General features: G+C 47.2%; 5 protein-coding genes and 1 long non-coding RNA gene across 7 annotated transcripts in view; 2 read left to right on the top strand and 4 right to left on the bottom strand.

Annotated features, from left to right (window-relative positions):
- The window catches only part of APBB3 (amyloid beta precursor protein binding family B member 3), a 43,268-nt gene extending 7,867 nt beyond the window's left edge, over positions 1-35,401 (bottom strand). Inside the window, exons 1-10 of the mRNA XM_083181392.1 lie at positions 35,070-35,401; positions 11,951-12,126; positions 9,737-9,813; positions 9,547-9,607; positions 7,129-7,269; positions 6,182-6,309; positions 5,227-5,232; positions 3,177-3,291; positions 1,903-1,990; positions 162-245 (exon numbers count right to left, since the gene is read on the bottom strand). Coding sequence (XP_083037518.1) covers positions 162-245; positions 1,903-1,990; positions 3,177-3,291; positions 5,227-5,232; positions 6,182-6,309; positions 7,129-7,269; positions 9,547-9,607; positions 9,737-9,813; positions 11,951-12,126; positions 35,070-35,118 — 925 coding nt within the window. The 5' untranslated portion in view covers positions 35,119-35,401. The remainder of the gene's footprint in view (positions 1-161; positions 246-1,902; positions 1,991-3,176; positions 3,292-5,226; positions 5,233-6,181; positions 6,310-7,128; positions 7,270-9,546; positions 9,608-9,736; positions 9,814-11,950; positions 12,127-35,069) is intronic.
- An 11,371-nt stretch (positions 35,402-46,772) lies between these two features.
- On the top strand, positions 46,773-56,549 carry LOC146073855 (SLC35A4 upstream open reading frame protein). Its single transcript, XM_083181391.1, has 3 exons — positions 46,773-46,877; positions 52,244-52,339; positions 55,823-56,549. The coding sequence occupies exons 1-3, from the start codon at positions 46,863-46,865 to the stop codon at positions 56,018-56,020; spliced, it is 309 nt and encodes a 102-aa protein (XP_083037517.1). The 5' UTR covers positions 46,773-46,862; the 3' UTR covers positions 56,021-56,549.
- A 52-nt stretch (positions 56,550-56,601) lies between these two features.
- On the top strand, positions 56,602-57,950 carry SLC35A4 (solute carrier family 35 member A4). Its single transcript, XM_083181390.1, has one exon. It carries the CDS (start codon positions 56,602-56,604, stop codon positions 57,568-57,570), a length of 969 nt encoding a protein of 322 aa, XP_083037516.1. The 3' UTR covers positions 57,571-57,950.
- Positions 57,951-61,336: 3,386 nt separating this feature from the next.
- LOC146073853 (kinesin-like protein KIF13A) lies at positions 61,337-110,930 on the bottom strand. Of its 2 annotated transcripts, XM_083181388.1 has the most exons (15): positions 110,887-110,930; positions 109,811-109,957; positions 108,049-108,123; positions 107,244-107,326; positions 105,302-105,400; positions 103,643-103,765; positions 100,465-100,598; positions 89,586-89,797; positions 86,389-86,466; positions 84,561-84,720; positions 78,211-78,317; positions 74,987-75,124; positions 70,422-70,589; positions 68,813-68,963; positions 61,345-62,924 (listed from the first exon to the last, which is right to left on the bottom strand). In XM_083181388.1, the coding sequence occupies exons 1-15, from the start codon at positions 110,893-110,895 to the stop codon at positions 62,884-62,886; spliced, it is 1,725 nt and encodes a 574-aa protein (XP_083037514.1). In that variant the 5' UTR covers positions 110,896-110,930; the 3' UTR covers positions 61,345-62,883. The 2 variants fall into 2 exon arrangements, with proteins under 2 accessions (XP_083037515.1, XP_083037514.1); XM_083181389.1 differs by lacking the exon at positions 108,049-108,123 and having other exon boundaries at positions 61,337-62,924.
- A 4,097-nt stretch (positions 110,931-115,027) lies between these two features.
- Positions 115,028-124,960, bottom strand: LOC146072248 (uncharacterized). Its single transcript, XR_014473004.1, has 3 exons — positions 124,579-124,960; positions 118,041-118,092; positions 115,028-115,105 (listed from the first exon to the last, which is right to left on the bottom strand). It is a non-coding gene; the product is annotated as an uncharacterized LOC146072248 (long non-coding RNA).
- An 883-nt stretch (positions 124,961-125,843) lies between these two features.
- Positions 125,844-134,453, bottom strand: CD14 (CD14 molecule). The gene is made up of 2 exons (XM_083181387.1): positions 133,961-134,453; positions 125,844-130,513 (listed from the first exon to the last, which is right to left on the bottom strand). Exon 2 carries the CDS (start codon positions 130,503-130,505, stop codon positions 129,102-129,104), a length of 1,404 nt encoding a protein of 467 aa, XP_083037513.1. The 5' UTR covers positions 130,506-130,513; positions 133,961-134,453; the 3' UTR covers positions 125,844-129,101.
- Positions 134,454-144,179: the final 9,726 nt, after the last annotated feature.

Below are 144,179 nucleotides of genomic sequence, written 5' to 3'. Positions count from 1 at the left end.
AGGAATGTCAGATACAGCAGCGTACCAGAAGAGCTGCCAGACACCGGGGTGGGTAGGAACACGACTGAATGGGAGACATAACTGATCTGTATTCTGTTAGCATATTGCAGTATACATCTCTGTGGCGTAGCTGATGCACCGCAGTCTTTGCAATCACTCACCCATTGGCTTTGAGACGGGCAGGCTGCCAAGGTAAAGCACTTCATATTTCTGAATGGACTCCCGCACTGTGTCCAGAATATCAACTAGAAGAAAAGTGCATTTGAGATTGTCAGCCAATGAGTCACACAATACAGAACACCACATAGAGCACAACTGCAGTCCTCTAACAGGGGAGAGTACATTTACCCCCCTTTACTTTTTAAAGATGAGCGGTTCAGGTCCTGTTAAACTTTGCGGATCCAAGTAGAACCGAGTCACGGGTCAGATCCCTTTTGGGATCCGAGAAGACTGAGCGCCTGATCGCAGGGCTGTGTACTGGCACAGCGTCCGATTATCGATAGACTGCGCATGCCTACGGTGCACCCGTCTTGTGTTCCCTTAGCATGGCTCACTATGCTTAGCGCTCTATTTTATTCACCCGCCACGCCCTAGTGGATAGTAGGGCATGAAATACCGCCTGTCGGCGCATCTCAGCTCAAAAAAAAAGTGAAAAACTCCTGTCCACCTTTTGACTGTCGACATTCCGAGTCAACCTTGGCCATGTCGACCTTTTTCATGTGTCAACCTAAGGCCTTCAGTGGTCGACACAATGCATGTTGACCTAAACAGGGTCAACAGAATGATCATATCCCCTGGAAACATTGCTACATGAATCCACGTTCCCAATTAGTTCTCAAGCACAGGGACGTGCGCTGACTGCATTATGAGAACAGAGTCCATCTGTGTGTTCTAAAAAGTGCGAATCTGAAGCAAATGTTCCCTGATTAACTTTGGGAACCTTCCCAGTTCTAGCACCAGAGAAATACATCATGTAATAATATCCCCCCCCCCCCTCCCCAAATTTAGCTGTAAACACATGTATATCAGCAATAAATCTAGATGAATCCTTGCCGTTTCATTAAGAAATAATACTTTGCCTATTTTGCCATTTATTTGATTATTTGCATACTCCCTGGAGCAACCAGGATCCGTTCCAACACCAGAATGAATTCCCGTGAGTGGGCATTATCCGTACACTTTAGAACAAGTTTACTAAAGGACGGAACAATCACGTTCCATCCTACACCATCATGAACAAGGACGCTGGCGATATCGCTAGGTTTCATGTACAGTACAGCTGATTAAGCCGCGTCTGTTGCCAGTGACCGCGGGAGTGCACACTCACCCGCACTGAGTGATGAAGGATAACAGTCAGTAAGAAATGGCACATGAGCCCCGCATCAGCCCAGTGTGTACCCGGCTTAAGTTGGAAACCCACTAGTGGTCGAAGGCGTCTAGTTAGATGGTTGACCGACTGTAGTTAGACAGTTAGACAGTGACAGAAGATTTTTTTTGGTGCTGAATGTCACAGTAGTCCCCGAGGACACTGTATATGTGCATGGTGTCCCTACGCATATATAATATAATATGACTCTATGTCCACTTGGATAGTAAAGTATGAACCAAGCGGACCTGCACCAAAAAAAAAAAAAAACATGAACAACTTGTGACAGCCGTATTGTTTATTGTCAAACACGTTGCCGTCTACCATTGACAGGTGTCGATCTCCCATCACTGTGTAACTAGACGTGGTTGACTAGGTTTAGGCATCTAGCTAGACACCTACGACCACTAATGGTCGGCCAAGGTATTGGTGACCTACACATTATCGATCCGCCGCCCGGATACCGTTGGTACATGGAGCCCTTTATCTCCCTCTCCCAGCTTTGCTCTATCTCCCCGTGTGAACCTCTTCCATACCTTGCACGGGCAGGTCTTCCGGTGAGATGGTGTCTACGGTGAGGGAGCGGGTCAAGGTGTTATTGGCGACGGCTCTCTCTGACATAATCTGGGAGGACAGGAAACACAGGTGATGAAAACTCCTACGACACAACATTGGATGCGTGCACTGTGCAACTTTGAGGCTACTTAGACACTTAAGCAGTTGAAAAATATCAAACATGTGCGTGAATACTGTCACTGTATCTGATTCAGAATCAGACCCATAGGGATTCGTGGCATTAATATATGTACTAGTGACCAGCTCGTCAAAATGACAGAACAACATAACGGTAATGTCAAGCGGGGCTAGAGCAGGCGGGCCCTTGTCTGCCAGGGACGGGCGGTTGACATCACATGACAGTGCCCGCCCCATCTTCTGCGGATTTTGAAAGGACATAAAAGTCAGTCAGTTTAGACTTTTATTTTGTGAATGGGAGAGAAATCATTCGATAATTACTCTTCCCTTAGGCCGAATGCGAGGGGATTTGGTGGCATGGGAAGGGGGGCATACTGAATTAGGCCTGTACTGTGTACTGAGCTTAAGGGGTTGTATACTGAGCTACATACTGTAGTATACTGTCCATCAGGGCCGGCGCCACCACTAGGCAAATCTAGGCATTTGCCTAGGGCGCCGGCCACTGGAGGGCGGCATTTCCCCCCCCCCCTCCTCGTGCCGCGGGGGTACCTGTCCTGCGGCTGTGTATATAAAGCTTGCGGCAGCGGGGGGTCCCTGCAGTCAAGAAATAACGAGCGCTATCCGCCGGGCTATGCGGAAGCTCTTCTGTTGTGGAAACACTGGCCGCACAGCGCACGCTGATTGGCTGAATCTCAGCCAATCAGCGTGCGGCCAGTGTTTCCACAACAGAAGCGCTTCCGCGTAGCCCGGCGGATAGCGCTCGTTATTTCTTGACTGTAGGGTCCCCGCTGCCGCCGCTGCCGCAAGCTTTATATACACAGCCGCAGGACAGGTACACCACCCCCCCCTTCCCCCCCCCCCCCCCCCCGGCACCGGGGCGCCCCCACCCTGACTCGCCTGGGGTGCTCCGGTGCCTTGCACCGGCCCTGCTGTCCATATGGGAATCTCATTATGTCCTCTTATTTTATGTACGTAATTGTTTCTTTGCTTAATAAACCCACTTTACAGAACGATCCCGGCTTCCTGTATCCCTCTCCCCGACAATGTAGAAAAATACATGGTGCCCTACAGTATATCACAGGGATGGTAAGTTTATATGAAGTAGTTCATACTGTACCTTGGAGCACATGTCGTGCAAGGCGCTGGCGATGGCTTTGGCTGGGACATCGCAACGGAACACGTGGCACTTCAGCATGCATGTGTCTTTGTCATTAGCTACAAAGGCAAAGTCCCTAGGATAATAGTAAAATACATAATTACAGGACTATTGTGTAAAGGAATAGACAGACAGACCAACTGCGGCCCGGATAGCCACAATGCAAACCCCCGACAGTCTGATAACTTACGTACAGATTTTAGGGAGTTCCAATGGATATTAAGGTTATGTTTATAACCTACACATTATCAGCCTCATCTTGACTAGCACATAGAGGCCGATTTGGGAGAACATTTTTGTGGAATTGCCAGGGCCAGATGCACTAAGCTTCAAAAGTGATAAAATGGAGAGTGATAAACAGCCAGCCAATCAGTTCCTGCCTGACATTTTTCAAACACAGTCTGTGGCATGGCAGGCAGGAGCTGATTGGCTGGCTGTTTATCACTCTCCATTTTATCACTTTTGAAGCTTATAGAATCTGGCCCCCAGCATTTAATGGGTGTTGGGAATGCAGGGACTTTTATTTCCGAAGGGGGGAGAGAAATCTTTTGATGGGGTTGGGGATTCTTCATTGGGGGGTCCGGCAAATGGTCCTGAATCAGTGAAATAATGTGGTTGCAGTGTGAAAGTCCCGTGTGAATACGCGCAGTTGGAAACCTTCTTTGTGGTCACACCGCCACCAACCAATAAGCTCCTATCTTTCATTTTTCAAAAACAGTCTGTAACATGGCCGATAGAAGCCAATTCATTAGTACTTACTCTCTCTCTCTCTCATTTATATTAGGGATAGCCGTCGAGCATCAATGATTAGTAATTGGTTTATGGCTGATGTCGATTAGATTTGACGTCGATGGGGGAGAACCAGATGGTTTCCCACCATCGATGTCAAGCTTCAACGAATAGTTTTGTTTGCTTTTTTACACCAAGGGGCTGGGACACGGAGCATAGCTCTGCCCCCAAAACACCCATGAAGCCCCGCCCCTGTATTTTGATTGTCCCACAGGCCCATCAATCAAAGAAAATGGATGACCATCGATATGTAAAAACAGTGATGGTCATCCATTGCATAGTTATACACGATCGATGGCCAGTTTCACTTTTGCCATCAATGGCATACATCGATGGCAAAGGCAACGATGGCCATCCCTAATTTATATGTTGCGAAGCACCCCCTATATTACTACAGAGCCCCTGACCAGTGGCAGAGGTGACAGTTCGTCTGCTTTAAGATTGCCTCCAAACTTTCAAGCGTTCCCTGAAAACTCACCTCTTCAGGCAAGCCTATCATATTTAAGTTCTACACGCATAACCCTCTGAGGCACTTATGTATTATATAGCTTCCCTTCTGGACTTGTAACTTGTTGGGACTGCTATGCTATTACTGGTGCCTGTCCTTGTGTTTCCCTCCTATATCCCTATAGATTGTAAGCTTGCAGCAGGGCCCTCCTACCTCCATGTCTGTCTGTTGTTACCCAGTTTGTTTTATCACTGTTTACTATTGTAAAGCGCAACGGAATCTGCTGCGCTATATAAGAAACTGCAAATAAATAAATAAATAAATAGTTCGGATTCGGTATGGAATCCTGGCGGTCGGAATCCCGGCGGTCAAAATCCGGACACTGTAATCCCAACCGCTGAAATCCTGACAAGGGGGGACGTGGATTGCCCCCCCTTGCGGGCTCGCTGCGCTCGCCACACAGTGGGCCCGGTGCCTCGCTGTGCTCAGTACGCTAATTTATTCTCCCTCTATGGGTGTCGTGGACACCCACGGAGGGAGAAAGTTTTGGGATTTCGGCGGTTGTGATTCCAGCGTCAGGATTTTGACCGCCGGGAAATTAACCGCATCCCGTTAGTTCAGCTGATATAAGACTTCCAGTTTTCCCACGTCATCCTGGGCAGTCCCAATTTCCTATGTAAAATCTCTAATAAGTAGTTTATTGTTACCTTTTTCTTTTACATTTTAAAGTCCATACTATTAGCAGGGAGATGAGTTTGGTCAATGTTGGCTTACCTGTCCCTGCAGGAACCGAAGGACGAAAGGGGACAAGGTGGAGAGAGAGAGAGAGAGAGAGAGAGAGAGAGAGAGAGAGAGAGAGATTTTTAAAGCATGTCACAAACATACTACACATAGGCCCTTATTCTGGTTCACTCGCAAAGACAAATTGCTTCTCAAATGGACAAAACCATGTGCACTGCAGGGGGGGGGGGGGCAGATGTAACATGTGAAAAGAGAATTAGATTTGGGTGAGTTATTTTGTTTCTGTGCAGGGTAAATACTGGCTGCTTTATTTTTATACTGCAATATAGATCTCACTTTGAAGTAAAACCCCACCCAAATCTAACTATCTCTGCACAAGTAACATCTACCCCACCTGCAGTGCACATGATTTTGTCCATTTAAGAAGGAATTTGCCTTTGCGAGTGAACCAGAATAAGGGCCATACAGCGTAATCATTTGTCATCTCTACGCACAACATTTACTGCACACACACTATCACAGCTTCTGTCAGTCTATTTACAATGCACATTCTGGTATCATGTACATTTTTAAAGGAAATGTGGGGGTGTTGCTTACAACAGCCAATCAAATTCTAGCTATTAAAATCTAGTTAATTCTATAATATTATATCTAGGCTCTGATTGGTTGATACAAGCAACACCACCACTTGCACCACCACCACCACCCTCTCTATTAATACAACCATTGCTAAACAAGTACAAATAGTCCCTGTGACTTCTCCCCATGACATTACAGGGCGGCACCACCATTTTCCCTAAATACAATATCTGTTGACCCCCTACCAATCAATAATGATTCGCTTCCAAGCGCCCAGTCATTTAAGACTTTTAAGATTTATGTATATCACAAATCCCAGGTCTGCGGTAATGTGATTTGGGTGTAGAAGGGCATTGGTAATGGGGAACCATTCAAGTCCGGTAATTGCTGCCAATGCAAATAGGCATACCTTCCGTTATTACAGCCAACGCCCCACACTCGGATGTTGATGATGGGTTGCGAGTGTATCAAACTATGATCTAGTGGATCCAACAGCGACATGGTATCTTTCTTCAAAGTCATGACCATATTCTGTCCCTGGAATATAAACACAAGAACTAAAGGCGTGTCGACAAATTAAAGTACAGAGATTTCGAGGGGGGTATTCAATCCTGCAATTTTTGCCCTTTTTTTGGGTGAAGTCAACTCTCCCTATTCAATTCCTGTGCCGATTTTTCGTCTGGGTGAAAAATCATGCATTAACACTATTTCACTTTTTTTGGGGGGGGAATCGGCATGGACCAAAACGGACACAAAACAGCCGAAAACCACGTGAATTCGGGGGCAGTTTCGACCATTTACGTGGTTTTCACCAATGCATGATTTTTCACCCAGGCGATAAAAGCGGCATGGGAATTGAATAGGGTGAGTTGAATTTGCCCAAATGTACTCAAAAACGGATGAAAATGCCTGTGATTGAATACTGATAGGAGAATCTTTGCCATTTTTTTCACCCGTTGAAAAACTTGGCCAAGGATGAATACGCCGCTCCGATGTAATAATCGGTGAGTTATCCTGTGTTACATGTATCACAGAGATTAGGGAACATTACAGGGGCATCACTAGAACTTTCCTAAATCCATCGCCATCTTTTGAAGGAGCCCCAAGGCTTTCAAAGACATCTCTCTCCGGGCGTGATTAGTGCGGCCCAGGCTGGCGTGCTTACTGGCGCCCATCATTTTGGTTCATTATCATCCTCAAGTCTTTTCACTGACCAGGCAACCTTTTATTGTGTTTGGAATTAGGCTAAGCAGTCCAAGGTGCCCCCCCAATAAGTTTTATGCATGACCACGTATGTCCAATGAAACGCACTGTAACAGTCTGACCCTAGGCAGCATGGGTATAAAAGTTACTTACATCATTGGCTGACATGTCAGCACTGTCACACTTAGTATGAGCCAACTGTTGGATGCAGTTGTTGACGGTGATACTGCTTTTGCCGGGGGCCAGGTCTTCTTCTGGGATTTCCACCCAACCGAGACAATGAACGGCAAAACTCTAAAACAATAGAAATCTCGTAATAAAAATTTAAGTATTTCAGCACTTGGTAAGCAGCGATCTTCGTTAACGATATCGTTATCTTGCATATTGTTAACAATAAATTGTATAGTGTGTTCACACCTTTCTAGGTGCAGAAAATATCAGAAAGACCTGTAAGATTATCACTATCAGCAACTCCTTTTATTGCTTTTATTCGCTTTTACTGCTATTTTGACTGTTTTATTGTTTTATTGCTTGGGTACTTGTTTCCTAGCACGGCCACACCGATTAAGATCGGGGTGGTCGTGCTGAAAAAAATCGGGTCGATCGCATCGCATGCGATTTGGTCGCATGCGATGCGATCGACGCGACCGACCGATTTTTGACCCGATTTTTTTCATTGAATCCAATGTAAATTGGGTCCCTGGGACCCAATTTTACATTGTATTCAATGAAAAAAATTCCCAACCCCCCCAAATTGAAGCGCGTAAACAGCAGCCCACGATAGACGCATACCCGAAGCGTGGCGAGCGCAGCGAGCCCGCGAGGGGCGGCGGTACGCGTCCTCCGACCTTTTCATGCCCTACTATCCACTAGGGCGTGGAGTGAGAATAGAATAGTGTGGCGAGCGCAGCGAGCCACCGAGCCCGAAGCGTGGCGAGCGCAGCGAGCCCCGCGAGGGGACGCGGATACCTTCACAGGTAAACGCGTCCCTTCGCGGGCTTCACAGGTGTCCGCGTCGCCACGGACACCTGTGAAGCCCGCAAGGGGACGCGTATAACTGTGAAGGTATCCGCGTCCCCTCGCGGGGCTCGCTGCGCTCGCCACGCTTCGGGCTCGGTGGCTCGCTGCGCTCGCCACACTATTCTATTCTCACTCCACGCCCTAGTGGATAGTAGGGCATGAAAAGGTCGGAGGACGCGTACCGCCGCCCCTCGCGGGCTCGCTGCGCTCGCCACGCTTCGGGTTGGCGTCTATCGTGGGGCGACGACGGGGACATCTATAATGTGAAATGGGTCATATGGACCCATTTCACATTTTTTTACATTTTTACACCATTTCAATGTTAAAAAATTTTTTAACATTGAATCCTATGCAAAAATCGGGGGCATCGCGTCGCATCGCGTCGGGACCAATGTTAATGGTCCCGACCGACGCGATGCCCCCGATATTTTACCTTTCCCGACAAGATTTCAATGTTAAAATATTTTTTAACATTGAAGTCTATGGAAATATCGGGGGCATCGCGTCGGTCGCGTCGGGACCAATGTTAATGGTCCCGACCGACGCGATGCCCCCGATATTTTATCCTAGCCGGCAAAATGGACCTGATTTCAAAAGAAATCGGGTCCATCGTGGGTAATCGTGTCCCTTAAGTAAGGGACACGATTACTCACGATTGTGGCCGTGCTAGGAAACAAGTACCATTGCTTGTTGACAAAAGATAACATGTTATTGTTGCAGTTAGCATTCATAGAACTGCACCGGAGAGCTATACCCCTTTCACATCGCAAATGCTGGGTCGGACCTGGGATTTGGGCACAGGTCCTTCCCAGCACGACCTGGTATTTGCGAGGTGAGCACCCCATAGTGACATGCAGACATCAGAAAGGGGGCGGGGTGGAGTGGCGCCAGGTCATCGAGTTGCTGTACCCGGAATTTTTGAAAAGGCCCATTCGCACTGCACAGTGACAGGGTTGACCCGGCAACAACCCAGGATCGACCCAGGTTATTTTGCAATGTCAAAGGATTACTATACCCCTATTACATCGCAAATGCCAGGTCGCACCCGGAATTGGAAACGGTTCTGTCCAGGGAGCGACCCGGCATTTGTGTTGATTGTCCACCGCAGTAACCCGGCAATAAGCTTCGTCACTGACATAAGAAAGGGGGTGGGGCAGAGTGGCGGTGTGTCACTAGGGTGCAAGGGAGGAGACAATGCTTGGAGATGATGCTGTCTCCTCCCTATAGTGTGAACGGGACCCTCAGACCTGGATACCTGTTCACACTGCACAATAACCCGGGTCCGACCCAGGTAAACCCCTTCCTTTAACCCAGGTCGGAATGCCGGGTTTCTGGACCCAGGTAATTCGTAAAGGCCCTTTCACACCGCACGTTGACCCAGGTCAACCCGGCAACAACCCAGGTCGGTTATTTGTGCGATGTGAGGGTACTAGTGAGTCTCGGATATCCAGACGGAGGAGGGTTCCGGAGGACCCACCTTACATGGAACACTGCAGGAGATTACAGTTATTGATATCAAACACATGGGGAAAATATTGCACAACGTATTACCTTACTGCCTGGTTCATTAATATTGTGGAATAAATCATCATCGTGCCACGGGAGAGACGACCTAAAAACAGAGATATTACAGCATTCAGGCACAGGGCCGAGGGCACAACAGCATAATGCGGGCGTCATGAACATACAGTAGGTGCCAGCAGGGTATCTATGTAAATGTATCTAAGGACGTGTTTCTTACCTTCTTTCTAAAGCAGACGCTGATTCCGCAAGCGGTTTAGCTGGAAAAACATCATTGACTGAAATCCTATGGACTTTCTGAGCATGAAAATATATAATATTCGTATTAAAACAATGTCACAGATACAGACAGTTATGTAAAGTACAGTATAATGGTGCACAAACATAGCAATGGCTGTATGCAGTACACTACAACCCTCCGGATGTAGCCTTCTATGGTAGCAAAGCCCCACAGACTCATTCTGATGGGTCGATTCAGTTAAACATGAGTCATGCAACATGAGTAGGTGTGGCTGTACAAAAAATCTACAACTCCGCCCCATTGTTAATCTGGCCCTGCCCCCTCAGCCCCTTGAACTGCCCCCTTACTTATTTTGACACGTAATGTAGTTTTGAAGGTACTCTTTACCTAGAACGGCGCCCGTCGCGGGCATCGCGGGTACATTTATGCCTGCCCGCGACGCGACCGACGCTATGCCCGCGATTTTCCCATTGAAAACCATGTTAAACCTGAAAAATCGCGTCGGTCGCGTCGCGGCCGGCCATAAACGTACCCGCGATGCCCGCGACGCGATGCTCCCGATTTCCCATAGGAAGCAATGTTAAAAGCCGCGATGGACCCGATTTTAGTGTTAAATGCCTCAATCCACCCGATTTGGCCATAGGAATCAATGTTAAATGGGCTACAGAGCCCATTAACCCTTAAATGTCCCCCCAAATTTTTAACGCCACCCCACGATCAACGCCAACCCGAAGCGTGGCGAGCGCAGCGAGCCCGCGAGGGGCGGCGGTACGCGTCCTCCGACCTTTTCATGCCCTACTATCCACGTCGGCGTGGTGTGAGAATAGAATAGTGTGGCGAGCGCAGCGAGCCACCGAGCCCGAAGCGTGGCGAGCGCAGCGAGCCCCGCGAGGGGACGCGGATACCTTCACAGGTAAGCGCGTCCCCTCGCGGGCTTCACAGGTGTCCGTGGCCACGCGGACACCTGTGAAGCCCGCGAGGGGACGCGTATAACTGTGAAGGTATCCGCGTCCCCTCGCGGGGCTCGCTGCGCTCGCCACGCTTCGGGCTCGGTGGCTCGCTGCGCTCGCCACACTATTCTATTCTCAACTCCACGCCGACGTGGATAGTAGGGCATGAAAAGGTCGTAGGACGCGTACCGCCGCCCCTCGCGGGCTCGCTGCGCTCGCCACGCTTCGGGTTGGCGTGGATCGTGGGGTGGCGTACAAAAATTGGGGGGACATTTAAGGGTTAATTGGGGCTATTTGGGCTCTGTAGCCCATTTAACATTGATTCCTATGGGAAAATCGCGGGCATTGAGGCATTTAACGCTAAAATCGCGGTCAATCAGGCTTTTTAACATTGTTCTCTATGGGAAAATCGCGGTAATCGCGGGTACCCGATTTTGATGTACCCGCGATTTACCCGCGATGCCCGCGATTACCGCGATTTTACCCGCGATGCCCGCGATTTCAATCGTGGGCGCCGTTCTAGGTAAAGAGTACCGTTTTGAATTTTGACCTCTGAAATTTTTTTTAAAGCAGCAATCAATTACAAGGCAACACCAACCAAAGTTTTGCCTTCTAAATGATTGCCGCTTTAAAAAAAAAAAAAATGTCCGATATCTGCCAGGGGGGGATCCCCCACCACCTTCGGCAAACTTATATTCTATTATATCCTGGAGGAACATAAGCTGTTTGGAATACTGATTGGTGATGTCATTGGTTCCTTGGGAATGATAGGCACAGGGGAGGATTTACTGAGGACTGGGACTCTGTACAGTCTCTGTGAGGACCCCCTCATCTCTGCCACGCAGTTATAGGTATACTGTACCATGGGGTCAGAGTTCACTGCATAAGCGGAGATTTCTGGGAACATGGCGTCTGCACCCTATATGTTCCTGGTGATTTCTTTACTGTGCATTGTACAGCATGGTTACAGGACTACGGAGAGTTAAATATATTAAATTGGTGCAAGGTGTGCGGTGTGGACAGTAATTATCCCATTATAGACATGCCACTGGGCAGGTGGCCTACTCATGCATGTTGCCTTAGCTTACAAAATGGCCGCCTCCACAGAGGATTGCCCAGACCTCTATAGAAGTAGGTTGGGCCATAGAATAGAGACTGGAGTAAGTAAATCACACTCCTGAAATGTCTATGCTACATGGTTAATGGTCAAATAAAAGCATTTACTATACCAGTTGTATTTTACCTTTTCCTGAATGGTGCTTAAGCTATGAGATTTTCCTGAATTGTACATTGGGTGCTGCCACTGAGTGGTTCCTGTTGGCACGTGCCAGTAATAGGTCCCGGAAGAGTCGTGGATGGTCCTCCATCCTGGGGGAAGGTCAGGGTCAGCCTCAAAGTTCTGGTCACTCCATAGATTATCTGTATACAGTAGAAAATAGACATGATGGGTAGCATAGGTGGAAGCAGGGGAAGACTTTATTTACGGAATGGGATCATTCGTCAGACTGCATTTAGGTCTACAGTCATTAGGTCGACCCCACTAGGTCGACTGGCAGGAAGGTCGACCTGACTTAAGGTCGACATGGGCCAAGGTCGACATGACTTAAGGTCGAATTTGCATAAAGGTCGACATGAGGAAGGTCGACTGGTCATAAGGTCGACATGGGTTTTTCACTGTTTTTTTATCCGAATGTCGACACAGTCGACATGGACACAGTTGGCAATGAGAATCGGACCCTCGCATCGCTCGCTTCGCTCGCGATGCTTCGGGCACGGTGCCTCGCTGCGCTCGGCACACTATTTTATTCTCCCACCACGCCCTAGTGGATGGTAGGGCATGAAATACCGCCTGTCGGCACATGTCGGCTCAAAAAACAGTGAAAAACCCATGTCGACCTTATGACCAGTCGACCTTCCTCATGTCGACCCTTATGCAAATTCGACCTTAAATCATGTCGACCTTGGCCCATGTCGACCTTAAGTCAGGTCGACCTTCCTGCCAGTCGACCTAGTGGGGTCGACCTAATGACTGTAGACCTAAGTTCATTCTAATAGATGACCGGATGGCTATTCGGATAGTGAACCAGATGCACTAAGCTCCAAAAGTGATAAAATGGAGAGTGATAAATAGCCAGCCAATCAGCTCGTGCCTGACATTTTTCAAACACAGTCTGTGACCTGGCAGCTAGGAGCTGATTGGCTGGCTGTTTATCACTCTCCATTTTATCACTTTTGAAGCTTAGTGCATCTGGCCCAGTGTTTGAAGGCTGTGGGAGAGTCTAATTGGCTGAGGCAGCGAGAGTCTGATTGGCTGAGGCAGGGGGACGTCTGGTCCCTGTGAATGAGAGGGGGTTACCAGAGACAAGGAAGCGATTAAAACTGATTTCACTCTGTATAACATTAGGTTGTTTAGAGTGGGTCAATATCAACAGGTCCTAGACTTGTTCTTTCTAGATAATACCTTGTTCCAGGTCATCTTGTATCAAGCCTTGGTGAGAGATAATATGCTCAAAACAACCAATCAGCTTCCGGTTGTGATTTCATAGACTGTGCTAGACAATGACAGTCAGCAGCTGATTGGGTTCTTTGGGACATCTTCTCCACTTTATCTCTTTCCGTGGCTTGACGCATCTCCCCCTATATATGAGATATTCCAGTTCCTCAAAGCCCACTGCTCCCACTTATGTCCTGTGGCACTCTCAGCAGAAGCAATTCATTGTGAATGAAGAACAGAACATGGACACCTTCAGCAGCATGGTCCTTCCTTAATGTCATGTCTTTCCTTAATGTCAGTACTTAGATTAATGGTGCATGGCCATAGGTGCTCCAAGCTGGGCAGGATAACTGGGGAAGAGGGCACACACAGACCCCAGATTGTCAGCATCTGGATGATAGATCAACAATGTATCGGGTGACAGTGAATAGGTCGACATGGCTAAGTTCGACACAAGCATTAAGTCAACAATGACAGTCGACAGTCAAAAGGTCGACAAGACATTTTTCACTTTTTTTGTCCCGAATTTTGACGGCAAGTGCCCCTCGCATGGCTCGCTAATCCATTACATTTTCACTGATTAATAATACGACGCTGCATGATTAATAGCGCTGACAGGTTTATTCCTACTCAAATGTAAACATTAATCCCTCTGGCTGTGCACTACTCAGTCCCTCCATGACACTATAGATAATGTTATATTGTGAGGAGAACAATGAGGCTGCTCGCTCCCAGACATCTATAAGTCATGCAGACCACCTTGTATGCGTCTCTGAGGACGGTAATTGTATCTGCGCATCTATCGAAAGAGGCTAAAAATACACAAAGGTTACAGGCTGATTTCCCTGGGAGAGTGATTCACGCTGACACACTGCAGCTTCCAGCCTATCAGAACACGGGAGAGCCGTCTCCTAGCGACAGGACACGTCATGTCACTACCACCACACTGTGCAGAGATATTCCATCACATGGACACACCACTGAGATGAATGCACAGATGTGGGCTTAATAGGTATATACAGAGGGTAACCGTTGTAACACCTGAACCTGGTGCTCTGGAAGCACGGACTATAGATTCCATGCAACAGCATTGCTGGTATAATGGGCCTGATTCATGTTAATTTGGTTGCCATGCGAATTTGCTGCGGGGACCGATGTTTTGTGTCTGTGCATGCATATTGGTGACTATATATATATATAGGTGATTCATCGCGCACTACGGGCGCTCTTCACACCGTCGTAAGGGGCTGCGCCCCCTTAATTTGTGAACGTTTGTATTGTGAGAAATACTGTATGGTTAGAATTGTATGAAAGATGCCTGTATTGCAACTTGAGTTATAGGTGAAATGTGTTACATAGAGAGCATATGATGTGGAAGGGGGTGTGTATTGTTTTGTTTAATTAAAAAGCGGTTACAGAGTAAGATGTACATTGATAGTGTGGATGGTACAGTGACATTTGTGGGTGTGGGGGGGGGGGGGGCTGTGTGTGCATGTTGATTAGGTGTGTGTGTGTGTGTGCAATAGTATAGTAGGGTGTTTTTGAGTCAGCGGTTCCCCACTGGCGGAGGTCACGACACAGGAAAACAGGAGGCTGGGTAGTGATAGGGGTGTGTGGGCATAAGGGGGACTAAAGAGGAGGGTGGGAGATACTGTGCTGCTTCTGCCAGTGGGTGAGGGTCTAGCGTGGCAGTACAGGAGTACAGGATGGTGGCCCTGAGTCAGTGTCTCCTCCTACTGGGTGGGAGTTAGGGTGCATGAGAGCAGGAGGCTGGGCTATGAGGCATGATAGGGGCATGTGGGCAAAACAGCATCAGCGACTCCCCAGTGATGGAAGTTACGGTTCAGGAGAGCAGGAAGCTGGGTAGTGATAGGGGTGTGTGAGTATACGGGGGACTAAAGAGGGGCTTAGGGGTGCCGTGAATTGCGGGAGGGGCACGGGGGGTGCTGTGAATTAAGGGAGGGAGGGGGCACAGGTGTCTGCAAATCGCGGGAGAGGGCGGGGGTCCGCAAAGCGCGGGAGGGGGCGTGAATCGCGCGAGGGGGGGTTGCGAATTGCGGGAGGGGGGTGCGCGGGGGTGACGTGAATCGTGGGAGGGGGCGTGAATCGCAGGGGGGGGTGCGTGGGGGGTCCGTGATTTGAGGGAGGGGGGGCACGGGGCGCGATGAATCAACCTAGTTGGTTATATATTCTTGTAGAAGGATGGTAGGATGTTGCTGTCATTCAGAATGCATTTACATAAACAGTAATAGTAGCAGTAAAAGATCTGACTTAAAGCACCTACAGTAAAACAGAACAGGTGTTATATATTATACAAAGAATTGGTTGATGATGTGTAGGTTGACGTGCACATAGTTGTCACTGGAAAAAAATTGCCACAAGAAAAAATCAACACAGAAAAATCAACACATGTAAATGTTGACATAAGTGTGACACCTCATTGGTGTGCATGTCGACACATGAGAATGAATATGAAAACATTAAAAAAAAATCTTCAAAAACTCATGTCAACTTTTTTTATTGTCGACCATAGCCGTGTCAGTGTTTTGCATGTGCTATTTGATCCTGGGGTTGCTGTGAATCGCGGCGGCTGGGGGGTGTCCACGGGAGGGGGGGTGGCGGGGTGGGTGTGTGGCATGAATTGGGGGAGGGGGGGTCGCGGGGGTGGGTGCTGTGAATTGCGGGAGGGGTGGGCGCGGGGGTTGCAGGGAATCGCAGGAGGGGGGTCACGGGGCCGAGGGGTTTGCCGCGAATCATGGGAGGGGGGTCAGGGGGGTGCCGCGAATCACGGGAGGGTCGCGGGGGGTGCAGGGGGGGATGGCGAGGGGGGTTGCAGCGAATCGCAGAAGGGGGGACGCGGGGGGTGGGGTGCCCGAATCGCCGGAGGGGGGGTCGTGGGGGCTGGGGTTGCCGCAAATCGCACGGGGGGGTGGGTTGCCGCGAATTGCGGTAGGAGGGGTTCGCGGTGGCGGGGGAGCACGCAAATCGTGGGAGGGGCCCCGCGAATCGCGGGAGGGGGGGCAGCGGGGGGCGCTCACCTGGTGTGTCTGGTGAGTAGCTGTGTCTTTGTTGGGTAACATGGGGAGGCAGAGGGTGTCTGGCACGGTGCATACCTCCCAACATGACCCATGCCAGGAGGGACACAATGCTCTGCCGCTGGACTTTCTTCCTAATGTATGATTACCTCCATCTGTGTTGAACAGGTTAATTGATAGGAAAAGGAAAGTGCAGGAGCAGAGCAATGTGTCCCTCCTATGACTGTGGGCTCACTGGGCTGGTTCTCTGTTATGTGAGTCAGAGGCTCCACCCAGCGTTAGAGGGTCAGACACACTTTGAGTGACAGATGTAGCCAAATATATAAGAGATATATATATATATATACGCATGTGCAGACCCGATAAGCGAACGCCTTTGGCAACTATCACGGTCGACGAGGTGTTGGCACAAAGAGGGCAGTAAGTGGGCAGGTCAGCGTTTCATGGGCATGCCCACAAAAATGGTGGGTGCACCCAGAAAACAGCTGAGGCGCAGGCGCGGGGAAGCCTGCTCGAAGGCGGGCGGCTGGCGCCACATGACGGTTGAGCCCACCCCGTTCTCTGCCATCAGTGACCATGGAATGATTTTCTGCCCGCATGCGAATGGATGGGGGGGGGGGCGGGCTTTCGCTCACACGGCAGGCGGCCTTTACCCGCTCGTTAAGCAGCGAAAGAACGCTGCTTAGCGAGCGGGTCTGAATCAGGCCCAATGTACTAGCACCAATAAACGTTATGTATACAAAGCAGAAACACTTTGGTCGACGGTGATTATGGTGCATGTCAATGTCGACCTAGTGCATACTTGCCTACCCTTCGGGCATGGCTGGGAGGCACCATTTTTGTGGGCACGCACAGGAAACGCCGGGTGTTCCCATGCCACAGCCCCTGCCTGCCTCACCCCCCCCCCCCCCCAATGTGCGAAAGCCTTGGCGACTTGGTGCACAGCGGTCCTGCGCATGGTGCATATGAGAATATACGCATGCGCAGAGTGAAAACATTGGTGCAAATACGCTGGGACCAATCAAACCTGAATTAGGCCCTTAGTGTACTGTTAGTAAGTTGGCAAGGAGTCACACTGCTAGGGGCCTTATTCTGGTTCACTCGCAGAGGCAAATTCCTTCTCAAAAGGACAAAACTGCAGGTGGGGCAGATGTAACTTGTGCAGAGAGAGTTAGATTTGGGTGGGGTTTTACTACAAAGTGAGATCTATATTGCAGTGTAGAAATAAAGCAGTCAGTATTTTCCCTGCACAGAAACAAAATAACTCACCCAAATCTAATTCTCTCTGCACATGTTACATCTGCCCCACCTGCTGCAGTGCACATGGTTCTGCCCATTTGGGAAGGAAATTGCCTCTGCGAGTGATTGAACTAGAATAAGGGCCAATGTGAGGTGAATACAGTAGCTAAGCGGGTGAGAAGTGTTGCCCTTCCATGCAGGTGCAGTAGAATAAGGTGTACAAACCACCATACAATGCAGGAGATGTGAGCAGCAGCAGCAGCAGCGTGTTCCTTCCGGCTGGTACTGACCTCCTCCCACAAGGACACTTATAAGGGTATATATATATATCCTGCATGGCCAAAGGTGTGTGACAGGCCCTGCATGTTAGCATACAAGGGATATCCTCTATCTGAGGGCATATACACATGACTGATGGTTTAGTCAATGCGTAATAAAAGTAGCATTACTACAGTACATGAGCTCAGATTGCTTATCCAGTGATTTATTGCATCCTCAGAGCCGTGCGGCTCTTCCCACCATGTCACTTACGAAGGCTTGTTTTCTACATGCAGGAACTGATATCTATATATGAAAATAACAAATCACAATACGGTTTCCACATGCCTTTGGGTGCATGAGAAATATCTAGGAACCAGTCACACTGCTGTATACGCGGCCTATCATCTCACTAGGAACCAGTCACACTGCTGAATACGCGGCCTATCATCTCACTAGGAACCAGTCACATCGCTGAATACGCGGCCTTTCAACTCACTAGGAACCAGTCACATTGCTGTATACGCGGCCTATCATCTCACTAGGAACCAGTCACACTGCTGTATACGCGGCCTATCATCTCACTAGGAACCAGTCACATCGCTGAATACGCGGCCTTTCAACTCACTAGGAACCAGTCACATCACTGTATACGAGGCCTATCAACTCACTAGGAACCAGTCACACTGCTGAATACGCGGCCTATCAACGTGACAAGGAACCAGTCACATTGCTGTATACGCGGCCTATCATCTTACTAGGAACCAGTCACATCGCTGAATACGCGGCCTATCATCTCACTAGGAACCAGTCACATCACTGTATACGAGGCCTATCAACTCACTAGGAACCAGTCACACTGCTGAATACGCGGCCTATCAACGTGACTAGGAACCAGTCACATCGCTGAATACGCGGCCTATCATCTCACTAGGAACCAGTCACATCACTGAATACGTGGCCTAGCAACTCACTAGGAACCAGTCACATCGCTGTATACGCGGCCTATCATCTCACTAGGAACCAGTCACATCACTGAATACGCGGCCTTTCAACTCACTAGGAACCAGTCACATTGCTGTATACGCGGCCTATTATCTCACTAGGAACCAGTCACATCACTGAATATGCGGCCTTTCAACTCACTAGGAACCAGTCACATCACTGTATACGCGGCCTTTCAACTCACTAGGAACCAGTCACATTGCTGTATACGCGGCCTATTATCTCACTAGGAACCAGTCACATCACTGAATATGCGGCCTTTCAACTCACTAGGAACCAGTCACATCACTGTATACGCGGCCTTTCAACTCACTAGGAACCAGTCACATTGCTGTATACGCGCCCTATCAACTCACTAGGAACCAGTCACATCACTGAATACGCAGCCTTTCAACTCACTAGGAACCAGTCACATTGCCGTAGACGCGGCCTATCAACTCACTAGGAACCAGTCACATCGCTTAATACGCGGCCTATCAACTCACTAGGAACCAGTCACATCGCAGTATACGCGGCCTATCAACTCACTAGGAACCCGTCACACTGCTGAATACGCTGCCTATCATCTCACTAGGAACCCATTACACTGCTGAATACGCGGCCTATCATCTCACTAGGAACCAGTCACACTGCTGAATACGCAGCCTATCATCTCACTGGGAACCAGTCACACTGCTGAATACGCGGCCTATCATCTCACTAGGAACCAGTCACACTGCTGAATACGCGGCCTATCATCTCACTAGGAACCAGTCACACTGCTGAATACACCGCCTATCAACTCACTAGGAACCAGTCACACTGCTGAATACACGGCCTATCATCTCACTAGGAACCAGTCACACTGCTGAATACACCGCCTATCATCTCACTAGGAACCAGTCACACTGCTGAATACACCGCCTACCATCTCACTAGGAACCAGTCACACTGCTGAATACGCAGCCTATCATCTCACTGGGAACCAGTCACACTGCTGAATACGCGGCCTATCATCTCACTAGGAACCAGTCACACTGCTGAATACGCGGCCTATCATCTCACTAGGAACCAGTCACACTGCTGAATACACCGCCTATCATCTCACTAGGAACCAGTCACACTGCTGAATACACCGCCTACCATCTCACTAGGAACCAGTCACACTGCTGAATACGCAGCCTATCATCTCACTGGGAACCAGTCACACTGCTGAATACGCGGCCTATCATCTCACTAGGAACCAGTCACACTGCTGAATACGCGGCCTATCATCTCACTAGGAACCAGTCACACTGCTGAATACACCGCCTATCAACTCACTAGGAACCAGTCACACTGCTGAATACACGGCCTATCATCTCACTAGGAACCAGTCACACTGCTGAATACGCAGCCTATCATCTCACTGGGAACCAGTCACACTGCTGAATACGCGGCCTATCATCTCACTAGGAACCAGTCACACTGCTGAATACGCGGCCTATCATCTCACTAGGAACCAGTCACACTGCTGAATACACCGCCTATCATCTCACTAGGAACCAGTCACACTGCTGAATACACCGCCTACCATCTCACTAGGAACCAGTCACACTGCTGAATACGCAGCCTATCATCTCACTGGGAACCAGTCACACTGCTGAATACGCGGCCTATCATCTCACTAGGAACCAGTCACACTGCTGAATACGCGGCCTATCATCTCACTAGGAACCAGTCACACTGCTGAATACACCGCCTATCAACTCACTAGGAACCAGTCACACTGCTGAATACACGGCCTATCATCTCACTAGGAACCAGTCACACTGCTGAATACACCGCCTACCATCTCACTAGGAACCAGTCACACTGCTGAATACGCTGTTAAAGTCGAGTTGCACACACGCCATTTTAGGATAGTATGGCCGCCATTTTGGTTCGCAGAGTTGCGCAAATAAAGTATACTTACCCGAGTCTGTGTGACAAAGTGGACCAGAAGAGCAACCATACTATTACACATAAATTCATAACACCATACTTACACCAAATAAAATATAGTTAAAGGTTTAGAGCACCACACATAGTTTAGTCAGCATTACATACTTCCGTCTATATAGTGTTTAGTACCGTTACGTTCCGTTTCTCATGCGCAGTATTCCGGTCATTGCGAATAAATCGCAATTCATACGGTCCGATAACTACGGACAAAATCCATATTCCCAAGACTGTTTCTGTTAAAATGTGTATTACAAAAGAATCTAGTTGTAACCGGTTCTTACTGCTGTTTACGACCCCTGACGACGATGCCAACGGACAAAGGACTCCAAAGTTCACTCCCCCTGCACCTATCCAAACCAGGTGCATTATTTTGCCCCAATCACAGAGGACTTGACATATGAACCCTGACCAATAGGAATGGCCTTTGACCTCCCCCTTCTGACCCTATAAGATAGGTGACCCAGGGCGGCCTCGGTCACTTCGGCACAGCTTCTTTTCCCTGACCATTGACCGGGCTATAGTTCAAACCTGAACATAGCGAGCTCCGACCGGACTGCGCTGCGCATATTTGATGAGACCGTAAACGGTTGCATTCACTGTACCTGCTTTTATTGTATTGTTGGCTGATTGTATTCTGTGCCTGTTTTCTTTCCCTAGTAGAGCCTGATTTGTATATTCATTGTTAGACAATTGCATTACGTGTTACACTGTGTTTTTCCTATTTCTGTAATCCCCTTTTGTCCATTAGGGACTAATGACATTATTTACGGAGTTTCTATCTCCTCACCTTTATACTGTGGTTTCGTCTGTTATTCGCATATTGCGATAGGTATATTACGGACATTGTCCTTAAAGGTGTATTCGCAGATTAGAGACAAAGTACTGCGAAGGGATCTCCTATTAATGCATTGGTTCTACCGTGTAAAACACACAGTAAAGGTACGCTACGCTGCGCTACGTTTTGTCCGCACGTAACTAGGAATAAAGGGTACGCAGGTTACGGACATAATACGTAACCTACGCTTTTCACTTATTGTTCTTTGATCGTATTTATATCGTCATTGATAACGCGGCCTATCATCTCACTAGGAACCAGTCACACTGCTGAATACGCAGCCTATCATCTCACTAGGAACCAGTCACACTGCTGAATATGCAGCCTATCATCTCACTAGGAACCAGTCACACTGCTGAATGCGCGGCCTATCATCTCACTACTAACCAGTCACACTGCTGAATACGCGGCCTATCATCTCACTGGGAACCAGTCGCACTGCTGAATACCACAAATCACTGCAATGGGGAACCTTTGCAATTGAGGAGGTGTACAATGAATTGTGTAAAGGTGCCACAAGGTCAGGTCAGGTTACATTGACCACATCAGCCTGAATAGACCATTCTTCTTATATACAGGAACAGAAACTTTCTATTTCTATGGTTCTAAATATGCATGAGTGGCTGATTATGCAGAAACAAACCGCGTGTGCGCACTTCAGTGTCATTTTCAGCGGCTAATTAACACATTCATTTCGCTTCATTACGTCCTCATTTACCTCTTATGTCTCACATTGCATAAAGCACTTCGTTATAATACTGTAAATGTCACCCTGTACCCCGCATGTTATTATCTGAAGCATGGAGTAAGAGCCGGAGATTGACCTACTTCCATTATGTGGTATTACTATTTTTTTACTTATGCCTACTTGATTATTGTCTGTCGTTACCATGGGGATTATTTTAATTCATTTGCATCCCCCGTGCGTACGGGGGACTGATGTTGCGCATGTGCACTGCATACCCCGAGTGCGTGCAGCCATGGCGATCAGACTGTTCGCTGGGCGCAGGTGCCCAAGACTGCAGGTGGTTAGCGGAGGCCGATAGTAGCGCCCATGGGAACGCCCAGCGTTTCATGGGCGTTCCCATGGCAACGCTGGGTGTTCCCATGGTTATCAGCCTGTGACGTGGGTACCGGGGGGCGGTCAGCTGACATCACTAGATGTCAGCTGCCCGCCCAGTTCCTGTCGGGTGTGTACACATAATATAAGTGACCTGAGAGTCACTTTATATATGCGTGCACTCGCCACATCATTCGATGGTCGGCGAACATCGAATGATGTGGGTGTTTCCACATAGCCTGCGAATGGATGTTTATGTTAACCACTAAAGGTCGACAGGACGCTGTCCTCACTATGCTTCGCACACTATTATATTCCCCCTCCACGCCCTAGTGGATGGTAGGGCATGAAATACCGCCTGTCGGCACACGTCGGCTCAAAAACACTTGAAAATTCATGTCAACTTTTTGACTGTCGACCTTTCCATTGTCGACCTAATGCTTGTGTCGATATTCCAACCTTGTTGACCCAATGCATGTCGACCTAAATTTGGTTGACGCAGTGACCCACTCCCATTCTGCGTCAGCGACCATAATCATTGTCTATCTCTCTACCAATGTCTGTCAGATAAATACACGAAGGCCCAAAGCTGCGTTTGTGTCTGTGGGGGTTATTCTGGTTCACTCCTTCTGGCAAATTCCTTCTTAGATGGACAAAACCATGCTGCACTGCAGGGGGGCAGATGTAAAATGTGCAGAGAGAATTAGATTTGGGTGAGTTATTTTGTTTCTGTGCAGGGTAAATACTGACTGCTTTTTTTTTTACACTGCAATATAGATCTCACTTTGAAGTAAAACCCCACCCAATTCTAACGCTCTCTGCACAAGTTACATCTACCCCACCTGCAGTGCAGCATGGTTTTGTCCATTTGAGAAGGAATTTGCCAGAAGGAGTGAACCAGAATAACCCCCTGTGTCACCCATCTGCCACTTTACGTAAATGCCGCAGCAATGCCAGGTGCACATCCGTGCCTATGAAAGAACAGGCAATGAAACGCCATGGCCCTACTACGTCCGACACTGGCAGAGTGCCCGACTCATGATCTGGCCAAAAGATTCAAACAAAACCTTAAATAAGCCTCTCTCCTGGCAGCAGCGTTGCCTTAGCTCTGAGCTGGAAATAAAGAGAAATGAAACATGTGCAGGTTATAGATTGTCTAATAAAATAGCGCAGACAATACGTATGATGTTAGAGCTGCACTTAGGAGAGGGTATAAATCTGCTCCACATTGCTGACAGCACAGAGGATTTAATCAAGAAAATGAAGGCTCTGAGCTGGAGGATTACAATGTCAAAATGCTGTGTTTCAGGGGTCGGGAATGGCTGCCTGTGTCCGGGCGTGTGCCAGTGTAAGCTGATTGGTAGGACGGTCGCACATCTGTGCAAAGGAAACGGGAACTGACAGATGAGATAAATCCTCTGTGTATTTATTTAGAACTGTAAATTGGTGTCGCTATACAGTATGATTAAAATCTACTTTTAACTGCTGCAAGGGTGGTGAGTGACTCCTCTCTTCTTTGGACTTATACAATACGGTAAGTATGAACTGGCCACTTTTTGGCATGATCAGCGCCATGAGCAGCAGACTGAACAAGGTTTAAACCCCTTCAACTGCAATCAGCCCACTTTCCAGCTGTGGCTGTAAAGGTTTGAAAACCAGGACTGGAGCCGTGTGCTTGAGAGCCCACCCTTGTCTCCCTCAAGCACACCTCAGAGGCCCATTCCTGGGTTTGCAGTGAACCAGGTTCGCTTACCTGGCTGCAAAACGCTCTCTCAGAGGCTGGACGGCTCCTCCTTAACGCTTTACAGGGTAGTTGTGACCAGAGAAAAACTTCACTCTCTGGTGAAATTAACTCGGTTTCATCACAATATACATCAGGGTTGCCGACCCTCCCGGAATTTCCGTGAGTCTCCCGAAAATCGGGTCCCCCTTCCCGGCCCCCGGAAGGGTGGGCAACCCTCCCGGATTCAGGGGGCACCCCCGCTGTCCCCCGGATCGCGGCATTAAAATGCCGCAATCCTCGGGTCTCAGAGGAGGGGGCAGAGCTAAAATGACACAATTGCGACATCTCCACGGAGATCCATAAATTTACTGGTTTAACATCATGGGGGCGGGGCTTAGTGATGTCACGCTTAAGCCCCGCCCCCTGAGCGGCTGCTGAAACTCTCGTCTCCGGGCTTCTCCCGGAGAGGAGAATAACAAAGTCGGCAACCCTGATATACATACATACATACATACATACATACATACACTCAAAGTAATATAACGAAACATTTGGTTGACAGGGTCAAAAAGTCATGAAAATTATTAAAATGGTTGGTTTAGTCATATCTAAGCCAAAAATGTGAAGATGGGTTCCCTCGTGGGCTTGCTTGGTCGCCAAACTTTGCCCGACATGCCTTGGAAAAGGAGCATCGATCCACTTCCATGCATTTTTCACCGGTTACTTGGTGTGGATTATTATGTCAACGGTAATTAGGTCGACATCTATTGGTCGACAGGCACTGGGACGACACATGATAAAGGTCGACATGGTCTAGGTTGAAATTGCCAAAAGTTCACCACAAACAAAAGATCGATATTAAAATGGTCAACACAGGAAAAGGTTGATATCAGTTTTTCTATTTTTTTTATGTCTACGTCTCGTCTGCCGACACGAACACTACATAAGTTTACCGCGTCCCCTTACTTGTGCCTCGCTGCATCGACATACTATATAATCTAACTCTATGCCCAGTTGGATTGTGAAGTAAGAACAAGTCGGTTTAAATAAAAAAAATCATGAAAAACTCATGCCCCACCAGAGTGAAATCCCGCCCAGTGCAAGCCTGCGAACGGCTTGAGAAAATATCGTAGCTCGGCGGACTGCTGCAGCTCATTCACCGTGTGATGATTTTCCCAGTGTGTGCGTAACCCAGGACATACTCAGCCAGTGCGATAGACACAGGCTGATCTGGGCCGGAGCTGACGTCACAGACCCTCCCTGAAAATGACTGGGCACGCCTACATTTTCCCTGACACTCCCAGAAAACATTTGGTTACCACCCACAAACACCAGCTTCCTGTTAATCGCCTTGCATACGGACAGTGATTATAAAAGTTTAAACTAGTGTCTGTATGTAATGGGCTCATTAGCGATAATGAATAGGCCCCACAAATGACTACTGATAACCTGATTATTTACTGCTGATACAGGATGTGACACAATAAAGCACAGTAATACCTCAATACTCCATTACCCATAGCAGAAGCCACCTCTGCTTGTCCTAACAGGGGACCTTATTCTAGTTCACGCTTTCTGACAAAATCCTTCTTAGATGGACAAAACCATGTGCACTGCAGGGGGGCAGATGTTACTTTTGCAGAGAGAATTAGATTTGGGTGGGGTTTTACTTCAAAGTGAGATCTATATTACAGTGTAAAAATAAAGCAGCCAGTATTTACCCTGCACAGAAACAAAATAACCCACCCAAATCTAATTCTCTCTGCACATTTTACATCTGCCCCCCTGCAGTGCACATGGTTTTGTCTATCTAAGAAGGATTTTGTCAGAAAGAGTGAACTAGAATAAGGCCCAGGGTCCTATATTTATAAAAGGCTAACTACTCCTCACCTCTATGAGGTGAAGTACCTCCATTAACCACTAGATGCCACTCGTATGCTAAAAATTTGTCACAACAGAAAGTGAAAGCAAGTTTTGCAGGGGCACTGATCTGTGTCAAACTTGCTGTATATGAAGAGAGGGAGCTGTAAAAAAAACATAGATTGGAGGTAGAAGCAGATAGGGACTGGGGGAGAGGTGGAGAGATTGTGGGCTAAATACTGTCACAACTCAAAGTGAAAGTAAAAACTGTCACAGATCAAAGTGAAAGTGTATCACAGTGAAGGATGCCAAGATGCCAGTCACTGGCTGATTGTGTAGTTAGGGGACCACCTTCCATGTAGTGGGCACTGCGCCTAATCAGTCCTGGATGCAGAGGAGATTCCTTTGACTGGCTGACAGCCAATCAGTACCGCTGGGCTTTCTGATTGGCTGCCAGGTACAGGCCAGCCCTCTGATGAAGTCCTTATGAAACGCCTAGAGGTGTGGTCTGGTAACTTTCCAACACCTCCCCAAATTCTCCTCCCTTACAGAGTGTGAGGTCCTGACCAATGCACCCACTGTCACTGGATGTAGTACACGGTTTATCACGTGGCTCTTTAACGTGGTATGCAATACCTTATTGGCTCGGATTTCACGAAAAGCGTAAATGGCCGCTGGACATGCATGGTCAATGGGCCGCACATGCACAGATTTCCCGATAGATAGAGACAGAGGTCACTTCTATCCAAATACATCCCAGGGAGGGTGCCGGAGGACTAACCGGGAATCAGGATTCCGACAGTCATTACCCCAACGTCAGAATCCCGACTGCTAAAAGCCCGACACACGGGCAGCAGCAATTCTCCCTCGAGGGGGTCCATGACCCCCATAGAGGGAGATTAAAATAGTTGGCAAGCGTAGCGAACCACTGTGCCCACAGTGTGGCGAGCGCATCGGGCCCGCAAGGGGCTTCGATGTGCTCCCCCCCCCTGTCTGAGTCCCCACAGTTGTGATTTCGACGTCGCGCTAATGACTGTCGGAATCCCAACTGTTGGGGTGTTATACTACACCCCACAGGGATGGGCTCATTTCGGAGCCCCTGTTCCCATGGATGTATAGTGATACATTCGTTGGTGCTTGATCTTCTATTGTTATGAAATGTGTGGATAAGAAAGTAAAATTATTGGGTCTAAAACTCGATAGCAAAATATGCCCCTTAATATGATATCCCAAATTTTTAGTGGCAACAGGTCTCTTAAACTCTGTCGGAAAAAGTGTTAAACCGTAAATGTGATAATGACGGCCCTTTCAGGCACGGTACAAGAAGTACTTGTGAAATTATAACATTTCTCATAAATAGGACGCCCACGTGAGGTGACACATTTGTAATTAAGCACTTGGAAGATTCGAAAGACCTAATTATTATCTAACTACCAGTGGGATGCTGCCTCCGTATTTCCAACTACAGGGAAACTCCAGGAAAGGTAATAACTTTTACTGCTAATTCCACCTATAGGCCCTTATTCAGATCTGATCGCAGTACAAATGTGTTTGGAAAATGGGCAAAATCATGTGCACAGCAGGTGGGGCAGATGGAACACGTATAGAGAGAGTTAGATTTGGGTGAGTTATTGTGTTTCTGTGCAGGGTAAATACTAGCTGCATTCTTTTTACACTGCAATTTAAATTTCAGTTTCAACTCACCCCACCCAAATTTAACTCTCTCTGCACATGTTACATCTGCCCCAGCTGCAGTGCACATGGTTTTGCCCATTTGTACTGCAATCAGATCTGAATAAGGGCCATAGGGTAGAAATGCAGGAGCTCTATAACCATGAGCCCCTGTAATCTGCCATAGAAGCAATGACCACCTGCAGTAAAATGGTTAGAAATGGTTTGATTTGCCTCACTAAAATCGACACTGCTCGACTCCCCTTTGTCATAGATTAATGTTTCCTTCACCTAAACTTTCCTCAGCAAATTCTATATAGGATTGTGAAAACCGCATCTAAAGCTGTCCAGTAGTTCTCAAGGTGAATTCGAACAGACAAATGCCTGCCGGGATCCAGAAGGGTCAAAAGTTAGACATGCATTAGTTAGACATTGACAAAAGTTAGACATGCATTAGTTAGGACATTGACAAAAGTTACACATGCATTAATTAGACATTGACAACAGATAGACATGCATTAGTTAAACATTGACAAAAGTTAGACATGTATTAGTTAACCATTGACAAAAGTCGGACATGCATTAGTTAGACATTGACAAAAGTTACACATGCATTAATTAGACATTGACAACAGATAGACATGCATTAGTTAAACATTGACAAAAGTTAGACATGTATTAGTTAACCATTGACAAAAGTCGGACATGCATTAGTTAGACATTGACAAAAGTTAGACATGCATTAATTAGACATTGACAAAAGTTAGACATGCATTAGTTAGACATTGACAAAAGTTAGACATGTATTAGTTAACCATTGACAAAAGTCGGACATGCATTAGTTAGACATTGACAAAAGTTAGACATGCATTAATTAGACATTGACAACAGATAGACATGCCCAGTGGCATAGCTATCGTGTGGCAGCCCCCGCAGCCACTTGGGGGAGCGGGTCTGTAGTGGGCGCCCGGCACAGGATAGCTACCGCCAATTATATCAGAGTCATGTGTCAGCGGCACCCGTCACTGACATTAGGCTGCCGCAGCCCGCAGGTCTCCCCCCTCACTTATGTGCAGCAGCGAGGATGCGGACAGCTTGCAGCATTGTAGCGCTATTTGCCGTCGGTGCAGGAAGCGCTGCTGATATGAAAAGGCCGGCCGGACACTGACTAGCTTAGAGAATTCAACCAGTCAGTGTCCGGCCGGTCTTTTCACATCAGTAGCGCTTCCTGCCCCGACTGCACATAGCGCTACAATGCTGCAAGCTGTCAGCCGCTGACACTGTCCGCTGTAGTGGCGTTTTTATTTGTGTGAGTGCTGCCGCTGCTACTGTCTGCACACAACACAAACAGTAAGCAGTGCTAAGCACCCGCTCGCCGTAGCCTCTCCCCAATCCTCCTTTGATGTATCGGCGGCGGCGCCCGCTAGATCCGCGCAACGCACCAGTTGCTGAAAAAAATTAATTATTTTGTGTGTTCTCGGACCCGGGCCCCCTGAATGGCGCGGGCCACGGTAAAATGTACCCACACCCCTCCCCTCTCGGCGGCCCTGGCTACCGAGTACCCAGCAGTCGGCTTTTCACAAGCCTACGCCGTGGCCGTGGCTCCCCAGGACCAATTTTCCAGCTCCCCCCCTCGGTGAGTGAGGACTTGTTGCAGCTTTCTTGCCTGCCAGCTGCTGGATATAAGGTAACTCCATGGCACTGGGAGCAACTGGGGGGGCGCCTAAAAATAGTTTGGCTTGGGGGAGCAAAATTTATAGTTACGCCACTGGACATGCATTAGACATTGACAAAAGTTAGAGATTAATTAATTAGACATTGACAAAAGTTAGACATGCATTAGTTAGATATTGATAGATAGACATGCATTAGATATTGACAAAAGTTAGACATGCATTAGACATTGAGAAAAGTTATTATTCAGAGACAGAGAGCATGGCCAGCAGCTCTCATAGCGCTGGCCATGCCTCCAGAGCAGGGAAACCGGGGCATGGCCTTGTGGGAGTCCCACGATTGTAGGCCACACACCATTGACAGAGAGGCCACACCCCCAAAACCGGCGCGCACATATGTCCCGCTACCACCAATGCCAATGTTGAGAGGTATGATGTTGGTTTATAAGTCAACTTACATTTTATGTTAACAGAGTATTTGTATTTACTTTAACAACATTCCACTTTAAGGCCAGAACACACTGTGGCTTAAATGATTTGTTATTCTGGTACAAATTAAAAGATCGAGGCCTGCTAATTGGGAAATACATTAGAGCCAGTTGAAAAGACAGCCAACTGGTGACGGTGAGGATATTAGTGCTTTAGGCTTTTGCAGAGCACAAATGTTGCAAGCAGCAGGGGCAAACGCAGCATTTCCTAAGGGGGGGGGTTGTTCTAGATAAATTATACATATACAGTAGATGGCCAAGTCAGCAGCACTCACTGTCGATAATAAAAAAAAACGTAACAGTTTAAAGTGTAGGGGCACTGAAATGTTGAAAAATCAACTGGTATTGTTACGTTTTTATTACCGTGAGTGCCGCCGACTTGGGCTCCCCTTTGTGACAGGGGTGTATTTGTGGAGAGCATCCGGCAAGTTAACTCTGCAGCCACGTGGCCTGTATATTCTGGTTAATATATATATATATATATACGCTAGGCATTCCCATGGGTGCAGCTCCTCCCCGCACCACGCCCCCCGCCCGCACTGCTAGATGCGAATGGGCCGGCAAATAAGCAATTGTGGCTGCAGATGCGCATTAAACTTTATGCACATGCGCAGTTGCTGACCATCGCGCAGGGGAGCGAATGGATCTGGATAAGGTCCTTATGTGCTCCGGGCCACACGCAGTTCAGTCTAGGACCCATCCTCAGAGCCAGCCTTGACCAATTCAATGCACTAGGAAGGAATTTAGATGTGCCCCTTTTCTCATTAGTAGGCCACAAATTGATTCCCCTACTGGTAGTTGGTGCCAACATGGTAATGCTGCTGGCCGAGGACATGTGGTCTGGTGACTACGCCCTCATCTCTCTCCTCATTGGGGGCAGGAGGTATCAAGCCTCCATAGAAATAAAGTGGAAACCCAGTGCAACCAATCAGCTTCTGTCGTTTAAAATACTGTGCTAAATAAATGACAGTTAGAAGCTGTTTGGTTTCTTTGGTTGAATTTCCCTACTTTATCTCTTTCCAAGGCTTAAAACACATGGAAGAGCCATCAGTAGAAGTGACACCCCAGCAGTAGAGCTACAGCAGTGCTTATTTTGTCATTGTGACGTCATGTGCCCGAGGAGCGTCCTATAAGTGTGGGCTGGGTAACGTGGGTGCAGAGAGCCCTGTGCACTTAGGGAATAATGTCACCCAAAGTACTCGCCAATATGGCCTATGTCCAGGGCCGGTTCCGCCCATTCTATAAATGTAGTCACAGATTAGCTATGGTCAAACTGTGTAGCCCTCCAGCTGTTGTGAAACTCAAAATTCAGCATCAGTTCTGAAGTAGGTGTCGAAATTGTCGAGGAGACTGAAGATGAAGTAGAGGAAGGGAAGAACCGGGCAGAAGCACAGGTGAGGTAAAGAGGTAGGGTGAGTATGTGAGGAAGGAGGGCCCTACTCATAAGAGTTAACAGACTAAAAGGAAGTGGGTGGACGAATGAAAAACAGTAGTATAAGTAGGAATGGATGGAGGGGTAGGGTAGGCAGGATAGGAGGCGCGAAAAAGGTTAGGAGGAGGAGGGATAGGCTAGACAGAAGAATTGGGTTTTGAGGGAGCACTTGAAGGCGGTAAGGGAATCAGAAAGCCTGATGGGTGGCGGGAGGTTGTTCCAGTGCAGGGGGGCAGCGCGAGAGAAGTCTTGTACACGGGAGTGGGAGGAGGTGATTAGGTGAGAGGTCAGTCGGCGGTCAGCGATGGAGCGAAGAGGACGGGAGGGAGTGTGGATAGAGATCAGTGACGAGAGGTAAGGAGCGGTGGAGGAGGAGAGAGCCTTAGGTGGTGGTGAGGAGTTTAAAGAGAACTCGGAAAGGAATGGGGAGCCAGTGAAGAGATAGAGGGGGGAGGCGGAGGTAGAGCGGCGGGAGAGGAAGATGAGCCTAAACTATTAGTTTAAGCTTGACATCGATGGTCGGAAACCATCTGGTTCTCCCCCATCGATGGCAACACTATTCGTCATCGGCCATAAACCATCGATGATTTCTAATCATCGATGGTCGATGGCCATCGCTAGTCACTATCCTTTGGTTTTTTTTTCCTAGTATGTATGTATAGAGGAGTGGTGCTCCTTGGATAGAAAGCAGGCAGCAGATCGGAGAGCGCAGTGAAATTGGAAAATTCTGTATTACACAGTATGGAATATGGTTTATTTAGTTTTTCAACATAATGTAATAGGGACACCAGTCACTTATTAACATATTTTATGGAGTCCAGTTGTAAGTAAATAAAAGGGTTTTAGTGGCCTAGCTCTCCCATTTCCCAGAATGCTTAGCATGCTTCCCAGCTGAGATTTATTTTCCGGCTCACTCACATGGGTGACTGGTTTGGCACTAATAAGGTCTATATAATGCACAGCCATAAACCAACAGCAAGGTGGCTATAAAGTAAATGAGCCTCAACCAATCCTCCTGAAATCTGCTAAATAGCTCCAATCACAGTCATTAAACATAAAACATAAACATCCGACTTGTGTTTTTACCTGATGGTTCCCTATAACAACACGTTCAATAGTAATACTGCTTGGAATAAACATGAGTTATTTGCAATTAAATAATATATCCATGACTAGTTCAAAACCCGTCAAAATTACGCCTTCTGCAATGTACTTTCACTTTGAGCTGTGACAGTTTTTACTTTCACTTAGAGCTGTGAACTTTTTTAGCCCACAAACTCTTAGATCAGTTTCCCTGTACAAATTGCTTTCACTTTCTGTTCTGACATCTTTTAGCACACACAAAGGAGTCATTTGGTCCGTTGAGTGGCCTCTAGTGGTCATCGGCGGTACTTCACTTCACTTCATAGAGGTGAGGAGTAGTTTGCCATATATATATACGAAGAGGTGGGTGGGCACTCGTAAGATTTTCCAATCTGCACGGCGGCAGGGTTAGAGGTAAATAAATTGAGGATACAAGGTTTGTGGGTCAACGTTTCGGGCTCCTGGCCCTTTATCAAGACATCAAAAAACAGTGCCCACACATACACTTTTGTTGCTATGACTACCACTCCCACGTTAGACACATGCCCCCGGGTGACTCAGTGATCACCGGTGCTCTGTGAGCCGGTGACGTCATCACTACCCCGACTGGAGGTGCACAGGTGTTTGCTGCACGAGGTACCCCCTGCTCACCTATAAATGTAAGTTTTCATGCACTGTTTTTTGATGTCTTGATAAAGGGCCAGGAGCCCGAAACGTTGACCCACAAACCTTGTGTCCTCAACTTATTTACCTCTAACCCTGCCGCCGTGCAGATTGGAAAATCTTACTATACATAGGGGGTTATTGTGGTATTCTTCATTACCTTTTATTATTAAAACTAGCGCTTTCCTTTGCAGATCTGCCCAAAGAGCAGCGGCAATTGTCCTAATAAAATCTGGTCTCTCACAGACTGGGTTTCACCTTCGCCTGGAGGATGCCCTCTGGGAGTACAATCAGGGGAACCGACAGATCAGCTGAGCCCCTGTAAAATGGAGAGGGCATGGCCACCGGTCGGGGACGGGGCCTCCGCAATTTGTGCTATTTGTGCAGGATGTATCATTGCACACAGAGGGAGAGAGAGGACAGGCTGCCGCTGCAGCTGTGTCTCTCCCCAGCCCAGCACACAGCACTGAGTAGCATGTGCTGAGCCGGTCATCTCTCTCCCCACTGCCCGGCTCCCTGCAACGGGGGAAAGCAGGACCCGGGAGCCTTCAACAGACCCGTGCCCAGGTAAAAAGTAAAAGACACTGGAAACCAACATCTGCAGCACAAAATACACCGGAAACCAACATCTGCAGCACAAAATACACCGGAAATTGACGTCTGCAGCACAAAAAACACCAGAAACCGACATCTGCAGCACAAAATGCACCAGAAATACACCGGAAACTGACTTCTGCAGCACAAAATACACCAGAAACCCATATCTGCGGCATAAAATACACCGGAAACCGACAGCTGCAGCACAAAATACACCGGAACCCGAAACATTTTTCTACATTTTTCTAACTTACAACAAAAATCATTAATCCCACCAACAGTTTGTCACAACGCCTGTCTGCTAAATAGATCAACAATTCCTCCTCTGTGTAACTGAGTGCGAAGGTGGAAATCTATAGTTTGTCTTAAGTTCCAGGTTTAATCACTGTCAGACGCTGAATACGCATTTACAAATCAACAAACACTCCCTAAATAATCAATATCAACTATATACAGTAGCGTGCTGCCTGACATTACACTACTAAGTACACTAGACCAAAACATTATAATACTGTTCAATAGCATTAAAGCTTGAGCCCTTTAAATTGCAAATAAAGTGCATTAGTCTCATTTAATTGTTGTTCTTTGTAATAATGATAATAATAAAAATACTATTAACAATAACAATAATAACAATATTAACAATAATAAAAATAATAGGTACTTCCTCATCTTTGCGGCCACTGCTTACGCTACGGAACTTACGTACGTACTGTACGGCGAAGCAGTATCAGGTCAGGAACTTTTGCGCACCACCAACCTGGGCCCACGCCACCACCATGGGTCCACGCCACTCTCCTGTGTCCACGCCACCATGTATTACCTTTAGTAAAGTTGTGGCAAACGAAGCAGAGCGAGCCACCGAGCCCGAAGCGTGGCGAGTGAAGCGAGCCCGCCAGGAGACAACGGTGCGAAAATCCTTACGTAGCGGTTAAGTAGCGGCTAACGGAACTGTCGTAGCGGTGCCCACAAAGATTAGGAAGTACCTAATAATACTATTAAAAAAATATTAACAATAATAATAGTTATAAAATTGACAATAATATTATAATTGTAATGTTATAATTAATAATGATGATAATAATAATAATAATAGTAATAATAAATAATAAGGGATCTCGATGAATGCATTAATTAGTGCTTACCTGGAGACCATCATGAAAGTCTGCATAGCTACAGCAATCCTGTAACTAATAATGACCCTATGCTTGGCAATGCAACTCTGTGCTGGGGGGGAGATTGCAAGGAAATCAGGGCTGTAGTGTAAAATCAAAACCAACTTACCATCATAATTGACAATGATAATAGCCAACATGTAATCCTTGCCCAACATCTTCAGGGAGCCAGGGATGCAATCTCCAGCCCAGGGTATCTGACTTCCACCAAATGCAAAATGCAATGCTTAAAAATATCAGGCAGGGAGAGCGGAAATCAGAGTGTGGTTTGCCCCTCGTCAGATCAGCCTGCTACATCTGTGTGGTAGTAACATGCACAGTACACTGGCCAGAGGAGAGGCAGCACTGTCATAATGCAAGGGGAGGAAAGGCTAGGACAGCAGCTACTGTATGAGCTGTGGGTGGGTGTGTAGCATCGGAGGAGGAGCTGTCCAAGTGCTGATGAATGATGCTGCTTAGTACAGTAGCTTAACAGACTCTACTTCTTCAATCAGGCACATAGTGTACATTCAATCAGTGCTAGCTCAGGCATAGGAGCTGCCTTGCAGAACTCATTAATAAATCCCCCCCTACACAATCTATACCCGACGCCAGCTCATCTTCAATGCAAAATGCACCTGGGGAATTTTTTGTTTTTTTGGGGTTTTTCTTTTTGCAAAGTTATAGATTTTTTTTTGCTGTGAAAAATAAATCCCCCCCCCCCCCCTACCCCTTCCATCGGAGGCATGGACAGGTCCTTCCTTGGGAACTGTGCTATATATAGACACTCACCTGCAGGATTCCCTGGGCCGGCACAGAAGGGCGGCCTACTGGCGTTACCGGTTGATTGACGGGATATAAATGACAACTGAATGATAATGATATGTACATAGAAGTAGGACTGCAAAAAGGAACAAAAGACTGTTCCTTATTCTGGATTATACTGCTCTGTGTTTGCCGGGGCTGATTAGTCTAACGTCCGTGTTTATTTATTAACAGGTATCATATATTGGGGGGTGATTTAGCTTTCATGGGACGGGGACGAATTCGGGCCAGTTCCGAAGGAGAGGGGTCTGCGCATGTGTACATTTGCGGAGCGTTTTATAAACCTGCATGCTGGGTTTTCACTGCAGGGGGTATACCCCATAAAAGCCTATGGGCTTCTTAAAGCCAACCCACGCCGCCCTGCATGGAACCCTGCCAACCCCACACGGACCCCCGCCGACCCCACAGTGAGTGCTGTGCTGCTTGCACCTGGAAGAGGAGGAGAGCCAATCAGCAGCAAGTAGCCAGGTAAGGGAGGGAGGAGGAGCCACTGGCGGAGTGTGGCGGAGAGGGTCCACGGATGTTAGTGCATCCCTCTCTCTCTCTATCTATACATCTATCCAATTCTCATTGTTGTTGCTCCATTGAGACACATGTGCAATAGATGGGGCGCAATGGGAGGAGTGAGTGACGGGGTGACATCACCCATTCCAGGAGGGAAAAAAATGCTCTGCTCCTGGGCTTTGTTGCCAGTGGCAGTTGCAGAGGTGGGACTGCACCACTGTTCAAAATTCAAATAGGGGTGTTACACCTGCCAGTGAGTCCCGGACTGTGGTGTTTGGGGTGGCGGTTAGTGGTGCTCCCCTATCTGAATTTTGGACTGTGCTGAAGCCCTGCAACTGCCACTGGCATGGAAGTCCAGGAACAGAGCATCTTTTCCCTCCTGGAATGGGTCATGCATGGGGTGATGGCTCGGCAGCAGGTCACATGACAGAGAGGTGAACAGTTTAGTCAGTCAGAGTCTATAAATAGCGGCCTCCCCAACGGCCTCCCCAAGTCCCCACGTTTCCCAGTGAGTGGAGGGAGGCGATGGTGCTGTGCTGGAGGACAGAGCAGCAATACTGTCTGGCAGCATCTCTCAGACCCAGCATCCCTGGGCAGGTGCTGTGCAGTCGGGTAACAGAGAGGTCTGTCATTATACATCATGCACAGTACTACACCTTGGGGCAGATGTATTAAGCCTGGTAAAGTGATTAAGGTGAAAGATGATAATGCACCAGCCAATCAGCCTCCAACTGTCATGTTACAGGAAAATGACAGTTAGGAGCAGACTGGCTGCTGCGTTATCACCGGCCACTTATCACCCTGTTTTTGGGACTGTCCCGCATCCCGCGGTGGGTGGGGATTGGGGGACCCCCATGGCACTCCCTGCTTTACTTATAACCAGGTGCATTGCTCACAGTTTGAAGTTATAGATACAAAAAAATGTCCAGTGGCGGTCTTAACCTATGGGCTGCAGGGCTGCAGTCTGTGAGACTGATCTGGCTTCACTGTGACTGGCGATGACTTCCTACTGTACTTCCAACCTGCCAGTCACTCAAGGCAGTCCCATTGGGAGGTGTTCCCTCCCTCCGGGATGCCTCTCTATGCACAGCTGCAGGGCAGCCCCAAAAACTGGTTCTGCGCATGCACAGTACCGAGGACGATACTGCTGGAGCCGGGATTAGCCGCGGCAGCAGCGTGGACCACTAGCACAGAAGCGGCAGCAGCCGAGGCGTGGGCACATCTTGGCAGCCCCCCTCCTCCGCAGAGGTAAGAGCCGCCGCTCAAAATGTCACTGACTAAATGCAGAATACACAGATTATCATTTATACATATGAACAAAATGATGTTTATAAAGTTATGTGACTAGTGGGTGACTCGGTGACCCCTGCTCCTTGCCCTGGAAACAATACATCAGCCATTTTGTAAGGCAGTGTATTAGTATTTGCACAGTATAGATGTGTTTGCTCAGCTTGGCGTACTGTCATTTCTGGGTGATCCAGCATAATCTCTATAGGGTTGCCTACTTTTAGGCTGCGTTCTCCAGGAGAGGGCAGGCAGCTAGAGGAGGCAGGACCAACGGGTGTTCTGGGAAATAGGGATGGCCATCGGTGCCTTTGCCATCAATGTTTTCCATCGATGGCAAAAGTGCAACTGACCATCGATGGTCCATAACTATGCAATGGATGACCATCGATGTTTTTACATATCGATGGTCATCCATTTTCTCTGACTGATTGGCCTGTGGGCCAATCAAATGATGGGGGCGGGGCTGCACGGGTGTCCTGGGCGGAGCTATGCTCTGTGCATCAGGAAAAAGGAAAACAAAACTATTCGTTTAACCTTGACATCGATGGTGGGAAACCATCTGGTTCTCCCCTATCGATGGCAAAACTATTCGACATCGGCCATCAACCATCGATGTTTTCTAATCATCGATGGTCGATGGCCATCCCTACTGGGAAAGGGGTGGCTCCAGAGGCGGAGCTAAACAGCAGAGCCTTGAGTTGGTCATGGCCATTGCAATCCCGTCATCATGACCACACCCCAGCTATGCAATATCAGTATTACAGGCAATGAACAGCAAAGGCGGGACCACAATGACGCGATTTGTTGATTTTATTTGATTTGAGGTGTACCCATTTTTCAGGAAACTCTCGGTCATTCCGGGAGGATAGGCAAGCCTGCTTTATGGTGTACTGCTATGGGTGGGATGCAGTTATAATAATCCCGACGGTTGGGAAGCCAAGAAGCAGAATTGCAGTGCGTGACTCCACACCGCCCGTCAGAACTTCCAAATGGATCAGGGGATAGGGTCATGCTGTGGAGGGTGGACGTTAGGGTCATGCTGTGGAAGGTGGATGGTTAGGGTTAGGGTCATGCTGTGGATGGTGGACTGTTAGGGTTAGGGTCATGCTGTGGAGGGTGGACAGTTAGGGTCATGCTGTGGAGGGTGGACGTTAGGGTCATGCTGTGGAGGGTGGATGGTTAGGGTTAGGGTCATGCTGTGGATGGTGGACTGTTAGGGTTAGGGTCATGCTGTGGAGGGTATATGGTTAGGGTCATGATGTGGATGGTGGACTGTTAGGGTTAGGGTCATGCTGTGGAGGGTGGACGGTAAGGGTCATGCTGTGGAGGGTGGACGGTTAGGGTTAGGGTCATGCTGTGGAGGGTGGATGGTTAGGGTTAGGGTCATGCTGTGGAGGGTGGACGGTTAGGGTTAGGGTCATGCTGTGGAGGGTGGATGGTTAGGGTTAGGGTCATGCTGTGGAGGGTGGACGGTTAGGGTCATGCTGTGGAGGGAGGACGGTTAGGGTTAGGGTCATGCTGTGGAGGGTGGATGGTTAGGGTTATGCTGTGGATGGTGGACTGTTAGGGTTAGGGTCATGCTGTGGAGGGTGGATGGTTAGGGTCATGCTGTGGAGGGTGGACGGTTAGGGTCATGCTGTGGAGCGTGGATGGTTAGGGTCATGCTGTGGATGGTGGACTCATAGGGTTAGGGTCATGCTGTGGAGGGTGGACGGTTAGGGTCATGCTGTGGAGGGTGGACGGTTAGGGTCATGCTGTGGAGGGTGGATAGTTAGGGTTAGGGTCATGCTGCGGAGGGTGGACAGTTAGGGTTAGGGTCATGCTGTGGAGGGTGGACGGTTAGTGTTAGGGTCATGCTGTGGAGGGTGGATAGTTAGGGTTAGGGTCATGCTGTGGAGGGTGGATAGTTAGGGTTAGGGTCATGCTGTGGATGGTGGACGGTTAGGGTCATGCTGCGGGTTGCAACCACCTGTGATGAACTACTTTTCTTATTAATGAAATAGTTCACAACAGATGACACCAATTATATATTTAGAGAAAAGTCCAGATTGAAAAATTTTATCCATCCAGAAATGGGTCATGTTGGGAGGGACACAATGTAATATACATTTGCCTTCCCCCAGACCCCCCTGTCTTAAGTTCCCTGGGCCCCCCAAGGCTTAATCTGGCCCTGCTACCAAGGCTGCCACCCTCTCTATTAGGGCAGCAGGAAAGCAGTCCCCCATAGGTGTGTACACGGGCTGCTATTGCTGTAGGCCTATACTTGTCCTGTTTAGAAGGGTATTACATTGCTCCTTTCTCTTTCTACTGGTATACTCCCTTTAATTTTTAGATTTCTCAAATTTTTTGGGGTCGCAAGTGATTTATCATTGCTCCAAGACAGAATAGACCAGTGGTGTCAAACTCATGGCCCTCCAGCTGCTGTGGAACTACACATCCTAGCATGCCCTGCCACAGTTTTAGCAATCCATTATATAACACCTGTGGCAGGGCATGCTGGGATGTGTAGTTCCACAACAGCTGTTGTGCTTTGAGTTTGAAACCACTGCACTACAACAACCTTGTTGCCGGTCTGTTCAAAGAAGTGGGATGAAGGTGATGTCAAATCGCTCCGACATATCGTTTGTCTTCCAGTTTGCCTTAGATAGGCAACAAACCAGTAGCGATATCACTTGGTTTGATGTGCAGCAAATCAAACCTGACGACATTGAATGCGACTGCGGGAGGGCACATATTGAGCGTACACACTGAGCGATGTAGGCGATATCAGTCCAATCGGACGACATAGCACTTAGTACGCACCCAGCTTAAGTTTCACGTACAGCTTTGCTTTAAGAATAATCACCTGAAATCTTACCTTGAAATCTTTAAGTAATTAAGTTATCAATGAGTTGGATGTAACTGTCAACATTTAAAAATAATTAGCAGCGCTTCCAACACACCCATGGGGTGGCTGCTCAGTGTCGTTTTTTTAGTGGGGTGTCGCCAGTAGCCCTAATCCCCAGTGCAGTTCTAAAGACAAGGAAAGTGGTGACTGCTTGACAGATGGCAAACCGAACATCTCCAGAGACGTAGCTGATGTTGGGGCAGGCAGCAGAGGCAGCAGGACCAAGATCTTCCTACTCTGTTTTGTGCAGGTCGCCGTCAACTGGTGAAAGAGTATCCGGCTCCATTGGCACATTATGGTATGATTCACCCCATTCAGGGCAAACAAATTGGAGGTCATCAAATATGCTCTGGTCCATGGCAGGAATTGGCTCTTTGTAGGCTTCACTGTAGGACACAGGGAGTGACTCGTTGTAGACGTCGCTGTAGGACACAAGAGTTGGATCTCTGATGTACTTGTACTCTTGGACTACTGGAGATGCTGCTTTTCCAGTCTCTATGCTTTCCCAGGTCACAGAAGAGAAGTATGGGTGTTCTCGCACGTTACCATTTACCCCGAGCCGGAGGGTCTGGTCTTTGCATAGAAGTTGAGATAAGAAGTCCTTTGTTATGGGATCCTTAAGCCGGAAATACGATGGTTCTTGCTTACGGGATCTCCTCTTTCTCTCTGCAGGTTTCCATCCAAAAGGGTGGTGTCCTAAGATGAGCAAATAGAGCATAACTCCAAATGCGAACCAGTCTATACCTGCACCGTATGGCTGGCGGTTTAACACTTCTGGAGCCATGTAGCCAGGTGTCCCAGCAATGTCAAAGGCATCAATTTCTCCATATGCATTGATTAGGGACAGCCCAAAGTCTGTGATCTTCACATGGCCTTCTGTGGTCAGCAATACATTCTGCAGTTTTAGGTCTCGGTGTATGACTCCTCTGGCGTGCATGAACTGCAAGCCACAGACCAGTTCTGCCGCGATAAATTGTATTGTGGTTGGGCTCAACAATGTGCTCTCCGTCATAAAACTGAACAGGTCCCCTCTGCCAGCCAGTTCCATTACGTAGTATACGTAACTGTCTGTGTGGAAGGCTGCGTATCCGCTGGTCAGGAAAGGACTCTCGTGAGCCAACCGTAATACTCCACACTCGGCCAAAATGTCCTCGTGGTTTAGTATCGCCACCCTATTTGAGACTTCAAGTAGCGCTCTCTTCTTTAAGATCTTCACAGCTACTCTCTCCTTGTGGACAGCATCTGTCGCGAGCATCACTTTGCCAAAACCTCCCTCTCCGAGTAGTGAGTGAAAAGTCAATGTTTCCACTGTTAAGGGGGCAGTGGCGCGCTCTTCTGTGGGTTGCTGAGCCAGTGGGATGTCTGGTTGTCTTATGCTAATTGCAGTTAGGAATTGATTTTTTTTCTTTTTAAGAAAACCAGTAAACCTGTCCCAGCATCTACCTGCCAAATGGTTGCTCCCTTCCCCTGGAGCTTCAGCAAGGGACAAGTTCTTTCTGTGTCTCACTTGCCAAAATCTGGGGCCTCTTCTGCATGAGTTTAGGAACCAATCTCTCTTCTTGTTGATAAATCTCCTAAACGTGTCCCAGCCTGTGACCAAAGCATTTGTTCTTGCCTCTTTTGCTGCCTGCTTTCTTTGCCTGCTCTGTCTCCTTCTCTTCTGCATTTTCTTTCCTTTACACCTCCACACTTCCTCCATCGCTTTTTTTCTCAAAATATGTCCCATATTATGTCCGAAGACGAGAATAGGACTCTTAGACGAAACACACTATCAATATCACAAAACGTGACCGCAACCTAGAGTGTCTGACTAAGTTCTGAGGCTCAGTGACTTCAGCAGCTGTGTGATGTCAGCTGCAATTGTGATGTCACAATGGTCTTAAAGGGCACCTACCTTATGGCTGCTGATGTAAATAGAAGTTTTTATCCTTTGCAAATTCTAAACTTATTTTCACCAGTTGCATTATTTTCAAGGGGATCTCCATTTGGGTGAGTTGGCGCAGATGTGAGATCTGCGCCAATTCACACTATGTGTGACAGGTGGCTCACACATGCCTCCCAACATTACCCATTCCAGGAGGGACAAAATGCTCTGTTACTGGACTTCCTTGCCAGTGACAGTTGCAGAGGTGGGACTGCACCACTATCCAAAATTCAAATAGGGGATTCACACCTGCCAGTGAGCCTGAGACTATGGAGTTTGGGGTCACAGTTGGTGCAGCTCCCCTATCTGAAGTTTGGACTGTGCTACAGCCCTGCAACTCTGCAACTGCCACTGGCAGCCAAGTCCAGGCACAGAGCATCTTTTCCCTCTTGGAATGTGTCATGTTGGGAGGGGAGGTATGGTGACAGGTGGCTCACTCACATGATGCTGTGCTAGTGCCTCACCTGTATTTCACATTATCAAGGATTTCAAATACGTCACTGGTGGGGCTAACAGTAACCCATCAGTCTAGCAATTATTTATCTAGTACAGTCTATAACATGAGAGCCATAATAAAAATTGGTTGCTATACAAGTCGCATGTGTCATCCAACGTGACTTACGGACACGTTGGTCGAATCATGCATCTCAAGATATTGTATGCTGCAGGTAATATTTATCGCATGTGCGATCACATGAGATTTATCGCAATGCGTGTTCTGTCAGTTTATATATCCCCAGGTACAGTGGCGGGCTGGGCCGGGGGCAGGGTGCCAACTGCCCCCTGGGCCAGTATAATGTAGCTATTTGGGGCCGAAGGCAGGTTCACATGCACATACAAGATAGACATACAGTGTGCGCCCGAACGCTCTGATGAGACACTCAGTCAGCACCGTGGCCACGGAGGAAGGGGGTGGAGTTTTGGTTTGGGGGCGGAGTTATCTGGGTCACTGCAGCTGCTGGAATAAGGGCTGCGATGTGGTTGTTAAGGTGCTGTACTGGCTAGGGATGGCCATCGACACATCCCCCATCGATGCCTGCCATCGATGGCATTTTAGGACGGAACCATCGATGTCTATAAACCATTCTTTTGCCAGCCATCAATGGTTCCCACCATCGCTTACTTGCGCATGCGCAGAGGAACGGGTCGGGCGCCACCGCCGGGCGGTGCGCACATGCGCGATAGAACTCTACCTAGTCGTACTGGATAATAAGGTTTTCTTCTGTGCATGCGTGCGCCGTGGACGCACCCAGCCGGCTCCTCCGTCCAGTCCAACTGTGTAACATCACGGACGTCTCCCAGCTGAGCCAAGGAAAGGAGGAAGCGGCACTCGCACCGCCAGTGTGCGCACGCGCAAAAACAACTTCAAGTCCCCAGTGCTGCTGCGCCACATGACATCATTCATCAATTTGCTAAGTTCGGAGTGAGTCAGAGACAGTCTAGGACTCAGAGTCGGACTCGGAGAGGGTGGTATAGCCGGGCAGCTGGCCAGCAGCCAGAAGGGCAAAAAATCGCCATCGGATGCCATCCATCGATGGCATCAAACTATTTGACCCTCAACCTATCGATGCCTAAAACATCGAGCACTAGGTCTTGACCATCGATATTTTGGGAACATCGATAGTCGATGGCCATCCCTAGTACTGGATGTCACTAACCAGACTGCTCAGGGCTGCTCTCGGTGCTGTTGTGCTGTCTTCCAGAGTTATTAGGAAGACACTCAGGGAAGCCATACTGTGAAGTAAGTAGCTGGACCCTCCTCAATAAGCTGAGCTCTACTCCAGGCTGCCCCCTCCCCTCCTGACCCCATGCTCTTGCATTACCTATCCCTCACCTCTCCTCCCAGTATTCCCCCTGCCTCTGGCTTCTTTTTTCTAGCACTACCCTCTGCTCTGACACCTGCATTTATTAGCTCCAAGCAGGGCCACCGCTTACATTATGCAGCTGCCTAAGGACACAGGGACCTGAGGGTGGGCCCACTGAGGGCGCCTGGGAGATAACGGCCCCTGGGAGAAAGGAAATGCAGCACTAACATTCAATGCTAACAGTGAGAAGGACAAGTGTCATCTGGACATGCAGGTTCACTGCAGGAGGAATGGTGACATCTTGCAGGAGCTGCACCCGACCAGCATTGTCTGCTCTTGAGTCATCATTAACACCTGGGTATTGCCTGGCAAACATGGCCAAACCGCACTTTATGCGCAGGAGAAAAGCCAGAGTCTCTGGGCAGAGGAGAATCTAATCCTAGGTGAGGAGAGACTTCCCTGGTATACAACTCTGGACCAATGGCGCAGTGCAGTCATGTCCCCAGGTCATGTGTTCCTCCTCACCCCCAGGTCCAGTGCCCCTCCTCTATGCTCCTCCCCCCTTATGTTGGGCCCAGCAAGCCCAGAGTCATCATCCCCCCCTTTCCACCCCAACCCACCCATTCTCTATTATGCATGCCCCACAGCAAGGGGAATGCGATTTATCGCATAATTGTATGCAAATCGAATGCAAAAAAATCACTTGAGATGCGATTTATCGCACGGGGAGCTTCAACATCGAAGTTTGATATTGCATCGCATACCATCGCACAAGTGTATGGGCACCATTACTCTCTCTGCACATGTTATATCTGCCCCACCTGTAGCGCAACATGGTTCCGGCCATTTGCTAACAAAATGTGCTGCGCGATGAAGTCTGAATTAGGCTCAATATTGTTTACGATGCGCGCTCCTGCACATTGCTAATGACCCGCCCTCTCGGCTGAACATGCAGGTCAATTTGGCTATATAGCTAAGGATCTGTATGTCCAGAAGGTCCCGGTGACGTCACTGAACTGATATCTTTTACTGATATCTTTCAACGTGTTTCGCCGCTCTGTAAGCTGCTGACCAGCCCCTCTGCCTGCACGTGCACAGCGTCTACAGTGGCGTAGCTACGTTTTGGGTGCCCCCCCGCCGTTGGGGGGGGCCCGCCAAGCACCCCTACCCCCCCCCGCCCTGCCGCGCCGCCCATGCAAACCCCCCTCAATCCCCCACAGCCTTACCTATCGCGCTGGTCCCGGCGGCTCTGTTCTTCTGCTAAGGACCACCACAAAATGGCCGCCCCCGTACAGCAGACAGTTTCAGAGAACTGTGTGCTCTATGGGGGTGGCCATTTTGTGGTGGTCCTCAGCAGAAGAACGGAGCCGCCGGGACCAGCGAGATAGGTAAGTCTGCGGGGGATTGGGGGGGGGGTTTAACCATAGCACCGCAGCCCCCCGGCGCCCCCACATGCACAGAGCCCCCCCCGCGGTGGCGGGGGCTGCGGTGCTATATTTACGCCGCTGAGCGTCTATTCATGGACGACGGGGGGGGGGGACTCCCAACTCCCCCCCGCTGTGGGACACTGCCGACCGCGGGAGGGTCGAGGGAACGTCCCAAAAAAACGGGATGTTCCCGCGATAATCGGGACAATTGGGAGGTATGTATTAACTATATTGGCTGTGGAAAAGAAACGAGGCTTAAGTGCAGCCATACTGTATGCATCCCTCCCAGCTATGTCATTTGGTAGGTCAGGATGCTCGCGCCACTGAGCCGCATGTGCACACCCAAAAAGGAACTGGCGCCGGTCAACAGGGCGTGGCCTAGTGTGAATGATGCTGACACAAGCCCCTCTGCTACACTCAATAGATGCTGTGCGCATTCAGTGGCAGGCAGGGGGTCTCTTAACGGGATGCGGTCATTTGGTCTACAGCATGATGGTCAACAGTCATTAGATCGACACCTTTAGGTCGACATGGGAAAAGGTCGACGTGGTTCTAGGTGGACAGGTCGTTAGTTCGACAGGTCATTAGTTCGACAATGTCTAGGTCGACAATCAAAAGGTCGACATGGGGTATTTCACTGTTTTTTTGAGTCGACATGTGCCGGCAGGTGGTATATCATGCCCTACCATCCACTAGGGTGTGGAGGGAAAATAAAATAGTGTGCCGAGTGTAGCGAGGCACCGTGTCCAAGGCATCCCGAGCGCAGCGAGCGATGCCAGGGGATGCGGTGCACTTGAAACTGTGTCCATGTCGACTGTGTTGACATTCAGGTAAAAAAAACAGTAAAAAAAACCCATGTCGACCTTTTGACTGTCGACATAGACATTGTCGAACTAACGATCTGTCAAACTAATGACTTTTCGACCTAGAACCATGTCGACCTAGACCCACGTTGACATTTTCCCATGTCAACCTAATGGTGTTGACCTAATGACTGTTGACCATCATGCTGTAGTAGACCAAATGATCCCAACCCCTCTTAACTGTGTGTGTGTGTGTGTGTAGTTTTCTGAACATAACCTATGAGCTACTGATGTGTTTGAACTGACTTGGACTTGGGAGTCCAGGCAACGCAGCCGAGCCCCGAATCATCGCTCGTTTCGGCAATGAAGCGTGTCATCTGTTTGCACACAGAGATGATCGATCTGCCGGAAGCGCTGTGGCAGCTCCCTCCCTTTCAGTGCGCCTGCGCCGGCTGTACAAGATGTCGGATGACAAGGTGAGTGGGTGAGAAGCGCATAGGGGGCTCAGTGACCGGCCATATAGTTAGTAGAGCATCTGTGCTTTTCGCCTTTCCACGGGTCTTTCAGCATGGTGCTTTATTCGTGGTATTACGACCTTGCACTTTGGTGACTGGTATGGAATTGGTGCAAAATAAAGTCCCTCGGCGTGGGGGCCGCCATCATGCTGTAGTCCTGGTGTGGTCCAAGCCCCTCTATAACGGTGCATGATGCCTCCCAGCATGGGGGTGGGTGGTGTGGTGCTGTGCTGTGACTTTTAGTGCCTAAGTTGCTGCGGGGACACACTGCTGTAGCTATGGTGGGAGTTGGATTATGTCCTATGGCTGGATATTGTCAGTCAAATCCCATGTGTATGGGTGCTTAGCATGGCTCATCTCATTATTATGCCTCAGGGGGGACAATAACTGGGTATAGTTACTGCATTTGCTGTCAGGTTACCTTCTATGATACCATTATTTGCTAATAAATGAAAATACATTATTAGGGTCATCGCTGTGCCGACAAGCGCCGGTTTGGTGGGTTTGTGTCAGAGCTGTCCACCATGCTTTGGTTACACAGTACTTCTCTTGCGTCAATTGACGATGCGCTCCTGTTGCTGTCCCTTAGACGCCCATGTGGTATGGCAGGCACAGCCTTGGCACAAAAAAAGAGCTGCTTTTTGTGATATCCAGGTTCAGCACAGATAACAGGCGCTGCGGAACCCTTGTGGCACCATATAAATAAACGATAATAACTGAGGTACTGATTAAGTCACCTGTTCTCAACCACAGACATCACTAAACCCTGCACTGTTAAGTCCCATACACACTACTAGAGGTTATTGTGAAGGATACTGTGCAGAAAGGGCCTTCTTAGTGATATCTTTAACAATGTCAATATCGTCTAGTGTGTACACGAAGTATCGTTAATGACAGCCTTGCTATTTGGCAATATAGCCATCGACCTGCATGTTCATCACTGTGACATCACTGAACAATATAATTTACCGCTATCGTTCAATGTGTATGCACAATATCGTCCGACCGCAGCCGATATGGTTAACTATATCAGCCGCTGCCAGGTCGGGTGGTGTGTATGGTGCTTTTGCGTACCTTGAGGACCAATGTTAGGAATGACTGCAGAGACCTTTGCATAAATTTACTAAAGCTTCTAAAAATGAAAATAGTTGATGTTTCCCCTAGCAACCAATCAGATTCTGCCTAATTTCTCTATTGCATCCTAGATAATTCATAGATGTGCGTTCAACTCTGAATAGCCCCTCTATCATTCCAAAAATACGGATTTCTCCTAAGCTCTAAAGGTGCGTACACATGGGGCAATATGATCGCTGGCAATATATTGCTAGCAATATATTGCCCAGCAATCATATTGCCCCGTGTCCCGTTTTCATCTACGACCAGAGATGGTCGCAGATGAAAATTTAAACACTGCTGGGTGAAGAGGCAGGGGATGTCGCTGGTCGGAGGAGCATGTTCCTCCGACCAGCGGCCATTCAGGGGCTGAAAACGGGAGCGCGCACCCGGCGATTTATCGCTGGCGCACACTCCAATCACTGGCAATATGGTCGCTCAGTGACCATATTCCCAGCGATTTCAGCCCCTATCGCCCCCGTGTGTACACAGCATAAGTTGTGTGTGTGTGTGTGTGTGTGTGTGTGTGAATTTCCGATCATCTGTCTGACCTCTCGGATAATAGTTATCTACAAAAACTCTGTTTATTATAAATTGCGCAGATCCTGATAAATCTTTTGGCTAATGCGTTCCATCAGACACCAGGGGTGTGCGAAATGCGGCCCTACAGCTGTTACAGAACTACATATCCCAGCATGCCCTGCCACGGTTTTCCTGATACGGCATACTAAAACTATGGCAGTGCTTGCTGGGATGTGTAGTTTCACAACAGCTGGAGGGCTGCGTGCTGAATACTCTTGTTGTAGACTGTAAAAGCTTTAGAGGCCGTGAATGTTGAATTTATCACTGGACTTATATGTGCAAAATATGGATATTTGCTCCCAGATTTATAGTAGTAGTAGATCATAACTATGATCTACAGCCTCCCCCTCCACCACCTAGTTGTGTACAGTATAACCAGCTGTTAGTGTGTCTCTCCTTTCGGCTTACGTGTGCTGCTTTTTGTGGAGTGACAGTGACACTAGTCACATCAGGTGCCTTTCCTGCCAGAATTATCTTACAGAAAGTTTTTCAGTAGGGCAGAGGTACATGAGCTGTGTGCACTCTCCTCAATAATGACTATATGGGGGTATATTCAATCTATGCCAGTGGAAATATCAGCAGTTCAGTATTCAGTCCCGCACAGGTTTTGCCTGCTAGAGATCCACCTCACTATGGAGGCGAGTCTGTATTGCCGGAAACGGCCATGGATTGGTGAATCCACGCGTTTTGCCGATCCACGGACTTTCCGACACGCTACAGCTGAAACAATGAATTCCAGCTATTGAGTTAGTCGGTAGAAACTAAAACGGCCCCGGATTCCGAGTGTCGGAATCCTGAATTGAATACTCACCATAATGGTTATTCTGGTCTGTAGTACTCCAAACCACCCCCACCCTCCAGCGTTCTCCTCCTCCCCCCTGACTTGTTTAGCACTTCCACTGTGTGAGCCGCACTGCATGGTTGGATAACGGTTAACCTTCCGACAGTTGGGATTCTAACGGTCAGTTTACCGACTTCAGAATCCTGACTGTTAAATGCCTGGCAGTTGGGATCCTGACTTGTCCACCTGTCATCAAGCCAGACCTTTTTGCCACATCTATTCAGTGATAACTTTTAAAGGGAATGGGTCATTGGGTCGACCAAACTAAGGTAGACATACATCGGGTCAAAAGGTCAACACAAGCATGAGGTTGACATTGGGCAGGTCAACAGTCAGAAGGTTTGTCCCGAATGTCGACATGGACACCGTATCGGTGCACCGTGTCCACTCGGCACACTATTATATGCGCCCTCCACTCTATAGTGGATGGTAGGGCATGAAATACCAACTGCCGGCACATGTCGGCTCAAAAAAAAAAAAAGTGAAATGCCCATGTCGACCTTCTGCCTGTCAACCTTCTTAATGTTGGCCTAATGCTTGTGTTGACCCTGTCGACCTTAGGCGCGTCGCTGTTTTGTCTATGTCGACCCAATGTATGTCAAACTTAGTTATGTTGACCTAACGACTGTTTCCTCTTCTATACAGGTGTGAAAATGAGTTTTATATTGTGTATTATAGGTATAGTATAATATAAACCTGCCACTACTTCCGCCCTATCTTATACCTTATATGTGTGATACTGTTGTGCTTGGGGAGGTGACGGGTAATGCAGGTCACTGCTGTCTGCCAGTCACTAGCGAACGGCTCTTAATTCAATCTCTACCACAAATGATGCCCGGTATCATAGTTTGAGTTTGCCATCTGCTTTGCTTCCTGTTACTGTCACAGGCCGGGTAGATAAGCCGGTTGATGGGGATTTAATCATCTACTGTAAATGTAATCACTTTGCAGCTCAGATCATTGAATGCTCCCATGTTGTCCTGAAGTCTGTTAGAATAGCTGGTCAGAAGGTGTAAGCGCAGTCCAGCTACAGACTCCGGGCTGCCAGCTGCTGGTGTCCGCTTACTGTTAGAATGTCTAAGCCTGTGCTGTTACTGTCTCTACACGAAGGATAGAGTGTAGCAGAGGGGACAGTAAATGACGATCGGTGATACAGAGATGACAGAATCCTATGCACAGGTTCTGTACAACGGGAAGGGGTTTGTCACGCTTCCTCACCAAAGTCCTAGCCCGATGTCAAGTTTGCACAGGACCTGCTCAAGGGAACCTTTGGCTATCGCATTCCAGGGGAAAATGGTAAAAGGTGGCGTAACAACTTATTGTAGCACTACTAGTGCCAGCATGCACGGACAGCCCATGAATGTCATTACATCCTGGCACTTCTAGCACAAGGAACGCCAACTTGTATTTGTAGCGCCATACTAGAAGTTGTTAATGATGGAATAATTCTCAAAATAGATACTTCCATTTCTTTCTCCCTTCCTTGCTGTGATGCTAATGGCAAGATTATTTATTATTATCTTTAATGGAGAAAAAAATATGTAATGGAGAAAAAAATTCCATGTGGCATCGATGGGCATTCAAAGTCGATGTTAATCAACCATCGATGGTTCACACTCAATGAAAGTAGCTTTCCATTTGATGCTGGATTTGTAGTTGTTGCCATTTTAGTGGTTGGATAAATTAATTTCAGCTGCATGTAGTCATCTCAAGATAACCATCGATGGCCGTCCATAGTTAAGGCCGGTTCCGATAGTGACTTCACCGCTACCATTTGACGGCCAGAGCATTTAGGATGAGCTTCGCCATCAAATGACACTTGGGGGATTATTCTGGTTCACTCGCAAAGGCACAATCACTCTGTAATGGACAAAACGTGCACTGAAGGTGGGGCTGATGTAATAGGTGCAGAGAGAGTTAGATTTGGGTGTTTTATTGTTACTGTGTAGGGTAAATACTGGCTGCTTTATTTTTACACTGCAATATAGATATCAGTTTGAAGTACAAACCCCACCCAAATCTAACTCTCTCTGCACATGTTACATCTGCCCCACCTGCAGTGCATATGTTTTTGCCCATTAGAGAGTGATTGTGCCTTTGCGAGTGAACCAGAATAACCCCCTTGTTCCTCTCAGCCAAGCTAATAAATAGTCAGGCATCCAATGGGCAGAGGTCTCTCGTGACAGCCAATTACTGATGACTGCACTCTGGCTGAGCTATTAAACCTACATCTGTTAAGAGATTTTGGAACTAGACTGCATAAAGTAAGTTTTGTTAGACTTTGTTAACTTTTTATTCTATAGAACATTAAATCCCATGGGCTATTTTTAGAATGACTAAAAAAAGAAATCTGTAAAAGTTTTAAAAATTTAGTATACACTTCGCCATGACTTTCACTAAAGCCCTCTCCAGATCTGTAGGACAACGCTTCCTCCATCTAGCACCTTAATCTCACACAATAGCGGGAGGCCGAACTATCCGCTTGATGGTTTCCGCTTTGCTGCGGTTTTACGTTTTTGCAAGCCCCAGTTTGCTGGTATTACTGTACCTTACAATAGCCATTTGTTCTTTTCTTCACAGACCTCCCATGAGATTTCTAGCTTCAGATTCCTAGCACTGTCACATTGCTGTGTGCTGAGCAATCTTGCTGAGCGATCTGAGCAATCTAGTATCACTCGGAGCGCTAAGCAGGGTCGCAATGTGTGTAGGCCCCTTAAGTTTTCACATTTTTTTTCCCTATTAGTAAGACCTGGTATTGTAGGATTTAACCTGAACTTTCTGTTCTTAACAGGGTGCCCCAAAGTTGAAGGATCTCGCCTTTCTGAAGGACCAGCTGGAGGGTCTACAACGTAAAATAGAGACCGAAGTACAGTCTGGAGTAACTCAGGTAAATTGGGCATGGATTGAGTCGTCAGTCAATAGGGTCGTCCCCAAACGGTTGCCGCGGCATAATTCAACTGGGTCAAAAGGTCAGCAAGGAAAAGTATCTGAAAAAGGACGACAGTCAAAAAGTTGAAATGGAAATCATTGACACACAAAAAGGGTCGACACGTGTAACCCCGATTGGTGTACCGCGTCCCCTCACACGGCTCGCCGCACTTGCCATGCTCTGGACAGGGCTGCTATTGCTAGTTGTAAGCCAGGTGCTTGGTTATAGATAAAGTTAGGCAAAAAAAAAGAAACTGTCGATCTTCAGCAGAGTTGACTTTTAACCCGTCAACCTATTGACAATGTCGATTTAATTAGAGTTTATACCCATCATACAGATACCAGGTAAATCAATAGTTTGTTTTATTGTCTGTCAAAAAAATTACAAAAGTGAGTCCTTATCAATATAATCTATAACCATGTGGTAGAACCGGGATGTTTTCATCAGTGACGCCATTGGTTTGGTAGAATCTTACCATTGCTGCCTGCATCCATCACTTTGGAGAATTATGAATATAAACTGTGGGCAAGGGAAATCAGACTGTCAGCAGCAGCAACCTGGAAACCCTGGGGGGGAATGTTATAGCCTGCGACTTGAAGCCATCGGCGCGATCCCACCGAGTCTGCCCAATGTTTTAAAGCGGTAATCGTTTACAAGGCAAAACAGGTTGGTTATGCCTTTTACAGAATTGCCATTTTAAGAAATCGGGCAGCGTGGCCAGATTAGCACCGAGGCTATATTGCATTTCCCTCTCCCCTGGAGTAGCGTTGTGGGCCTGATTCAGACCCATTCGCTTGGCTGCAATTTTGTAGCCCAAGTGATTATCAAATAACTACGTATGCGCATGGTCCAATGTTTTGCGTATGGGCAACCGCATTACGGTGGGTGGGCTACTGGGCTGACTGTCAACCTCCCACAGCTGGCTAGCTGACGGGAATCCTCCTTCCCCAGTGCTGGGTCTGCCTCCTCCCCTGGTGGGCGGGCTAGATGTTAATCCCTCCTTTTGTGCCGAGCAACCCGCTGAACTGGCTGTTACCTTCTCTCCATCCCCGGCGCAGAGCCTCAGGATGCTGCTGCACAGCGCTGTTTGTCGGGTACCGGAGGTGGGGGATGGGTAAAGCTTCGACGGCAGGCAGGGAACAGTGGTCAAGCCACCCGGATTGCTCCGGAAAGCTACCGGTAGCTCGCGAGTGATGGGCTGATGACTGCCCTATACAACACACTGGTGGTGGACTAACGAACTAGCACAAACACCCACCACAATATTGTTCAGTGATGTCAACCAGCGTCCGCCCTAAATGTGCAGTCTTTGGCAATAGGCAGTTTTGACTGCATGTCCAGGCATAAGGGGTCATCTGTGACCCACGGGAGAATGCATCGTTATCAATATAGTAGGTATACAAATCGTATAGGGTCTACCCAGCCTTAGGTTGGTGCTTGATCTCTCTCCAAGTTTTGATACTTTGCCCTCTTAAAGTTGTGAGTTGGAGTTCTATCGCCGACCCAAGGGACTAAAAAAGTTAAATGTTAATTTCCTTCAAGAATCCCAGCTGCAGCAGTCACTTAGTGCTCCCATTTGCTGCGCGCATTCTTTGGTAGATGTTTGTGTATTGCAGTAAAAGCCTTTCAGAAGCCGCCTCTTCCCCTTTCCACCCCGCTGATTCTGTCTGCATTGCCAGCGGTAGCGCTGTGGTGCGCTCGCTGTAAGAGGATGGAGTCCGGTTAGTGAGTCCGTGGGAGCTCCAGCTACTGCCTGCCGCTCTCTGATAAGATTGACGTAAATAATGTTTCTGTCCTTGCTCTGCTGAGGCCAGAAATGAGCAATAATCACATACGTAATACGTAATCCCACCTTATTAGTTCTTGTTTGCGATTTCGCCATCACTCGTGGGAGTCTTTGACATTTTGCAGATGTCTGTTGCCGGTTTATTGAAGATGTAACCGCAGAAGCTAGAAGTACTTCTGTTGACGGGTTTATTATGATTACTGTGCTATTTTATTGTCTTGTTGATGTCTCATTAACTGTTGCATGTCCATTGCCACGACCGGCCTCCAATCTGCCAGGATGCTGAAATTAGTATGAAGGGAAATGTTTTCCAATATTGTTATGAATGTAATATACTTAGCTGTTTCGTCTGTTATATACCTTTTTTAGATTTTAAAAACATGTCTACCTTTTTTCTGCTATTTGACCTTTTGACCCTGTCAACCTATTGGCTGTGGACCTTCTGGCTGTGGATCTGTTAAGCCACACCCACTAATCGTGTAAGGACTGGGCACATGCTTCTGTGCCACCCACTTGGATGGAGATGGGACAGACCTAGAAGGGGGTGCGGCAGGGAGGGGCTGTACAGATTGGAGGGCTGGGCGTGGGGGCGGAGACTAAGATTACTCGGCATATGGATAAAAGCAGTCGTGTCTAGGGAAGGACTAGCAACACAAATTTGGGCTTGAATACAACCTAGTTTTCAGATTTGGGTGGCGATTTATTAAACCTTCTTAAGAGGACAAGAGGAGATGTTGCCAATGGCAACCTGTCAGAATCTAGCTGGCATTTTATAGTATATTTGACTGCTAGAATCTGATTGTTCACATGGAAAACACATCGGCTTGTCACCTTTAGAGGATTGGATAACTCTCTTCCATGGTCCACAATATAAGCTATGATTTGGGACAGCCATCATGTTGAAGCTCTCGCACAGTACTAGTGTTCATTGTAGCACTCGCCATCTTTGAAAACCCATGCAGTTCCTCTTCCCTGCCTGGGGTGTCGCTGTCTGCTGTAGTGCTTCGAGCACAGTGTGGTCTTTATATCAGCACTGATATGCAAACCAGACCTGTGCTAGAAACACCACAGCAGACAGCGACACCCCAGGCAGGGAAGAGGAACTGCATGGGTTTTCAAAGATGGCGGGTGCTAGAATGAACACAATGTACAGAGGCTTCCAAATTTTTGGACAACTTGTGAAGGAAGTATGTTGTACCCTATATTTTATTTTTTATACTTGGCATCCTGACAAGTGTAAAAAATATATTCCTTATAATGTACGTCTGTTGGCAGAGCCAGATTAGGGAGTTAATGGGTGAGGAAGGGTATGACCCCATGACCCAGGAAGTAATTGTCATAGTCCTTATCGCGCTGCCTCTAAAGTGATCTGTAGGATTGGACAATCCACTATTTTTGCACTGTTGTATTAGGGCAGGGATGGGGAACCTTTGGCCCTCCAGCTGTTATTGAACTACACATCCCAGAATGCCCTGCAACAGTTGTGCTGTTTGGCCATGCTAAAACTGTTGCAGGGCCTGCTGGAATGTGTAGTTTAACAACAGCTAGAGGGTTGAAGGTTCCCCATCCCTGTACGAGGATATATATAGCTGTCGCTGATGTTTTTATTCCGTGCAATTTTAACCGTGATCAACCAACTTCTTTATCATTTGTAGGACGGCTCCATCCTCCGCTCCCCATTACTGAAGGGCTTTGTGGCCGGTTATGTGTTCGCCAAGCTCAGATCCTCTGCTGTGCTGGGTTTCGTGGTGGGGACCTGCACGGGAATTTACGCCGCTCAGGCCTACGCAGTGCCAAACGTGGAGAAGACCATCAAGGACTACCTCAACTCTTTAAGAAAGGGACCTGATTAGACTGGAGAAGAGGAGCTGACACTCTGTTAACTGCGCCTTTCACGCTTTAAGTGCTATATCGGGTACTGGGTATCTTCTAATTTCACATTGTTACAAACTATGCAGCGGTCTCCCCTGGATCTGCCGTGGGTGGTAGGACTTGGCCCAGCCGCCCTCATAACGCACTGTTAAGAGTTTTCTCTATTTTTGCTTACATTTGGTACACATTGTGTTTTATATGCGACGTTGAAGAGTGAAAGCGATTAAGACGGGCACACGTTGCACTTACTGAACGCTCGGTGAGTTGCCTGGGCTACAAGACTTTCATCTCTGCATTGTTCATTAATTTTACATAACACTGCAGCATCTACATTAGAACAGCCATATATATTGTTGATCACATTACAAAGCTTGACTTTGCTGCTGAGAAACGGCTTTCGTTTAACAGATTTATCATATTAACCAAGCCTAGAACCGTTTTTTTTTTCTGTACCTTTGAATTGTGCAAACTTTATTTAATCCAACATGAATAAACTCAACTTGATGCCAAGTCTGTGAGCACCTGCGTCACTGCCTTTACGTAGTGCGCCGGTTCCGCGGGTATGGTTATTATTGATAATGTGGGGCCAGAGGAACCGTTGAGCTCATCCACCGGTAAGATCATCAAGCGGGTGACATGGGGACTGATGTTGGTGGTGTCAGTCTTCATCTACGGGTCTCATGCCCCTCTGATATCCCTGTGCAGTGTAGGTGGGCAGATCCCGTTCAGTTCGTCCTCTGTTGTCGTCCTTATTGAGTTGTCCAAATTCGTAGTGTCCGTGGTCTTTCTCCTAATCTGGGATCGGCAGTCGTTGCAGGTATCGATCTCATGGAGGATGGCAGCTCCCTTCGCCCTGCCAGCCATTCTCTATGGTGCCAACAATAATTTAGTGGTTCACATGCAGCACTTCATGGACCCCAGCAGTTTCCAAGTCTTGAGCAACCTAAAGATTGTCAGCACGGCTCTGCTCTACAGCGCCGTCTTGCGTCAGAGGCTCTCCGCCCGCAAGTGGTATGCCTTGTTCCTGCTGACTGCAGCCGGCGTGTTCTACAGCTATGGTGGCATTCAGGATCTAGAGAAGCGTTCTGCAGACACCAACATATACGTCAGCCTTCAAGGCCTGCTGCTGATGCTACTCTATTGCACCATCTCAGGACTGTCCGCGGTGTACACAGAGGTCACACTGAAGACTCAGAAGCTCCCTCTGAACTTGCAGAACATTTTCCTGTATTCCTTTGGCATCATCATCAACTTGCTGGTTCATGTAACCGGAGGTCACGGCCAGGGTTTTCTGGACGGCTTCTCCGTTTGGGTGGTGGTCATCATTATCAGCCAGGCCCTCAACGGCTTGATCATGTCGGCTGTGATGAAGCACAGCAGTAACATCACCAGGCTGTTTATCATCTCCCTCTCCATGCTCGTGAACGGACTGTTGTCTTACCTGCTGTTCCAGCTGCAGCTGACCGCTCTCTTCTTCTTGGCCGTCTTGCTCATTGGCTTCGCTGTCTATTTGTTTTATGGCCTCAAATGAAAATAAAAGATTTAGTTTGGCATTTCTGCTCATGTGATCACCCGTTCTCGAACTCCATTTGCAAGCTCCTCTAATTCGCTGTTCCAGCAACATCATATCATTGCTGTTGTGTCTTTCTTTGTATTTTCCTGCTTGATTGTTAATTCCAAATTATTATTAAGTTCATTCCAGCACTTTTAAAACTCATGCAGCCCCTTTTTCCCACCGTTCCGTTGTCCTGTCTGGGGTGACGCTTTCTTCTGCGGTGCTTCCAGCACGCTCTGGTCATTATGTAAGTGTTGAGATGCAGACCAGGGGATGCGGTCAAAATCCCGAATGGGTCATAATACCGACAAGGACAAAATCCCGACATTTAAAATCCTGACAAGGTCAAAATCCCGACATTTAAAATCCCGACAAGGTCAAAATCCCGACATATAGAATGTACAGGTGAAACAGTCAACATGACTTTCCGTCGACAGGTCGACATGTTTTTTTTTTTTTCACTTTTTTGTCCCGACATGTGCCGACAGACGGTATTTCATGCCCTACCATCCACTAGGGTGTGGTGGGAGAATAAAAAAGTGTGCCGAGCGATGCGAGGGGCTGCGGTTCACTTTCAAATGTGTCCATGTCAACTGTGTCGACATTCGGGTAAAAAAACAGTGAAAAAAACCATGTCAACCTCGCGACCTGTCGACGGAAAGTCATGTTGACTGTTTCACCTGTACATTCTATATGTCGGGATTTTGACCTTGTCGGTATTTTAAATGTTGGGATTTTAAATGTCGGGATTTTGTCCTTGTCTGTATTATGGCCCATTCGGGATTTTGACCGAATCCCAGACCAGACTGTGCTAGATGCATCATTGCAGAGAGCGCAACCCTGGCATGAAGAGGAACTGCATGGTTTTTGGAATGTGCAGGGTGATCGAATCAATACTAATCAATTTGGGGATAATCAATTCTCCGTTTTAGCTCTCAGTAAATCATTATTTCGGGATATTTCTCATGCGCTATAGATCTAATATTCTAGATGTTAGTGACTGCAGCTTTAATGGAAAGTGCAAATAAATGACTTGTGCATCCACCATTATTCTATAGTGAAAGGTTAGGTCGGGTTCCGTTTCCTAATTGGAGAACGCAGAAAACTTTTTTTATTTTTTATTGGTTGCTTTATTTTATTTCCATTGAATCAGATTTAAATGCTTGGCAATGAGCTGTAGTTACTGGTTTGTTACGGTGCTCTTACCTTACAGTCTGCGGCAATCGCCGTTCATCAGGTATTTAATCAATAATTGCTCCATCAAAAGCATAAGATCCCCGTAACAAAGCAACATAAACGGAAAATAATCCTAACGTATACAATGCAGTTTTCTCAGCAGATCACATTGGCCGCGACTAGATCGTCTACAATAAAGGTGCCCATACACTAGTAAGATTTATCTTCAGATCTGGCTGGTTGGAACAAAAACATGGTTATGGATGAGTGACAGTTTGTCAGTTTTCCAGCTTTTCCAAGCAAATGGTCAACTGTCATTTGCTCTCATCCATAACCATGTTATTGTTCCAACCAGCCAGATCTGAAGATAAATCTGCGTGTGTATGGCCACCTTAAGTCAAGTACTAGCTGCATGTTGTGAGTTAAATGTTATATCAAGCAAAGTTCTAAGACCTCAGTCCCAGTATATATTCAGATATTCATATGAAATGCCCAATAAAATGTATTTTTCTATTTTCTCGAACTGCGCCCCAGTGATTTTTATGTGTGTATTAACTCATTAATAAAGATGATGGGGAAATGGGAATTTATTACAGAAAAGCTACCTATGCATAGTACAAGATACCAGTCACTCTCTAATGTTGGGGGGTGTTTGCTCTACGTGTCCGCATCCATCAGAGCTCTGTGGAATCTTATGCCGCTTTCACATCGCAAAATGCAGGGTCGCACCGGGACTGTGAAACGGTTCAGTCCAGGGCGCGACCTTGCATTTTATTCACATCCCCTCAGCGCACCGGCATTATTGCTGGTTTGCTGATGTCATCTGGGGGTGCGGCATGAAGTCTGCTCGTCATCGGGGGAGGGAGAGGAGGCAGCGCTTAGAGCTGGCGCTGATCCAAGCTCTGCCTCCTCCAAGCTCTGCCTCCTCCGAGCTCTGCCTCCTCCGAGCTCTGCCTCCTCCGAGCTCTGCCTCCTCCGAGCTCTGCCTCCTCCGAGCTCTGCCTCCTCCGAGCACTGCCTCCTCCGAGCACTGCCTCCTCCATAGTGTGAACGGGAAACGGGTCGCTCAACCTGCAACGGGATGCGGTCATTTGGTTTACAGCATGATGGTCAACATGGGAAAAGATCGAAAGGTCTTTAGTTCGACAGGTCATTATGTTGACAATGTCTAGGTCGATAGTCAAAAGGTCGACATGGGGTTTTCCACAGTTATTTGTGCCGACAGGCGGTATTTCATGCCCTACCATCAACTAGGGCGTGGTGGGAGAATAAAATAGTGTGCCCGGCACATAGTGAACGCAGTGAGCAATGCGGTGCACTTAAAACTGTGTCCATGTCGACTGTGTTGACATTCAGGCAAAAAAACTGAAAAACCCAATGTCACCGTTTGACTGTCGACCTAACGACCTGTTGAACTAATGACCTTTTCCCATGTCGACCTAGACCCATATTGACCTTTTCCCCTGTCGACCTAATGGTGTCAACCTAATGACTGTAGACCAAATGATCCCAACCCACCTGCAACATGGCAACGAACCAGTAAGAACCCTTCATTTTAACCGGTTCTTATTGCTGTGTTGCTACCCGTTTGTGGGACCTGGTATCCCCTTTCACATCGCATTAATTACCGTGTCGAACCGGCAAGAAACCGGCTTGTACCCGGTAATTAGTTGCGATGTGAAAGGGGTATTAGATAGAAATGTTGGGGTTTCTCAGCCTTACAAATCAGTGCAGAGACTTATATTACATGGTTACTACTGATAAACTACACAGAGGCACAACAAAAGCACCCATGTAACACCGGTCCAGCTCCAATATGTCCTGTGTGTGTGTGAGTGAGAAACTTTCAGGACAGGAAAAGTGAAGGGCCTTCATATATTTTAAGCTTAGACAGGTTGCTGTATTCATTTCAGGTCTACAGGTTGACACTAAAAGTCGACATGCTCAAGCTTGACATTGCAATGGTTGATGGCATGAAAAGGTTGACCTGAGGGTTTGTTTTTTTTCCCACACTTTACCTATTCAGGTGTCTACATTGACACCAAAATGAATGTCGGCCTTTTGCCTCTATTGACCTTTTTGTCAGCCGACCTGTTGACAGTGAGTCTACCCTAAGATACCTGCTCATTGTAATACATCACTGGAAAGGGGCGGGCATCTAAACTTTTTTGAATCATGTCGCACTGGGGTATCAGGAATTTTTTTCACAGCACCCCAGGGCCAAGAGTTTCTTAATTATATATTTTTTTTTTATTCATTTTGAAATAAGTAAATTGAGTTTATATGTCACCATTAGGTTCTGTTATGTGGTGAGGGGCAGGATTTTATTACATGTATAATGTAGTTTTGTCCGAGACAAAATACTGTTTAATAAGCCTCAGTGTAACTGGGAGCAGGATCTGTAGCCCTGCAGCACGTTCTCTCCGCTATTACCCCGCTAGTAACATATATCCTCCTGCCAGGGTCACCTGTAGAAACGGAAAACTCCTTTTTAGTTTCCAGAGTCGTTCTCCGGAGAGATCATCGCCTCGTGGGAAAGCGGATATAACTAGCATGTAAACAAACCTGGAGGAGCTTCTCCCTTTTATATTCCATGGTATTCTATCAGTATTTGCCATATCCGAGTTAAACATTGCACAGCGCTGCAATAAAAGATGGCGTAATCAAACCTTTATAGTTACAAATGAACATTTTGCTCGTGCTAAGGACAATAGACCTATATATATCAATGACACGCCGTTGTCAGGCTTACATCAAACGTCTAGAATAAATAGATTGTATTGATTCGAAAGTTACCTGTTGCCTACAAACAGTTGAGGTGATGACGTTGTTGACTGAGGAGAATGTGCGTCTTATCCATTCATATCAAACAGTGATATCCGCGAGGCATTAGGCACTAAAAATGTCAGCCCTCACGCTGAGTACGCTATAGGTACACTTTACGCATTTCACCACTGAGCATTGTCTGTGTACATCATCGGAATCCTGTCAGTATAATATACTCTGGTCATCATGTCATTACAGTGGCCAATAGGGAAGAGCCAATCACAGCTGCACATGACTTGAAGTGGTAACCATGTTGGCAGTCTCAATGATGACATGACTCCATACTGTTTTAAGAGATGGGCCAGCTTTGTTGTTTCACCTTTTTGCCATTTTTAGACTTAATTTGTTTGCGCCTGTATTTCTGGTGATGGAGGATTAGTGGCTATGTGAAGGCGGGCATGTGTGTCGTACATGTTTAACATTAATTACTGAAGGAATACAGTCATTTTCTATAGGGGCTTGGAGGAAGTTACAATAACGTATCCTAATACTTATCTAAACCAGGGACAGCTTTATCTGACCAATACGGCGGGGCTTCTCATTCTTGCATCACTCTGTGATGGTGCAGAAGCCAAAGTATAAGTAACAGCTGTGTAAATGACAGGAATTCTGGGAGTTTGATCTACTAGGTGCCAGAGGGTTGTGTTGCTATAGCAACAGCTTGGGACACTAGCAACGGCCCAGGAATTTCTCTCATGGCCTTACCCTGGCTGATGTTTATAGTGAGCCCTCATTTAATTACCCCCATCATCGTGATCATCATCTTTCTGGTTCCAATCGGTTTGTGCAGCCTTCCGTTCTGCAAACCCTCCCATTAAAGAATTTGAGAAATACAAAGTCTACACTGCAGATGTGTATTTACTTAAGTTACAAATTTAACATTTATAGCACAAGGATCCAGTTCTATCTGTATAGTTGTATACAAATAAATACATATGAAAATCATTATAATCTAAATATATATAAAAGGCTAACCACTCAACGGACCACATTACGCCTTAACGGAAAATGAAAGCAATTTTTGCAGGGACACTGATCCCTTTCAAACTTGCTGGATATGGAGAAGAGGCAGCTGTGAAGACAGAGATTGGAGGTAGGAGCAGATAGGGACTGGGGATGGGTGGAGGGTTTGTGGGCTAAAAACGGTCACAGCTCAAAGTGAAAGTACATTGCAGAAGCTGTCATTTTAAAGGGCTTTGAACTAGTTCTGTATATTTCATCATTCTGCATCTGCTGTCCGCAGTCTGCGCCGTGCATAACCTTGGACCTCTAGGAGACTGGCTGCAGCTAGGATTTCTTCAGGTCTTTCCTTCTTAGCTCTGTGATGGCTGAAATGGAAGATTGTGAGTACAGTGAGAACTGCACAAACGTTCTACATAGCAAAACCTCAACAAGCATACAACCGTGTGGGGGGAATTTAATAGGATGAGAGATTCAGAAAGTGAGAGATTTGGTAAGAAATCCTCCAGTTTTTTTTATAAAGCGGCAATCATTTACACTGCAAAACCAGTTTCATTTTTCAGTGTAGATTGCCGCTTTAAAAAAAAAAAAAAAAACCTGGAGATTTCTTACCAAATTTCTCACTTTTTGAATTTCTCATCCTATTAAATTTCACCCTATGGGGGTTATTTTGGTTCACTCTTTCTTTCAAATTCCTTCTTACATGGACAAAACCATGTGCACTGCAGGTGGGGCAGATGTTACTTGTGCAGAGAGAATTAGATTTGGTGTGTTATTTGGTTTCTGTGCAGGGTAAATACTGGCTGCTTTATTTTTACACTGCAATATAGATCTCACTTTGAAGTAAATCCTCACCCAAATCTAATTCTCTCTGCACAAGTAACATCTGCCCCACTTGCAGTGCACATGGTTTTGTCGATCTAAGAAGGGATTTGTCAGAAAGAGTGAACCAAAATAACCCCGTGTGTGTGCGCGCCAATCCAAAATCAGTAGGAAGTGGGTATTTGCTGAAGATATGTTATGGCTAGATGCACAATGCTACGGTCATACGGCTTCCTGGCTTAGGCTTCAACGATTAAACTGTTTGGGATGTGAGATGTGGAAAACCCAAAAAGTGACACCGGTCAACCAAAAAAAAAACAATAAATAAAAAACTTTGTTTATTTTTGAAAAACTTTGCTTTTGTCTTTTTTTCACAGTGATCAATAAAGTTTTTAAATGACCATATAAGGAGAAGCGTGTTTTAGGAAGTAAGGGAGGGGGGACGAGCAGGGAATACGTCTGTGAACATTTTCATCAACATGTGATGGACTTTGAATGTCGTTATCAGGTGCAATACAATGAGAGTATGATGGGGGATTATATTTGGGGGCTAATACGAGAAAGCTCATACAATCACAGAAGAAATATGAAAAATATTCATTTCTAAACTTTATTTTTATATACATTCTGTTACATTAGTCTGTTTTAAAAATTTTTTTTTGAAATTAAGTCATTCAAATTCCTAATTTTGCTTGCGATTCGACCCTGATTCGATTGGGATGCGCAAAATGCACTCAATTTGACTATATAATACAGATCTCTACTATATAGTCTCGCCTGACAAGACTATTTTTCTATTCGATATACACTACATGGGAGCGCACATTGGGATCAAATGTAGAAAACCCATTCGATTTTTCTATTCGATTTTGCTTCTATAAGCAAAAATCATATAGAAAAATAGTGCATATCTCACCATGTGTACATTACAAAAGTTTGCTTTGTTTTCACATACAATAAAAGGTATGGAAATAAGGAAATTATCTTAAAATCCGTAATTTCATTTTGATAGCTACAAAAACAAATGTTTGCGGTTAAAACTATTTTTTCTTTAATTAGTAATGTGGAAGAAATAAAAATCCGATATGCAGGACCCATACTCAAAATTTGTGTTGACCGGTATAATGATTGCAAGGTGTGCGGTGCACACGGGCAGGGCAGTAGAGCGTGTGGCTGAGCCTGGGTACTCTTCAGGGGGTGTGGCCTAAGTGTGGGAGGTGTGGTAATGCACTATTTAGTTCCGGTAATCTATTTTTGACTATTTCCTCACTCAAACATACAAGCTGGGAGCAATCAAGAGCTGAGCATTCAGGGGTTATTTTGGTTCACTCCTTCTGGCAAATTCATTCTTATCAAGGCTGAAATTTTTGCAGATGGACAAAACCATGTGCACTGCAGGTGGGGTAGATGTAACTTGTGCAGAGAGAGGTAGATTTGGGTGGGGTTATACTCAGCGGTGTAGCTAGGTGCCACGGTGCCTGGAGCAAGGGCAAGTTTCGCCGGCTCCCGGCTCCCCACTGGACCGCGCTAGTCAATAGGCGCTCGTGGATCCAGCAGCTGGACCGCAAGCGCCTAATGGCTAGTGGTCCGGCAGGAGACGTGGATTTTAAATAGCACCACGTCCCCCTTACAGTAGTGGGGAGCCGGCCGGGAGCTAGCGGGGTAGATGGCTTGGCAGAGAGAAAGTGCAGGGGAGCGGGCGAGCTGGCAGTGCCGGCACAGCTCCGGCGTCATGATAGCTTCCAGCGCCCAGAGCTGGTGCTCCACCGGCACCGCCTCGCTACGCCTCTGGTTATACTTCAAAGTGAGATCTATATTGCAGTGTAAAACTAAAGCAGGACCCGTTAACACTGCAGAAAAACCCGTGTTAAAAGGCAAATTACCGGGTAGAACTTCTTCACCCGGGAATTTGCCTTGCAGTGAGAACGGGGGTCAGTCCCTGCAGTCCCCGGGAAAAGCTGTGTATTTCTCACTGGCAGTGAGAACACGGTATTATATAACTGTCCAATTTTTGGCCACACTGCAGTCCAGCGCACAGCAGCCGGTGCTGGGGTAAGAAGAGCTGCTGCCAGGTAACGGGGGCCCCACAAAGCCTGTTTATTAGACAGGGGCCTGGGCAATTAGTAACACACACACACACCCACCCACCCCCTCTTCAGGAGCTGATTGGTTTGGTTCTTTATCTCTCAACTTTATCCCTCTCTGTTGTTGCCACACTAATTTACATGCTTCTCTCTGCATCACTGACCAATGCTCTTAGGCCGGTTTCACACACTCCGGCTCCTGCTGGAGGGCGAAATCCCGCACGGCCAGGGAGCCGTGCCGCACACATTAGTTGTGGATGGACACTATTGTGTCCATTCACACGGGACGGCCACGACCCGGCCGCACGGTTGCAGCCGGATCCCGCCACTGGAAGGGACGGCTGCTGGGCTGTGGCCATCCCTTCCATGATAAACTAGTGTGTGCGGCACGGCCGTGCGGGATTTCACCGTCCGGTAGTGTAGTAGTGTGTGAAACCAGCCTTAAGGGCCCCACACACACAGCACAATTTTCAGGCATTTTCTGAGCGATTTTTAACAAATCACTCAGAAAATCCCTGAAACAGCATGTAAATCGCTGTGTGTATAGCCCACACAGCGATTTACATGCGCGCCCCTGCCATTCTGAATCTGTCCAAGATTCAGAACGGACCCGCCGTACAATTCAGAGCAGTCGTTCAGAAAGCTCCTGCTCATCTCCCTCATGTGTGGCCGTGGGCAGATGAGCAGGGCTGTTCTGAGCGACTGAAGAGGCTGAACACCGCCATCAAGCCCGCAGACGCCGCCCTGCAGATGCTCACCTGTCCTGCAGTCCCTGTGACCGGCTGACGCTGCCTCCTGCTACGTGCCCGCTCTCTTCACAGAGGACACTGCGGGAGAGAGAGGACGCGACTAGGGTGGCCAATCCCGGGATCGGGATCGGCGGGATCCCGGGATTTGGCCCCTAAAACGCCGGGATTTCAATCCCGGGATTGTAGTTTCCAATCCCGGGGATCGGGATTAGACTGCGCATGCGCAGTCTAATGCCGGCAGCGTCTGAGCAAGTGCTCAAGACGCTGCCCGGCTACTCCCGTCCTGACGTTGTGGCTCTGCGCAGCGTGACGAGGCCAGAGGTCACGCTGCGCAGGCCAAGAAGCTGCGCAGCCCCGTCCTGTCATCGCCCGCACACCTCCCTGCCCGGCTCCGGAAGTGAAGTGGCCGCCTCCCGCCCGGCTCCAGCAATGGACCGCCCACCCTCCCAGCTTCACTGAACACCCGCCCGGCCGCACTGCACATGCAAGTAAATATGCGGGGCGGCCGGGGCGGGTTTTTTTTAATTAGGGAAGCCGATCCCGGGAATCCCGGGATTGGGCATTTTTCAATCCCGAATTCCGGGATTGAAAAAATGCTCTGGGATTGGCTTCCCTAGACGCGACGCTGGACTCCAGACGGTAAGTATATATATTTGTTTGGTACTTGTGTAATATCTGGGCGCCCGATTATTTGATTGTATGCCTTAACTTAAGGCATACAATCAGATGCGATGCGACGCGATTTTCGGCAAAATTGCATCGCGACCAAATCGCATGCGATGCGATCGACGCGATTTTCCATAGGATTCAATGTTAAATGGTCCTGTTCATACCTCCACTATCCAAGTGGGCATGGAGTTGATTTTATATAGCGTGTCAAGCCAACGAGCCCGAAGCGTGGCGAGGAGACGCGGATTACTTAAAATGTATTCCGCGTCCGCTCGCCACGCTTCGGGCTCGGTGGCTTGCTGCGGTCGCCACGCTATATAAAATCAACTCCATGCCTACTTGGATAGTGGGGATATGAACAGGACCATTTAATATTGAATCCTATGGGAAAATCGCGTCTATCGCATCGCATGCGATTTGGTTGCATGCAATGCGATTTTTCCGACCTGATCATGGCGCCCAGTTATTACACAAGTACCATTTGTTTTGCTCCCACTGTGCCGCCAACGATTGTGGGTGGTGGGTGGAATTTCACTAGCTACTGGCCACCAATGAATTAAAAGGATTCTGGGGGGGCCACTGGTCACCAATGAATTAAAAGGATATTTTATTTGCCACTAACCATTATTTGCTTGGAGGGGGAGGGAGGGAGCGACACCATGCCACCATCGTTTATCGTTTATTTATTAAGGACATTTATTTTATTAAGTTTATTTAGGAAATTACTGTCTATACCATATAACATTATTTTTGTGATGAAGTGCAGTTTTTTACGTCACTTTTATGTGACAGTTGTGACAGATTTGAAATCTCTCGTGCTGAATCTCCCATTATGAATCTCTGACACAAATCTCTCTGTATGTGGCTCATTATCTGAGGGAGTGAAATCTGCGTACACACGGGTGCAATTATGTATGAAATCGCTGGCAAAATGGTCACTCAGCGACCATATTGCCAGTGATTTCATGTGCAGCCGGCGATAGATGGCTGGGAGCACGCTCCCGCGGCCAGCCCTTCATGGTCGCTGGTCGCAGGAGCATGCTCCTGCGACCAGCGGCTTCCCCCAGCGATCGCCGCTGTTCTCCCATGCCCTGCGACGCTGCTCCCTCCCTCCTCCCGTCACCTGCTGCTGCGCTCCGCCTCCGCCCCGTAGCAGTGTCTCCTTTTCATCGCTGATGAAAAGGAGACACTAGCAATATGATTGCTGGGGATATATGGCTAGCAATATATCCCCAGCAATCATATAGACCCGCGTGTACACAGCATGACACAGATCTCTCTGTATGTGGCTCGTTGTCTGAGAGAGTGAAATCTCCCGTGCTGAATCTCCCATTATGTATCTCTGACACAGATCTCTCTGTATGTGGCTCATTGAGTGACATCTCCCGTGCTGAATCTCCTGTTATGTATCTCTGGCACAAATCTCTGCGTATGTAGGGCCCGTTAGTGTGCATGATGACCCTAGAGATGAGGCCGGAAGCAGTTGATAGATACAGTATACACGTGTCTAGATAGACAATCAGTAGATTGACAGGGTCAAAAGGTCGACATGTTTTTTACCACAATTTAAAAAAAAAATATTTTTGAACTATTTTATAGTTTACCTTCTATGTCCGCATAGAGGGAGAATATACCGTGCCTTGAGCACGGTGAGCGTCTTCAGTACATTAAATGACATGTCGACATTGACACCAAAAAATGTGAAAAACTCATGTCGACCCTTTTCACCATGTCGATATTTTGATGGTCGATATTTTGACCCTGTCGACCTACTGACTAGATACTGTAGATCTACCACTCCACAGCAGATGGGCCTTATGTAGCCATCTCACACGGTAATTCAATTTAAGTGTCATTTGTTCTCTCAAACGCACATGATAACAGAAATGAATGAAGCAGACACAGCGGCCAATCACTAACGAGATGACTCACTGTTCTGTAGCTGCTTGTTCTCGGCCTCCAGCTCCTGGTTCCTAGCCGACAGTTGGACCGAGTCCTGAATAGTCTCCTCCAGGAGTTTCCGGTAGCGGTGTTCCTGCGCATCCATCTGTTCCTCTAGCAGTCCGCGGTAGGCGTGGAATATCTGATCACACAAGAATCACCGCTACACGGTCAGCACCGAGCCAGAGAGGACCGTTAGCTTCTAGGTTTGTAAGCACTTGGTGTGGATCAAAGGATAGTGTCTAGATCAGTGATGGCTAACCTTGACACTCCGGCTGTTGTTGAACTACGCATCCCAGCATGCCCTGCATCAGTTTCAGCATGGCCAAATAGTAAAACTGATGCAGGGCATGCTGGGATGTGTAGTTCAACAACATCTGGTGTGTGTGAAGGTTAGCCATCACTGGTCAGATGGTTTGACATGGATTTTTCACTGGTTTTGTGTCATTATCGACATCTGTTCACATGGATCCCCAAGTGAGACATGGCTCACCTCGCTTGTCGTGCTTCGGGCCACTTTACCGTTCCCAATCGGGAACAGATCATGCCAACCTTTTCATGTGTCGACCATTGCCGAGTTCTTGGCAACCTTTTTGTCAATGTAGACTTTGGGCTTGATGACCTATTTTCCCCCACTAGTTTTGACCAGTGGTGGTGCCAGAGGAGGGGCTGCAACACAGTTCAAAATTTAAATAGGCGAGCCACACTCACTGCCACCAACTGCCGTTCAAAACTGACTCACTGGCAGTGGGTGTGGCTTCCAGGGCCAGATTAAGGTCTGGGGGGGCCCTGGACAGCAGCCCCCCCTCCCCTGGAGGCAGCCAACACCCCCCGCCCCCTGCTGGGCGGAGGCAGCCGACGCACACACACCCCGGGTCCTGGCCAGCGCGGGGGAGGCAGCTGCGGGGTCCCTGCGTATGGGAACTAGGGATCCCGACGCTGACTTCCTATCTGCTGCAGGGACTCCGCCGCTGACCCATCCGGCGCAGGGACCTCGCTGCCTCCCCAGCGCTGCATGGACCCTGCTGCCCGGATCCAGTCAGGTGTGGGGGCCCCAGGGCAACCGCCCCTGTTGCCCCATGGGTAATCCACCACTGGTGGCTTACCTATTTGAATTTTGAACTACTGCAGACCTTCCTCTAGAGCTGCCACTGGTTGCGACCCTGACCTGTTGACTTAGACACCGTCAACTCATCATGCAGTACATTTTGCATCACTGCATTGGGATTAACCTCAGAATCCTACATCACACAAGCCCTGGGGCTGCCCCTACTCCCCCCACACAACATGGCTGCCCCTACTCCCCCACACAACATGGCTGCCCCTACTCCCCCACACACCATGGCTGCCCCTACTCCCCCACACAACATGGCTGCCCCTACTCCCCCACACAACATGGCTGCCCCTACTCCCCTATACAACATGGCTGTCCCTACTCCCCCCCACAACATGGCTGCCCCTACTCCCCTACACAACATGGCTGCCCCTACTCCCCTACACAACATGGCTGTCCCTACTCCCCCACACAACATGGCTGCCCCTACTCCCCCCACACAACATGGCTGCCCCTACTCCCCCCACACAACATGGCTGCCCCAACCTGTAAGATATGCTGTTTGTGTGCATGTGCTTCTTCCTTGTAGAAGTGGCACAGTAACTCCAGGTCCTTCTCTGCTTCATTCCTTTCTCTTCTCAGAGCTTCCAGCTGCAAAACCAAAACCGATTTCTCTCTCTTCAGTTGCTGCACCTCCTGCTCTGGGCTGGAGATCTGCAGGAAATAGGAACAGAGCAGCAGGTGAGGTCAGGATTAATTCATGAGGAGAAAGTGCCAGCGTCTGACCTCCATATGTGAAAAGCTTAATCCTTTTAGCGGAGAATCTCAGCCTTCAGGTCAAGCTGTCTCTTTGTTACTGCGTGGATGGATTAGTCCTGTCATTCAGTGTGATCTCATTCCTTGGCACCATGTCTGGTTCCCCGCAGCCTTCACTATTTTATGTGACATTATTCTTATCATTTATTTATAAAGATGTTAGTGCTGCTGGGTACCAAATGTTGAAAGTCATCATATAGACCATGGGTCTTCAAACTGTGGCCCTCCAGATGTTGTGGAACTAAATGTCCCAGCATGCCCTGACAGTTTTGGCATGCTCTTATAGGAAAAAATGTGGCAATGCATGCTGGGACATGTAGTTTCACAACATCTGGAAGATGGGTTTGAAGACCCATGATATAGACAGTGATGAAATGTCGACACGTCAGGATGTTGACATTTTGTCCTGGTGCACAGGACCACCCATTAGCCCATTTTAGCCCGTGTCTCTAGCCCCCTGGGAACCGGAGATACTGCCAGGCAAACCTGGAACGTTTTCACTACAGGATAACATGGGACCCGCTAATTCCGACCCCCACCCAGTTCAACGGCTGCCAGTTCCCCCTTCGGCATCACTGAAGCTCGAGGTTGATCTCAGTCGAACCCAAATCGCTGGGCCTTCAATCTGATACCAGGCTGGATCCATATGGGTTAATTGGTTCCAGGGATATTGAGGTTAAACCGTTTTTTTAATTTCTTAAATGTAATTTCATGACTGTTTATGTTCTTTGAGGGCAGATTTAAGCATTGCTTAAGGGACGCTACAAGTGGCGGTATGTGGGGGCATTACGCATAATGTGTGGCTTAATGTGTAAGGGGCATTATGTGTGCTGCATCATGTGTAAGGGGCATTTTGTGTGCAGCATCATGTGTAAGGGACATTATGTGTGTAGCATCATGTGTAATGGGTACTATGGTGCACGGCATCATGTGTAATGGGTACTATGGTGCACGGCATCATGTGTAATGGGTACTATGGTGTGCGGCATCATGTTTAATGGGTACTATGGTGTGTGGCATCATGTGTAATGGGTACTATGGTGTGCAGCATCATGTGTAATGGGTACTATGGTGCCATCAAGCAAGAACCCCCTAGCAATGAGCACGTAGGTAAGCAGCACTTATGTGGCAAATATGTAATGGGCATTACAGTTTGTTATATAGTATGTAATGGGCATCATGATGTGTGGCACAATGTGTAATGGGCATTATGGTGTGTGGCCTTATGTGTAATTGGCATTACGGCGTGTGGCTTTATGTGTAATGGGTATTACGGAGTTTGCTCAAATGTGTAATGGGCATTACTGTGTATGGTCTAAAGTGTAATACCACACCCCTTTTTGTGATGCCACGCCTCCTTCCCATGAGGCCATGCCACGCAAAGGTCCCCCTGCTGTTGTGTCTAGATCTGGGACCACCCATTACCATAATTCTAGATTCGCCTATGCTTCTACTGGCAGCTTCTTCTGAGTTTTGGCGGTCATGTAATCTGCAGCCTAATCCTACTGCCCTCCCGGAACGTAGAATACGGTGAGGGGGCTGGATGGTGATGATGGCTTTTCCTCACTAAAAAAAAATCCATCCTCGCCGTACAAATCCGCTCGCCGAGCGGCATTGAATATACCCCATTGTGCGACAGGAGGCGGGGCCAAGATGACACAATTCTCTGCAAATTGTGTCATCACCCCCTGGTTGCGGGATGTGCTTGTGTGCAGGACTGTAAGCACATGGTGCTGGCTGGGAGACTTGCCCACTCTTTCGGGGGGCCAGGAGCATCACATGAATTTTGGGAGTGGGCAATAATGGGCCCCTGTAGGCCCACACCGCACATCCTGCACCCATTTATTGAATACATACCCCTCCGGAGTCCTGAGTCTCGAGCATTAGCACAGCACAGATCAGCGGGAAAATGATGCGATGGCCATTTACTGGTGTTTGCAAAGTAGGAAATTCTACGGGAAAATGGCTGCTCTGGCGTTTTCTTGGAGACCTGCTCATTCACATTGATGCTAGGGTCCCCTAGTAACCGTAGCACACAAAGTCCTGCTGACCTGCTGAGGTAGGAGCCTGGAGGCCCAAATGGAAACTGCACATGGGCCCGCTCCAATCTTAGGACGCCCCTCCTCCCATCCACAGTCTAACCCTACTGTTGACATAGTGCTGATTCTGAGAATGTTGTCATAACGGTTGACATCGTGGTGTCAATATTTTGAATTCTATAACACCACAGCCCACAAAACAGTGGTGACCCTCAATAGGATGCAGCCATAACACACCAGCCCCCTTGGGTCTCAGGGCCATTCCCAGTTGTCAATTGTATTAGCTAAATCTTTATTTAATTGTTTTCTCTGAAACAATAGAAGATCCCTCATGACCATTTTGGTGTTTCCAGGAAAAAGCTTCCATCTAATGTCGCACAGATTATTTCAAGATGCATCGTGTGGAGCTTCTGCGGTGGCTTCATGATGATCCCCAGATTTAAATAACAATACTGCCTTTTCTTCTGTGTATTAATAACTAATATTAATCACATTATATGACAGTGTGTTGACTAAATATCTCACTGTTAATATATTAACACCAAACACTTTATAGAAATACTTTAACGACCAAAAAACATTGTGGAACCAATATTCTGTTTTATACTTGTCTTAATTCCAGGAAATAAGGAACAAGTGTTTCGCAGCACCTTACAATGGAACAGTACAAGGAGACAAAACTTAACATTACAGTAAATGAATAACAAAAATAGAGTACAGCTAAAAAGAGCACCACAGTTCAATACACATACAGCTTAAATGTAAGTAGTGAGTACTTGATCAATGGACTACTAGAGGCTGGTGGTCAAAGATGGAGATGAGTATGTGGACGAAGATGGCGGTTGAGTGTTTGAGTATGGGATCTTTGAGCGAAATGTGAAGAGAACAAGGCTTTGACAACAGGAGGGAAGAGGGCCTTGAAGAAGAAGTGCACCCTTAACAGGAATTCTCCTGGATTTTTCATATCTTATCCACTTATACAGGGAGGAGGGCAGGGCTGAACTGACGCGTTTCACCGTTAATCAGATCATAGCCCTGTTTCCTGCTGCAAAGTGCATCCCTTCACAGGAAACTATACTTTAGTAAGTAATTCCAAACTGCTGGAATGAGTTACAATACTTCCCAATGAATCTTCCAAAATGAATCATGACTTTCAGTATGGGAGAAATATGCTCCACACAGCCACTTATTGTCACAGAAACATGAGCATAATTTAGCACTCTATGGTTTGAGGTTAGACTCTAATTGGAAAGACACACATCAATATGGCAACAGGCAGCGGGCAACCCATAGCTGACTACCCTCCTGCATTCTGCAGGAGACTCCCTGAAATAGCAGCAATCTCCCTCTCTCCCTCATGAGTCTAGCAATCTCCCTGATTTCACAGAGCCCACATTACACTGTTACATTTTTGAGGAAAAAAGAGAATGAGAGACAGATACATTTACATTGAACCATCAGCACCATTTCCCAGCCCTTTACCAAGTATAGTAGCTCCTACTAACTGCTTTGGGGCTCATCTACATTTGTATATAAGCAATTGTAAAAGATTCCTTTCAAATGTGGCAGTACACACCCACGCTTCTAGGTGCCACGTTCACAATCTCGTTTCACAATCTCTCCATATGTGGAACTAGACACACCCTTTGGGCGGAGCATGACACGCCCCCTCAATGGGGCGCTGCGCAAAATTCTACTACCAGCTATAATCTCCCTGAAACTAGTTTTCAAAAGTAGGCAAGTATGGGGCCACCACAGTAAATATAGTTAAGCAATTGAGATGTCATCGATGTAACAGTGGTCGAATCGTCCTGAGTTTGGTATACAGATAGACAGACAATATGAGACACAGGGATTGGACACCTCATAATCCAAATTCAATCCAAGGGGGTCCATAGCACAGTGTAATCATATCGTAGTAGCCTTAGGACTAGGCAGAGGCTGGGTCCAGTACTTACTGAGGGGGTCAGATACACAAATATTGTTGGTAGAGGTCAAGCAAAAGTTTACTGAACAGAGACGGAATCGTTACAGAGACAGAATAAACAGCAGGCCAATGAGTAGTCTGCAAGATACGAATCAGTAACCAGAATAGCTTCAGAACTTGGGATCCCATGAGCATTCACCTAGCGCTGAGTGCTTGACGAGGTTCTATTTTACATCAAGAGGTGGATATTCAAATTCAGCTGACAGTACATGGGCCTTTAGAAGACACTAACATCAAGAACTTGACCCGTACCTCCCAACATGACTAACCTCTTGTGCCTGCTCATCTTCCTCCAGGCCAATCTGCTCCTTCTGGATCAGCGCTCTATGCTGCTCCTTCAACCACTCCCTTCGGGCTTGTGCCATGGAGAACTCCAGCTCCATCCCCAGGCAGTCTGACAAGACGCTCTGCCAGAAACAAGCTGCTGTTTGTTATGAAATAAGTCCCACAGACCTAGAACTGGAATACGTTGGTAATACTGCTCTACACAGATACAGGAGGCCTAGGTCATTTCTAGAGTAATGGGAGAATTGGCACCATCTCCACTGTAGACTTGCGGTGTCTCCGATATATGTTCCCTTATTGCCCCTGATCGTGGTCTCCTCGGTATCAATCTCGTCTTGCCTGACTGGACCTGAATAAGAGGGGCAGGCAGTTGCAGTCACGTCTGCTCAGATGATATTTTGTGCATTTTATTGCTCCACTACACATGGCATTGACATAGCACCCACCTCTATATGGTTATGGATTGATGGATCAACCTGGTTTAGGTCAACAATACCATGGTTGACCACTAGGGGTCGAGGGTGTCTAGTTAGATGCCTATGCTTGGCGTTTAGATAGACAGTGATGCTAGATCGATGGGAGGAAGGCATCGACGGGAACCTGGTCGGCATGGTTTCTTCAACTTTTTCTAGTTCCTAATGCCCGAGGGGTGCCCCTGGACACTGTGTATGTGCACAGTGTCTCCTTGCATGGCTCTCTGCACTTGCCATGCTTCAGGCACTGTGCCTTGCTATGCTCAGCACACTATTATATTGCCACTCTATATCCACTTGGATAGTAGAGTAGTAACCAAGTGGACCGCACTAAAAAAAAAAAGGCAAAAAAACTGTAGATCTTGCTACTCTCAACCAGGATCCCGTCGATCTAGCATCACTGTCTATCTGAATGCTGACTCTGTCTAACTAGACTCTGTCGACCCCCAGTGGTTGACCATGGTATTGTTGACCTAAACCCGGTGGATCTGCCGTCCAGATGCCCTCAACATCAGTCCATAGGTCTATTTCTGCTGAGTCTTCTGTCCCCCCCCCCCCCCCAGCCACCACACACACGAGCCTTGTTCCTTTATCTCCGCCATTTTTTGAAAGGTCGCTGCTTCCTTGTCTTCTTTCTGTTACCCCAACTGCAGACCACTGTGTTCTAAGTATACAGTACATTTCCACATTCCCCATAATCCTACTAGGTTTCAATAACCAATGAGTACATCTTCCAATCGTAAAATTAAAAACCTAACCCAAAACCATTTTACCTCTTATGATATCCATCCTTGTATAACATTATGAATGGTGAAGTCCTTACACGCTCTATAGGATTTTTATTTTATTGTATCTCTGTTGTATTTATTACTCATAACATGATCGGAATCTAGAGTGTTTTGTGGTAGAGGTAAAAGCTAGCCGGTTGCTAGATAGACCGTCAAAAGGTCAACACCCAATGGTCAGCAGGGTCAGAAGGTCAATAGTTAAATGGTTGACTTTGGTCCACATGGTCAAAGGGTCAACATCCTTGACCCGCAAGTGGTTGACACATGGGTTTTCATAATTTTTCTTGTTTTTTTGTTTTGTATTTAGGGTTAGGGCTAAGGTTAGGCACTTGTGGGAAGGTTAGGGTTAGGCCGCCAGAGGGGACAGTTAAGGTTAGGTGCTTGGGGGAAGGTTAGTGCTAAGGTTAGGGTTAGGGCTAAGGTTAGGCAGTTGGGGGAAGGTTAGGGCTAAGGTTAGGGTTAGGGCTAAGGTTAGGGACTTGGGGAAGGGTTAAGGTTAGGGCTAGGGCTAAGGTTAGGCACTTGGGGGAAGGTTAGGGCTAAGGTTAGGCACTTGGGGGAAGGTTAGGGTTAAGGCTAAGGTTAGGCACTTGGGGGAAGGTTAGGGTTAAGGCTAAGGTTAGGCACTTGGGGGAAGGCTAGGGCTAAGGTTAGGCACTTGTGGGAAGGTTAGGGTTAGGCTGCCAGAGGGGTCAATTAAGGATAGGTGCTTGAGGGAGGTTCTGGAACTAGGGGGACGGCTAGAGTTGGGGAACGGTTAGAATTAGGGTTAAAATAACAACAACAAAAAAATAGGTGTTGGACAACTGCATGTCGACTTTTTGAGCATGCCTGCCTAATGCCATGGTGACAATTTAACTGTTGATCTTTTGACCCTATCAACCAGCTATTGACTGTCTATGAGGTTTATTTACTAAGGGGTAAATTTACTGAGATGGGATTTCTATTGAAGATGGGATGTTGCCCTTAGCAACCAATCAGATTCTATTTATTACCTACTAGAACAGGCATGTCCAAACTGTGGCCCTCCAGCTGTTGTGAAACTACACATCCCAGCATGCCTTGCCATAGTTTTAGCATTCCCTAATTGCACAACTGTGGCAAGGCATGATGGGGCTTGTAGTTTCACAACAGCTGGAGGGCCACAGTTTGGACATGCCTGATCTAGTAGTTAATAAATATAATCTGATGTCAATAGCAACATCCTATCTTCAATAGAATGCCCACCTTAGTAAATAACCCCCTATGTATGTGCTGTATATACTACAATCCAGACCCGAGGTAAGGATAAACTATAAAAAAATAACTTATGAATATGTAAATGTTCAGTTAATCAATCCGCTCCTGTGTTGGAAAGCAATCCAGCAGTTGTGCATAGGGGCTCATTCAGACCTGCTCGCTCGGCTGCATATATTTAGGTTAACTCCGCCCCGGTGAACGCATAGTGAACACTCGTATCCCCTTGCTGCACTTATAGCAGATGTATACGCTTACACATCCGGTCACAAACGCCACAGAGGAAAAAATTCCTTCGATGGTAGCCCATGACTTACTTTTCGGCAGCACAGTCTCCTGCGGATTGGTGGCGGGCGTTGACTTCATGTCACCCGCCACCGCCCGAGTAGGCAGGGGACCGCCGGTTTTGTGGGCACGTCGGGTGCCCACCGCGGAACGCCCCCTGCCTGTCAATCAGGCAGCGGAGTACCCCGGCAAATGAAAATTTTGCCGCAGTCGATTGCTGCAGGGAAACTGCACATGAGCATTACCGGACACCCACCACCGACAGAGGGGACAAATTCGCTGATTACTAGCAAGTCTGAATGGGCCGCATAGTGTGTAGATGGACAGATGTACGTCAGGATGCAAAATGGGAGCCGGTATCTATGTATCAGTATGGCAGACAAGTGTACACAACATATAGGGTCATTGTATCCAGTGGACACATACCTTTTTATGTGCCGTGTGTTGGGTGCACAGATCCCCAGCATTGGACTTCCCATTGTCTCCTTGGGTTACAGTACAGTTCTGGGTGGAATGTTCCAGGTCCGTGTCACCTTCATTGACAAGGTTGAAATATGATTGATTGTGTTTGCGGTTACATTAATTTGCCATAAACTCCACATATTCCTCAAACAAGATTCCAGCCAAGAGTTTAAAGAAAGGAGAAAGAATGCCTTTTGCTGGTGCACCTAAGAATTGACTCATAATATATAATGTTTATTGAGTATATGTTAAAATCTTTGCGAAATAAAACCAAAACATACAACAATCACAACAATTAATAAAAAGGGGGGGACGTTCCCCTGACTCAGTGTGACCCCCTGATCACCACAGCCCCTGTGTATGAGTGTTTTTATACAGTATGCAGCAGCGATGAGAGTAAATGCCCTCAGTTGGAGAGAGCTGGTGGTACAGTTTCTCTCACAATTAATAGTATGTCTCACAGTGAGATAACTATAATGCAGTATGTGACAGCGATGAGAGTGAATGCTCTCAGATGGAGAGGACTAGCGGTACAGTCTCTCTCACGAGCCAGGTGAGGCGCACACCCGTCTCGGGCCGTCCTCTAATGCCGCTGCCGTAAGGCTCCAAAGGTCGCTCTCGCTTCTCAGGATCGAGCGCCGGTGAACTGCGTGTGAGGTGTGCAGGCTTGCACTTGCCTCGTTCACCCAGACGGCTCAGGGAACGCTAAGTCTGGCGCCAGACTAGCGTGTGGTCACGGTGTAGACCGGTGACCGTAATCGCGCTGCAGTACAATTCAAAATTTATACATTGTATGTGGGGAGGGGAAGAGGGGGATTTACAACACACTGAGTGTGTTAAAGTCGGTCAGCGTACGCTTCGCTATGAATGCTTCCTCAGGAAGGGTCCTGAGGAAGCGTTCATAGTGAAGCGTACGCTGACCGACTTTAACACACTCAGTGTGTTGTAAATCCCCCTCTTCCCCTCCCCACATACAATGTTTACATTTTGAATTGTACTGCACGGCGATTACGGTCACCGGTCTACACCGTGACCACACGCTAGTCTGGCGCCAGACTTAGCGTTCCCTGAGCCGTCTGGGTGAACGAGGCAAGTGCAAGCCTGCACACCTCACACGCAGTTCACCGGCGCTCGATCCTGAGAAGCGAGAGCGACCTTTGGAGCCTTACGGCAGCGGCATTAGAGGACGGCCCGAGACGGGTGTGCGCCTCACCTGGCTCGTGAGAGAGACTGTACCGCTAGTCCTCTCCATCTGAGAGCATTCACTCTCATCGCTGTCACATACTGCATTATAGTTATCTCACTGTGAGACATACTATTAATTGTGAGAGAAACTGTACCACCAGCTCTCTCCAACTGAGGGCATTTACTCTCATCGCTGCTGCATACTGTATAAAAACACTCATACACAGGGGCTGTGGTGATCAGGGGGTCATGAGTCAGGGGAACGTCCCCCCCTTTTTATTAATTGTTGTGATTGTTGTATGTTTTGGTTTTATTTCGCAAAGATTTTAACATATACTCAATAAACGTTATATATTATGAGTCAATTCTTAGGTGCACCAGCAAAAGGCATTCTTTCTCCTTTCTTTAAACTCTTGTAAATTCTAATGCCCATGGTAGCACACCCTCATCTACTGTATAAATAACCAAAGAATCATTAGTACTCAGGAGGGACCTCTTTAAAATATTTACTGTACTTACCTGTGCGATTGACATATCTCCCCCCAATCTTGTCAAGATTCCAGCCAAAAGGACAACGTGCAAGATTAGGTAGCCGAGCTGCTGAATAAATAGATCTCGCTATGCTGTGATCCTATTGGTTGGGAGGATTCGGAAGGAACTCCAGAGCTTTCTTGTTTTTACAGATGACAGGTAACTGATTATTTTTGGCTCGGAACAGGGCCAATTTGGCCCCATGCTGATGGTAGGGGGTGTGCACATGTGCATTTGCGTTTTTTGCGCATGTGCAGACCCCCTGTGCCAATGTCTTCAGCCACACTCTCCGAGGCGTTTGCACAGGTAAGGGAGGGAAGGGGGCTGGCGGGGGCGGACAGCGCTCCGGAGCATGGGGAACGCCTGGTGTTTTATGAGCGTCCCCATGAAAATGCTGGGCTGTCCTCTGGGAAAGCAGGCGGGGCTCAAAGAAGCAGTCCCCCAGTAATTAAAAGATGCCTAGCGGAGCAATCACTACTCCTCCGCAATTGCATACAGATATGCAGCCTATACGGAAGCACTGGAGCATCATTCTTCAGGGTAGACATGGAACCGCAGACTAGCTGTGGTAGTAGCAATGCTGGCGGCATGTTTCTCTGCATACATAATCACAGCTGGTGGTTGACACACCGACCGAAAATGGCCACGACACCCCTGAGTTTTTACAGCCACTTCCCATTACCTTCCCTCAACCTTCCCTTCCTGTCAATCATTTTGAAAACAAAACCTCATCGAGGATCGAAGTGGCAGGTTAACACAAGCGCAATACGAACACGACACTTGCGCAGTCAGACGATAATCGCTCGGTAGCTAAGAACATTGGCCATTGCTTATATCTGAATCAATATTGATGCTCAAAATTTGAAACCTTTTTAAGCATGTGACCCGGCTAGCCGATTCCGGTGCATGCAGTGGAACTAAAAGCAAAGACTCCGGCTTTCACTTCCCCTTATTGTGCAACAAAAAGTTTAGTCCTTGTAACAAGTTTTCTATATATATATACTAGGTGGTTCATCGCGCCCTACGGGCGCTCTTCACACCGTCGTAAGGGGCTGCGCCCCCTTAATTTGTGAACATTTGTATATGAGAAAGATGGTTAGAATTGTATGACAGATGCCTGTATTGCAACTTGAGTTATAGGTGAAATGTGTTAAATAGAGAGCATATGATGTGGAAGGGGGTGTGTATTGTTTTGTTTAATTAAAAAGCGGTTACAGAGTAAGATGTACATTGATAGTGTGGATGGTACAGTGACATTTGTGGTTGTGGGGGGGGCTGTGTGTGCATGTTGTTTAGGTGTGTTTGTGTGTGTGCAATAGTATAGTAGGGTGTTTTTGAGTCAGCGGCTCCCCACTGGCGGAGGTCACAACACAGGAAAACAGGAGGCTGGGTAGTGATAGGGGTGTGTGGGCATAAGGGGGACTAAAGAGGAGGGTGTGAGATACTGTGCAGCTTCTACCAGTTGGTGAGGGTCCAGTGTGGCAGTACAGGAGTACAGGATGGTGGCCCTGAGTCAGTGTCTCCTCCTACTGGGTGGGAGTTAGTGTCCATGAGAGCAGGAGGCTGGGCTATGAGGCATGATAGGGGCATGTGGGCAAAACAGCGTCAGCGACTCCCCAGTGATGGAAGTTACGGTTCAGGAGAGCAGGAAGCTGGGTAGTGATAGGGGTGTGTGAGTATACGGGGGACTAAAGAGGGGCTTAGGGGTGCCGTGAATTGCGGGGGGTGCCGTGAATCAAGGGAGGGGGCGCAGGTGTCCGCGAATTACGGGAGAGGGCGGGGGTCTGCAAAGCGTGGGATGGGGCGTGAATTGCGGGAGGGGGGGTTGCGAATTGCGGGAGGGGGGGTGTGCGGGGGGTGACGTGAATCGTGGGAGCGGGGTGCGCGGGGGGTCCGTGAATTGCGGGAGAGGGGGGCACGGGGCGCGATGAATCACCTAGTTGGTTATATATTCTTGTAGAAGGATGGTAGGATCTTGCTGTCATTCAGAATGCATTTACATAAACAGTAATAGTAGCAGTAAAAGATCTGACTTAAAACACCTACAGTAAAACAGAACAGGTGTTATATATTATACAAAGAATTGGTTGATGATGTGTAGGTTGACGTGCACATAGTTGTCACTGGAAAAAAATTGCTACAAGAAAAAATCAACACAGAAAGGTCAACACATGTAAATGTTGACATAAGTGTGGCACTTCATTGGTGTCCATGTCAACACATGAGAATGAATATGAAAACATTCAAAAAAGAAAAATAAATCTTCAAAAACTCATGTCAACCTTTTTCATTGTCGACCATAGCCGTGTCAGTGTTTTGCATGTGCCATTTAATCCTGGGGTTGCCGTGAATCGCGATCGGGGGTGGGGGGGAGGGAGGAGGTGAGGGGTGTCCGCGAATCACGGGAGGAGGGGTCGTGGGTGGATGCCATGAATTGTGGGAGGGGGGGTCGCAGGGGGGGTGTGGGTGCCGCGAATCGTGGGAGGGGGGACGCGGGGGGTTGCAGTGAATCGTGGGAGGGTGAGTCGCGGGGGGTTTGCCGCAATGACAGGAGGGGGGTCAGGGGGGGAATCGCGGTAGGGGGGGGTCGCGGGGGTGGGGGGTACCGCGAACCGCGGGAGGGGGGGCCCAGGGGGTTGGCGCAAATTGTGGGAGGGGGGGTCGCGGGGTGTCACGGGGTGGGGCCGCAAATCACGGGAGTCGCCGCGAATTGCGGGGGGTGTGCTGCGAATCGTGGGAGGGGGGTCGCCGGGGGGTGCCGCGAATCGCCACAAGAAAAAATCAACATAGAAAGGTCAACACATGTAAATGTTGACATAAGTGTGGCACTTCATTGGTGTCCATGTCGACACATGAGAATGAATATGAAAACATTGAAAAAGTGAAAAATAAATCTTCAAAAACTCATGTCAACCTTTTTCATTGTCGACCATAGCCATGTCAGTGTTTTACATGTGCCATTTAATCGTGGGGTTGCCGTGAATGGGGGGGGGGGAGGTGCATACCTCCCAACATGACCCTCTCCAGGAGGGATACATTGCTCTGTTTCTGGACTTTCTTAATTTATGGATTACCATCACCTGTGCTTAAACACCTTTCTTATCAATTACCCTGTTTAAAACAGGTAATGACAATTATATATTAAGATGGAAGTCCACAAACAGAGCATTCTGTCCCTCCTGGAGAGGGTCATGTTGGGATGTATGGAGGTGTGGGGCGCCCACCTGGTGTGTCTGGTGAGTAGCTGTGTCTTTGCTGTGTAACATGGAGAGGCAGAGGGTGGTCACTCTGGCACTGTGGGCTCACTGGGCTGGTTCTCTGTCATGTGAGTCAGTCATGTGAGTCAGTCATGTGAGTCAGAGGCTCCACCCAGCGTTACAGCTTCAGACACACTTTGAGTGACAGATGTAGCCAAATATATAAGAGATATATATAGTGGCCAATTCATGATCGGTCATTGCGACCCAAATTCGACTTTCTCCCCAATGGTCGAGGTTTGCGCATTTCTGCACATGGGCCAAAACCCAGCAGCCAATGGCTTCGGCGAGTTACACACTCGCCAGGCCGGTCATGGCGGGGTGCAAGGGCCGGGGACGTGCAGGGGGCGGCAGCAGGGGAATGCCCTGCGTTTTGCTGGGAGTTCCCCTGGGAATGCAGGCAGATCGATGCCTGCCGAGGGGCGGGCGGTTGACATCACAGATAGAGCTGCGTATATTTGCAGGTAAACGGCGCCCCGCCAAAAGCTCGCTAACCCCGCCACCCTAATCCCTGCGCTACAATCCGCCCGCACAGAGGATAAATCATTTGATGGTGGGTACTTTTCCTCTGTATGCAATGAAAAGTAAGTTTGTACTGTAATTCGGGGCGGCGCCCACTCCAACAGACAGAGCCATGCCTGCGTTCGCCGGTTCCAGCCCTTAGTTTCCATGGGCTTGCCCACTGTTTTTGTGGGCAAGCCCATGAAATCCTGGGTGGACCCCATGAATACCCCCTGCCTGTCACTCAGGCTGCGAGCGCCTTGGCGAAGAGAAACTTCACCGAAGGTGCTCGAAGCCGCGGCCTGCACAATACGCATGCACAGACCCACAGGGCCAAAACTCAGACCTGTGTGCGAACAGTTCTGAATAGGTCCCTTTGTTGGAAATGATCTGGTAAAATTTCACATTTTTCCCCCAACAGTCTCATTTGCAGAGTCCAAATAATTGTACAGTACGGCTTCACAGTTTCTAAGCTGAATAATACTATTTTGGATTTATGGACGAAGTAATTCTGATTGAAAAGGGCAATGCTGTTACTAACTAGACATGGATAATAAAATCATCGCCTTTTTAAATTTTAAACCCGACGCTTACTAAATAAACCCCCAAGCCTCAATCACCTAGATAAACCCACATTGTATATTTAACCACATGAGGCTTTCTAAGGCTTTTTGGTGGCTCTAGGAATAGAAGTAAGGCATTATTCTGCACTATTGCTAAATTTTGGGTAACAATAAATCATGGCTGAATGGTAAAGGTCGCATCTGCCCCACCTGCAGTGCAGCATGGTTTTGTCATCAGAGTTTTATCCCCAGTATCTATACATGATTTTAGTGATACCTGAACATTTGTTCTTTCCGTCCAATTCTCCGTCTTTATTAAGTTGTTGTTGTTTCCGACTCTGGTTAATAAGATGGATAAGTCGCTGGTGTGGAGACTGGTCGTACCGGGACTCGGACATGTCTTCTGCTATCCTGTTACACAAACAGTTCTGGCACTCCTGAATAATACATAGCACACACAGCTCAGCAGTGCACTCGTTATGCAGGACAGAGAGGTCAAATCAATTTAGCATTTCCATTTTTAATTAACTATATTTAAACGTGCATAAATAGTTAAAACCATACCTCCCAACTTTCCCGAATACAGCGGGACAGTCCCGCTAAATGGAGACTGTCTCGCTGTCCCTTCGCGGGTCGCAGTGTCCCGCAGGAGGGGAGGGGGCACAGTTGGGAGAGCCGATGATGCTTGTCAGAGATACCGGTGATAAATGAATCGTGGTGTGCGCATTGGCAAGCCATCTATTCAGCGCAGGGATGGAGCCAGGGGACTGCCCAACTGCTTGGGGAGCTATGGGCACGCCCACAAAATTATGTACATGCCCAGTCACTTTGCTCGGCGACGCCCTTATTTTGATGAGGCTCTGCCTCGGTTGCTATGGCCCCACCCTTTTTGGTGCGCCTTTCGCACAGCATGTCCCGCTCCCAGCCCTGACAAACCAGGGAGGTATGCTAAAGCACACACACACAATGGGGTAAATTGGCTAAGATGGGATTTCTGTTGAAGATGAGATGTTTCCCTTAGCAACCAATCAGATTCTACTTATTTATTTAGCACATTCAAGAAGATAATAGATAGGATCTGATTGGTTGCTATTGGCAACATCCCATCTTCAGTAGAACTCCCACCTTTAACCCATTTACCCCATTATATGCAATCCCACAGACATGGACGAGTCCATACTCTGGGTAAAACGTGGCACCGTAATACAGATGGTCACAGACACCTCTTCATCCAACACAGCCCCATTCTGTGTTTTCCACCAAGGCTCATATCATCCAGATGCAATATATAGGATGCCAGTGGGGATGCAGGTATTCAAATACCGACGCCTGCATCTTAATGAAGGGAACTCTGAAAGTATACTTACCCATTTGGACAGCTGTCCCCATACAGTAATATGGGGAGCTAAATTCATCAAGAACTGCTGAAAGCTGATCACCGGAACAGCTGCCTCATACCATAGCAATGTGGTTGCTCCAGGGATTTTGTACCCACCGCTGCTATGGAGGGGGCGTGGGCACCGGGTAGGGGAGGGGCCACAAGAGGGAGTGTGGCCATCTCCCCGTGGGAAAAAAATGAGAGGGGGAAAGGACAGACTGCCGCTGCAGCTGTCTCTCCTCAGCTCAGGACACGGCACTGAGCAGAAAGTGCTAAGCTGGGGAGAGAGGCTGTGCTGTCATTTCTCTACCCACTGCCCAGCTCCCTGCAACTCGAGAGGGGGTGCGGGTCCCTCCAGCAGACCCGGGCCTGGGTAAAAAGTACCTCCCCCCCCCCCCCTCACGACATTACTGCGAGCACTTGCACAGACTGGGAAATCATTCGATAGTCAGCGAGTTGCAAATGGATTTGCAGCTGGCTGCCGATCAGCGATATTGTCGGAAACCATTTGTAGACTGGCACAGAGCGGAATTCTATCTTAACACAGGTCTCTGCAAAATCACCCATCAGCTATCAGGTCTGAATTAGGCCAAAGTTTGACTCCAGAAAGTGTTTCTAGTAGCAACTAATACAGTGAGTGTAGTTACAGACTGGCTAAACTCCAGGTACCCGCTTGGTTCTAGAATACAACGGGGAGCACTTTGATCAGACCGTTCCCTCTCCTCACCTCATGGTGGCACTTTTTCTTTTCTCCAAGTTGTTTGGAAATCTCTCGCTTTTCGTTCCAGCTTTGTTTTTTCACCATCTGTGCAGGAAAAAAAAAACATAAAGTCAGAGGAAATGTATCTTTATCTGCATTTAATGGCTGTGCTGCCTGGCTGCGACCAAGCTAGAAGTGAGTTATTTCCTCAATAATACGTAATGTAGCCGGAGTATGGGGAATTGGAGAGCACGAAGCGGAGAAATGACTGTCTGATCAGTCAGACTAGTGTCTAACAAGTGTTAGTGCCAAGCAGTGAGTCGCGCCCATTACATACTGCATCAAGAAGATTACGGCTTTTAATTAGTTTCAGCAAAGCATGCATACAGGACGGGAGAACTAAATGTTTTTGAAAAGTGGTATCGTGGGGGTCTTACACTTTACACAGGCACTGCCTTCACATTTCTCTTTATTCTTCCTTGAGGCCCCCCTAGATCCATGGGCACTATACACATGTGTGTTTTTCTTGGGGCTAGATTTTTCAAAGCCTGATAGTGATAACGTTGAGAGAGATCATGTACCAACGAATCAGCTTCTGTCATTTATCAAACACTAGTTAAAAGCCTGTCAAAATGACGACTTTTGTAATGTACCTTCACTTTGAGCTGTTACAGTTTTTACTTGCACTTCAAACTGTGACAGTTTTTAGCCCACAAACTTCAACCCCCAGACCCTATCTGCTGCTACATCCAATCTCTGTCTTCACAGCTCCCTCTCTCCATATCCATCAAGTTTGAAACAGATCAGTGTCCCTACAAAAATTGCTTTCACTTTATGTTATGACATCTTTTAGCACACAAAGGAGTCATTTGGTCCATTGAGTGACCTCTAGTGGTCGGTGGCGGTACTTGAGTTTTGCTAATCATTGGCTCATAATGTGTGGCACAATGTAAATTTTGTCTCAATCCGGGTGTCATAATGTGAATTTTTGGCTCCATCCGTGTCATAATGTGTAAGAGGCAAGTATACGATTGTGTTGCATAATGTGTATAAGGGGTATATGGTGTGGTACAATACAGTCAAGGACACATCCTCACCCTTTTTCAGTGGACACACCCCCTTTTCCAGAGTGTTATGTGGCCCTCTAGCTGAAATAATTGCCCAACCCTTGCACTATAGGGTACATTTACTATGACGGGAGGTCTATTGAAGATGTAATGTTGCCTATAGCAACCAATCAGATTCTATTATCTTCTAGAAAGTACTAAATAAATAAGAAGTAACATCTGCCAGTGTCAGGGAATCTGTGAATGTTGGATTTCCCAGATTTTGTGATCCTGGCCAAAAATGATCAGGAACGGTAAATGTAGGATTTAAAATGTAGGATTCCCTGATTTGCTGATGGTTTGCCGATCATCGATGGCCTCTGATCATCAATGACCTCCAATCATTGATTTTGATCAGTGAATAGCAGAATTGTGACAATGATATATAGACCACATAAGTCTATTATGTTATATTACACTACCCGGCCCGGACCCTACAACACCCATCATCTATCAGTAGGGTTTCTGTCCTGTGATCTCTGTGCAGGATACATACGGATGACCGGCGGTCAGAATACCGATGTCAGTATCCCGATGGAGGGAATCCCGACAGGGGCACTCAGAATATTCCCATATTCCTGTGTTTCTCCCTCTTCTGGTAACTGGTCGCTACTAGAATGTGACCATGGTTTGATGTCGCCATCTGGCAGCCATTTTGCCAGGATGAAGATCCTGGTTCCTTGACGATCAATAAAACTTCCTCACAGAAAGTGTGGGGGTATTTATTACATTAAATTGAAATGTACGCAAAAGAAAAAATTACTTTAAATATATCCGTTTGATATATTTAAAGTTCATATCTACGGATGTAAATAAAAGGAGAGTACTTATTATTGCCCTGTTTAGGGCTTTCTCGGTACAATTAGAGCATACAGGATAATCACAGACTCTGTTGTGTACACCGAATGTGTTTACCGTGAGTAAGTGGGACAATGCTTTAAACCAAAGCTTTTTTCAGATAGGCCATTTTCCTTTCCCCTTAGACGGGTTACCATGGCAACTAAACTAGATGGCCTTTGTTTGGGAACAATGTCACCCTTAGGGACATTTCAGAGCAAGCAGGAACTCAGAGATTTATGATGAAAGGAACTACTGTATACACCCAATAAAACACCTGAACACAATGAAAGGGGGAAAAAAACAAGTTGTGATATGTGATTAGCAGCCTCAGCGGAGGCCTCCATTTTGTCGGTGTTCAGAATTGAACTGATTTGTATACAGACGGCAGCTGTGGTAATGATCTTGGATTGTGGCTTAGTAGGGATGGACATAGTAAGGCCTGGCATCAGGCCTGGCATCAGATGGTTGCCAAGTTTCCAACATCAAAGGCAGTTTTGCAATGGCTATTAGCCATCATAATGCAAACCATTTTTACTGTCAACCACTTCTTGGTGTCCGCAGCTGTTCGCCATTGGATGTCCATCACGTGGCAGCATCCAAAGGCTGGGACCCATTTAATTCCGACAGCTCGATAGAAAAAGTACTTTCATCAAATCAGGAATATGGTTGGATGATAACCTTTGGCTTCCGATGTTCATCTGTACTGCTTAGGGGCTGATTCAGTGCCGCTGGTAGCGGATGGGTACCTCATCAGTAGTTACACTTGGCATTAAGGATGAATATTGTGTATTGGGGCTATCACTGTATCACTCTCTTTTTCTCTCTCAGTTGCCCCATCAATGCTGGCTCAACTCACTCTCCTGAATAACGTGTTGCAGGCCTCTGCAGATGTCAATGTAGTGGCGACAGGTAGCGTTACAGAAAAAGGGGGTGTTGCCTCCTTTTTTGGGAGTGCTGAAGCCAGCGTCTGCGCCCTTGTATGAAATCCTAAGGAATCTATTACTAAGGTGACCGATGTTCACGTAGATAATCCGATGATGCATCCTCAGACAAAGCAGCAGATCGAAGAAGCCAGCAGATGGCCTTTATTTACACAATACGCCGCCTATGATATTAGCATATTATGGCACAGCTGCTGCATACACAGACACCACGGCTGTGTGATCTTAATCCATCTCTGAATCAGACTTCGAGAGAATAGTCACAGAGCGGTAGTGCTCCAATGATGTGGTGCAGCATAAGAGGAGTCATGCCTATGATGAGGTCACCACCACTCACCTGTAGTTCTCTCACTGCCTCTGCAAGCTGCCTCACCGCACTCTCTTCCAAAGTGTTATCTGACAGAAGCTTGGATCGCTGACTTTTAATTTGTCCTCTCAACTTCCGTAAACTCTCCTCGGGGTTCCAGAGATTTGCCGACACCTTTTTTGAAAGTCCTCTGACACGGTCAGCTACGGAAAGGGCTGAGAGGATCTCCTTTCCAGAGAGCTCTACAAACATAAAACATTACATGTCAGATGGGGCAGTAGAGAATCTATCGAGAATGCATAAGCTTGGTCATTGTAATGCCAGTAGGCCGGCACACTTTAAGCTACAGAGCTTGAGTAAACAAGGCCAGAGGTGATGGCGAATGTTCAATACACTTCTGATTGCAGAGCATGACTGGTAACATCTGGTACCAATTCATGGAAATAATAATGAGGCAGTGTATGCTGGCACCAGAGGCCCATTGCAAACCAAGTCTTCCACTGCTTTCATCGGCATCCCAAAAACAACATAGTCATTGGGGTTTGACAGTTCTCCATTCCAAGCAATAAAGACTAGGTGGTGTGGTATGGTATGAAGTGATTTGGGCAATGTGCTTTCTTGGTGGGTTCTGACGTGCTCAAGACTTGGTGGTACGGTATGAAGTGATCTAGGAACAGGTGCTTTCTTGCTAGGTTCTGACAAATGCTCAAGACTTTGTGGTGTGGTATGTAGTGATCTGGGCACTTGGGCTTTCTAAGTGAGTCCTGACAAGTGCTCAAGACTTGGTGGTGTGGTATGAAGTGATCTGGGCACTTGGGCTTTCTTGGTGGGTCCTAACAAGTGCTCCAGACTTGGTGGTGTGGTGTGGTATGAAGTGATCCGGGCAATGTGCTTTCTTGGTGAGTCCTGACAAGTGTTTAAGACTTTGTGGTGTGGTTTGAAGTGATCTAGGAACAGGCGCTTTCTTGTTAGGTTCTGACAAAGTCTCAAGACTTGGTGGTGTGGAATGAAGTGATCTGGGCACTTGGGCTTTCTTGGTGGATTCTATTAAGTGCTCCAGAATTGGTGCTGTGGTGTGGTATGACGTGATCTGGGCACTTGTGCTTTCTTGGTGGGTCATACAAAGTCGTCTAGACTTGGTGGCGTGGTGTGGTATGAAGTGATCTGGGCACTTGGGCTTTCTTGGTGGATTCCGACAAGTGCTCTAGAGTTGGTGGTGTCGTATGTAGTGATCTGGGCACTTGTGCTTTCATGGTGGGTCCAGACAAGTGCTCAAGACTTGGGGGTGTGGTGTGTCCTGAGGTATAGTGTGTTCTGCCCCCCCCCCCCCTTCTAAAAAGCTCTCCAAAATCATGATGCAAAACTGTCTCCCTCTGACGCGATGTATACCGTGGTACCATTTACCTTATAATATACTTTTAGAAACAGAGGAGCTGTCTGAGGTGCTGATGGCAATATACGAATACAAAAGCATTTGCTCTAGATTGATTGCCCGATTCAGGTCATTCTTAGTATTTATAAGATGACAAGCGTCTTTGCTGTGCACACAGTCAGTTTTCCTTCAGTGGGTGGGACGGTGCTGTACACTAGGGCTATTTGCATAGAGTATATATATATATGCCATTTTTTTCTCCTTAGACGGGTTACTATGGCAACTAAACTAGATGGCCTTTGTTTAGAAACAATGTCCCCCTTAGGGAAATTTCAGTTCAGACCATGAAGGAATTTAGAGATGTATGATCTGAGAAATTCTACTCCCAATAATATACCTAAGCACAAAGAAAGGGGGAGAAAAGAGTTGTAATATTTGATTGCCAACCACAATATGGATGTTGCTTGAACACAGTGGTGGCTGCCATTTTGTCACTTTTCATTAACAATTAAAGGTGTACATTCCCATACTACTGACTTCTAAAGACAATGTGCAATGTGCAATACAGACACAGAGCAATCATTTGCTACAGTCAGTGTAGCTTTATAAACTCTGCTTTATCTCCACATAAAGGCCACATAATTGGGCAGCCCTGCCTGTTCCGCACTGGCAGATGTGTACCCCCAGTGCGAAGGTTTATCAGAACCAAGGGGTCTATGTACTAAGAGAAAAAGTGGACAGAATAATGTATCGACCAATCAGCTCCTCACTGCCATGGTAAAAGCTGTTTTTGAAAAATGACAGTTAGAAGATGGTCGATTGGTAGTTTATCTCTCTTTCCACTTTATCTCTTTCCAAGGGCTTAGTAAATAGACCCTTAAATCAGGCCACTCTAACGTCCAAACTGCGGTCCATCCGGTGGTGAGGTATGGAAGCAGCTGTCAGACCACGTACGGCCCACAGGATGTAGTTTAGACACCTCTGGTTTAACACATTGTAGATGTAGGTATATTATACTTAGTTACATCATACTTGCCTAATCTCCCAAAATGGCTGGGAGGCTTCTGAAAATCAGGTGACACTCCTACCCCCTGAGAAAGTGGGCAAGTCTCCCGCATCCGCCAACTCCCACCCAACCACAGCCTTCTCCAGCCGCTCAGCCCTGCCTGCAGGCCAGCTCCATTTGCTGACACAGGAGAAGTGGGCGGGACGTTGACGTGATTTGCGGTAAATTGTGCCATTGTAGCCCCTCCCCCAACTTTACAATGCTGGTTATGTGGGCATCGTAAAAGGGGGCGGGACTATGATGATGCAATCATGTTTCACTTCCTGCGCAAGACGGCTGTTCCCTCCCTTCAACTATGCGTTACATCCATTATTGCTCTTTAACCCCTTCCTGACAGAGCCTGTTTTTGCCTTCCTGACAGAGCCCTTTTTTTCAATTCTGACATGTCTCACTTAAGTGGGGATAACTTTTTTTTGCTTTTACTTATCCCAGTGATTTTGAGATTGTTTTTTCGTGACACATTGTACTTCAAGTTAGTGGTAAATTTTCGTCGATACAGTCTGTGTTTTTTTGTGAAAAATACCAAAATATCGTGAAAAAATGGAAAATTTAGCGATTTGCAAAATGTTAAATTTTCTGCTTGTGAGACAAATAATCTTACCACTCAAAATAGTGAATAACTAACATAGACCATATGTCTACTTTATGTTGACATCATTATTTCAACTTCCTTTTAATTTTTTGGGACACTAGGAGGCTTACAATATGAATAGCAAATTCTCAAATTTTCAAGAAAATTTCAAACACTGATTTTTTTAGGGACCAGTTCAGTTCTGATGTGACTTTGAGGGACTTGTATGTGAGACACCCCCATAAATGATGCCATTTCAAAAACTGCACCCCTCACAGTATTCAAAACAGCATTTTGGAAGTTTGTTAACCCTTTAGGTGTTTCACAGGAATTAAAACAAAGTGTAGGTGAAATTTCAAAATTTCTTTTTTTTTGCAGATTTGCAATTTTAATACATTTTTCTAAGGAACACAGTACATTTTACTAGAGAAATGTGACTAAAAATTGATTCCCCCAATTCTTTTGTTTTCATAAATATCCTATATGTGGCCCTAGTGTGCACGGTGACCAAACCACAGGCTTCATAATAGAAGGAGCACCTACTTGATTTTGGAGCCTCCTTTTTATGAGATTATTTTTTAGGCACCATGTAGGTTTCTAGGCACCATAACATGCTAAAAGTTAGGAACCCCCCCACAAGTGACCCCATTTTGCAAACTACACCCCTCAGGGAATTCAGCTAGGGGTATAGTGTACATTTCAAACCCGCAGGGGTTTCACCAATTGTGGTACAACTGGGCAGTGAAAATGAAAAATTATTTTTTTTACACAAAAATGCAGTTCTGGCTCCAAATTTGTCATTTTCAGAAGGTATGAAGGAGACAAAGCACCCCAAAATCTGTGCCCCAATTTCTCCCGAGTACAGCAATGCCTCACATGTGACCAAAAAATACCAGTTGGGTGCATGGCAGGACTCAAAAGGGAAGGAGTGATTTTTGGATTTTGCAGCTCAGATTCTGGTGGAATTTTGGTGGGTGCTATGTCGCATTAGCAAGACCCCCCAAGCACCAATACAGTGGAACCCCCCCACAAGTCACCCCATTTTGCAAACTACACCCCTCAGGGAATTCATCTAGGGGTATAGTGTACATTTCAAACCCCCAGGGGTTTCACCAATTTTGATACAAGTGGGCAGTGAAAATGAAAAATTACATTTTTTTACACAAAAATGCAGTTCTGGCTCAAAATTTTTCATTTTCAGAAGGTATGAAGGAGAAAAAGCACCCCAAAATCTGTGCCCCAATTTCTTCCGAGTACGGCAATGCCTCACATGTGACCAAAAAATACCAGTTGGGTGCATGGCAGGACTCAGAAGGGAAGGAGTGATTTTTGGATTTTGCAGCACAGATTCTGGTGGAATGAATGGTGGGTGCTATGTTGCACCAATACAGTGGAACCCCCCCACAAGTCACCCCATTTTGCAAAGTACACCCCTCAGGGAATTCATCTAGGGGTATAGTGTACATTTCAAACCCCCAGGGGTTTCACCAATTTTGATACAAGTGGGCAGTGAAAATGAAAAATTACATTTTTTTACACAAAAATGCAGTTCTGGCTCACAATTTTTCATTTTCAGAAGGTATGAAGGAGAAAAAGCACCCCAAAATATGTGCCCCAATTTCTTCCGAGTACGGCAATGCCTCACATGTGACCAAAAAATACCAGTTGGGTGCATGGCAGGACTCAGAACGGAAGGAGTGATTTTTGGATTTTGCGGCTCAGATTCTGGTGGAATTTTGGTGGGTGCTATGTCGCATTAGCAAGACCCCCCAAGCACCAATACAGTGGAACCCCCCCACAAGTCACCCCATTTTGAAAACTACACCCCTCAGGGAATTCATCTAGGGGTATAGTGTACATTTAAAACCCCCAGGGGTTTCACCAATTTTGATACAAGTGGGCAGTGAAAAAGAAAAATTACATTTTTTACACAAAAATGCAGTTCTGGCTCAAAATTTTTCATTTTCAGAAGGTATGAAGGAGAAAAAGCACCCCAAAATCTGTGCCCCAATTTCTCCCGAGTACGGCAATGCCTCACATGTGACCAAAAAATACCAGTTGGGTGCATGGCAGGACTCAGAAGGGAAGGAGTGATTTTTGGATTTTGCAGCTCAGATTCTGGTGGAATTTTGGTGGGTGCTATGTCGCATTAGCAAGACCCCCCAAGCACCAATACAGTGGAACCCCCCCACAAGTCACCCCATTTTGCAAAGTACACCCCTCAGGGAATTCATCTAGGGGTATAGTGTACATTTCAAACCCCCAGGGGTTTCACCAATTTTGATACAAGTGGGCAGTGAAAATGAAAAATTACATTTTTTTACACAAAAATGCAGTTCTGGCTCACAATTTTTCATTTTCAGAAGGTATGAAGGAGAAAAAGCACCCCAAAATATGTGCCCCAATTTCTTCCGAGTACGGCAATGCCTCACATGTGACCAAAAAATACCAGTTGGGTGCATGGCAGGACTCAGAACGGAAGGAGTGATTTTTGGATTTTGTGGCTCAGATTCTGGTGGAATTTTGGTGGGTGCTATGTCGCATTAGCAAGACCCCCCAAGCACCAATACAGTGGAACCCCCCCACAAGTCACCCCATTTTGCAAACTACACCCCTCAGGGAATTCATCTAGGGGTATAGTGTACATTTCAAACCCCCAGGGGTTTCACCAATTTTGATACAAGTGGGCAGTGAACATGAAAAATTACATTTTTTACACAAAAATGCAGTTCTGGCTCAAAATTTTTCATTTTCAGAAGGTATGAAGGAGAAAAAGCACCCCAAAATCTGTGCCCCAATTTCTCCCGAGTACGGCAATGCCTCACATGTGACCAAAAAATACCAGTTGGGTGCATGGCAGGACTCAAAAGGGAAGGAGTGATTTTTGGATTTTGCAGCTCAGATTCTGGTGGAATTTTGGTGGGTGCTATGTCGCATTAGCAAGACCCCCCAAGCACCAATACAGTAGAACCCCCCCAAAAGTGACCCCATTTTGCAAACTACACCCCTCAGGGAATTCATCTAGGGGTATAGTGTACATTTAAAACCCCCAGGGGTTTCACCAATTTTGATACAAGTGGGCAGTGAAAAAGAAAAATTACATTTTTTACACAAAAATGCAGTTCTGGCTCAAAATTTTTCATTTTCAGAAGGTATGAAGGAGAAAAAGCACCCCAAAATCTGTGCCCCAATTTCTCCCGAGTACGGCAATGCCTCACATGTGACCAAAAAATACCAGTTGGGTGCATGGCAGGACTCAGAAGGGAAGGAGTGATTTTTGGATTTTGCAGCACAGATTCTGGTGGAATGAATGGTGGGTGCTATGTTGCACCAATACAGTGGAACCCCCCCACAAGTCACCCCATTTTGCAAACTACACCCCTCAGGGAATTCATCTAGGGGTATAGTGTACATTTCAAACCCCCAGGGGTTTCACCAATTTTGATACAAGTGGGCAGTGAAAATGAAAAATTAAATTTTTTTACACAAAAATGCAGTTCTGGCTCAAAATATTTCATTTTCACAAGGAATGAAGGAGACAAAGCACCCCAAAATCTGTGCCCCAATTTCTCCCGAGTACGGCAATGCCTCATGTGTGACCAAAAAGTGGCAGGACTCAGAAGGGAAGGAGTGATATTTGGAGTTTGCAGCACAAATTCTGGTGGAATTTTGGTGGGTGCTATGTCGCATTAGCAAGACCCCCCAAGCACCAATACAGTGGAACCCCCCCACAAGTCACCCCATTTTGAAAACTACACCCCTCAGGGAATTCATCTAGGGGTATAGTGTACATTTAAAACCCCCAGGGGTTTCACCAATTTTGATACAAGTGGGCAGTGAAAAAGAAAAATTACATTTTTTACACAAAAATGCAGTTCTGGCTCAAAATTTTTCATTTTCAGAAGGTATGAAGGAGAAAAAGCACCCCAAAATCTGTGCCCCAATATCTCCCGAGTACGGCAATGCCTCACATGTGACCAAAAAATACCAGTTGGGTGCATGGCAGGACTCAGAAGGGAAGGAGTGATTTTTGGATTTTGCGGCTCAGATTCTGGTGGAATGAATGGTGGGTGCTATGTGGCATTAGCAAGACCCCCGAAGCACGGTGAAATTATGAACCTAATATTCCATAGATGTGTGGTATAATTTAAAACACTCCTTTATACATAGGCCGGGTTTGTCGGGGCAAGTGTCACACTGGAAAATAGTTTGCTTTCTTATTCCCTTTTTATAGCAAACTTTGCACCTTTTTTGTGTCCTGCCCTTTTTTCCAGTGGAGGGGATTTCATCAGGAAAATGCTGCCCTGGTACAATACGGGGGCCAGTACTAGAAGTACTGGGGCCCTCTGCCTGCTGGTTCCCAAATATTAGGCCCTTTATGACTTCCTCTTGAAAGTGCATAAATGTCCCCCTCTGGCCGGTAGAACGGAATAGCACGTAAGCGTTATACAGTGCCATCTGGATGATATACACGGCCACCTTCTTGTACCAGATTTTTGTTTTCCGCAGGGCACTGTACGGCTTCAGTACCTGATCTGAAAGATCCACTCCGCCCATGTACCTATTGTAATCCAGGATACAATTAGGTTTTGAGGTGTGGGTACTGGTACCTCGTACAGGGACGGAGGTGGTACTGTCTCCGTGAATTGTTGTCAGTATAAGGACATCCCTCTTGTCCTTATATTTGACCAACAACATATTTTCGGTGCATATTCCCCTGCTTTCACCCCTTCTCATTACTTGGGCAATGTGCGTTTTTGGGAGGCCTCTTTGGTTCTTGCGCACAGTACCGCAAGCTGCTGTACCTCTTGAACCAAGGGCCTTAAACAGGGGGATGCTAGTGTAAAAGTTATCCACATAGAGGTGATAACCTTTATCCAGGAAGGGGTGCACTAAATCCCAGACAATTTTCCCACTAACACCTACGAGGGAGGGGGGGCATTCTGGCGGTTGAATTCTTGAATCCTTCCCTTCATAAACCCTAAACCTGTGGGTGTACCCTGAGGTGCTTTCACACAGTTTATACATTTTTATGCCATACCTTGCCCTCTTACTGGGAAGGTACTGGCGGAATTTAACCCTTCCTTTAAAATGTATAAGGGACTCGTCGATACAAATAAATTTTTCAGGGATGTACACCTCTTCAAATTTGGCACTGAAATGATCAATGACCGGCCTGACTTTGAATAGCCGGTCAAAGGTGGGATCATCTCTGGGTGGGCACTGTGCATTATCGGTGTAATGTATGAATTTAAGAATTGTCTCAAATCGAGTCCGGGGCATGGCCATACGGTAAAATGGAGTACTGTACAGAACATCTGTACTCCAATATTGCCTAATTTCTGGCTTTTTTACTATGCCCATATGAAACACCAGACCCCAAAACGTCATCATCTCTACTGCATCTACAGGGGTCCACCTAGCAAATGATGACGTGGGGTTTTGAGCAATAAACTGCTGGGCATATAAATTAGTTTGGTCCACCATTAAATTTATAAAATCATCAGAGAAAAATAATTTGAAAAAGTCAATTTCTCTGAGACCTGTGGAATCAAATTGGATTCCTGGCATGGCCAAAAACTCAGGAACCTGGGGCTCAAAATTGTCTGGTGGTGGGGTCCATACTAGATCAATTATTGGGGGGGGGAATCTCAGCTGATCTACGGGGGCGTCTTTGAGGGGGTCCCTCATCAGCAGAGGAGGAAGAGGAGCTTAAGGCAAATCCTTCAAATTCCCCGCTTGCATCACTGGCTGTGTCAGAGTCAGAAGCAAGCATGGCATATGCCTCCTCCACTGAATACATTCTCCTGGATGATTGGGAGGACATTTGGGAGGACATTTGGGAGGACATTTGGGATGCCATTTTTATTTTTGTGTTACCGGTAGTGAAATGTTTCAACACGTGTATAGTGTAGGGGGGGGCACAAACTTTATTTCAATCCGGGGGGTATGTAGTGTGTAGTGTGTATGTGGTGCAGAAAAAAAAAAAAATACTTTATACCAATAAAAAAAAAAAAAAATGAAGGGGTTAAAAAAAAAAAAAAGGAAGGGGTTAAAAAAAAAAAGGTCCTGCGCCAAAAATTGAGCACAGATGTTGGTCAGTAACGTCTGTCACTGAACAGCGCTCAAAGGCAACAGGAATTTGATCAAAAAAAAAAAAAAAAATAGATCAACCCTGTGCCGAAAGAGATGATCAGTGATGTACGTCACTGATCAGCGCACAGCGGCCACAGGACACCCACAAAATCACAGTGTGTGTAAAAAAAAAAATTAAAAAAATACCCCACAGCACACACACAAAAAAAAAAGGTGATCAGTGATGCGACACTGATTACCAGTGAGGTGCAGCAGGTGCACAACCTTTGGTGCAACTGACAGGTATATATAAAAAAAAAAAAACCTCTGTACCCCCAAAAAAGTTGCTGATCACCTCAGATATAGTGATCAGCACAAAAGGCGGGGACAGCAGACACAAAATTTAGCACTCTCTATCACTATCTCTCTCTATCTCTCTATCTCTCACTATCTAACACTATCTAACACTCTATGACACTGCAGCAGCAGCACTCACAGGTATATCTATATATAAAAAAAAACCTGCGCCCCCAAAAAGTTACTGATCAGTTAATTTATACTGATCAGCACAAAAGGAGGGGGCAGCAGTCAGTTATATAAAAAATATATAGCACAATCTGTCACTATCTCTCTCTATCTCTCTCTATCTCTCTCTCTCTATCTCTCTCTATCTCTCTATAACTATCACACTGCAGCAGCACAAAATATAGCACTCTGTCAGTAGGCCTCTCTCTCTATCTCTCTCTCTCTATCTCTCTCTCTCTATCTATAACTATATCACACTGCAGCAGCACAAAATATAGCACTCTCTGACACTATCTCTCTCTCTATCTCTCTCTATCTCTCTCTATCTCTCTCTATCTCTCTCTCTATCTCTCTCTCTCTATCTCTCTCTATCTCTCTCTATCTATCTCTATCTATCTCTCTATCTATCTAGCTAATACTAATACAGTGCAGCAGCACAATATCACAGTATGGCACAATTATTGCACAGGATCCAGGAAGCAATCAGCAGCGATCAGGTAAGTATTGCAGCAAGTATTTCTGCTCAGTATGGCGGCAGGGGGGTACGGTGACCGCACTGCACGCTTTCCAGACCGGAATGGCGTCTGCAGTGCAGTCACCGTTAGTTTAAATCTCCCTCCTTGGCTGTGATTGGTCCGTCGGTCCGACGGACCAATCACGGCCTTTGGGGGCGGGCGGGGTGAGGTGGGGTGACACCAGTGTCACCCTTACACCCCGCGGTGATTGGTGCTGTACTTTACAGCACCAATCACCTCTGATCCCGTGTCACCGGCGAACGTTATTCGCCGGTGACACAGGAAAACGCTGTGAATGGCTGTTCACACTGAACAGCCAATCACAGCGATCGCCGACGGGGGGGCGGCATCGCAGCCCCCCCGGGGCATGCACGGACATGTCTGCTGTCAGGGACAGCAGACATGTTGAAACTGTCACCGCGTCTATAGACGCGGTGACAGTTTAAATCCATGACGTACATTTACGCCATGTGTCGGGAAGTGCTTCCCGACCATGACGTAAATGTACGTCAAATGTCGGGAAGGGGTTAAAGGAGAGTTCTAAGGGGGAAAATTACTAAGATGGGAGTTCTGTTTCATCTGGCAACCAATCAGTATTTACTTCTTATTTATTTAGCACCATCTAGAAGATAATAGATAGCATGTGATCTGAAATAGAAGTCCCACCTCCCCCCCCCCCCCCCCCCCCAGCGTGAAAGCACTGATATACTGTACATCACAAAGTTAATATAGATTTGTGTAAATAATAATTAAAAATACATTTTGCTGCCACTTAAATTAGTTACCTTCAACATTTAAGCAGGTCAGCAAAACAGTCAGACTGTTCCCCTCCAGGGCCTCTCGTAAGAGCAGCGGAAGTAGCCTCTCGTTCCGCTCCAGATCCGCTTTCTCTATCACATTCAATAGCGACCACGCGGCGCTACAACAGAAAGCAACTCGTAAGTAACCGTAACCACCATTCCTCTGCAATCATACCCCGGGGTTAACCGTATACACCAGATCTAGCATCACAATGGGCCTAATTCAGACCTGACAGCAAGGCTGCGATATTTGTAACTGGACAAAACCATGCTGCACTGCAGGTGGGGCAGATGTACCAGGTGCAGAGAGAGTTACATTTGGGTGGGGTGTGTTCATACTGAAAATCTAAATGATAGTGTAAGAATAAAGCAGCCAGTATTCACCCTGCACAGAAACAATAAAATAACTCGCCCAAATCTAACTCTCTCTGCACCTGTTACAACTGCCCCACCTGCAGCGCAGCATGGATTTGTCCATCTGCAAAGGTTGCAGCCTTGCTAAGTGGTTTGAATTAGGCCCATTATCCGCTCTAATACCGAGTAACACTAGACCTTGAACTTCATGGCGGAGAGTAAAACAAAAAAGAACAAGTACCGATGTACCTGGACAAACCATACAAGGGGAGCAAATACATGTATTGTTTTAGCATGCAGCGTAAATACTGGCTGCTTTTCCATGTACACCATGGCCATTAATCTGGTTGCTTCGCTTCGGATGTCGGCTGCCCGCCCATTTCCTTACCAGCGTGCACGGATCTGTAAGTCACTTGAAAGTCCCTTTTATATGCGTGCACCTTTCACATCTTTCGATGGTCGTCGACCACTGAAATATGTGGGAGGTTCCCTCTGACCTGCAAATGGATGTTACTGTGTAACATTCATTCGCAAACCCCTGCGTGCGAATAGCCCTTGCGAATGGGTGGCACCAGCCAACCATTCACAAGGCAGGGTTTGGTGGACTTTGAGAATTTGCAGCCTTGCGATTCAACCAGAATAACCCCCAATATGTGCAGACCCAGATACAAATAATAATGATTTCTGTAAAGACTGACATCTGGGAATGTTTCCTCTCCCCGCCAGAGTGCAGGCACAACGTACTGTATGGAGAGATGTTCCTCTAGGCACTTTGTACTCACTGTACTTTCCTTGGCTGACATATGTGAGATATGTGTCTGCTAACCGCGCAGTGTAATCACAAGCGCTGTCTGGACTGGAGGCCCCTGGGATGTCTCAGCCGGTTATCAATGATGTCTGCCGACCTGTCAGTGTCAAGGGTAAGTACAGAGCAAGGTCTGCTCACCCCCAATGCCAGGTAATACTAAGTGAGAAGTCTTTTGGGCAGAGACAAAAATATGTTTTATAAGAAATAATGGCCCTTATTCATATCTGATCGCAGTACAAATTTGTTCTCAAAACGGGCAAAATCATGTGCACTGCAGGTGGGGCAGATGTAACATGTGCAGAGAGAGAGTTCGATTTCGCAATGGCTTGCGAAAAAATATCGTTGATCGCCGTCCAGCTGCAAATCGCCATACGCCACTCGCTCACCAGCAAATGATTTTCCCAGTCTGTGCAAGTGTGCGTAACTATGACCCTTCCACCAATGTGTGATAAAATCAGGCTGATCGGGGCCGGAGCTGACGTCATACACCCTCCTTCACTGTATGTCCCCCATTCACTGTATGTTCCCCACTCTGCACCCATTCACTCTGTCCCCCAGCCTGCCCCCCTTCTCTTAATGTCCATCAGTGCCTCCATTTATTGTATGACCCCCATACACTATGTACCCCACTCTGCCCCCATTCACTGTATGTCCCCCAGCCTGCCCCGGCTCCCCCTTCTCTGAGTTGCCATCACTGCCTCCATTCACTGTATGTCCCCCAGCCTGACCCTCCTTCACTGTATGTCCCCCACTCTGCCCCCTCCCTTCTCTGTATGTTTCCCAGCCCCTTGTGTGAGCCAGAGGAAGGAGAGGCAAAGCAGGAACTGCAAGGACAGGAGATGCTTGGGCTCCCACTGCTGCCCTCCTCCGCTCTGCATGTTACGGGAGCAAGCTTCCCCCTTGCTGCCCCCTCCCCAAACACTGCTGTCACTGTGATTGTGGAGTAGGGTGATATATGATTGCAGCAGCAGGGGTAGGACGCCAAACACATCTGACTGTGGTGGCCGGTACCTCCTCACTGCAGCAGACAGCAAGGTAAAGGCGCTCTCGCCGGGGCCCCACCTTTAGTGTCCCGTGCTTCCCACATCTGTTGCTCTGCCCGCTTCCAGCTGGAGGCTGCGGGCCGCTTGAAATGACAGCACGGGCCGCATTTGGCTCCCGGGCCTGACTTTGGACATGCCTGCACTAGGTTATCAGTGATGATGTGGGACGTGTCTGGTGTGTTGTATTAATGGAAAGGGATTTTTTTACGGGATCCAAACGGTCAGTATCCTGATGTTGGAATCCCGATTGCCGGTGCTCCGAGGAGGGGATCCAGACTCACAGGGGCCATTCTCCCTTGTGGGGGTCCACGACCCCCATAGAGGGAGAATAGAACCTGTGGCGAGCCACCGAGCCCGCAGCATGACGAGCACAGCGTGCCCGCGAGGGGCTTCTTTGCGCTCGCCCCCCCTTTCAGAGCACTGGCAGTTGGAATTCCGACGTCGGGATTCTCCCTGTCAGACCGCCATACCACCCCCTTTTTTTACATGCAGATGGGAATTAAGAGGGTTATATCAAACTTGTATATACACTTTAATGTTCCCCAAAATACCGCAGATGCTTTTATTTGATGACATACCCCGGCTGGCTTTCATTTTCCCATTAGTTTGAAAAGTTGCGAACCATTTCACACCGTGTAACTGTCCCCAATACTTTGCTTATGGTCCCTATGGCTGCTGTCTTATTTGTCACAATCTGGGGGTTCGGGATGATTTCCTTTCATAAGACGAACTCTGTAAATCAAGGCATGACAACTGCAAAGTTCTGTTTCTAATTCATTTATAAGGGAATCGGGAGCTTGCATCACAAATATAACATGCAAAATAAGGGTGAACCCCGCTGCTAATTGAATCAGCCCCTAAGTGTAACCAGCTTCATAGCGAGACCTTCGCATGAAAACTTTATAAGGTAACAGTATGACTCTCCCAGGTGAGCGGGGCTCGGATATAAGATACATACATATTTTCATTGGCCTGCAAAGTCTTCTCACTTAGTTCAAAAATCTTCACCACGGAGCGAACATAAAGTGGCCGTCCGCTGTCCCCTCTGTCGCTGCGTTCCACTGTGACCTTAAACAGGGTGCTGCCAATGAAGAAACACGTGTTTGTAAATATAAGTGTACAGATGTCTTTTGTTTCACCATCACAAGTCAAAAATGTTTGAATTCTACAGAGAAAACATACAAAGAAGCTTTGTGCTCTAATCCCGGCTCAATTCAATTACAAAGGCAAATTAGGCAAAATCCTAGAGCAGCAATCATCACGGAGCACTATAAAAATGGTTGTACTTGATTTTAGGGGTATATGGATGATTGACACTGTCTAGCAGTGGTGGAACTTGTGGCTGGTCGGCCCAGGAGCAAAAATATAACTTGGGCCCCGCTCCTCCACCCCAACCCAAGTTCACAATATGCAACACGGCAGTGGGTGACTGGGAGAGAGAGAGTGACAGGGAGAGGCAGAGGATCACAGCGGGAGACAAAGGGTGACAGGGAGTTGCAGTCGTAGGCAATGGGTGACAGAGAGAAGTAGAGTGTGATAGAGAGAGGCAGAGGATCACAGGGGGTGGCAGAGTGGGACAGGGAGAGGCAGAGGGTGACGGGGAGGCAAAGGGGGACAGGGAAAAACAGTGGGCTAAGAGCCCTGAGGACTAAGGGGCAGCAGTGGGCCCTTTAGACCTCAGGGGCCCTTGTGTACTGCACCAATTGTAGTTCCGCTTCTGGTGTCAATAGGTTGACTATTGATAGCATCACTATCTATTGTCTTTAGTATGTGGTGAGTGAAGTGAGTCCATGAGGGTACATTTGGAGTCCATGTTCCGACCTTGCTCCTCCCCCTGTTGTTACATGGTAGTGATATCAGGGGTCCAAGATATAGACTCAACCCATTATGCCAAAGATATATTCACCCACAAACCGTAACCTGATTCACCATGTGCAAAATTTGTTAGTTATGTACTAGTCGGGTGTCGGATGATGCTCCGACATTCAGGATTCCAATGGTCAGTATATATATATATATATATCATCAGAATCCGGACTGTTAAATGCCCGACAGTCGAGATCCTGCAAGGGGCTTCAACGCGCTCACCCCCCCTGTACCAGTAGTCGGGATTCCGGTTTCAATGATGCAGATTATTGATCAAAGGGTGTTGGAAATGTTGCTGCACTATAAATATTGAATGTAGCTTAAGCAATAAGGAGCAATAGTGTATTAATAAAAATAATAAACTCAGGAATTGTACTGTATACTCTACACCAGCTGAAAGTAGAGATGTGGCGTCCGTTTTCCAGAAATCAAATCCACTCATATTTTGTAGATTCAAACCAAAACCCAGAACCGCATCTCCTGGGGAGATCTGATTCAAACTGCATCCCGGTTCAGATCTTCCCGCAGTTCGAAATTTTCACTTTAAATATGATTAAAAATATAAAGATTTTTTTTTAATCAATGATTATTATTTATTATTGATATTTACCAGATCCAAAAACTAAATCTAAAACAAAACACTCGAGAATGGTTTTTCTAAAACCAAAATACGATGATGAATTTTGACCAAAAACAATGCACGCGGGTCTGGGCACATCTCTACCTCAAACTGATTTGATTTCTGACACACCTGTAACTTTGGTCCTCCAGCTGTTCCCGTCCGCAGAGATACAAACTGTAGGCGTCCTCCGGGCTGGTTACAATTATTTCGCTGGCTCCATCAACGGCCCTGGAACCCAAGGGTTTGGTTACTTGTCATTTTACTGGAAGTCAAATTGGAAAGGGACAAACTGAATCCATCCCAACTTTAGAAACTCCTGTGGCGGGACCTCCGAGCGCGCCCGAAATTTGGGGGCATGGCCTGGTGGCAAGGGGCGTGGCCAACAAATTGCTTCGCTCCCGCAACGCCCCCAGTTTTGTCCCTGTGGGCGCGCGGCCATTGGCTCTGTGAGCTTCTGGCCATGCCTCCAGCCCCTCTTCCTGTGGGAATAGTCGCTGTGCGCACAGCCTCTCTTCACCGGAGCTTATTCCATGAATTGATCACTGCATTGATCGCCAAGGAACAAGTGGTAATATTACTAGAGCACAAAGGGCCTTATTCAGACCTGTTTGCCAGGTGGCATATAATTGCAGCCTAACAAACAGGTAAAAGCCGACCGAAAGCTGCACCCCCCCGGCACCCAAATCCTGTAACTGGCATGCAAGTGGATGTGCGCGCGAACACCTACCCTTGCATGCGTCCGAAAGGAGAAGTCATTCGAGGGTCACTGGCCATCAAATGATTTCTTCGGCCTTCGCTTTGAAAAGTCTATACTTGCTTTTTAGATGCCCGCAGATCGCTGAATTGGGGGCGGGCACTGATGTCATGTGATGTCAGCCGCCTGCACCAAGCAGACATTGCCACACCTGCCTTCTCAGGGGACCGCCCAGCGTTTTTATGGGATGCCCCCAAAACGCTGGGTGTTCCCCTGCTCCAGCCCCCCCGCCTTCCCGCTTCCCTCCTTTCACAGTGTGAACGCCTCGGGGTTTTACACATGTGCAAACACCTCCCCACCATCAAAAATGGGGCCAGATTGAGACCCGAATGAACGGGTCTGAATCGGCCCTAAAGTGTACAAAGGGCCTGACTCTTGAGTGGAACTTGAGTCACTTGCTTTTCAGGCAGCCCCTGCACCAGTGCCAGATTAAGTCTTCGGGGGGCCCGGGGCACTTTAGATAGGGTGCCCCCTTGACCTCACAGTCCCAGTGCTGCCTCTGATTAAAAACCCTCCCATGACTAGGCTGCTGCTGCTGTTCTCCATGGGCCTGAGAAGCATGTAATGAGCTCCACTAATCAGAGCTCAGCAAAACGTCTCAGCCTCTGCCCTCTGGTGCAGTGTCATGGGACTTAGTCAACTCCCAGTAATGCACTGCACACTTGTGCAGTCAGTGTGCCTTGGCACCCCATGCTCAGCACCATTAATCATTGTACAATTTTTTTTACATACATGCCAACCACAGGGGGCCCCTAGCTAGAGGGTGCCCAGGGGAACTGGCCCCTTTTGCCCCTGCTTTAATCCGGCCCTGTCCTGCACCCCCAGAAAAGTGGCCATCATTAGTTTCGGGAAATACACCCACACTTCTCCAGGTGTACAAACTCCGTCTGCATGCCAAAACAAGGGGTCGGCCTACGATCCCCTGTGACTCCCATAAGAAACATCTGTTCCGCATGCCCATGCACTATCTGCCCAGATACACCCATGCCACGAAAGGACAGATCTGGGAACACACAGACTGAACCGCCCCGGAACCCCTGTCTGCATGAAGGACGGCCATCATTGCTATTGCCATCGATGGCAATATTGCAACTGGCCATTGATAGTGCTAAACTATGCAATGGATGGCCATTGATATTTTACCTATCGATGGTCATCCATTTTATTTGACTGTAGGCCAATCAAAACACAGGGCGGGGCTATGCTCTGTGTCCCTGCACTTTGAAAAAAAAACAGCACAACATCGGTTTTGCTGTACCATCGATGGAGGGAAACCATCTTTACATTGAACGGTTGCTTATGTGGTTTTGTACTTACGATCCAAGCCCAGAAATGTACACGGCTGCCAGGTCTTGGTTGCAGGGATTAAATAAATCCATGGCTTTTCCATCTGGATTAAACTGAAATATGAACATGTTGTTAGGTATGGTGACTGCAGGGTGCTATAGGAGAAAATGAATAAGGGTCTGCTGTAGGTTTCTGGACACACTGAGCTAATGCACTTGTAGCGCCCCCTGTAATGCCAGTGTGCATGCGTGCTCAGGGAATTGCCGCTTATACTGCACATGTGCGGGTATCGAAGGCCTCATTGTTGTATCTGTAGTGGCCGGCTTGTGGGAGCCCATGGGTCACAGAGCCGGCCGATGATGTTGCAGGTGGTCCGATTTTGTGTCCTAGGACGCACACAGATCACTACTGCAAGCATCTACTTATATCAGACGCCACCTGCTACATTACCACAATAGTGCATGGCTGCTGCTGATTGGCTCTTCCAGGTAGCATTACAGGGAGTGCAAGATCCCCCAGGCTCAGTGCTCACCAGCCCCCTCCTCTAAGAAAAACCCTTGGATTATTGTATGCACCCAATTTACCTACCTAGATCTTCCATTGCACTAGACAGCATACCTACCAACCTCCTGAAAGTCAGACAGATGTGCCAACTGCCGGGCATTGGGTCAGACCAATCCCAAACCAGTACTGCCTGCCCAGGTGCAGTCAAGTGACCGACCTGCATGCATGTCCAAAAAGGGGCGTGGCTTTGCAGACAGGGCCATGGCCTCACGTGAGCCCCAGTGACATCACTGAAGGGGGTGTGACCTTGCCGGAGACCATTGCTACATACCTGCAGAAATGCTGCTGTAATGAGGAATTCTTCATTGTTCGGTGAATGGATGCCTTGGAATATTTGCTCCAGAGCCTAAACAATTATATATATAGAATTTGTTATGTTAGGAACTCATTATGTGCAAATTTGTGTTACCCATTTTTCAGCACACCTACAAAATGGGGGTGACATGCCCCCCCACAGCATGCGTATGAGGGTATGGGTCATAGAGTCGACACTATGAAGGTCGAGGTCGACCACTAAAGGTCGATAGGGCTTAGGTTGACACATAAGTTAACAATGGGAAGGTTAACAGTCAAAAGGTCATCATGTTTTTTACATTAATAATAACGCCAGATTCAGTGAGTCCTGTTATAATAACGCCAGTTTCAGCGAGCCCTGTGATAATAATGCCAGCGTCAGCAAGCCCTGTGATAATAACATTGGCTTCAGCGAGCCCTGTGACAATAATGCCAGCGTCAGCAAGCCCTGTGATAATAACACCAGCTTTAGTGAGCCCTGTGATAATAACACCAGCTTCAGCGAGTCCTGTGATAATAACACCAGCTTCAGTGAGCCCTGTGATAATAACACCAGCTTCAGCGAGTCCTGTGATAATAACGCCAGCTTCAGTGAGCCCTGTGATAATAACGCCAGCTTAAGCAAGCCCTGTGATATTTACGCTAGCTTCAGCAATTCCTGTTATAATCACACAAGTTTCAGCCATCCCTGTGGAAACATTAGCTTCAGCGAGCCCTGTGATAATAACACCAGCTTCAGGGAGCCCAGTGATATTAACGGCAGCTTCAACAAGACCTGTGATAATAACACCAACTTAAGGGAGCCCTGTGATAATAACGCCAGCTTCAGCGAGCCCTGTGATAATAACAATAGCTTCAGTTAGCCCTGTGATAATAACGCCAGCTTCAGCAAGCCCTGTAATAATAATACCAGCTTCAGCGAGCCCTGAGTTAATAACACTAACTTCAGAGAGCCCTGTGATAATAACACCAGCTTCATCCAGCCCTGAGATAATGCCAGCTTCAGCGAGCCCTGTGATAATAACGCCAGCTTCAGCGAGTCCTGTGATAATAACACCAGCTTCAGTGAGCCCTGTGATAATAACACCAGCTTCAGCGAGTCCTGTGATAATAACGCCAGCTTCAGTGAGCCCTGTGATAATAACGCCAGCTTAAGCAAGCCCTGTGATATTTACGCTAGCTTCAGCAATTCCTGTTATAATCACACAAGTTTCAGCCATCCCTGTGGAAACATTAGCTTCAGCGAGCCCTGTGATAATAACACCAGCTTCAGGGAGCCCAGTGATATTAACGGCAGCTTCAACAAGACCTGTGATAATCACACCAACTTAAGGGAGCCCTGTGATAATAACGCCAGCTTCAGCGAGCCCTGTGATAATAACAATAGCTTCAGTTAGCCCTGTGATAATAACGCCAGCTTCAGCAAGCCCTGTAATAATAATACCAGCTTCAGCGAGCCCTGAGTTAATAACACTAACTTCCTATAGCCCTGTGATAATAACACCAGCTTCATCCAGCCCTGAGATAATGCCAGCTTCAGCGAGCCCTGGGATAATAACGCCAGCTTCAGCTGGCAAATCACAGGGCTCACATGCGAATTCCCTACCCAGGCACAGCTTTCTCTACCCCATCACTGTCATGCTGAACTCATCCCTACAAATATCTCATGTATGTAAATGTGAAGGATTATAAGGAAAGCAGATGACAGAGGATGAAAGACTTATAAAGAGTCTTAATACCTGATATATTAGTCCAAACTGATTCCCGTCTTCACCACTTACAAATTTCCTACCATGGCTGCAACATCCATGTAGTAGAATAGATACATTGTATCCCGATGTAATGGTGTTAAACATGGATGAAATTAGCTCAAAGAATATCTTGCCCTGCAAAGAGCAGATTGTAGAGAAATACAAAATTCCAGACATGCACCTTACACAGCAAAGATAGTATTACAACTCTAAATCACAGTGCACCATCCTCATCGAGAGATTTTTAACACTTATTTCCATATTGCAATAATGTACAAAGAATGTAATAGAACAGCCAGATAATGACGATTAGAAGAAGCATAATCTGCCATTCCGAAACCCACCCCCATTGCAATCAGACAGGGGTCAGTCCCCGCACCCTGGAATTAAGATGTAATGTTCCCATCCAGTGATGGCTCCACAGGTGGGGTTCAAATTGAGAAGCCACACCAACTGCCAGTCAATCCTGGCTGGCAATGGGTGGCAGCGTATGAAGTGGCAGTTGGTGTGACTTCCTTATCTGAATTTTGCTGCGGAATTTGTGTGCGCTATAGAAGAACCTTTTAATAAATAAATACATTTTGGACTGCACTGCAGCCCCTATCTGGATTCGCCACTGTTTCCATCTCTATAGCTAGGCACACACTACACGTATTGTCATACACCCAGAGCACCCAATCCTCAGGGGAACCAGCCAGCACATAGATTACATGCACTATATCCATAACCTCCAACACCTGAAAAGCAAGTCCGGTACAAATTCAGAAAGGGGGCGTTCCCACAAGTAAAGGAGGAGTGGCCATGCCCCCTTTCCTATACTTACAATGGGTAGTTGGAGACCCCCCAAAAATGGTACAGACCATAAAAACGGTACTGTACTTGCCAAAAAGGTACAGTTGGAGGGAATGTATATGGTTGGCGTGGCTCTGCAGTGATCTAATGCATCGACTTTGGCTATAAAAGAAGTCTAATAAGTAACTGCAATTTAGGGAATGTATACAAAGCTTACAGTCCTGCCTGTATATAAACTACAGTAACGTCCCCCCATAGACAATGTGACTCACCTGTCCCATGTTGAAACTGAATACACCATCAAAGGTGAAATGGTATTCCTGAAAACACATAGGAATAGATCAATTCAATGGTTCCGTCAGGTAAAAGGATTACAGGGCATCACCAATTGTTGCCCAGCATGCCCTACACAGGGGGAGGCTGAGAGATACAGGGGGGGAGAGGACTGAAGCTAAGAGGCCAGGGGGAGGCTGAGTGACACAGGGGGAGGCTGAGAGATACAGGGGGAAAGGACTGCAGATAAGAGGCCAGGGGGAGGCTGAGAGACACAGGGGGAGGCTGAGAGGTACAGGGGGAGAGGACTGAAGCTAAGAGGCCAGGGGGAGGCTGAGAGACACAGGGGGAGGCTGAGAGACACAGGGGGGGCTGAGAGATACAGGGGGAGAGGACTGAAGCTAAGAGGCCAGGGGGAGGCTGAGAGACACAGGGGGAGGCTGAGAGGTACAGGGGGGAGAGGACTGAAGCTAAGAGGCCAGGGGGAGGCTGAGAGATACAGGGGGAGAGGACTGAAGCTAAGAGGCCAGGAGGAGGTTGAGAGACACAGGGGGAGGCTGAGAGATACAGGGGGAGAGGACTGAAGCTGAGAGATACAAGGGGATGCTGAGAGATACAGGGGGAGAGGACTGAAGCTAAGAGGCCAGGGAGAGGCTGAGAGACACAGGGGGACGCTGAGAGGTACAAGGGGAGAGGACTGAAGCTAAGAGGACAGGGGGAGGCTGAGAGACACATGGGGGAAGGATACTGACAAACATGGGTGAGATGATTGCATGGCTGGAGATGGAGAGACACGGGGCAATGTGGCTGGAGACACAGGGATGGTGTTGGAGAGGCTGGCAAAAGACGGGGATAAACCAATGTCTGACCAGTCTGTACCCAACGGGGAGCAATAGGGGACCCCAGAAACTTGAGTGTATCATGCCCTAAGATTTCAGTTGCTGGCCCTGCCTGGTAAGACCCATCGGGACCCATGCACAACATCCCAGATACATTTGCAGGTTCCTGATGGTTTACCAGTACCCTCCTGTGATCCCTACAATGTATTGACCAATAGGTCGATCACTAGTGGTCGGCAGCGTCTAGTTAGATGCTTAAACTTGGTCGACGGCATCTAGAGAGACAGTGACACCAGATCGACGCAAGTGAACGGTCAATGGGAACATGGTCAACAGTAGCAAGGTGCCGAATGTCAGAGGGTTCCCCATGGACACTGTATATGCGCACAGTATCGATCCTTCACTTGCGTTGATCTAGCGTCACTATATATCTAGATGCGGTCAACCGAGTTTAGGCGTCTAAAGTTGGGTAAACACCATGACGACCCGCTCACGATGATGCGGGGGGGCACGAGCCGCTCACGATGTGCACCGTGAGCGGGTCCGATCTGATGGTGACCCGCACTCGGGAGTATGGTCGTTCTTCAGATCCTACCTGCAGCAGGTAGGATCTGAAGAATGACCGACCCGCGGGACCGCGCATCGGATCGGTATCGGTCCACACCAGGACAGAAAAGGGCCCAATCACCACACTATCTACATCCAATCGGTCGGAACTGGATCAAGATTGATGGGATCGGACCCTTGTCGTCCTGGTGTGTACCCTGCATTACTAGACGCCGTCCACCACTAGTGGTCGACCATGGTATTGCCGACCTAAACATGGTTGATCCTCTATCCTGAGCACTGCACTGCGGAGATAGTGGTGGTAGCAGTCTGATACTGTAATGTCCCTTTCAGACCGCACTTTTTACCCGTTATTTTGCAGTTTTTTTTACAGTTTTAAAACGGTAATTTGTGCGGTCTAATACCCCTTTCACACCGCACTTGTTAAACTGTATATTGCCCTTTTTTTCCCACTTCAAAACGATTAAGGCTGCAGTGGGAAAGCGCCAGAGTTGAGTTACCGGTTAAAGATAACCGGTATTTCAAAACGTTTAAAAAGCGTCCTACACGTTTCAGAGCCGGTTTTTATGCAGGGAGAATGGCTCTGAAACGGTATTTAGTAACAGATTCCAGACCTGTGATAGGCTGTCCCCTGCATTCTGCCTTGAAACGTGTTCAGGGGATTAAACGGGTTGACTGATGTGAATGGTACTTAAACGGTATTTAAAACGTTAATCTACTGCAATGGGAAGGCTCAGACCCGTTTTAAATACCATTTAAAAATACAGTTTTTTAAAACGTTTTGGCAATGTGAAAGCGGTATAAAAGGTGCAGAGTTAATTTACTGGTTCTATTGAACTGGTATTTCTAAATGGTAATAAAGCAGGGTCCTACCCGTTTTTTTTCATCCACTGTTTTCTATGGCTTAAAACGGGTTCAGTGTTGTGAAGGAACAAAACTGCATTAAAATACCATTTAAGACATGCGATGTGAAATGGGTTTTAGCTGACAGACCCGTTTTTAGAAACGTTTTAAAATACCTGGTCAAAGCCAGTTTTGCGGTCTGAAAGCAGCATCACTTGTGCCATGCAGACACTCCTCCGTAATGTTATTTCCTGAACATAAGTATATTATTGCTATTTACTCTAGAAAATAATAAGAAAAAAAAAGAATTTTCTCTTACATTTCACAGGAGAATCTTATGCAGGGAAAATAGTTTTTTTTATTATTATTTAATGTTCTCATTAAAATATAATTAAATACACTTCTCTCCAATAACTAATATGCCATTATTAAAATAATTAGCATTTTTTTGTTAAGCTAATAAAGAATGCCTCTGTTAACTGCTAATTAACTTTTGACTACAGAACGACATCCAGCTGTGCATTGTGTCATGTAGTCTTTAGTTTCCCGGCCAACCCAAGTCTTGAATCATTGCAGTATTATATTTCTAATTGAGTTATAAAGAAAATGTATTCCTACGCCAGCTTGTATGCAGGCGTCCTGTGACCAAGGGCATAACTACCATAGGTGAGAGGGGTGCAGCTGCTATGGGGCCCAGAGCTGAAGGGGGCCCCTCTTTGCTGTCTAAGTAATATATTTTACATGCATTTATCACCATCAGTTCCTAAATAGGGGGCCCTTACAAACTTTTGCTATGGGGCCCATGAATATCTAGGTACGCCTCTGCCTGTGACCCTCCCCAAATCCCTGCACCCTTCTCTCCCATACAGCAGGTAGAACTCCACATTCTTGTCAGAGGTTTGCTTAGGAGGGAGGGAGCAGTAGGGACCACTAAACATGGCTGCCTGTGGCTACAGTTACTATGACGACATAAATTTGACACTGTGTTATGTCGACAGGTTCAGAATGTCAAAATATTCCGTCAGAATGTTGACATGTTCATAATAACAATGTATAATGTTGACATTCAAAATGCCAATTTGGTTTTCACCCCAAATAGTGCCAGATTAAGCACAGGGCGAAACGGACGGTCTCCCCGGGCCCCAACACAACAGGGATCCCCACACCGGCATTGCTGCAGTGGTGGAAGGTGGGTGGCAGGCAGCGGGGTCGGGCAGCGCGGGGCGGGCAGTGAGTCCCTGCAGCAGCTGGGCACTGCAGTCAGCTGCGGAGTCCCTGTGGTGGATGAGAAGTCAGCGGCGGGGTCCCTGAGGTAGATAAGAACTAGTAGCGCTACTAGTTCCCATCCGCATTAGGGACCACGCCGCTGACTGCTGACCCATCCCACACCCGCACTACCCACGCACACATGCCTCCCCCACCCACACCACCCCAGCTCCCACACCCACAACAGAAAACTGGCTCTACTATTAGGCAGCTTTAGGCAGCTGCTTAGGGCGCTGGGATCTGGGGGGCGCCAGTGCCACCAAGGTTACAAATCAAAAAATCAAGGATGTCTATGAGGATCCTTGTTGTACTTAATGCAGGTGACGACTGTGGGACGTCTAAAACTTCAACTCCATACTTTGCCTTGAGGCATACTTCCCTACTTTGTTGCCCCTCCTCCTTGTACTCTGTTGTGGGTGGCAAAGGGGAGGGTGCAGAGGGCCTCCAGGGAAACCAGGGGACTTGTCCACCTTCCCGGGGGGCTGGGAGGACCACACCATTTTTGGGAGCCTCACTGCAAACATTCCGGAATGTTTGTGTGCTGAGAAGCCTTACACTGGCCCTGGAATCACCTAGTATATATACCCACACACACACAGTCAGTTAAAGAACAGCGCAGTTATTACCTTTGTTTCCATCTCAGTTTTGTCTCGAAATATTAAACTTTTGTGGTCGTCGTTAACACAAACTGTTTTGTCTTGTTCTGAAACGACGAGAGATATTATATAGTGAACAGTTAGATGTGCTGTTACACATGTGCTTATTATTACATTATTATATTTCATTTTGATCATTACTATAAGAAAAACCGGATGATTTGCTCTTAAAAGATCACATTTGTCTAAAAAAACAGAGTTACAGTTAAATCCAGCATTATATCATATAAAAATACACTCATATAAATATACTTTCATTAGTAACAAGAGTAATGTAAAGTCATTTTTAGATACACCCTCTGAGAGGCTGCGCCAGGCATCTGAGGTGTATAAGAGGGGTTTAGTTGTAGTTTTAGCAACACTGGGGGCGAAATGTAATAGGGTGCGATTTTTTTGCTTGCAAAAAAATCACATCAATACGCACCTTTAAAAATCGCATTTTTTGCAGTGAATTCACATATGTAATGAGATACAAATTTGCGGCAAAAAAGTGCGATATGGTGCGATTTCGGCCGTTTTGGTACTTGTTTCCTAGCATGGCGCCCGTCGCCTTAACCTAAGGTATGCGATGGATGCGACCGATGCGATTTCAGGGCTATTTTTAGCCTTTTCCCCGACAATTAAAAAATCGCGTCCGTCGCATGCCTTAAGTTAAGGCAATGCGACCGATGCGATGGACGCGATTTTACATAGGGAACAATGTTAAATGGTCCAATGGACCCGATTTTCCACTGCATACCCACCCTTATGGGTATTTTACATGTGAAATGCCCCCCCCGCCCATTGTTAACGCGACCCCACGATGAACGCCAACCCGAAGCGTGGCGAGCGCAGCGAGCCCGCGAGGGGCGGCGGTACGCGTCCTCCGACCTTTTCATACCCCCACTATCCACGTTGGCGTGGAGTTGATTTCATATAGTGTGGCGAGCGCAGCGAGCCACCGAGCCCGAAGCGTGGCGAGCGCAGCTTAATACCTGTGAAGTAATGCGCGTCCCCTCGCGGGGCTCGCTCGCTCGCCACGCTTCGGGTTCTGTGGCTCGCTGCGCTCGCCACACTATATAGAATCAACTCCACGCCGACGTGGATAGTGGGGGTATGAAAAGGTCAGAGGACGCGTACGCCGCCCCTTGCAGGCTCGCCAAGCTTCGGGTTGGCGTTCATCGTGGGGTGGCATTAACAATGGGGGGGCATTTGACCCATCAGGGTGGGTATACAATAAAAATTTGGGTCTGGGGGGCATTTAACATTGGGCCCAATGTAAAATCGGGTCTCAGGGACCATTTTACATTGGTTCCGATGTAAAAATCGCATCGAACCCGTCGATCGCATCGCATGCGATTTGGTTGCATGCGATGCGATCGACGCAATTTTTTTGGACCCGATGGATACAATCAAAATCGCAGGCGCTGTGCTAGGAAACAAGTACCGCCGTTTTTACCCAAAAATCTCACATCTAAAAAATCCCACCCTATTACATTTCACCCCAAAACCTCACTTACACTGCCCCTCTGGTGTTCCGCTCTCACCTGCAATGCCCCTCAGGTGTTCCCCTCACTGCAAGCCCCTTCAGGTGTTCCCTTTTCACCTGCACTCCCCTCAGGTGTTCCCCTTCCTGCACCGCCCCTCAGGTATTACCTCCCCTGTACCACCCCTAAGGTGTTCCCCTCAACTGCACCTCCCCTCAGGTGTTCCCCTCACCTGCACCGCCCCTCAGGTATTCCCTCACATGCACCGCCCCTCAGGTGTTCCCCTCAACTGCACCGCCCCTCAGGTGTTCCCCTCACTTGCACCGCCCTTCAGGTGTTCTACTCATCTGCACCACCCTTCAGGTGTTCCCCTCACCTGCACTCACCTCAGGTGTTCCCCTCACCTGCACCGCCCCTCAGGTGTTCCCCTCACATGCACTGCCCCTCAGGTGTTCCCCCTCACCTGCACCACCCCTCAGGTGTTCCCCTCACATGTACCACCCCTCAGGTGTTCCCCTCACATGTACCGCCCCTCAGGTGTTCCCCTCATTGTGCACCACCCCTACGGTGTTCCCCGCACCTGCACCGCCCCTCAGGTATTTCCCTCACCTGCACCGCCCCTCAGGTGTTCCCCTCAACTGCACTGCCCCTCAGGTGTTCCCCTCACCTGCACAGCCCTTCTGGTGTTCCCCTCACCTGCACCACCCCTCAGGTGTTCTCCTCAACTGCACCGCCCCTCAGGTGTTCCCCTCACCTGCACCGCCCTTCTGGTGTTCCCCTCATCTGCACAGCCCCTCAGGTGTTCCCCTCCCCTGCACCACCCCTCAAGTGTTCCCCTCACCTGCACCACCCCTCAAGTAATCCCCTCACCTGCACCACCCCTCAAGTGTTCCCCTCACCTGCACTGCCCCTCAGCTGTTCCCCTCACCTGCACCTCCTCTTTGGGTGTTTCCCTCACATGCACCGCCCCTCAGGTGTTCCCCTCCCCTGCACCACCCCTCAGGTGTTCCCCTCATCTGCACCACCCCTCAGGTGTTCCCCTCACCTGCACCACCGCTCAGGTGTTCCTCTCACCTGCACCAACATCTGGTGAGTGGCCTAGTGCTGCTGTCAATGGCAATATATAAATAATTTCCTAATGCATTGTAAGCCATGTTTCTGTAGTTTGTTGCCATGTGTGTCATTGTGGCTATATATTACTGCTGGTGATGCTGGAACAGGGCCGCTGAGAGGTATGCTGGGCCCCGGTAACATTTTGGGGTGTGGCCTAACCACCTCCTGCGGTTAGGCCACGCCTCCAAAATGTTTACAGGGGGTGAAAAAACACTCTAAAGTCAAGGGAGGAGTGTCATTGTCTCCTCCCTCAGCAGCAGCAGCAGCAGCAGCAGCAGCACACACTTACCTTCAGCATGTGCTGTTCTGACAGGGGGGGGGGGGGGGGGTGGGTCGGACCAGGCTGGAACCAAATAATATAGAAATGCCATAGTTAAACAGAGCATATTAAAACAAGCATTACCTTCTGTCTGCCATAGTCCTACCACAGCCTTCACACACACGTCTTGTCCTAGCTGAAAGCAAAACATAACAGGCGTGTTACAGGGCGCTGACACAGAACATTGGGCCTTATTTTGGTTCATTCTTTCTGACAAAATCCTTCTTAGATGGACAAAACCATGTGCACTGCAGGGGGGCAGATGTAACATGTGCAGAGAGAATTAGATTTGGGTGAGTAATTTTGTTTCTGTGCAGGGAAAATACTGACTGCTTTATTTTTACACTGCAATATAGATCTCACTTTGAAGTAAAACCCCACCCAAATCTAATTCTCTCTGCACAAGTAACACCTGCCCCACCTGCAGTGCACATGGTTTTGCCCATCTAAGAAGGATTTTGTCAGAAAGAATGAACCAAAATAAGGCCCATTATCCCACAGGATTGTTGCTAAATAGGGGATCCTTACAAACTTTTGCTATGGGGCCCACGAATATCTAGGTACGCCTCTGCTTATCAATGTTTATTTATTTTCAATAGTATGGTTAGTAATTGTATAGGAGGCCAGTTCCATTATTGTTAGCCACAGACAAAGGGGTGTGGCCTAAACAACGGGGACATGGGAACGCATACTTGCCTACTTTTGAAAACTAGTTTCAGGGAGATTATAGTTGGTAGTAGAATTTTGCACAGTGCCCTATTGAGGGGGCGTGTCATGCTCCACCCAAAGGGCATGTCTAGTTCCATATATGGAGAGATTGTGAAGGTGGCACCTAGAAACGTGGGTGTGTACTGCTACATCTGAGAGGAATCTTTTAAAATTACTTATATCCAAATGTAGATGAGACCCAAAGCAGTTAGTAAGAGCTACTATACTTAGCTGGGAAATGGTGCTGGGAAATGGTGCTGATGATTCAATGTAAATGTACCGATGGGGCAGGCCTCTTCCTTGCTGGCGAATCGCCAGAACGTCAGCGGTGGCGATCCGCCAGCAGCCTGCCTCACCATCTTACTGAGACGCGCGTGCGTCTCAATCTCCGTCGGCTGGGCGACGGAAACCCTGTCCGTCTCCGCCTCAGGGAGATGGACAGGGTTAGGGGGGGGGTGCAGGCAGGCGGCGGGGACCCCGGGTTACCGCCGACAAGCCGGCGGTGACCCAGGGGAGCGGCTGAAAGCGCAGTCGGAAGGGGACGCGCGTGCCTCTTGTGCACGCGCGTCCCCTTCTCGCTATGCAGAGGGCGCTGGCGGGGGATGGCTGCTGGCGTCGCCATCGCCATCCCCTGCCAAGATGGGACCTGCCCCATCTGTATCTGTCTCTCATTCCTTTTTTCCCCAAAAATGTAACAGTGTAATGTGGACTATGTGACATGAGGGAGATTGCTAGACTTATGAGGGAGAGAGGGAGATTGCTGCTTTGTCAGGGAGTCTCCTGCAGAATGCAGGAGGGTAGTCAACTATGAATGGTCAATGGACGGATACAGGACTGGACACAGCATTTATTATTGCTGGGGGGGGGGGGGGGGGCGGGTCTGGGAGCTGCCTAGCTGCTCAGGGAGCCCTGGACATGCCACCAAAATTAAGAAAATGGAGGGTCCTTATGCTAGGCCACACCCTCCACTGTAGACCCCTCCCTTTTGTCACGACTCCACCTCTTTTAACAGAAGGCACACCTCTGATGCCGCCAGGTCTGCTACCTCCATGCTTACAGTTGGGAGATATGTAGGTCTATCTATGTACACTAGTTTATCGGACCCAGAATATACTGAGTCACCTCAGTCTCCACCCCCATGCTTAGCTCCACCCCTCTCTGGAAACCCCCTCCTGCCCTTTCCCTTATGTTATAAATGCATAAGGTCTGCACAAGAGAGATTCTGTGCATCAGACTGTAACTGGTACTGCTTTAGATTTTGGGTTTATATACTAAGACCTGGGGCCAGTCTAGATCAGGGTTGCCTACCCTCCCGGAAATCTGGTCCCCCCACCGGTCCGTGGGACCGAATGATGCATATTGCATCATTGTAGCCCTGCCCCCCCCCCCCCCCCTCCACTGTGCAACGCCTGAAATACCGGCATTGCATGATGGGGGGGGGGCGATCACTCTGGCCCCACCCCCAAAATGTGCCATACCATTGTAGCTCCGCCTGCATCCCACTTCTTTCTTATCCCTTCAGCAACCCCGCCCCCCTGCCTGAAGGAACTGTCCCAGAGAGGCCAGCCATAAAGTAGGCAACCCTGGTCTAGATGCACCAAGCTTTAAAAAGGGATAGCGGATAGAGAGGGAAAACTACCAGCGGTACTTGTTTCCTAGAACGGCCACACCGATGTTGATCGGGTCGGTCGCATCGCATCGATCGCATCGCATGCGACCAAATTGCATGCGATGCGACCGACGCGATGGTCCCGATTTTTACATTGATTGAAATGTGAATTTTACATTGGATTCACTGTAAAAGTCTCCCCAGACCCCAATTTTAACCCCCTCAACGGCACCCCACGATTGACGGCAACCCGAAGCGTGGCAAGCGCAGCGAGCCCGCGAGGGGCGGCGGTACGCGTCCTCCGACCTTTTCATACCCCTACTATCCACGTCGGCGTGGAGTTGAGAATATAAAGTGTGGCGAGCGCAGCGAGCCACCGAGCCCGAAGCGTGGCGAGCGCAGCGAGCCCCGCGAGGGTACGCATATAACTTCACAGGTAACCTTCGCGGGGCTCGCTGCGCTCGCCATGCTTCGGGCTCGGTGGCTCGCTGCGCTCGCCACACTTTATATTCTCAACTCCATGCCGACGTGGATAGTGGGGGTATGAAAAGGTCGGAAGACGCGTACCGCTACGCTCGCCACGCTTCGGGTTGGCGTCAATCGTGGGGTGCCGTTGAGGGGGTTAAAATTGGGGTCTGGGGAGACGTTTACAGTGAATCCAATATAAAATAAGGTCCCAGGGACCCTATTCACATTTCAATCAATGTAAAAATCGGGACCATCGCGTCGGTCGCATCGCATGCAATTTGGTCGCATGCGATGCGATCGATGCGATGCGACCGACCCGATCAACATCGGTGTGGCCGTTCTAGGAAACAAGTACCGCTGGTAGTTTTCCCTCTCTATCCGCTATCCCTTTTTAAAGCTTGGTGCATCTAGACCAGGGTTGCCTACTTTATGGCTGGCCTCTCTGGGACAGTTCCTTCAGGCAGGGGGGCGGGGTTGCTGAAGGGTTAAGAAAGAAGTGGGATGCAGGCGGAGCTACAATGGTATGGCACATTTTGGGGGCGGGGCCAGAGTGATCGCTCTGTGGGCAGGGCTACAATGATGCAATATGCGGACCCCCGCCGACAGGGGGGGGGGGGGTCTCAGGAGAAGAACAGCATTCCGGGAGGCTTGCCCCCTTTTTTGGAGGGCCAGGAGGGGGACCAGATTTCCGGGAGGGTAGGCAACCCTGATCTAGACTGGCCCCAGGTCTTAGTATATAAACCCAAAATCTAAAGCAGTACCAGTTACAGTCTGATGCACAGAATCTCTCTTGTGCAGATCTTATGCATTTATAACATAAGGGAAAGGGCAGGAGGGGGTTTCCAGAGAGGGGTGGAGCTAAGCATGGGGGTGGAGACTGAGGTGACTCAGTATATTCTGGGTCCGATAAACTAGTGTACATAGATAGACCTACATATCTCCCAACTGTAAGCATGGAGGTAGCAGACCTGGCGGCATCAGAGGCGCTCGCCACCGAGCCCGAAGCGTGGCAAGCGCAGCGAGCCCCGCGAGGGGACGCGTATAACTCCACAGGTATACGCATCCCCTCGCGGGGCTCGCTGCGCCCGGCCCCCTTCGGACTCTGGGGCTCGCTTCGCTCACCACACTTTATTCTCAACTCCACGCCGACGTAGATAGTAGGGGTATGAAAAGGTCGGAGGACGCGTACCGCTACGCTCGCCACGCTTCGGGTTGGCGTCAATCGTGGGGTGACGTTCACAATGGGGGGGGGGGGCATATACAATGAGGAATGGGCCATATTGGCCCATTTCCCATTTTTTGCCCGATTACAATGTTAAAAATATTTTAACATTGAACCCTATGGCAAAATCGGGTGCATCGCTTCGGTCGCGTGCCATGTTAATGCACCCGACCGACGCGATGGACCTGATTTTGCCTTTGCCGGCAAAATGGGCCTGATTTCAAAGGAAATCGGGTCCATCGGGGGTAATCGTGTACCTTAAGTTAAGGTACACGATTACCCCCGATGGTGGCCGTTCCAGGAAACAAGTACCCTACCAGCCAGCCAGCTCCTAACTGTCATTTTTCAGACTATTTATACCAAATCAAATTGAGAATGACCCTGAATCGCACAGTGTTAGAAGCATTCGATGCAGATTCGATCCTGAATGCGCTCAAGTCCCTCCTCCACTGTCACCAATGTTAGGAGGTACATTATGCTTTGTAAATGACCTCCATTCAGAATATCACAGGTACAGGTATGGGTATAAGAAAGCCTTCCCTTTATCATTGTTACAGTAGCCGGCTAAAAACATTTATTTACGTATAAACAGTGTAACTGTTATCATCTGTCAGCCCTTTCATTATTAATGAGGTTGTCTGCATTTCTTTGCCGCTTCGCTGTACGGAGATCAACTGAGATGAGTAAAAATTAAGATGCTCTTAAGAATCCCATTAATTATTAAGCAGAGCAATGAAAGCGCTTGCACGGCAACTTTAAATACAGTCGTTTAAAAAAAAAAGCAGCCTTTATATTGTCCACGTAATACTAATATGTGCTGCTGTGTATAAGAGAGGGCGACACCAGAATAATCTGAAGGGTGCGGCAGACGGCAGGGTTGGACGCAGTGGAGGGACTTTTTGCCATACGCTAAAAACCCCAAGAGTACAGTAAAGGAGCGGAGTGATCCACCAGCGAAACATAAATTACAGCAGACGCCGGGCAAATAGAGTTCTCAGCAGCAACCAGTTCTGCCCAGAAGTCAGGGACCGGTGCTTTTTTTCAGGGCACCAGCCCCACCAGGATAATTATGGCTCTGTTCAATGGCCCATCTCACTACGGTTAGGTCTAAATTGAAGTGGGCTAAGGGACCTCCTGATGTCACAGGGGAGGAGAGGGGGCGGAGAAAGGAGGAACAAGCTCCGAACAAGGCTCCAAACGGACCCTCACATGTCTCGCATCGCCCGCCATGCTTCGGGCACGTTGCTAAAGGCAACCAGCGGTGGTGTGGATAGTGAAGGAGCAAGCCCCCCCCGGCCTTGCTCCTCCCCCTGGGCGTGAAAGGTCCTTTAGCCCACTAGAATTTAGCAACTGCCATCTCACTACGGATCCCGCCAGCTGCAACATTTGCATATTTTTGCATAACCAATGCCTGGCGATAGAGGACACAATTCAGAACTGCATGGAGATCCATACAATTCTTATGGGCATTCCTGGGCGGTGACTAGGGGGAGTGTATTTCGTTGACAACCTTTTTGGCGGGCACGCTGGTATCATACTGGACTTCATTGAAACCACAGAGTTGCTCTAATGTCTAATGAGGCGGACCGATGTCCCTTTCAGGGTGCTATTTGAGCCCCGAGGCTGATTACAGCTGCAACCCATTGACCCAAGCATTAACATCACTTTGCAGCGATAACTGAATCAGGCCCTTAGTAAACATATACATAAATCACGTGGTGCCAGCTAAATATGTTCTATACTGTATAAGATATACAGAATACTAAAGTAGACATTTATGGTAATAAGGAAATACTTGGTTCAAAGTTGTATGCAATTGGGTACATAGGGGGTTATTTTGGTTCACTCTTTCTTACCAATTCCTTCTTAGATGGACAAAACCATGTGCACTGCAGGTGGGGCAGATGTGACATGTGCAGAGAGAATTAGATTTGGGTGGGGTTTTACTTCAAAGTGAGATCTATATTGCAGTGTAAAAAAATAAAGCAGCCAGTATTGTACCCTGCACAGAAACAAAATAACTCACCCAAATCTAATTCTCTCTGCACATTTTACATCTGCCCCCTGCAGTGCACATTGGTTTTGTCCATCTAAGAAGGAATTGGTCAGAAAGAGTGAACCAAAATAACCCCCATAGTAAGCAGTAATAAACATAGGGGGTTATACTGGTTTGTACGCTCGCATGCGAACTTGCATGCAAGCGTGATGTTTATTTTCTACGCTTGTGCAGGGTGCGAGCGTTCACAGTGAACAGAGTGTTCGCCGGGCGCACGCATTCACCACAGATTTTGTTTCTGTGCAGGGTAAATACTGGCTGCTTTATTCTTACACTGCCATTTAGATTTCAGTTTGAACACCCCTCACCCAAATCTAACTCTCCTTGCACATGTTGCATCTGCCCCACCTGCAGTGCACATGGTTTTGTCCATCTGCAAAAAAAATGCAGCTTTGCTGACAGGTGTGATTCAGGACGTCAGTAAATATCACTTACATGAGATCATTGTTGCTCTACATCTCAAACCATAATAAAGACAAGTGATAAAAAATGTGTATGCTCCTATCGAAATTCATAACACATAAAGGTAATATATTCCAAATGCATCTGCAGCTCCTACCTGTCCGATGTCCATTTTGCTATAGTAGAAAGTCGTCTGAAGGTCAGTCTACAGTTTCCTTTAATGTTTAATACGTTTCTGTTTGTAAAGATATCGGGTTCCGGCTGTTGGGTTCCGTGTCATAGAACCTTATTACACAGCACAAGATTTGCCCTCCTGAATATGGAGGTTGTTCTGGTACACACACAAAGCTGCGACTACGCCCCCCCCCCCCCCCCCGAAGGAAGCGGGCAGGTAGCTGACATCCTCTGACATCACCTGCCCACCTCCCACACCCGCGTCTTAGGGAAACTACCATGGGAATGCCCATCGTTTTCAAAGGGAATAGCCCATGAAATGCTGGGCGTTTCCATGGGCGCAGCCCATTCACTGCCGCACCGCGTCCCCCGCCCGCACTGTTAGGTGCAAAGGGGACGGCGAGCAAGCAGTTTACCGCACCCGCTCGCTCTAAATGTCTGCATATGCGCATAAATGTACATGCGCAGACCCTAAACATTGCTCCCTGACGCAAACGCGCGGGGGAGCTAACAAAACAGAATAATCCCCTATGAACGAGGGGATGATGTCATGCTGCACTGTATTCCTTTCTCATCTTAGCGCCAAAAAGGGTAATTCTGGTGACCCTAGTAAATGCTGATGTCATTCTGGTGTCCCTAGTAAATGTGATGTCATTCTGGTGTCCCTAGTAAATGTGATGTCATTCTGGTGCTCCTAGTAAATGTGATGTCATTCTTGTGCTCCTAGTAAATGTGATGTCATTCTGGTGTCCCTAGTAAATGCTGATGTCATTCTGGTGTCCCTAGTAAATGCTGATGTCATTCTGGTGTCCCTAGTAAACGTGATGTCATTCTGGTGTCCCTAGTACATGCTGATGTCATTCTGGTGTCCCTAGTAAATGTGATGTCATTCTGGCGCTCCTAGTAAATGTGATGTCATTCTGGTGACTCTAGTAAATGTGATGTCATTCTGGTGCTCCTAGTAAATGTGATGTCATTCTTGCTGCTCCTAGTAAATGCTGATGTCATTCTGGTGTCCTTAGTAAATGCTGATGTCATTCTGGTGTCCCTAGTAAATGCTGATGTCATTTTGGTGTCCCTGGTAATGCAGAGGACATAATAATTAATATGTATACCCCTTAGTAAGTATTCATAATATCTGTAGTAAGGTAACAAAACGTACATGTGCGCGGATAGTAATTACCCGAGTTGTGCCCCCCTGGTATGAATTGGCAATACCGGACAATAAAGACTCCAACACCAAATAGATACTGAAAATAAAATTTTATTCAAGACATTTATTCAAGACATCTTTTGTAAACCCCGACAATAATGCATAAGTTGATCTGTCGAGGGCAAAAACTGTAATACAAAACCATATATAAAAAATATGGTGTATAAGAAAAGCAAGTCACATTCCTGCCAGCAGAGCAGCAGTAGCAGTGGCATTTGCCACCAACTGGAGCACAAGTTACGTAAAATGCTTTGCTATAAAAGTTACTGATTTGCAGTAAACTGCTGTGCTGCATGTGCACAGATACTGGCTACTAAGACTTAGTGGTCTGGAGACAAATGGTCTTTATATGTGCCCGTATGCAGTTGTAGAACGTGCCAGACCACTGTCCATACATCTGTTTGGCACTGGGGCCAGATAGGGGCCATCGTAGAGATGCTGCGATTTTTGGACAATTCGTTCTAAAATGACCCAATTGATCTCCACAATTGCAGTATTTATGGGCATTTAAAAAAAAATTAAAATAATACCAGAATGGGACAGATAATTACATCAGAGAGGGCAAACAAATAGCCATGGCTAGGAGACATACCGACAATAGCGCGGAGTTACATGGAAAAAGCTGTAATAGATAATGGTGAGTATAAAATGAGTATTGTGTATATGTATTCAGATAACGTCCTCACAGATGCGATATCATTGTCTGATTATTGCACTATAAACCGTTGATTCAAATATTTTCCGTCTTCCCAAACTGAGCTGATGCATTTCAGCTGAACTCTAACAATCTACAGTAGCCTTGGTGTCAGAAGTGGGTCAAAGGGTGTTTTTTCTTTCACATCCCTCTGAAACTCTGCATTTGCAAACCATGCATAGCAGTACGGTGCCAATTTAGGAACCTAAGGGGTATATTTAATGAGCACTCATATTTTGGGTGTGAAAAATTGGCGATTTTTGTAACTTCTTTGCTGATTTATTTTTGGTGGGAATTCAATTATTCTTCGTTTCTCAGGCCTAAAAAAATGTTACATTTTCGGGCGGAAACTCATAGGATCCAGGATAAGTTCTCAGCCCTATAGGTCCCATTCAGGTTAGTTCGGCAAGCTATGAGTATCGCCGAGCCGTAGACCATGCACTCAGTCCCCAAAACATCAGGACGGGGCCGAACTCGCAGTATTGTGAGTCAACCAGAATCACCCCCACAGACCCCTCCATGTTGTGCACAGAGTGTTGCATCACTTGTACATAGAATTCCCCCTTGCAATGAGAGACTTTCCATCTGTACAACACCCAGTGCACTAAGAATCACACCTTGCAATGGAAATTCTCTCCCCCTAGTCTACATAGGCAATGAAAGCTGCTTTGTTCAGAGATTCCACAATAATTCCAGATATACAACTCTGGTTTTATGCTCTATGGGGGTGAAGTACCGCCAGTGACCACTAGAGGTCACTCAACGGACTAAATTCATAACAGAAATGAAAGCTATTTTTGCAGGGACACTGTTCTCTTTCAAGCTTGTTGGATATGGAGAGAGGGGGCTGTGAACACAGAAATTGGAGGTAGGAGCAGATAGGGATTGGAGGTGGGGTGAAGAGTTTGTCAAATAAAACGGTCACAGCTCAAAGTGAAAATAAAAACTGCCACAGCTCAAAGTGAAAGAACATTGCAGAAGCCGCCATTTTGACTGGCTTTTAACTAGTCCCCTTTCCTGTAGAATCCTTTAATAGACTAAAAACCTACGTTTTACTCAAGCATTTTACTGATATCCACTGTTAAGCTTGTTTTGTATTTTGAGCTGTAAAGACAATGGTACAGCACTTTGAGTCCTATTGGGAGAAAAGCGCTATATAAATATCATTATTATTATTATTATTATAGTCTGAAACAGGCATTCCCAACCACGGTCCTTGAGGCACACCAACAGTGCAGGTTTTCTAGATATCCAGGCTTGAGCACTGGTGACTTAATTAGTATCTGAGGGATTCTGATTAAACCATCTGTGCTGAAGCCTGGATATCACTAAAACCTGCACTGTTGGTGTGCCTTGAGGACCGTGGTTGGGAATGCCTGGTCTGAAATGTGTGTAACATTTGGGCATATTTAACAATGTTCAATGTGATGTTGTATTCAGAGGTATATTATAAACTCAAGGGCCCTCCTAAGCAATCATGTAAAAAAATTCCATTCACCTTTCCAATTACCACTCTATTTACTACTTACACGTCCTAATCTTTTATTTTTTATTAATGACTGGAGGATTGCTTGATCCAGGATAAGGGCAATTAGCATGCTGACAGCCAGTCACTGCCTGGCTGCAGGCTGAGAGGCAGGTAGAGAATGCTGCACTCTGATTGGTGGGTAGCTACTGCAGACATTAACCAATCAGCATGCTTACATCCATTCACTGCCTGGCTGCAGGCTGAGAGGCAGGTAGAGAATGCTGCACTCTGATTGGTGTACTACTCCAGAGGAAGTGCATAAACAGACATTGCACTATTACTGAGTATGAGTAATCTCTTTCTATACAGTTTTAAAACAAAGTTGTTGTTGCTTCATGTTGGGCAGCCTGTCGCCGTTACATTGTCGGGGCTAAATGAGAAAACTTTATCGAAAACTATTCCACAACAATGATTTACTGTCCCAGAGTGTCAAGGGGGACTCACAAATTAGGGAGACAACTGCATGCGCAGACCGCCCACCATCGGAACGGGGCCAAGTGGGTCTGAATTAGTTTAGAAATCCATCTGCCTTCTGAATATGGCCGCCCTTGAGTGAAAATTTATTAAATCTTTGAGATAGATAAAGTGTAGCGGTTGTCCATAGCAACCAATGGACCTCTACAGCAATAATTTATCTAGCCCCCTCTATACAATGACTCTACTTTTATAGACTGTGCTAAGTAAAATGTTTGACACATTTCCCCCTTGTTCCATGCTAGACCATTATGTCTGACAACACATCTGGTTCGCCTCTGTCTGTCTGCCCCTCCCCTTTCGGAAGTAAGGTCTAACGATCAGGGCCCTCCTCCTACGGTTTTCTGCCACCCCGCTACTTATGTCAATGTCCTTTGCTGATGCCGCTATATTTATGTACCCTGAACTTGTCCGCTATTGTATTCAACTGTAAGTCACTGTTTTGCTTATTCGTTTATGTCATCTGTCATTGGGCGCTACGGAGCCATTGTGGCGTCATATAAATAAGGGATAATAATAATGATAAAACAAAGGCCCATATCTTTGCCAATACCAATGACGCTGTCTTTAGATATACTTAGTCATTTTGCCGCGTCCTTAGGATTGAAAATGCACACTGTTCGAATTCCCAGTCTGTATCTCTTGAGATCTTGATTTATTGCTACGCTGGATCTTCACAAAGCAGATGATAATAGCTACACACAACAATAATATTCCAATGCATATCACTACTATCAATAGAGATGTGTGGCACTCGAAGAACGAATGGTAGACATCGCTGACCAACTTATCCTTAACCAAAGCGGGGGTCTCACACACATATCCGTTTGGCCACTCCTGAATTGTTAAACCGGACTTGGCAATGTCCTTCATCTCTTCTACAAAGGAGCAAGAGCACGTGTATGGAATATGGTCACCTTTAAAACGTCTCAGATGTTTAAAATACTGTAACTGACCTCCTTGCAAATTCTTCATCGGATTCCCATCTACAGCTAGGACCTGTAGAAGAGGGAAGTTGCCCACGTTGGAAAGAGCAGAGAGCTTATTGTAAGATAGATATAGCTCTCTCAGTTTGCCCAATGATATATTGAGAAGTTCAATCTTGTTGTGACTTAAATCTAAAACATCGCAGTTTTCGGGCAGACTAAAATTGACATATTCCAGCCCCGTGTAAGATAGATTTAGGTGGGTTAAAGATGGCTGCCACTCGCAGGAAGAGTTTGACGTGGTAAAGAAATTATTCTGGCTTAAATCTAAATGTATTAACTGGTCATACTTGCCGAGCGTTTGGCAAACTCGCTCGAAATCAACCAAATCGTTCTTTCGGAGCACTAATGCTCTGAGGTCGGAAAAGGAGCCATAACAGAACGAAGAGTTAAGGTCTTCATCTCGAAGAAGATTTTCCGATAGGTCTAGAGAGGACAGAGCTTGGAAGTGAAGACCGATGTTACAGGGAATACTCCTTAATTGAGATCTCATCACCGTTAATTTCTCCAGTTTAGACATCCAGTTGCCAAACCCACTGAAGGCAGAATCTCTCTGGAGTAATGGGTGGGAGGACACGCGGATGAATTGCAACGATGATATGAGAGGCGGTACTCCGCTCTTGGAGGTTGCAACTGCTTTGCCAACAAAGGTTGTGTTTTCAAATGCAAGTAGCTGGACTGGGATTGTGTGCACCCAGTTTATAAAGGTAGACAAAAATTCCTCGGACATCACTATGTTAACAAAATTTATCTTGGTCACCGGAACGAGGATCATGCCCAGAACCTGTTCCATCTCTATGTTATAGGTCATAAAATCTTCTGTGTTAATGAAACTTCCTCCGTTAAATTCAAAACTTTTGGCGTTGATGCAGGAAATGATGCGCATGATATTGGCAAAGTCCAGGTGCGAGCAGTGACACTGTTTAAGGTCCCTGTTGTACAAGCAATCACCATCGGCCTTCGTCATCTTCTGAACAAAGAGGAGAATGACGACAAGAGAATGGATGATCTTCATTTTTGGATCTGGAGGTAAAGGCAACAAAAGAAATAACATTTTGTTACAATGATATAAAAACTTATTTTATGACATATGAAAAACATTTAGGGTCCGATTTATCACCATCTGATGGTGCGGATTTGCTGTGATCATTTCGGCCCATTTGGTGGATGTATCAACTATCGGGGGACAGAGCTTGTTAGAATACTCATATCATATCAGGGTATTTTTTGTAAAAAAAATAATCAGAGTAAGGGTTGCACATCAGCCACCGCCGACATTGCTGCTACTACCACCGGTGACAAGCCATGCCCCCCCTCTTTCCCCACCGCTGGTCATACTGACCTACACATGGGGATCGGTGATTGGAAGGGCTGCCAATCATCAGGGTTCCATGCTGCAGTAACCTCCAGTGCTGTAAAGTGAGCTGCCGCTTTGCAGCATTACTTCACTGGAGCAGCAGAGAGTTCCGATAACTGTCAGCCCTCGCCGGGGCTCTGATCACTGGTCCTTGGGAAGCTACTAACTGCCATATTACAGGCTGTGTTTGAAAAATGTCAGTTAGGACCTGATCGACAGGTACTTTGGAATCTTTTTACGGAGACCTGATTGCACGGCTGCAAATTTGCACGACGGATGATTATCGATGCACCGTGCATGCCTTGCCTATGGGCCACAATGGGCGTGCGTGTCCCCGACTGCGATCAAGTCCTGCAAAGGGAATCAGGCTCAAAGCGCTAACCGACTAGCTTTTAAATTTCATTTTTCAAACCCAGCCTGTAAGCTGGCAGTTAGGAGTCGATGGGCTGATCCTGTCCACTTTATCTCCACCCAAGGCTTAGTAAATAGCCCCCGTTATCTCCACTCATCACTCTCCAAGGCTTAGTACATCTGTTCCTCCGTTCAACACTAAAGGCCCCCATACACTATGCGATTTTGGGCCGATATCATCCGATTTCGGCACTTTGTGCCGATAATCGGGTGAAATCGGCCCAAAATCGCAGGTGTGTGATATCTGATCCAATCCGATGCGCACGGGACCGCACGGGGCCGGGCGGTGATGATCATTGATATCAGCAGCGCTGCGGGAGTCGGGACGGGACGCGCAGTGGCGGGTATTAGATTTTAAAATACCTGTCAAATGACTGGCCGTTCTCTGATTGGCTGAGCTCTCAACCTGTAGAGAAAGGATGGGGAACCTTCGGCCCTCCAACTGTTGTTGAACTACACATCCCATACTGCCCTGCTACAGTTTTGCTATATGGCCATGCTAAAACTGTTGCAAGGCATGCTGGGATGTGTAGTTCAAGAACAGCTGGAGGGTCAAAGGTTCCCCATCCCTGCTGTAGAAGAAGCAGCTGTGATTTTTTTTTTTTATTAATACACAGCTATTTACTGTTTACTATGCAGTGATAACTCTGATGCAGTATAACAGGTATATATATATATATATATATATATGTATATACACATACATACAGTATTTATAATATTATCAAATTATGTAATTAACCCTTTGAGTGCCAAGATGAGAGGTGAACTGTTTGCTTGGCAATTTTCAAACCTATTTTGACAATTTCACTTGGCACTCAAAGGGTTAAGATGAAAATGCTGCTACGGTTACACTGATTACCACACACAGATTACAGGAACTTTATCGTTATTATCACAGATAATGCCTATTCATTCATTCAGATGTTCTTGTGATTATAAGCAAATGTTTTGTGCTAAAATACTAAAATAATTAAATAAATCACGCTCTAAAAGATTACAAATGACTACCAGTGACAAATAACCCCCCCATATAAGGACCAAGACTAAAACTACCCCTCCATATAAGGACCAGGATTAGAAATGTTCCTCTATATAAGGACCAGGATTAGAAATGTTCCTCTATATAAGGACCAGGATAAGAAATGCTCCTCTATATAAGGACCAGGATTAGAAATGCTCCTCTATATAAGGACCAGGATTAGAAATGCTCCTCTATATAAGGACCAGGATTAGAAATGCTCCTCTATATAAGGACCAGGATTAGAAATGTTCCTCTATATAAGGACCAGGATTAGAAATGCTCCTCTATATAAGGACCAGGATTAGAAATGTTCCTCTATATAAGGACCAGGATTAGAAATGCTCCTCTATATAAGGACCAGGATTAGAAATGCTCCCCTATATAAGGACCAGGATTAGAAATGATCCTCTCTATAAGGACCAGGATTAAAAATGTTCCTCTATATAAGGACCAGGATTAGAAATGTTCCTCTCTATAAGGACCAGGATTAGAAATGTTCCTCTATATAAGGACCAGGATTAGAAATGTTCCTCTATATAAGGACCAGGATTAGAAATGTTCCTCTCTATAAGGACCAGGATTAGAAATGTTCCTCTCTATAAGGACCAGGATTAGAAATGTTCCTCTATATAAGGACCAGGATTAGAAATGTTCCTCTATATAAGGACCAGGATTAGAAATGTTCCTCTATATAAGGACCAGGATTAGAAATGTTCCTCTATATAAGAACCAGGATTAGAAATGTTCCTCTCTATAAGGACCAGGATTAGAAATGTTCCTCTCTATAAGGACCAGGACTAAAACTACCCCTCCATATAAGGATCAGGATTAGAAATGTTCCTCTATATAAGGACCAGGATTAGAAATGCTCCTCTATATAAGGACCAGGATTAGAAATGCTCCCCTATATAAGGACCAGGATTAGAAATGATCCTCTCTATAAGGACCAGGATTAGAAATGTTCCTCTATATAAGGACCAGGATTAGAAATGTTCCTCTCTATAAGGACCAGGATTAGAAATGTTCCTCTATATAAGGACCAGGATTAGAAATGTTCCTCTATATAAGGACCAGGATTAGAAATGTTCCTCTCTATAAGGACCAGGATTAGAAATGTTCCTCTCTATAAAGACCAGGATTAGAAATGTTCCTCTATATAAGGACCAGGATTAGAAATGTTCCTCTATATAAGGACCAGGATTAGAAATGTTCCTCTATATAAGGACCAGGATTAGAAATGTTCCTCTATATAAGAACCAGGATTAGAAATGTTCCTCTCTATAAGGACCAGGATTAGAAATGTTCCTCTCTATAAGGACCAGGACTAAAACTACCCCTCCATATAAGGATCAGGATTAGAAATGTTCCTCTATATAAGGACCAGGATTAGAAATGTTCCTCCATATAAGGACCAGGATTAGAAAAGTTCCTCTCTATAAGGACCAGGATTAGAAATGTTCCTCTCTATAAGGACCAGGATTCGAAATGTTCCTCTCTATAAGGACCAGGATTAGAAATGATCCTCTATATAAGAACCAGGATTAGAAATGTTCCTCTCTATAAGGACCAGGATTAGAAATGTTCCTCTCTAGAAGGACCAGGATTAGAAATGTTCCTCTCTATAAGGACCAGGATTAGAAATGTTCCTCTCTATAAGGACCAGGACAGCGTAACTTACTTTATAGCCGATTTGAAAGTTCCTGCTTATGTTGTCAAATCCTCTTCTTCATTCCTTAGCTACGTCGTGCTCCTGAACGGACGCCAGCCCATGTTCCGTCTCCCCGCCTTCTTATTAGAGTTTAGGGAAGAGGGGAAAAAAAAGGGAACTCTTAAAATAACACAGAGGACAGACTTCCTATTGAGAACTCTCTATGTCATGACAACATTGCTGGAGTCATTCTACGTCCGCCACAAGCTTATCCCACCCAAGAAGGCAGGGATAAGACGTTCGATGCTACTGGTGAACATAGATTCCGGCAATGTATTTTTTTTTGTTTATTTTTAGTTTTTGTTACTATTTCTTAGACCATTATAATAATAATATTAATAATGAAAGAACGGATGATTAATGGTCCAGAAAAAAAAATAGTATGTACAGAATGAAAAACAGACGCAGTAACCCACAAAGAGAGATTATGGGTTAAAGGTCTGATGCCAGCTGGAGGCAAGAATGTGTTCAGTGAGGAGGAAAGGAGAATGTCTGAGAGCAGGGCACTGATTGCACAAGTGTGAGTACGAAGGAGGGGCACTGGTGACTTGTTCTTTTTTTTTAACCCTTTGATGCCAACATCCCTGTGAGATGTGCAAAATATCCGCTAAAAATGCCAGCGTCGCTCACATTTGTTATATAGATTCAAATAAAAAATGTTGTGTAAATGAGATTATGGAGCTCATTCTGGTTGACTCACAAGGCTGCGAATTTCGCAGCCTTGCGAGTCCCCCAGACACCACCAATAGGTAAGGCCATGGAGGATGAGTTGAAGAATTTAAAATACGTCACACACACACAGAGGGGGAAATTTACTAAGATGTGAGTTGTATTTCACATGGGATGTTGCTATGTTGCTATACCAGTGATCTACTTTTGCTACAATTATATAGACTACCCTGATTTTGCCTAATATAATATAGGCTTGATACTATGCACCAATAACATGTTCAACAAAGAATCGATATCTTCATGTTATCATATCAGAAATAAAATTGTTCAATATGACTCATGCTAGCTCACGCTAGCCATAGTCAAGACGTCAGGATTAATGCGATATTATTGCACTACGAATCAAACCCACGTGGGATAATAACAATCACTATTGTTTTTTTAATGGAAAGAATTTTATAAAAAATAAGAAAAAGTAAAAAAAGAATAAAGTAAAAAAATCTCTTTTACCAATTTTTTCCCTCCCCCCCTTTTCCATTTTCTTCATATGCTTTAAAGATGTCTACTACACAAAAAGATGGTTACCTTTTGTTATAAACCCATCACAAATACCCACAATTATGAATTAAATGTATACATTTCTGACGGCTGACAGCTGTATGTATCGGCCCCTTTAATGGAAGTCATACTCGTTACAGGTGTTGAAGAAGAAAAACAACGTGAACAGCCGCTTCCAAATTCAGAGTTTCATAATGGCAGAAACAACATTACAATAAAGTGACATTCAGCATTCACTTACGCGTCATTTGTCATGAGCTCACTCAGTGATGCTGCCGCTGCCGCCGCCGCCGCACTCAAATTATTAAACAATGATGTTAATATACACATTGCAGAACCCCACTCCACCCATGCCTTGAACCAATCAGAGGCTTGTGCAAGTAGACAGTGCTGGACAGTTGTTCTTATCGGGTACCATCTGTAACTATCTCACGCGAGTGGTGGGGTCCAAGTCAGCAAGTCCTTCAAGTTCCTTGTTATCAGATTTCTAGTCACGAACAAGCATTTCTTTTATATTGCCCTAAGCATCAAAATTATATTAAACAGGGCAATGTGCTGGAAATTACTTAATTTCCATAACACAGGCATAGACGGCAACTATATGTGCAAAACACCTTATTGGCTATCACAATAAAGGTTTCAGCCAGCATAACAGCAGAAGCATAAATGTATATACATCTGGAGAATAGTGCAATAAATATGAAGAACCTGCCGCTGCCACATATAACTAACCGGCAAGAAAAATAAACAGCACTCTTATTGGAGAACATAGTCGAGTCCTCTCTCTTCTATTGGCTACACCGAACCTATATCAGCTGCCAGTTAAAACCTTATACACAATCCAATTGGCTCCACCACCCTACAATAGACCAGACCACGTAGTAGACAGACACACCTCCCGTGATCAAGCTATTGCGAAACGTACGTTGGGATTACCGGGTCACGTGGTGCACCAACGTGACCGGCTTCCAGCAGGCGAGGAGGACACCGCAGTTTCAGCGCTCAAAACAACACCGACGGTCTGACCTGTGCAGCTCATTATGGCGTTTCATATACGCCGCTTCGGTCCCTGTACTCTCAGTATTAGTCTGTGTTCGGTTACCGTCACATGGCACAAGCTATCCCAATTATAGGGTGCCGCTGACGTCACTCATACCACAGCTCCATTATAGGACAACTATAGGAGTTTATTACCTACCTCTATTATGTATATCTAAATAGCGCTGTATTCACATCTATCCTCCATATCTTTGAATAATAGTATAGATACCAGCTGACCATTTGCTAAAAATCTATTTTTGTCACTGACTGTTATTCAATTTACCTTCCAGCCTGCTTGGAGATAAAAACGGTTCCCTTCATGGTACAAGGGACCTATGATTTTAAACCTCATAAGATTACCTATACAGTGGTATGCAAACAAAAATGAGGATCGCTATATTGGTACAGTGAAGGAAAACCATCTCCTACTATGATTTTCTATATTTTTGCAATATCTTTTTCAATTGAACCACTAGAGCTACTAGGATTTCATGTTAATCATTTTTTAATGCATATCTATTAAAAATTGTTCTTATATAGGTATTAACCTACTAATAACGGTTCCGTGATTTAAGAGTTCCCCCAAAAAGAGTTTTCTTTTTCCCTTACCTCCCTTGGTCATATCAAATACATCTGTATGTGACCATGGAAGGATTTTTCCTCTGTGCGTGGGGCTTGTGAACGGATGTGTGAGTGTACACATATGCTTGCAGCGTTGCAAGGGGAATCAGGTAACGGGGAGGCGGCGTTCACTGGGGCGGAGTTGACCTGCTCCCTAGGCAGAAAATGACCAGCATTAGTGATACCGATTTACAATAAACCAGCGCACAATTCAACAATACAATGTTACAATAGTTACTATGGGATATGGTCATTAGGTGGACAAAAGGGTCATTAGGTCGATGCAAGCATTAGGTTGACATGGGGAAGGTCAACAGTCAAAAGGTCGACATTGAGTTTTTCCCTTTTTTTGAGCCGACATGTGCCGACAGGTGGTATTTCATGCCCTACCATTCACTAGGGTGGGGTGGGAGAAAAAAAAATATTTTGACTGTCAACCTTCCCTAATGCTTGTGTCGACCCAATACCTCTGTTGACCTAACCCATGTCAACCTTCCGCAATGTCAACCTTCCTGAATGTTGACCTTCAGTCATGTTGACCTTCATGCATGTCGACTTAGTGGTGTCGACCTAATGCTTGTCAACCTAGTTGGTGTCTATCCAATGATCCATACCCAGTTACTATCTAATTGGGAGTAAAATGATGCAACGTAATTAGGCCAACTCATTCTTAATAAAAGCTTAATTAGGCAGCCCATAACACTTCCTTATCTCAAGGTTGGTAACTACTGACTTATTGAGTCATCAAACACAGTTGGCAGATGTGCTCTGAGCCAATAGAAATCACAGTTCAGCTGAGATCTGCAGGTGGTGCACATGGTTAGGGAGTTGTTCCTTTGTTCATTATACTCAAATTATGCAATTGTCGTCACAATGCCTTAACCACGGAATCCATTATGCTGCAATATCAGGTGATCCACTTCCTTTCTGTGAAATAAATTTACTATATCTTCCTGCTGTAATATGTTCAACTCAGGGTTGCTCTCTCTGGGAGATGGCAGCCAAAAATGCCAGTATTACTACCTGGTCACCCAAGGCAGTCCCATTGGGAGGTGTTCCCACCCTCTGGAATGACTCTATGGGCTGCTATGGCTGCAGCCCACAGAATCTGGGATCTGCACATTTGCAGGACCGAGGCCGATACTGCACAGGCGCTGGTCCTGGTGCCTGTCATCTGCAGTGTGCAGGCACCAGGACCACGATTTAGCTTCTATGTGCTACTGCCGAAGCAGCCCATAAAAGCTGGGGGCCAGCACATGCCCAGTACCGAGGACAATACTGTGCATGGGCCGGTGGCAGCAGCGGCGTGGACCAGCCGCAATGGCAGCAGAGGGGGAGAGACTGCAACATGGATAGTGGCTAGGGTTGCCACCTCACTGTTGTTTGATTCCTGGAAATTCCTCCTGAACAATTTTAATGCGCGCGGCGAAAAGTGGGTGTGGCCTATCCAAAAGTGGGCTTGTTCTATTAAAAAAGTGGGGGTCGTCTATTCAAAAGGGGGTGGCAGGCAGGGGGAGGACAGCTGGCAGGCCGAGGGGGGGAGGGGAGAGGGCAGCTTGCAGGCTGAGGGAGGGGGGCAGCTGGCAGGCCGAGGGGGGGGGGGCAGCTGGCAGGCCGAGGGGAGGGGGGCGGCAGGTGGCAGGGCAGGGGGAGGGGCAGTGTAGGCAGGCAGGGGCGGGGGGACTTCAGCACGGAGATAGAGACTCCATCCCGCTCCCGACCCCAGCCCAGCTGTGACTGTGAGTGGACAGCCCTTCCCCCGGCTCCCCGCACACATACACCTGGCACATATACACAGAGAGGTATTCCCCTCCCCCAATGCCCTCACCATGCTCCATGCTGCCCGCTGCTTCTCTCTCACTCGCCGTCGCCATGCTGCCTCCTGGCCACTGCTGGTCCCGGGCTCCGGCAGCAGCATCATAGAGGAGGGCGGCGCCGGCAGGCATGCAGGACAAAGACGCTAGATGATGACATCATCATACAAGCGTCAGCAGGCAAGCAGACTGCAGTGCGGAGGCAGGCGTGGGCGGCGCGGGGGGTGCGGGCGTTTTGGACAGTACGGTACGGTACTGGCCACAGGGGAGAGGAGCTGGAGGCTTTTTTAGACACCCAGATTCCGGGAGACTGGAAAAGCCTCCTGGAGGGTTGCCACCAAAAACGGGAGAATCCCGGAGATCCGGGAGAGGTGGCAGCCCCCCTCTTACACTGAGGTTTAACAATGATTTAACAATGATGTTAATATGCACCCCACTCCACCCTTGCCTTGAACCAATCAGAGACTTGTGCACGTAGACAGTTCTGGACAGTTGTTCTTATCGAGTACCATCTGTAACTATCTCATGCGAGTGGTGGGGTCCAAGTCAGCAAGTCCTTACAGTAATTGTGTGATGACTCGAATGCAGTGTACAAGTTCCTTGTTATCAGATTTCTAGTCACGAACAAGCATTTCTTTTATATTGCCCTAAGCATGAAAATGATATTAAACAGGGCAATGTGCTGGAAATTACTTAATTTCCTTAACACAGGCATAGACGGCAACTATATGGGCAGATCTAAAATTGCACAACAATTTATTGGATATCACAATAAAGGTTTCAGCCAGCATAACAGCAGAAGCATAATACCCCTTTCACATCGCACTTTTAAAATGGTTTATGTCCTTTTTTTTTTTTCCCATTTTAAAACGTTTAAGGCTGCAATGTGAAAGTGCCAGAGTTGATTTACCGGTTAAAGTTAACCGGTATTTCAACACGGTTAAAAAGCAGAGTCCTACACGTTTTAAAGCCGTTTTTTTTGGCAGTTTGAACAGCTCTATTTCAATGGCTTGAAACGTGTCCCTTGGGGGTTAAACGGGTTGAATGTTTGAATGGTATTAAATGATTTTTAAAATGGTTTTCACCTGCAATGTGAAGGCTCAGACCCGTTTTAAAGTCCCATTTAAGAATACCGTGTCATTACCCATTTCTGCAATGTGAAAGCAGTATTAGTGTATATAAATCTGGAGAATAGTGCAATAAATATGAAGAACCTGCCGCTGCCACATATAACTAACAGGCAAGAAAAATAAACAACACTCTTATTGGAGAACATAGTCGAGCCCTCTCTCTTCTATTGGCTACACCGAACCTATTTCAGCTGCCAGTTAAAACCTTATACACAATCCAATTGGCTCCACCACCCTACAATAGACCAGACCAGGTAGTAGACAGACACACCTCCCGTGATCAAGCTATTGCGAAACGTACGTTGGGATTACCGGGTCACGTGGTGCACCGACGTGACCGGCTTCCAGCAGGCGAGGAGGACACCGCAGTTTCAGCGCTCAAAACAACACAGACGGTCTGACCTGTGCAGCTCATTACGGCGTTTCATATACGCCGCTTAGGTCCCTGTACTCTCAGTATTAGTCTGTGTTCGGTTACCGTCATATGGCACAAGCTATCCCAATTATAGGGTGCCGCTGACGTCACTCATACCACAGCTCCATTATAGGACAACTATAGGATCGCTATATTGGTACACTGAAGTAAAACCATCTCCTACTATGATTTTCTATATTTTTGCAATAAATTTTTCAATTGAACCAGTAGAGCTACTAGGATTTCATGTTAATCATTTTTTAATGCATATCTATTAAAAATTGTTCTTATATAGGTATTAACCTACTAATAACGGTTCTGTGATTTAAGAGTGCCCCCAAAAAGATTTTTCTTTTTCCCTTACCTCCCTTGGTCATAACAAATACAGGTACTTGTGTAATATCTGGGCGTCCGATTTTGTGATTGTATGCCTTACCTTAAGGCATACAATCAGATGCGATGCGATTTTGGGCAAAATCGCATCGATATCGCATGCGATGCAATTTGATGCGATTTTGCATAGGATTCAATGTTAACAAGGTCCTGTTCATTTCCCCACTATCCAAGTGGGCATAGATTTTATTTTTATATAGCGTGGCTAGCACAGCGAGCCACCAAGCCCAAAGCGTGGCGAGCGCAGCGCGCCCCGCGAGGGGATGCGGAATACATTTTAAGTAATCCGCGGCCGCTCGCCACGCTTCGGGCTCGCCACGCTATATAGAATCAATTCTATGCCCACTTGCATAGTAGGGAAATGAACAGGACCTTCTTAACATTGAATCCTATGGAAAATCGCATCGCATGCGATATCGATGCGATTCGATGCGATTTTCCGACCCGATCTTAAAATCGGGTGCCCAGTTATTACACAAGTACCCAAATACATCTGTAAGTAACCAAAGAAGGATTTTTCCTCTGTGCGTGGGGCTTGTGAGCGGATGTGTGAGTGTACACAACTGCTCGCAGCGTTACAAGGGGAATCAGGCGGCGGGGAGGCGGCGTTCACCGGGGCGGAGTTGACCTGCTCCCTAGGCAGAAAATGACCAGCATTAGTGATACCGATTTACAATAAACCAGCGCACAATTCAACAATACAATGTTACAATAGTTACTATGGGATATGGTCATTAGGTGGACAAGTATTAGGTCGACACCACCAGGTCGACATGCATGAAGGTCGACATCACTGAAGGTCAATATGGGTTAGGTCAAAAGGGTCATTAGTTCGATGCAAGCATTAGGTTGACATGGGGAAGGTCAACAGTCAAAAGGTCGACATTGAGTTTTTCCCTTTTTTTTGAGCCGACCTGTGCCGACAGGTGGTATTTCATGCTCTACCATCCACTAGGGTGGGGTGGGAGAATAAAATAGTGTGCCGAGCTTAGCGTACTAGCGAGGCACCATGCCCGAATCATAGCGAGCCATGTGAGGGGACGTTTCAGTGTCCATGTCAACTGTGTCAACATTAGGGTAAAAAAAAAAAATCTTTTGACTGTCAACCTTCCCTAATGTTTGTGTTGACCCAATACCTCTGTTGACCTAACCCATGTCAACCTTCCGCAATGTCAATCTTCCTGAATGTTGACCTTCAGTCATGTTGACCTTCATGCATGTCGACTTAGTGGTGTCGACCTAATGCTTGTCAACCTAGTTGGTGTCTATCCAATGATCCATACCCAGTTACTATCTAATTGGGAGTAAAATGATGCAAAATAATTAGGCCAACTCATTCTTAATAAATTTAATTAGGCGGCCCATAACACTTCCTTATCTCAAGGTTAGTAACTACTGACTTATTGAGTCATCAAACACAGTTGGCAGATGTGCTCTGAGCCAATAGAAATCACAGTTCAGCTGAGATCTGCAGGTGGTGCACTTGGTTAGGGAGTTATTCCTTTGTTCGTTATACTTAAATTATGCAATTGTCGTCACAATGCCTTAACCACGGAATCCATTATGCTGCAATATCAGGTGCTCAACTTCCTTTCTGTGAAATAAATTTAATGTATCTTCCTGCTGTAATATGTTCAACTCAGGGTTGCCCTCTCTGGGAGATGGCAGCCAAAAATGCCGGTATTACTACCTGGTCACCCAAGGGGAGGTGTTCCCACCCTCTGGAATGACTCTATGGGCTGCTACGGCTGCAGCCCACAGAATCTGGGATCTGCACATTTGCAGTACTGAGGCCGATACTGCACAGGCGCTGGTCCTGGTGTCTGTCATCTGCAGTGTGCAGGCACCAGGACAGTGGCGTAACTATAGCACCGCAGCCCCCACGGTCGCGGGGGGGCGCTGTGCATGTGGGGGCTGCGGTGCTATAGTAAATGCCCCCGCCCCCCATCCCCCGCAGGCTTACCTGTCTGCACGTCCCGGCTCCCTTCCTGGCTTCAAGCAATTCTATGGAGACGGACCACGATAAAATGGCCGTCCCATAAAGCAGAAAGTTCTCTGAAACTGTCTCCGGTATGGGGGCGGCCATTTTATCGTGGTCCGTCTGCATAGAATTATTAATTGAAGCCAGGAGGGGAGCCGGGACGCGCAGACAGGTAAGCCTGCGGCGATGGGGGGGGAGCACCGGGCACCGGCAGCCGGGGTTGGGAGGGGGGAAGGTGCCCCCCCATTAACGGGGGGCGCCCCAAACCAAGCTACGCCACTGCACCAGGACCATGATTTAGCTTCTATGTGCTGCTGCCGAAGCAGCCCATAAAAGCTGGGGGCCAGCACATGCCCAGTACCGAGGACAATACTGTGCATGGGCCGGTGGCAGCAGCGGTGGGGCCCAGCAGCAATGGCAGCAGAGGGGGAGAGCCGGCATCATGCACAGTGGCAGCCCCCCTCTTACACTGAGGTAGGAACCGCCGCTGGTCACCGCCATACATTACAAATAACATCACATTATATTAATCAGAGAACATCACAGTGACCACCATGCAGAGAACATCACACTGACCACCATGCAGAGAACGTCACAGTGACCACCATGCAGAGAACATCACAGTGACCACCATGCAGAGAACCTCACAGTGACCACCATGCAGAGAACCTCACAGTGACCACCATGCAGAGAACATCACAGTGACCACCATGCAGAGAACATCACAGTGACCACCATGCAGAGAACGTCACAGTGACCACCATGCAGAGAACGTCACAGTGACCACCATGCAGAGAACATCACAGTGACCACCATGCAGAGAACATCACAGTGACCACCATGCAGAGAACATCACAGTGACCACCATGCAGAGAACATCACAGTGACCACTGACCATAACATAAAACCGAGAACATCAGTGAACGCCATACAATACATTGCAGGTTATTCAGACCTGATTGCTGCTGTGCAAATTCACATGGTAGCCGATTATCGAATGACTGTGAATGAATGCGTATGGATCACATTACCAGGAAGTGGGGCATTTAGCAGGAGGAGTACACATTTTATACCTTATTTTTCCTAGCAATAGTCTGTTGTTAACGTCTTCATGACTAGACAATCTTTATCAGATCCCCGTTTATTCCCCTCTAGGGATGGCCATCGACCATCGATGATTTAAAATCATCGATGGTTTGTGGCCGATGTCGAGCACTTTTGCCATCGACGTGGGAGTACCAGATGGTTTCCCTCCATCGATAGCAAAGGAGAAGCGATGCTTTCTTTTTTTTTCAAGGTGCCGGGACACGGAGCGAACCTCCGACACCCGGAAGTCCCACCCCCATGCATTTTCTGGTGTGAGGGGGCAGGCTGTGGGAGGCGGGGTGAGTGGGATAATGCTGGCGGGGCCACCCGGGGATTGGCTCAGGGTGGTACTATACCCATTAATTAGTCACCTAAATTTGGTCAACACTCAACATATATTGGGTCAACAACAAAATTAACAATGTCGACTTTTTTTTCATGTCGACCTACGGTATATCTACCTAAAGTCTCTGTTGAC

This window comes from Crinia signifera, chromosome 4 (assembly GCF_055691185.1).
Source record: "Crinia signifera chromosome 4, ASM5569118v1, whole genome shotgun sequence".
Classification (NCBI taxonomy): Eukaryota; Metazoa; Chordata; class Amphibia; order Anura; family Myobatrachidae; genus Crinia; species Crinia signifera.
This window is presented reverse-complemented; position numbering and strand designations above follow the sequence as displayed.

Bases quoted from the DNA above. Each gene is read 5' to 3' on its own strand.
- LOC146073855 (XM_083181391.1), top strand. The intron at 52,340-55,822 runs GTAAATTGGGCA...TATCATTTGTAG, and splicing joins TACAGTCTGGAGTAACTCAG to GACGGCTCCATCCTCCGCTC.
- SLC35A4 (XM_083181390.1), top strand. From the start codon at position 56,602: ATGGTTATTATTGATAATGTGGGGCCAGAGGAACCGTTGAGCTCATCC.
- LOC146073853 (XM_083181388.1), bottom strand. The intron at 108,124-109,810 runs GTATTAAGACTC...ATAATTGTTTAG, and splicing joins AGTTTGGACTAATATATCAG to GCTCTGGAGCAAATATTCCA. The intron at 75,125-78,210 runs GTATGTGTCCAC...TGTTTCTGGCAG, and splicing joins AACACACGGCACATAAAAAG to AGCGTCTTGTCAGACTGCCT.
- CD14 (XM_083181387.1), bottom strand. From the start codon at position 130,505: ATGAAGATCATCCATTCTCTTGTCGTCATTCTCCTCTTTGTTCAGAAG.